A 121896-nucleotide genomic window follows, 5' to 3' on the forward strand; every position below is an offset into this window, starting at 1 on the left:
TCCACGGTGAACATGTACTACATATTTACACACACCCTTAATGACACCATGAATTTGTATACTTTTTCCGAGGGTTTAATAAATCTGGTTAAAAACTAGAACGCTATATATACAGGCTATAGCAGGGTTTTAAATCAATCTATTCCTGAAATGCAAACAAAAAGTAGAATGTCAATTCTGTTGTCTCTCCTTCTCTTGGACGTGCATGGAGGACAGGCGTAAAACGACTAAGGTAAGATAATGGTATTTTGCATATCGATTGTCCAAGTTGACCGAAATAATCTGCAGAAGTTTGCTAGGCGGATCTAAGCGCCCAGTTACTCTTTGGAAATTTTGATTGCAGGGGGATATAGAGAAATGATATAAATTTCAATCAAAGAAACAACAAATTACCACGGCAAAAAAGAAAGAAGAGCAGCTTATCTTATAGGTGTCGCTGTTCTTGTTTGTTTAAAGCTGGTCCCGGAGATAATGGTGTATAGTACATCTGTATAGGTCTTATCTAGGAATCTAATTTTGATTCCTTGTATTTACATCTTATTTGATTTAGGCATTCTAAAATTCTGCAAAGTGTAAATTTATTATATCACCATAAAATAAATCGAATAAGACTACAGATTTACACTGTTTATCTATCAAGGTGTACATTGTATAGGTTTTGGGAAATTTTGTATTTCATTCTTTCATGCACTTGTTAAACTCCAGCGGTTTTATTTGCTTATCAATTTTTCCTTTATTCAGCAAATTTCTGTTTACTTTAAAACAACAAAGCTGGGCTTAAGACGTCTTGCCGGTATTCCTACTAACGTTACTGTTCTCCTCACCACGTGGTTTATCTTGACCCATTCAAAGGTTATAAAGGTTAAAAGAGCATTTAACTCCTGGGCCAGTTTATGCTTACAATACTTACAAATATTGTAAACAAAATCTGAAAAGTTAAGGGGGAAGGACATTAGCAGTCCTTGAGCACGCTCTCTGTCGACATCACGTGATCATCAATGAATAACTCAATTCATTGCTAAATCTCTTGGCTCTCCCGACATTCCGGTCCGCTGTGTAAGAAGACTGATCGTTCCTTTGACGGAACCCAAACTGTGCAAACCTTGTCATTCAAATCCGTTGAAACTCTAAGAGCATTAAAACTTTATAAATGCATTTTAAAATATTGATATACCGGGGGTATATATATTTAATATATCCCTGCTACACATCTTAAATATTGATAGTTCAATTCGTATTTATGAATTAAAATTTATTTGGTACATATATGAAAGGAAAGAAGATTTCTATGAAATTAATGACACGGACATAAACATACGAGCAACCTTAGTTCTTATTGTCAAGACTTTTGAAACATATATATATATCTATAAGTTGGATGACATGTAGATATTTCTCATTCGGGATTGCTTTTGAGTCATCACCGACCCTATTTGCAACAGCAGCAAGTAATTAGAATCTTATCCTTATTATAAAATATTTGATAAGTTTCAAATCATAAATCCAGAATTACCTTGACCTTTGAAAGGTAAAGGTGAAGGTCGATAAATCCGAAATGATCTTCAACTTTGAGATACGACTTCAAAAGCTAATGAAGCAAGGGATGTGTTCGATAACACCACGTGTAGAAAAATGACATGTGTTTTTATAGGTGTGTGTGGGAACTTGGACAGATAGCTATATAGAAAGTATTGACATATAATTCCCCAAAAGAGTGGGAAACATTGAAATAGATAAATATTTATAAAAAAAAAAATCACCTTCTCTGGTGGAGGTATAATAAATTCTTGATTAATATTATATACCCTGATAAACAAATTAAAGGTAATACTGATGCATTCGTTCATTTCAGACATGGATCTCCGTACTAGTTTAATTCTCATCACACTGACAGCTTCCGGTTATTGTGATGACGGTGAGTCAGTTGTCATAGAAACTCCATCTGGTCCAGTCAGAGGTTACCAAGACCTTGTAAGTAATGGTCTGTCTGTCTATCGATTCATCAAAATTCCGTTTGCAGCGCCCCCTTTAGGCGATCTCCGATTTCGTAAGCCCGAGCCAATTGGTAAATGGACGGAGATCCAGGGGATTGCCGACAGCCGAGGACCGGCATGCATGCAACAAGACATTGGACTGGATTTAGAAAACAGGCCAGAATATTCCGAAGATTGTCTCCAACTGAATGTGTATGTCCCGGGCGAGGTGGCACGTGACCGGAGTTTATCTGTTATGGTGTGGATTCATGGGGGCGGGTTTGTTATAGGCTCTGGGGGTGAGACAGATGCCCGAAGACTAGCAGCACATGGTGACGTCATAGTGGTAGCAATCAATTACAGACTTGGGCTATTTGGCTTTTTGAATTTACATGACCCTATCGCTAAGGGTAACTATGGACTCTGGGATCAAGCGATGGCTCTGCGCTGGGTACACGACAATATCGCAGCGTTTGGTGGAAATCCCGATTCAGTAACTATTTTTGGTGAATCTGCAGGCGGAATGAGTGTCCATTTTCAGACTTTGTTACCAGCCAACAGGGGAATGTTTCAAAGAGCAATCTCCATGAGTGGTGTAGTAAATAGGCAGGTCATTACAAACGACAACGACATAGATAAAGTCAACCAGAGGGTTTCCGAAAAGACGGGATGTGGCATGCACAACAAAGCAGAGTTCCTTGCTTGTCTACAAAAACTTGAGGCTAAAGATATTTTAGATGCTTTGAATATTTATGATTTCATGAAAACAGATAACTTTACAGTAGAAATGCTGTTGGGACCTACCAAAGATGATGAATTAATCAAAAGCATGTTGTACGAGACGATGCATGACGCGGATTCTGCGGAGAGCAAGTTCTTCAGATCTCTGGATTTTATGTCGGGAACTACCAGTGCGGAAGGATCGTTGTTGTATTTCACATTACTGCCGCCATTCCAAGAGGCTTTTAATTTTTCTGTTGAGGATAAGATTCCCAAGCACGTTCTCTGTGACGTAATAATTCCCGGACTTATTGATGAGTTGTATGGCAACAAACCGGAAATGAGCAAAAAACTGTGCGAGTTTTACACCTCAGACAAAGGCGACGACGACCAAAGTAATCGAGCTACCGACTTCTACGGAGATACTGTGATGGTTGCCACCGCAACCAGCGCTCTGATTGCGCATGCCAGAAATAATGCAGATCGGAAAACCTACAATTATGTTTTGTCTGCTGCAAGCCCACTTCCTTTTGGACCTCCTCCCCCACCGTGGTTCAGGGGAGCGGGTCACGCAGACGACCTCTATCATCTGTTCGATATGCCCAGCCTACCGGTATACAATCACACGGAAGAACGCCACGACGAACTCAGTATGAAAATCATCCGCTACCTGACAAACTTCGCCAAAACTGGGCAAGTATAACATAGTATATTACAACCCAAGGTTGCACAGTCCTCGATATTTGAGATCATTGAAGGCAGGAAAAAAACATTTTATGTTCAAATTTCGCCATTTTCCGAACTACCACTCCCATAATTCGGATGTGCATCTCAATTTCATTAATGGTAGAACACTTGCATATAAGATTCTTATCGTATATATTAGATTTGCATGAAATGGATATAGGAAGTGTACAGGTAATCACAAGGTCATCAACATGAAGTCTCTCAAACAATTTATAATTGCTAGCAAACAATTAAACGGAGTTGAGGGGAGTTTATTTGAAAACTATCTTAGTTGTGCACTAATAAAGTCAAATCAAAGAAATATTAAAGATGATTTAGCGCCGCCTTTAAAATGGCAGTGGTTTTTAATGTTACACATGAGTTACTGAGATCATGGAGTTCTCGCGGTTTTTTTTCCAGAGATCCAAACTCGGAAGCGGTACCAGTCACATGGCCTACCTATGACGTCAGAAAGCGTGAATACCTTGATTTTGATTATGAAATATCTGTTAAAAAAGACTTTAATGTAGGCGCAACGAGAATACTGCAACCGGATCTCCGAGAACTCGACAACACAAAGGACGAGCTCTGATCTCTAGATCAACATAGAACAAAATTTTACATTTAATATTTGTTTCATCTAGATTAATGTACACGTACCCTATGCATGTATACCATTATCTATTAAATTTTGTGGAATGGATGTTGAAGAAGTTTATTTTGTTGTCAAAATTTAATTGTAACATAACAAATTACGGAGAAGTTGTTGTAGATCTACATTTACAAATAGGGCAGCCCTGGGGATTAAATGCCACGCCCACGTCGCATGGATATGTACACCGAATCGGAGGACAAGTTATTCCAGCGGAAGTTGTGGTAGTTGGCGGCGTGGTGGTGGTTGCTGGTCGTGGTGTGGTGGGTGGAGGCGTTGTTTTTGTGGTGGAGGGTTGTGTCGGGGCAGGGGTCAGCTTTCCACTTTGGTTTCCACTGGTAGGAACTGGCGTTGCTAAATGTCAAACATGACGAATTTGATATGAATGAAAAATATGAAGATAACAAAGTGACCAAGGTCTTAACTCCTATAAAGAATATAAAATGGAGAACAGGACAGACAGATATAGCAATGCTTAATGAACACGTTTCCTGTACTTTGTATTCATTCAACGACACGTTAAGTACAGGGATGTGACAAGTTCAGTGACGTATGAACTGACGCTGATCAAATAAAGAAAAAGTCAGATGCACAGATTGCCAGAACAAAAACTCTAAAATTACCATTACCTTAATCAACTCATATAAGCTAAAATTGCTTACTTGCACATGAACAGGTCATGCAGCCTTGAGTATTCATGACAACACAATTTGGATTACATTTGCTAAAATCGAATGAGGGGCACCCGCCTGCTCCCGGAACTGACGTCGCAGATGGTGTGGTGGATCCATGGGCAGCAGTAGCAGTTGCTTGTGATAGTAATGAATATCTAATTAGAGTTGTTTTGAAATTATCTCAAATGATAAAATTTCTATGAATTATGAAATTCTCCAGTAATTCAATGTATCGAAAAATGGTACACTACCAGCACAGGAACATGTTAGACATCCCTGAGCATTCATGACGACACAATTTGGATCACATGTGCTGAAGTCAAAAGAAGGACATCCACCGGCACCTGGGATGACGTTTGTTCCTGGCAGTGGAGTAGTCTGTCTAGACGGCGCTTTTGTTGTAGCTGTTATAGAAAGGAGTTCTTGTACCTTACGTGCCTATAACTTATTTACAATCTTTATAAATCCTTAATATGCATTAGGACAATCGCTACATCTGTGTCTTACATTTGCATTGACATGACATGCAGCCCTGTCCATCCATGACGACACAGCTGGGGTCACATGTACTAAAATCAAAAGACGGACATCCCCCTGCTCCTGGAATACTAGTCGCGCCTCCTGCCGTCGTTTTCTGTCCTCCAGAGGGCGAAATTGTAGTTGCTGCAGGAAGATTTATATTAGAAAAACTACAGGATGTAAGAGAGCTAAATGTCAAGTTTCGGGGTAGTATTACAGCGAATTCTAACATGAATGACGTAAGGAAATTGGTCTGGAGTAAAAGTCTACTAGTGTCATGCAACCATCTGGTATCATGGCGAATGTTGTCAACTTATTCTTACATTTGCATTGGCATGACATGCAGCCCTGTCCATCCATGACGACACAGCTGGGGTCACATGTACTAAAATCAAAAGACGGACATCCCCCTGCTCCTGGGACACTCGTCACTCTCCCTGCCGTTGTTGTCTGGCCACCATTAGGTGCGGTAGTAGTTGCTATTTCATGGAAGATGGTGTGTTGTCAAAAATACATAAGAATTAATGCAAAGGGAAATATTTAATGATTTGATATATTCTTGATTAATTGTGCATTGTTTTCTTGATTAATTGTGCATTGATCGCCAACCAAATTTTACAGTAAACTTTTACAGTCACAGTAAAAATATATCACAATTCACAAAAATCCTAATGCAGACTATTGTCTATAAATCTATTTTTACATTTGCATGGCATGCAACCTTATCCGACACAGCTGTGACATGTGCTGAAATCAAAAGTCGGACTCCACCCTGCTTCCAGACTTCAAATCACTGCCGCTGACGTAAATATGTTACCTGTGCTACCTGTTGGACCTAAGTTTGACATCAATTGATAATAAACTTCCCAAATATTCCCCATGCATAACTTCTATGAATAAAAACCTTTGCATTGGCACGAGAGACAGCCTTGGCCGTTCATGACAACACAGTTCGGGTCACAGGAACTAAAATCAAACGACGGACAACCCCCTGCGCCAGGAACACTGGTTACCGATCCTGATGAATTATTAGAATGACCACCAGAGGGCGCTGCAGTTGTTGCTGTTTGAAAAATATTATCAATGTAGTAACGGTACTGTATACTTATTTGAGTTATGTGATCTTTTCCAACTTTGAAAATATATGTGGTTCAAACAGTATGTTACATCCGAATATTACGCACCAGCACAATGGCATGACATGCATCCTTGAGCGTCCATGACTACACAATTAGGGTCACATGTACTGAAATCAAAAGCGGGACATCCACCGGCTCCAGGGACACTAGTTACTGGTCCTGATGTGCTGTTCCCTCCAGATGGCGCTTGTGTAGTTCCTAGAAAGCAACACAACTGAAAAGTTTAATAATTATTGCATTCTTTCAGATGTCTTTGAAAGACAGTCTGATCTTGATATATACACGGTAAAATAGCTCAAGTAAACTATAATTGTCAAACATCTACCTGCACAATGGCATGACATGCATCCTTGAGCGTCCATGACGACACAATTAGGATCACATGTACTGAAATCAAAGGCGGGACATCCACCGGCTCCAGGGACACTCGTCACCGATCCTGATGTATTGGACTGTCCTCCAGATGGCGCTATAGGCACTAACATACACAACATACAGTATATTGAATATTATTTAAATTATAGTATCCGAGAAAAATATGTCGACTGTTATTCTCTTATCTAATTATCTAATACTAATCTTTGCATACTACGATTTAGGGCCAACACACCGTCTCAAAACGTGTAATGGAAAGTACGGGCCCAAACCTGTGGTGTGTAACGCTATGTTTTGTTAAGTTGTCTCTATAACACCGTATGGGTGATTTTGTTGGAAACATCAAAACAGACAACCTGCACAGATACAGGATAAGCAACCCTTCTCATTCATGGTGACACACTTCTGATCGCATGTACTAAAGTCAAAAGAAGGACAACCACCTGCACCCGGGACACTGGTTACCGTCCCTGGCGTGTTACTGGAATTTCCCCCAGATGGCGTATGCGTTGTTCCTGTAAAACAAAGTCGTTAAGGTCCATCAACAAGTTGACATGTCGACAGTTTTGCTAGATTATTCTCTAATTCCAAGAAGTAAGTTACAAGTACGAGGAATATATGTCACTTTTACCGGCGCAATGACAAGACATACACCCTTCTCCGTTCATGACGACACAGTTGGGGTCACATGTACTAAAATCAAATGGAGGACACCCCCCGGCTCCCGGAACATTGGTTCCCGGCCCTGGAGTTGTGGGTTGACCAGTTGGTGCCACTGGAATTGCTAGAAGAGAGTATCCTTATTACAAATGATCATTGCAACTCATGTGCTTAATTACAGGACATACTAAAACACACAACTTGTCCAAGTGCTTAATTACAACACAACTTGTCGGTGTGTTTAATTACAGGATATACTAAAAAACAAAAGTTGTCGATGTACTTACCTGGACATGAGCAGCTCATACATCCACGGTCATTCATCGAAACACATGCAGGATCACATTTACTAAAGTCAAACGAAGGGCATCCTCCTGCGCCCGGAACTCCTCCGCTGTTCGGGTTAGATGGCGTTGTGGAAAGGCTCACTATGATTGGTCAGAAGAAATGTTGCAAACACACTTTTTGAAATGCGGTTCCGTTGTGTTGAAAATTGGAAGTATATTTCTGTTTTATGAGTTTGAGTTTACTTCAATTGGTGAGGAATTGTGAAGCTTTTATTTTGGTGACCGAAAGACCTGTCTTTGAGGTACTAGTAACTTACAGTGTTGTGAGCAGTCACAAATGGGACATCCATGTCTGTCGGTCATTTTACACACATCATCACAGTCGTCTGCTTTATAGGGAGGGCACGTGGCGCCATATCCACCGATACCTTTACAAGTATTTCATAAAACGATTAACTAAAGGCCGGCAAAAATTTAAAAGATATTTGTTATCAAATTAAAAAATTTCTGCAAATCGAAGATCTCAAAAGAATTCAGCTTTGTTAAAGCGCAGCTTAAAGTCGCCGATAATTATAACAGTCACAAAGTCAAATTACACGTGTACATTTACACTATACGCGTGCTGAAGTCGGAATGCTTGAACGATAAACTTTACGAGAAAGTTGAAAAACAAAAAATACACTGTTCATTGAAATGATATACTCTGATAAAAACAATGCAACGAAAGTAGTTCTTAGCAATGTTATTTATCCAATCATTTCGATACGAATTCAATATTTTGCGTTACTCTGTTAATAGCAAATACACAATTACAACTGATTTTAGTATAAGTATGCAACAAAAACGATTATCTCAAAATTCTGTACTATCTAATGTAAGAATGAAGTTACGGTGTCTCGTTGCATCTCTCAGAGATATCATTCAAACTTTTATTGTTTAGCAGAGTGTTAAATCGTATTGGTTTACATGTATACTCATGTTGAATGGCACATATTGTTACTGATAAAACACAACTATGTACCTGTATCGGTGAATCTTAACTGGTGGGTTGATGGCAATTATGCAATGGAACGTACGGAAACTATTGTGCTCTGGCGCGATGAAATTGACGATACTAGTACCACATACGTTTATAACTAAATGAAACCAAATGGCTCTATCCGGATTTCATAATTACCTGTATTAGCTGAATTGGCTGCGCATGAGCAGACAACACATCCGCTGGCGTCGATATTGAGACAGCTGATTTGGCAGTTCTTTGCTATGGAGGGACACCCACCAGCTATTTTGTCAAAAGCAAGGAAATAGTAAGATGGAGAAAACTTCTGACTGGGATATCGAAGAGCAAAAATAACAACAACCAGGACACCCAATATAATAATACAACCTGATAATAATAAAGACACGAGGGACGAGTCTTCACGTTCTTTTTTCAGATCTGCACGAATTTGGATTCTTTTCGCGGATAATTATTTACTAGAATAGTTTGGTGGGTTTTTTTTTTTTTTTTTTTTTTTTTTTTTTTTTTTTTTTTTTGCTTGGTATGGTAAATTATTGAAAGTTTCAATCCATAATACAAGTAATTTTCTCTGGTGTGTTATCTAAGCTTCACATAAACAAGAATTACAACAACAAAAATGCATCATATTCTAATGTCTTGACATGCAAAATAACGATTCCAGTAGATATGACAAGAATCCACCTATTAAAAGATTTGTACTTACCGTTGCTGCTTGATACAGATCCGGACTGTGATGAAGACGAGGAAGTGGAACCTAGTATCCACAGTAAAACAGACAACATTTATTTATACAGTATACTACATGTAGCAGCTGTTTTGTGAAAACATAGTACAAACTAACAAACGTTTGATAACTATTTTGTTTCTACTTTTTAGAAAGGTAGCAGGGGACAGTTTCGCACTATGCACTATAAGCCCAGTCAAAATGAAAATATCTCATATTTGAAGTGATATTACATATGTAAAAATGTATACAATAATTTTAGGATGTATATCAAATGTAGCTGAGTGCTTGATAAAAAGGTTGATATACAACATGTAGGTGTCACCATGATTCCTAGCATATAGATGGGTGCAAATACGAAACTAAGACACGTGGTCAGTTGCTGAAGAAGTTCCGTTGTAAACATATGCATGGTCCAGCAAAAGGTCTGTAGCTGAGAGGGAAGGTGGATGGTCCCATATGAAAAGTAGATTTTTAAGAAGGGCAGATAGGGGTTCTTGATTGTGCACAGTGTCTAAATCCCCACGCTTGGTACTGTGATGGTGTGGGGGTGGTGCGGATTAGCCCAAATGAGAGAAAATCAAACCAAAAAAGGGGCGCCTGCTGAGAGCATGTTTTGTGCACCAACACCAGTATTTATAGATTACATGTAATTTAGGGTCATAATTTATTAACTACACCAATATGAAATACAAGTATTGACATTTACAGGAAATATGATTTTTCATTATTCTGTCATAATCTGACTTTGATGTATACCCCCTATACACATGTTTCAGAACAAAGAAACTGTCCCCTGCCATCAAAACTTATTTCCAATATTTTGTAGTGCAGATAGCAATGCGTATTTATTTCGTTGTCTTTTTAACTAGAGTGACTTCATGATCGCTGTGATTGTCATGAACAATACGTAAGATCGTAAATACTGAGTTAGCGGAACTCTCTTGTAAAGAAGTCCGGAAAAGCGTGTCGATCTTGGGCATTTTTTGTTTATTCAAAACATGGGATCGGAAGGCGATTTAACATCCATGTGCTTTCCGCAATTAAAAGCACTTTTAAAAGAAAGGTGTGTAAAAACGTCTGGATACAGGAAAAATGAACTCCTGAATTTAGCTCTCGAAGCTATATATTTTGACACTTGTAAGCTCTTCTCGGCTTTGGGAATTTCCTAGCTGACAGCAGTGGGAAAAAAATCCACCACATTTCCATTAAAATCTATCATTTGTGGATATTTCTGCGTATTATGTTTCTTTCTTGAATCATTTCTACAGTCTAATGTAATGCAGTGATAGTGCACCATTGTTAAAATCGGGTGAATCGATCACGACAAAAGTTGCAGAACTGGTATTATTTACGAACATGCCCAAATTCTCGCATACTCTGGGTCTCGCGAGACTTTGAAAGGGGAAAGTAAAAATTAAAACCAAGACGGAAAAAGTAGTCGCGATCTTGCGTATGAAATACATCAGCCAATACTTATTTCATTCGGAAAATGATAGGAAATTGTGTGCCCAAAAGCACCTGTTTTAAGATAAACAACAAACCATCAAAATACATTGTCAAATTACATTTCTGCTCCTGTGACGTACAGCTGTCCAATTTAGTGAGGTATTGGTTCAGAGCACATGCAATTATGTCGCTTGGGTTTGAATTTACCATTAAAGCCTAAAGATATAGAACTCTAAATATAGGGTACACGAGTTCGCCCATGAAAAAACCCAATAAACCAAATGATATAAAATTCTACTCTGTATTCTAATATAATCAAACATAATCATGCAACACTTCTGTACCACTAAACGGAAGGGTTGAGCATTGCAACAAGCTATTACATAGAATGTGCAACATAAGATATCATTTCTAAGTTGAATTTCGTACCCCAATTCATAAACTGAAGTCCGTAATAGCTCGAAGTGACTGAAAATTGTAAAACCGTCCGCAATTTCACTTACCATACCATTTTGACCGGTGCTACTAATTACCTCCAAAAGGCTGAAAGGATCCATAACGATTTAGATTTATCAATAATAATTCATTTATTGTACATAAATTATGCTAATAACAAGTCTTTATAAATATACACATATCTTATCATGTCCATTCTTATCCAAACCACATTAACACAGGTGTTTGACGATTTATGATGATGATGTTGATTTGGGTAGTTAGTGGCATCGGTCATAATGGCTGTGATAAGTGAAAGTGCAGACGGTTTTACAATTTTTAATCACTTGGAGTTATTACAGACTTCAGTTTACGAATTGGGGTAACTTTAAAATGCTAATGTTGCGCATTCTATGCTAAGCACAAACATATAGTTGTATAGTGTCAGGGCCCAGTTAGAATTGAACTAAAAAATAATGGGCATTCTTCTGAATTCATTTCTGCATACCTTGGGAAGTATACGGAATTTCGGAATGAACTTTGATGGTAATGTAGATTGATTATGTGTGATTATAATAGAATACAGAGTAGAATTTTAATACCAAATACTTTATCATTTTTTTCATCGGCGAACCCTACAATTCTATACCTTTATTCTTTAATTGTAAATTCGAACCCAAGCGACATAATTGCCAGTGATTCAGAGCAATTATGGTGATCCTGAAATGATTGTAAATGACGGGAAAAACTTTCTTGCCTGAATGACAGGAACAACGGACACACCCTTGTCTGTCAACGGAGGTACATTCAGAGGGGCAATTAGGATCCAAAGCAGGACATCCATTTACGTTTCCCATTGAACCCTGACCCTGAGTGTTGACGTAATTTCCGATCTGATGCACACCTGTCTGTGAGGAGTTGTTGCTTGAATCTGCAATGTATCACACAAATACTTTGAATTATTACTCTACATACTGATAGCATTTTTGAATGCAGATTCTGTTCAATTTTCCTAATACGATTTGTACATGTATGTTGCACTTATAGAGGTTTAAAAAATCAGAGAAAGTAAAACTAACAATCAGTAAGGGTGTGTTTCATTTGTTGTTTGTTTTACGTCTCGTCGAGAATGTTTCACTCATATTGAGACGTCACCAATTGTAGGTGAAGTACCACAAAATTAGATCTATGCTAGCGCTTACGGTCGAAGCAGTGAGGGTTTTTTAATATGAAAACGAATGTCGTGACACAAGACCTCCGATTTTAATGTCATATCCGAAAGACCCGTGATTCTCACTTCTAAATCCCGAGCATTTGGTGAAGGAGCAGTCACTACCTATGTTACGTTTGATTCCCGAGGGGATCCGGGTTAGAATAGGTCCTCAGTACCCCTTACTTGTCGTAAGAGGCGACTAAATGGGGCGGTCCTTCAGATGAGACCGCAAAAACCGAGGTCCCTTATCACAGCAGGTGTGGCACGATGAAGATCCCTCCCTTCTCAAAGGCCGTAAACGATGAGCATAGGCCTAAATTTTGCAGCCCATCACCGGCAATGGTGACGTATCCACATCAGTGAAAAATTCCTCAGACGGACGTTAAACAATATACAATCAATCTTAGATTTGAAGGGACTCGAACTCACGACCAACCGGTTACGAAGCAAACGAAAAAAACTGGCGTGAAATATGGTACAAAATTTCCAGCTTCTCTAGAACTTACGTGAACATGAGCAGACGACACACCCCATGTCATTCAGAGTCACACACGAAGAATCACAGTTCTTGGGAAACGATGGACATCCATTAATTCCATTACCACCGGAACTGGAAGCTTGCACAGCAGTGGAGGACGAGTTGGTGGATCCTACATAAACGCACATAAATGATCTAGTGGAATTCCAGGTTATGATAATTCTTCCTTAGAGTCGTTATGACTTGAATTGCTGTATACAATGGAACTGGTACGGGGTTTTTTTTTAAGAAATAAAGATAACGTTTTCGTGTATGTTACAGGATAGCGTCCAATGTCGAGAAATATTGTTTTGAAATACACAAGCCGAGACGTTAACCAAGACTTTTATATTTCAAACAACATTTCGAGACCGAGGAGGTTATCCTGCATCATCCACGAAAACAAGAACTTTATTTCTATTCTACTGTGGCTCAGAATCGTTTACCAATAAGTTGTCTTTTGCTGACGAAAAAGGTGAGATGGTAGGGGTATACTACAATGTAGATCTATTTTCAAAATATTTCATGTAGCATTTAGTTTGATGTTGGCGGATTTCATCAACTGTTTTGAATACACTGTCGAAGAAAACTACACATACGTGGAACAGGGTAAACTTGTCCGGCATGTTCACATGTGTATCGATCTCGAAGTGCAGACGATTGATTTATATTGAATGACAATTTTTTGGCAGTTATTTATAAAGGTTTGCAAACATATAATGATTAATTTTTATGATTTTGAAATTGAATTATTGGTGTATTAGTGAAACATGAAGTGCAAGTGAGATATGAATCAATTTTCTCATAACCAGTTATTACGTATGAAGGTATATCGCAGAATAATGACCGCGGCGTTTCCTTGACCTTTGCAATAAATGTGGTAGAATTATTATTTGGTACCTGAGGTAGGACATTGGCAAACAATACAACCCTGAGCGTCCACCATAGCACACTCAGTACGACAGTTTTTAGGAAATGGATGACATCCGTTTATGTTTCCCTGAGAGGCGGATGAGGAGGACGTGCTACTTCCGGTATGGCCTGATCCCCCTGAAATTTTGTGTGGAAATGCAGACGTGAGGATTTGATGATTTACCCTAGATAGTCTATGATAGGTGAAAAGTAACAAAATCAAGCTAAAAATATGTTACAAGCGGGTCTTGTTATTTCTACACGACGATATAAACTTTTGACGAACCTGTTGAGCAGGAGCAGACGATGCAGCCCATGGAGTCGATGTGTGCGCATTCTGCACTACAGTTCTTTGGAAATGGAGCACATCCGTTTACATTTGGCGCGCTTCCAGCTGTACCATTACTTGTCGAAGTTTGTGAAGCTTTTAATATTAAAATAAATGAAAGACTGACTCGCTCCTAAGAGCCTTCATTCCAGTAATCTCGATCAGCAGACGTTTGTGTATACTCCCCGCTAACGTCGTGACTCTTTGTTCAGTATTCTATCTGAACTCAAGACGAGGCTTATTAAAATTCGCATTAGCTAGTTCAAAATGGTCATACCTGCACCAATATATAAACTACCTTGTATCGAACTCTAGAGAGCGGAAGCGTAACTTTTCCACTGAAATAAAACAACATTCAGTGTTCAGAACATTTTTCTTCCCAGTAAATATTTGTTGAGACTCCTTCTTGTGTGACTATTATGTCAGTGGAATGTGACACATGGGATTACCTCCTTATTGAAAATACATAGTTTTAAAAATAATCTTGATAAAATATCGTTTATTTCAGTTCAGATAAGGAACTCACAATTTTTATCAGGCATTATATTTCAAACACACCTCTTTAATTTTTAATTCAGCGTCAAATAACGGGGATTTGTTTTTTTTTTATTGGGTTTTTTTTTGTTTGTTTTTTTTTGTTTGTTGTTTGTTTGGTTTTTTGGTTTGTTTGTTTTTTTTTTAATAAAAAGCGTCCGAATGCTTGTGGGAAATATACACAAACATCTGGATGATCGAGACTATCATTTCAAAAACAATTTGCACGAATTGTGGTTACTTGAATTTTAGCTTTTTATATTCATTAAACGATACACATTTGTATCAGCGTTTAATCAATTAATTATTAATCGTGAAGTCTCCAGTGATTACTTTTTGGACAAGAGCAGATGCGGCATCCCATGCTGTTTAGTTTCATACAATTTGGGTCACATTGTGAGGGAAACGGCGGACATCCGTTGTTGTTTCCGGAACCACCTGTTCCTGATGCGGTCTGGGTTTTATTTGATGCTGTTGAACGAAGTGTTCTAATTTCAAAATCATTCAAAGATGAATATCCATCTAATCGAACGTCTTTGTTTAATGTGATATGTTTATCAATAAACTTTTTATAAGCAGCAGTAAATGTAACGAGATATACCGTGAGAGGTTGGGCACTGGCACACTATACATCCGGTGGCGCTGATGGTGTAGCATGCAGAAGGACAAGAACGGGATAATGGCGGACAGTTGTTGTTGTTAGCTCGGGCATTTTCAGCTATGGTGTACATGCAATAGAGCACATGAACAAATATATCATCAACATGAATAAATATATCATATGAACAAATATGCCATCCTATGAACAAATATGTCATCCTATGAACAAATATGTCATCCTATGACAAATATGTCATCATATGAACAAATATATCATCATAAAAACAAATATGTCATCATATAAACAAATATGTATTCATATAAATAAATATGTTATCAAATGATCAAAAATATTAAATGAAGAAATATATCAGGATTTACACAACATAGTCAAGCCAATACCGTGGAATCATTTATAGGTAAATTCATGGGGGCCTAATTTTCGTGGATTATCGAGATTTTACTGTTTCGTTTGGATATATTTTCGTGGATTATCGAGATTTCACTGTTTCGTTTGGATATATTTTCGTGGATATGGTTTCCATACAACATAACATTATATATATTGTGTATTGCGTTGTCGTTTGAATTTCGTGGGATAGTGTACCAACAGTGTGATTCGCCCGAAAATTGAGTCCCTAAACAATTTCAATACTTTACTCATTTCTATGCTAATTAAAACACAGTTTAAACATTTATTTGTATTTGCGATAATCTACAGGTGTACGTTACCATACATAAGCAAAGTGATGCATTGGGAAGTGAGGAAGGGATTCTCTTTGTACATGTAAAGCTGAAGATGGAAAAGCTTGAGAAAATCAGGATTAACAAGCAAAAGGGGGATTGACACATTTAGATGCTTTGTCGTGCTTTGTTCCGAACTGGAACTTCCCAGCTCATCCCTGTCCCGTACGAATCCTGAGTAAGCAGTGCATTGGCAGATTTCCTCACGCAGGAACCTGCGCTGGGTGGTATGATTACGTCACATGTAATAAAGTAAAAAAAGTGATACTATACCTCGTCTCTGTTCTGGGTTTGGTACACCTAAATAAATTTTGTAATTATAAAATACAATCACACGATACTCGAAAATCATAAACCCTCTGTAAGGATTTATATACAGAATCTACTAAAGCCAGGAGCACGGAGAGCTAACTCCAAAATCAACACAAATAGTACATGGTTTCCACTGAATACCTCTATTTTTATGTCTCATTATTGTGTTCCTACACGTAATTTCACGTTAAAGAATACATGTACATGTTCTTTAATAGATGCTGTACATATTATCTGGTGCATTAAAATTGGTACCGTATAACTTTTACATTACGACCCCTGGGTCGAAGCCTCTGCTGGTGGACTGTTAGTCCTTCCTCTAGGGTATCTACTGCCCAGTAGCTAAGTACTTCATTACTAGCTTGAAAATACGGATGTATATTTAATTGCTGGGTTAAAATTTAGAAATTCATTTCTAAATTAAGGATTATATCCCTCATGCATAGCTCTACCCTTGGACGAATTTGTCTCCACTTTTTGACACTCTAGTGTTCCTTTTAGTTCTTATAAGTTTTTTGTTAATTCGAATTTCCAAAATTTCGATTTGGCATCACTGAAGAGATTATTTGTCGAAATGCGCATCTGGTGCATCAAAATTGGTACCGTATAACTTTTACATTGATATAAACTATGCATTATATATGTTTTAATATTTTTTTGTTTTTAAATTGTACGGCAAATCTCCTTGAGTATAAAATCACTTGTGTTCTATCTTTAGGTTTTCATCCTAAAAATCTAGCCTAAATTCGAAATAACAGAATAATCATAAAAATTGATCTAAATTATTTTTGTTGGAAAATTCCATGACAAGACGTACAATCACCGTACAAATATATTACGTTGTCCTCACTGATGTGTTGGATAATTCTGAAATTCTTAAAACTTACATGCTGCCAGGGAAATTATAGTGCAGATAAGAAAGGTGTCCTTCATCTCCATTCTGCTATTTAGGGTCGACACTTTTTAGCTTTACTCCTTAGGTGTTTTCTTTGTCCACTCTTTGCCAAGATTATGTAACCTTAGCGTCGAAAGTAACGAAACGAAATAAAATACACTTAACGGTTATGAAAGCTCTAATTCTTCAAGGCCAAGCTTGATTGAATATTCTTTTTATGGTCTAACCAATGATATATTCATGAGTAAAGGTCAACTTCCATAAAAGGTGAAACACTTTGACTTGGCCTGAACTGATAATTCGGACGGCTATTTTGGATCACACATGGTCTTATCAATGGAGACTTGCAGGTGCGAGAAAATTCACCATAGAGGAAAATACAAGTGAGATATCCCTCCATAGGACTTCCGTAGAGAGATCGGAATGGTGCATGTTTGCTGATAAACTTCCGATACATGCAATACTATGTAATAAATAACATACGTAATACAGTGAGATAGTCTGTCTTCCTGCGTATGATCATCGTATCTATTTATAAATTAGATGAAAAGAAAGGCGACTACCGGGATTTTGTTTAATATCTCGACATTAGATTTATTCTTGTCCTTTAGTTCTAAGAATACAAGGTCTGCAAGATAAAAAAAAAAAAAAGCAAATATATTGGAACTTTTTCATTTCGTCAGCATACTTTTCAGACAAATCCGAATTTTTTCCCTTTTATGGAGGAAAGATAACGTCTCCTGATTACAGTAATTAAGTAAGAACTGATGAACATTGATTACCATTGACGTAATGAGTGATTCTCTCCTGAACATGCACGGGGCCGTACTATCTCTACTAAGGTCGTGTACATTTCAACTCATTACCTCGTGTCCAGCATTTGATCTAACTCGATATTTTGAATTACAGACAAACACAAAAATTTAATTCACTGATTTGATATATATCAAAATTCTTTTTTATATTTTAAGATCAGTACTTCTAATGAATATATGTACCAGTTTTCACTGTAAAGATTAGATAGATGATCCGCCTACATATTGTCTCGATCCAAGCAGCTGAACAAATCAAGTTATGATAAACAGATAAAAGTTTTACTCATAATTCCCTCGTTATTAAGGATGACTGACACATTCCATGTTACATAATTTTCTGGATAAAATGGATAAACCTCATCATACCGGTAACTCTAAACATATTGTAAGCGGCGAGAAGAAGCTTTCTGGGTTAACCACCCCGTCCTATCACCTTGTGGCAGGTGCTCGTCATCTTACGTTCAGGCTGTTGACAATCATCTACCATATTCTACGCTAATTATAACTTTCTGATGAAAACCTCCATTTTAGAAACGTAAATATTTTTCAAATTCGAAATTAAACAAAATAAATCGTAGGATGGACTGTCAGTGTGTGATAGTTTTTGCAGTTGTGATTTTTCCCAGTTTTTTGAACGCACGTAAGTACTGCCATTATGGTACATTATTTCACGTACATGTTATTTCATTTCTACAGCTGTAAAGTACATAACATATAAAGGATATATACAAGTTCTCAAAGATTGCTACTGTTTTCGACAGAGTTACCGGAATTGGACCAGTGTCCGCCAGAGGACCCTAACTGTCACCCGTGGTGTATAGAATACGTCAACAAATGTCGAGTGTGTCGATGTAACAGTGAAAAGGGATTCGGTAAAATGGCGGGAAGCTTTTTTCGTTTACACGCGTTATAGCCCAGTAATATCAGCACTACCATAATCATAAACTCATTTAATAACTTGGGAGTGCATTATAAGAAATACATTCCATTTCGTTATTTTTTGTTGATGTGACTACGATTTCTCATTCAATATTCTAGACAAGCAGAGAACTGGTGGCACTAGTGAATCTGGGAGCGGATCTGACACAGACTATTGGAACGGAGAATTTGGAAGCAGTGGAGGCGATTCCTGGTCCTCCTTGAGAGAGAAATTGGGATCAAACGGAGGGGATGGGTGGGGATCAAACGGGAACGGGGGCAAAACAAACATAATCATCATAGAGAAGGAGAAGAAACCAGAGTCTAATATGATGTCATTTCCGGGGTCGTCTTTCGCGGGGAAATCACCATTTCAATTTAGTGGACTTGGACCGGCGATGATGAACTTTCCCCCTCGGCAGCACTCAATTCCTGCCGGTTGTAAAACTAAAAACGTTCCCTTAGTGAGCCCCGGGGTCCCTAGGTACTGTGTCACGGGAATCATCATTGACTGCCCACATGGCTGCGTCGTCACAGACGAGTTCGGATGCAACACGTGCCCCTGTGCACCTGGTAAAGTCTTAATCCGAGATTCCTCTTACTCTTAACCCCGCTTTTATTTTGTGACTTCTGCGGGGGAGAGTCAGAGCGGACTCCATATTGAAAAGTGGGAATTCTGCGACACCAGCTGGTGTCGCTGCTTTACCTACCTCTTACAACTTTATTTCGCGGATCTATCTTCCAAGACGTGAGAATTCAGTTATCGGAAGATTATTCTACAAATACATCATGATTAATACGATGCTATCGCCGTTTAAACGATGGAATTTTGTGTTTACATGTGCTGACGTCATGCGCAAAGAAATCAAATGGCGAGGCGGCGACCTAATTCAAGTGATGCTCCATTTGTCGGTGTTAGGGCCGTTTAAACGGCGATAGCATCGTATTAATCATGATATATTTATCTTCCGTTAACTGAATTATCACGTCTTGGAAGATAGATCCGCGAAATAAAGTTGTAAGAGGTAGGTAAAGCAGCGACACCAGCTGGTGTCGCTGAATTCCCACTTTTCAATATAGAGTCCGCTCTGACTCTCCCCCGCACATGTCAAATATAAAAGCGGGGGTAAGAGTCAGAGGAATCTCGGATTAGTAAAGTCTTAGACAAATTTGTTTGTTATCCCTGCAAATGGCGCGTTATAAGATTCTTATTTTTTGATATTGTTTAATGGGACCTTGTCAAACATTTAATTATGCGACCTTGCTCTAAAACACAAACAGTAAAAACTGGTGTTCGGAGAATAATGATCACATAAGGTGCGGATCCAGTAAGTTCAGAACGAAGGAGGGTGGTGGTAGCCGCATTATGAATATTAGTTCTAGTCTTCGCATGTAATAAGATCATATTAGATATATGATTCTAAGTCTGAATACAATGAGAAGAAAATGTACATGCATAAAATGCAACAACCAATTTTTTTTAAATACTGCATCTGGTGTTCTGTGCAGTTTGGAGGTGACTATAAGAGTGCTGGAAAATGTTCATGATTCAAACGGAGATTTATAAACATTAAGAAAGAGTGGGGACATTTCTTGTGCTTTTATTTTAGAAAAAACAAACGCCCATATATCCCTACATGTAAAATTGAATGCCGCCACCATCACCCTCCCTCTGGATCCGCCCTTGTCATGTACATACGTGTATTTATTTGTATAGCTACAAAAGCTTGGATGCCCGTCTGTGAAAATTCACCAGCTCCTAGGCCCCATCCTAAACCCCAGAATAGCTGTGTGGGAACTAAGCTGTGTATCACTTCTTGTAAAGGAGAGGTCAAAATAGGGGAGACTGGCCCGGACGGCTGTCAACGGTGTACGTGCATGAAAAAAGGTTTGAACATATTTTTATTCAGATAATTAACCTTTTAGATACATTTTGTACATTGTCAACCAAATGTATCTATCAAATCAGTACGATTTGGGCAAAAAATGAAATGATTTGATGTTCATGTAGAGAGCAATGTCGTTTCCATGGCAACTACAACTACACCTAAACCGACGACAAAAAACGTTATGGAGTGCACGAAGCTGATCGCGTGCATGATCAAATGTAAGGACACCGGATACGTCATCGGAGACACTCAGGTAAGATGGGCACACCTGTAGTTCACAGGTGTGGTAGCCCGGCGTACCTGTGTATCATCACGTCATAATGTTAAGAAGTAACATGCACAGGCGAGCTATGCATGTGTATTATCATAACACGTACAGGTGAGCTAAGCATGTCTGTGTATCATTATAATATGTACAGGCGAGCTAAACATATCTGTGTATCGTCATAACAAGTACAGGATATATTTGTAATTGTATCACAGATTTTTATGCAATAAAACGTGATTATTTCAATGTCGACGAAAGAAGTTGAATAGAATCGCCCCATATGGAATTTACTGACCACGCATAAACCATATTTGTGTAACCACTTTGTAAACCACTTTGTGTACGTACGTTTCGCATATAGAAATAACATATCTAATCGTATCCGAACTGGTCACAAGACAATTATTCCATTAAATTTTTTTGGTCATACTTCAAATAAAACTTACATGTATTTTTATATCCCTGATGGTCGAATCTTTCAATAATTGGGGAGGGGGGGGGGGGGTCATGCAATCTTTATGTAAAACACGTCATTGCAATTTTATATGAAAATCGCGGCTTATATGATTAAGATCAGTCAAAAAATCGAACAATAATATGCAACTTCGTCTTCTTTTTTCATCTGAGGATATCCAGTGGTAAAAACTGAAATGCTTAAAATGATTCGAATCCGGAAGGGATATTTGATTTTAACATCTCTCTGTTTTTCATTTTAAAACACCCTATCCTTCTTGAGAAATAAAAAAAAAGTGTCAACTGAACTTTGTTTACGCCCCAACGACTTTTTTCCACTCATATAAAAAAAAATTGAACAAAGGTTCAGTTCCACAAATCGACAGTTTTAAATCCAAAAACCCGTATCTCGCACTTTTAAAAGCTGAGCGTGTGGTGGAAAAGCTGTCACTGTCTCTAACCCGCGACCTCTCGGTTACTAAGCAAACACTCAGACCACCGAAACACCACAATCAATATTTTGATGTTTCTGTATGAATGTTTTCGAAAGTGGTCAATAGAATTACCGTCTCAATAGAGGCTCGGACTTCTGGTTTTCAGATAGACGGATGTCCCAGTTGCCAATGTAAACAAAAGTCATCAAACAACATTAACAACAACAACAACGACGGTGGCGGTGGGATGCAGAGTTGGTCCGGCGGAAGTAGCGGCAATGGAATGACTTCCGGAATGAATACAGCGAGCGGAAATGGTATTCTCAACAGTAAGTGGAAAATTTTGCTAGAAAGATCAACATTATTTCTTTTTATGGGATTTTATGAGTTCTTTCATCACATAAACAGTCTCTTGAAAACATTTAAACAAACTGTCGAACTTTGTTTTGAGTCACGTGACTCGTTCGCTCAAATGACAGCGAAAATTTGGTTGACTGCAATTGTGTGCTTCTGTTATCGAAGTTTGGAGTGATATTCTCTTTTAATCGATATTAGTAAGTACAAGTAGCATAGTTTTATATTGTCAGTTGAACATTGAATTCGACTTGCAAGTATTTAAAATTGGTCCGAGAATGCCGCTTCCAACTGGAGGCGGCGATTTTCCAGTTTACGTAATGGCGCTCGTTCTGACGTTTTCCTGGTACGGTAAATATCAAAATCATAAAAAAAATCCAGGAAAACGTCAGATATTTTGGACTAGGAGAACCCGTGATAGTAGAAATTTGTATTTCTGGTTCAGATTGTTCGAAAAATGTATGACGTGGAATTTTGGATATTTGGTCTTAATCGACAGCATTTATAAGTAATGACTGACATATATTCAGATATTGTTGGAGACATCTTATAGATAAATTTAAGAATTTAGGACGGGAGAAAGGGTGGTGTGTGGTGAAGTAGACTCCGTCAGTTTGTGCCATTTTCATGAACAAAGGTAGATAACTTCTTGGGGGGGGGGGTGAAAAACCTTGGAGCTTTTGATTTTTTAAAAAGAATTATATTTTTACTATTCCTCTGTAACTCCATTAGAGATGTTAAAGGTGGTAGTCATTCGGCAAACTTCGGTAGATTCCGGTATCCTCCGCTGTTAGATGGAATCGATCGAGATGATCCGAATGCGGTGGTAGTGGTTCTGTGTACTTTTTACAGATGTTAGCGGTGGTAGTGGTTCTGGAGGGTCCAAGTGCCAATTTCCTCTCTGTATTGATGGCGGGTCAGGATCAGGAGGTGGTAAGACAATCTAACTGCCAAAATAAAAATCTAAAGGTTTATCGTTACCATCCGTCAGCTATCAAGTCTCTAATAGCGACCTTTCTGTTCGAAACTTTGAAATGTTAATGGTGATAATTGATGAAGATATTTTGCCTTTTTGAGACTTAAGTGAATTCATTCTGATTTCAAGTACTTGAAACTTTACAATTTACGTTGTCTAGGTAACCCCATGATGCCGTCCGCCGGGTCCGGATCCAGTGGTAAGTATACTATATGACTATAATTATATATTACTACAGTACAGGTACTGTTTGTATGCTTGTAAGTAGTTTGAGTTTCCCTCCGAGGAAAACATGAAGTTACTTGTGCCATCTTGCAGATCAGTCAGTCTAAATGGAGCGTCTGATTTTTATGCCCCCGTAATCAGTAATTCTGGGGCATATAGTTTTTGGTCTGTCCGTCTGTCTGTTTGGTTGTCCACAAAACCATAACTTTTAAATGGATGGTGATAAGGCTTTCATATTTCACATATGTATTTCTTGTGACAAGACCTTTCTTTTGGTACCAAAATGTTTTACTTGTGACATTGACCTTGAAGTTGTTCTACCATTGAAAAAAAAGTTAGCATTGGCCATAACTTTGAATGCTCAGTGATTTGACTTTCATATTTCACATGTGTATTCCTTATGACAAAACCATTCTTGTGGTACCAGAATTACTTGGCTGCCTACTGGGGTTACACTGTGTTTCACAAAAAATCTTCTTAATGATAGTTATAATTTATCACATATATACTCCTTTATCCAGTGGATATTACCCATTACATAAATTTTGATTATTACACTATGTATTTCTACGCCATTTGTGACGTCATAAACAAACGTCAATTTTATGTAGTTTGTTTACAAAATGTCAGGAAGCAAAATTCCCAACAATACAGTAACGTGATTAAATAATTAACCGGGAGGGGGTGGGGTGGGGGTGGGAGTGGTCATATGATAAAAAGAATCTCCCATGATCAACTCGCCAAGGCTCGAGAGGTAGGAAACACAACTCGTTGAATGCAAATCATATCAAACCACAAACCATGGGAGATCCTATATTTATGTAACACCCTGTATTAGTATATAAACAAATTATCATGAGGTGATATTCATTTAAACAGGAAGTTCTAGTGGAGGGTGTGCGGGACCATTTTGTGCCAGTATGATGGGAGGAGGAGGTGGTGGAATGGGAGGTAACTCTTGGTCGTTATAATATATTAGAGTTTCTTGATATCTGTTAATTAACAATGTGATCATTTATGGATTTTAAGCCACTATAAATTAGAATAACTAGTATTCATGATATTAGAACATTTGTATGTGGTTGCACACAGGCGGATCAGGTGGTGGCATGATGATGGGCGGAGGCGGTGGTGGTGGATCTTCCGGGAGTGGTGGTCCGTTTCAGTCCTCTCTGAGTTCGGCTGCAGCTGCCAGTGGAGGGATGGGTAGCGCGATGAAGTCTCCATTCATGGCAGCAGCAGGTGCCTCTACAGGAGGAGGAGGGGCGGGAGGCAACCCTATGCATGGTCCAATGTTATCAATGGGTAACCCTAACTCTCTCTCTCTCTCTCTCTCTCTCTCTCTCTCTCTCTCTCTCTCTCTCTCTCTCTCTCCAAGCTAAATTTCATAATTATTTATTTCTCATTCATTCTAGGTGCAGGGGCAGGCAAACCAACAGAAAAGGATGGTAAGTTGTAATTTTAGATTTAGTGTCAAATTTTGTGCTCTTATAACAATCTACATTTTTTCAGTGCTAATTGAAAGGTTTAATCATATCATCATCATTATGTTCAACATTATAATCATTGATGCATGAGTCATACTGTCACATGTGTTGACTGACATTAAGAATTATTGAGGCAGTTGATATAGTCTATGCCGTTTTACTAATAACACAGTTTTTTTAACAGTGGAAAAAACAGCGTCCAATTCGGAGTGTTTTGGGCCATCGTGTTCAGCGAAAAATGGCAAAAGTGGGTGGATTTTATATTTATTATCTTTAACAATGCAATATCATCTCCAAAATTTCAATGCAATTTTAATTGTAAATGTATTTTAATCATTCTTCACATTCAGCAGACATTTGTCTGTACTCGTCGGAACAAGACTGCTATAACAGGTCTTTCGGACAGAGGTCACGTGTCATTGTGGGTGTTCATTGGCGGGGTTTTTTTTTGGGGAGGGGCACAGTCGGCGCGCACCACCTCTAAAATTTTCAATTTTAAGGTAAATCGTGGTCTCTTGTTTAGAAAAATGCAAACGATAAAAGAAGCAATAATTTCTTCCACTCTCCAAGAAAGAAATGACAAAATCTTCTGATTTATTGAATTACTTTTATTGGGAGGACTTACATTCTTTCCCAAAAATCCTTAAAATTGGCGTCATTTTATTAATTTCACCTTATCAAAAGTGACAGAAAATAGTAAAAATGACAACATAGGAGACATATTTCAACTTTAATTCGTAACTGTATAGGTAAACGACCGGATGTGTATATCTGGGACGTACTGGAGTAGAAATAAAGTTCTTGTTTTCGTGGATGATGCAGGATAACCTTCTCGGTCTCGAAATGTTGTTTGAAATAAAAAAGCCTTGGTTAACGTCTCGGCTTTTATATCTCAAAACTTTTCCCGACGTCAGAGGTTATTCTGCAGCATACACGAAAACACGATCTTTACTACTGTGACGTCACAAACGAAAGCTCTTTCTCAAACCTCGCATTGCTTCCCTCCAAAACCATTGAAAATTTATCAGAATTTTCCGCAGAAAAAGTTGCTACGAATTCGTTGACGTTTTAGATTTAAAAAAAGAAAATAATTAATACGGTTATCAGACCAAACAATAAATGTTCGATAGTTTTTTTTTTAACTTTCAGCTTCTTCAGGATAATAAATTATTGTGGACTGTTTAGCTATATTACTTTTACAGTGTACAGTCTGATATCAGTATTGTTTTTGTAGTGTACAGTCTGATATCAGTATTGTTTTGTAGTGCATGATCTGATAGCAGTATTGTTTTGTAGTGTACAGTCTGATATCAGTATTGTTTTTGTAGTGTACAGTCTGATATCAGTATTGTTTTTGTAGTGCATGATCTGATATCAGTATTGTTTTTGTAGCGTACAATCTGATATCAGTATTGTTTTTGTAGTGTACAGTCTGATATCAGTATTGTTTTGTAGTGTACAGTCTGATATCAGTATTGTTTTTGTAGTGTACAGTCTGATATCAATATTGTTTAGTAGTGTACAGTCTGATATCAGTATTGTTTTTGTAGTGTACAGTCTGATATCAATATTGTTTAGTAGTGTACAGTCTGATATCAGTATTGTTTAGTAGTGTACAGTCTGATATCAGTATTGTTTTGTAGTGTACAGTCTGATATCAGTATTGTTTTTGTAGTGTACAGTCTGATATCAATATTGTTTAGTAGTGTACAGTCTGATATCAGTATTGTTTTGTAGTGTACAGTCTGATATCAGTATTGTTTTTGTAGTGTACAGTCTGATATCAGTATTGATTTTGTAGTGAACAGTTTGATATCAGTATTGTTTTTGTAGTGCATGATCTGATATCAGTATTGTTTTTGTAGTGTACAGTCTGATATCAGTATTGTTTTTGTAGTGTACAGTCTGATATCAGTATAGTTTTTGTAGTGTACAGTCTGATATCAGTATTGTTTTGTAGTGTACAGTCTGATATCAGTATTGTTTTTGTAGTGTACAGTCTGATATCAGTATTGTTTTGTAGTGTACAGTCTGATATCAGTATTGTTTTTGTAGTGTACAGTCTGATATCAGTATTGTTTTTGTAGTGTACAGTCTGATATCAGTATTGTTTGTGTAGTGTACAGTCTGATATCAGTATTGTTTTTGTAATGTACAGTCTGATATCAGTATTATTTTTACAGTGTACAGTCTGATATCAGTATTGTTTTTGTAGTGTACAGTCTGATATCAGTATTGTTTATCTAGTGTACAGTCTGATATCAGTATTGTTTTTGTAGTGTACAGTCTGATATCAGTATTGTTTTTGTAGCGTACAGTCTGATATCAGTATTGTTTTTGTAGTGTACAGTCTGATATCAGTATTGTTTTTACAGTGTACAGTCTGATAACAGTATTGTTTTTGTAGTGTACAGTCTGATATCAATATTGTTTAGTAGTGTACAGTCTGATGTCAGTATTGTTTTTGTAGTGCATGATCTGATATCAGTATTGTTTTTGTAGCGTACAGTCTGATATCAGTATTGTTTTTTTAGTGTACAGTCTGATATCAGTATTGTTTTTACAGTGTAGTCTGATATCAGTATTGTTTTTGTAGTGTACAGTCTGATATCAGTATTGTTTTTGTAGTGTACAGTCTGATATCAGTATTGTTTTTGTAGTGTACAGTCTGATATCAGTATTGTTTTTGTAGTGTACAGTCTGATATCAGTATTGTTTTTGTAGTGTACAGTCTGATATCAGTATTGTTTTTGTAGTGTACAGTCTGATATCAGTATTGTTTTTGTAGTGCACAGTCTGATATCAGTATTGTTTTTGTAGTGCACAGTCTGATATCATTATTGTTTTTGTAGTGCACAGTCTGATATCAGTATTGTTTTTGTAGTGTACAGTCTGATATCAGTATTGTTTTTACAGTGTACAGTGTGATATCAGTATTGTTTTTTGTAGTACACGGTCTGATCGGAAGTTGTATGGACATGGAAAAATGTATCGCAAATTGTGGGGGAAGTTACGTAATAGGACCATTGGGGCCAGACGGCTGTCAGTCATGCACGTGCAATCCGGAGTGACGTAAGTTTATCTAATCAAATCGATGGAATCATAGAATTGTTTGGTACAGTAACAGAAAGAACGCTTTTATTGATCATTCTTATTTAAATTTTGACAGGAGAGACACTACAACATTGAGAAGTCTACAAAGAAAAATCCATAAGAGTTGTGATTGTCGATACTCAATTTTACAAGAAAATAAAATAAACTAATCAGATATATTGATAAACTGCATCATTTTATCATAAGTATTTTTTATTTTTGAATGACTTGAAATAAAAAAGCCGAGGCTTTCAAACAACATTTCGAGACCGAGGACGTTATTCTGCAATATACATGAAAACAAGAATTTTATGGCCCAGAAATATACAGCCAATCGTTTACGTATACAACTACGAATTAGGTTTCCGAAACGGACTATTTGCTCACGAAAAATTCGAGATGGTAGGGTATACTAGATCTATTTTGAAGAAAAAAATGCTTCAAGTATTTAGTTTGATGTCGACTGATTATCAACTGCTTTGAATACACTGTTCAAGAAAACCGTGTGTGCATCGACAAGTTCGTTTACATGTGTATCGATCTCGGAATGCAGACGATTCATTTATAGTGGCAAATGTTCTACAGTTGTTTTTCAACATATATTGATTAATTCTTATGATTGTAAAATTGAATTATTAGTTATCAACTTTATTGTTGTATTAGCAAGAGCTTGTTCTGGGTATAGTCAGTTTTTAAATCGAGGTAAGCTACTGACAAACAAGTTGATGGTACAGGGATTTCAACAGTCTCGATTGAAGTCAGCATTTCGCAAATTCTATGGTCGTTATAACGATCTAGTTCGTCAATACAACCTCGCATTGGGTCAAATGCTGTCTGACGTGTTTCATACCGATTGTTAAGCCGTTCTTGGCACACTGATTTTGACTGCGGATAACTCCGTTTACCTGATCAGGATATGGGGCTCACGGCGGGTGTGACCGGTCAACAGGGGATGCTTACTCCTCCTAGGCACCTGATCCCGCCTCTGGTGTGTCCAGGTGTCCGTGTTTACCCAACTATCTATTTTGTATTGCTTGTAGGAGTTATGAGATTGATCACTGTTCGTTATCTTCACCTTGCATTAGCAAAACACGAAGTGCAAGCGAGATGTGTATCAATTTTCTCCTAATCAGTTATTACTTATAGAAAGGTATATCGTAGAATAATGACCGCGGTTTCTTCGTATCAGTTATTACATGTGATGGTATATCGCAGAATAATGACCGCGGCACTCCTTTGATCTTTGCAGTAACTGTGGTAGAATATGAAATATCCATTTTCTTGACATGGTACATGTGTATCCGTATCCTCAGCTGAGACCTTGCTTCTATCATACATGTAAACAACGTTCGCATTCTCGACGAAAATTATAGCAATCTAGATCGACTGTGAGAGCAGATAAAGTTCAAGGGGATAGGTGTTGCGACCCAGGTTATATATATATAGCTTTCCTGCCCCCTCCCCCCAAGGGGGGAGGAGTGAAGAAGCAAAATCGGCAAAAATACCTTTTTAATTTTTTTTTTGGTATAAATATTCGTGTTTTGTCGCTGTAGAACAAACCGATCTCTAAGTATGCGTAGAAACGTCAATGCATTATGACGTCAGTGGTAACGTCATTTTGCACTTGTCATGGAACATGGAGAATATTTGTTATTTTCGCCCGAAATGGGTTGGATCTCCACTAACAAACAAAGGAAATTCATCTCCTAAAGTGAATGAACGGTAAGTTGGCTATTTCTCATAATTTTACTGAGATCTCGCTTACGGAAGTTCCTGTTGCGTGTATAAATTGACCTTTCCAGCCATTTCTGCAACATAAATATTAGTCCGAAATAGCTGACGTTTTCCTGGCTTTTTTATGATTTTGATATTTTACCGTGCCAGGAAAACGTCAGATATTTCGGACTACATAAATATACATCTGCCATAAACGAGTCAACTTTCGTGTTTTACGCTGTGTGTGTATATATATATATATATATATATATATATATATATATATATATAGGCCTATATATATTTAATTGAAAATCTTTCTTCTTTTTTTGTTGAAAAAATCATTCTGAATTCATTTTTGCTCCATTTTTAAGAATTAAATCTAAAACATTTGTTACAAAATATCTTGACTTAAAAATGATTTTTAAAGCTCCGATCAACAATTGCAGAAATATGCATGACTCCTGAAACTTTAACATCAACTTTTAGCACTCCCTTTCCTTATATATAAGAGTGGGACGCAGACCTTGGGTGGTTGTTCTTGCAGTCATGTATACGTAATATGTATAGTTGTTGAGGAAAAACACAAGACACTAAGACCAGAAACTGTAGATATTTGTGTAGTTGATGGTGTCAAAGTTACGATAAATTGACACTAGATAATTTTATGAAAATAATTTAGAAAAGTTATTATAGAGTACAAATAATAAATGTTGACTCAGTGTACGTAGTAGCACTAACGACAAATCAACTTTTGCACTTGTTTTAAAAATTATACTTTTTGTCTCTGAATCGGCCGTGGAAACCAGCAGATATCAATGAATCTCTCCTAAAACTTGGCCGAACATAGGAACAAGAAAGTAAAGAATGTATGAGAAGCCTGACAGTTAATAGCCTAAACTACGAAATATTGATAATGAATTGACAATAAGTACAAGTTTGGACATTTAGAGAACAGGATTTACATAAGCATGTTGGTTTGTTTCCGTATCTCGTATATTCACGTTGTTTTGTACTTTGTTAGTGAGATTAGAGAAATAAAATATTGTTTAAGCTGTGAACATTTCTAGAATAAGATTATGGCATATCGAGCTGTGCTGTTGACTAGCGAGTCTCTGATTCCTTTACCGAGTGATTCCAAAGACACCGTGTGGGTTATCCATTGGTCAGTATGAGGGGTGGTAGTCGGTATCCATCTTTGAATAATCTCATTTATTCCAGGCACTCTGTATAAATAAATTCGATGTGTCACTTATAAATCGGGTTAAAGATGGATACCAACAACGACCCCCACCCCTCCATCCTAAATACACCAAAGGGTGACACGTACCCGGCCAGGCTTAGCTAATTTGCATTATTTTCAGTTCAATCTAATTATTCATATCTGATGAAACATATCGTTGTATTCCATACAATAAAACGATGGAAAGGTTTCGGCCACTACAAAAACTTATCCCTGTATTTTTATTATTTTTTATGTATAAAAATTATAAGAAGTAACGGTCAAGATCTCTACTTTCAAGGAAGATGTAAATTAAATCTACATTGAATTCCATGACGTATATAGGGAGGAGGCATTTTAGATTACCTGCATACATACCCTTTCATTAGTCCAAGGCAAAATAAAACAATTTTGTGTCCAAAATAATGATCGTTTAGAGTTTCATTCAGGACTACTTTATTTCAAATTCCAGTGGGACAAGGCCTCGGATCCATTAAAATGGTTATACCCTTGTCGCTCATTCGATCTGAATTTGGTAGGGACATGTATGATTAGTTTTCACTCTCTAACTAATGAAAAAAAGCACTATTGAATAATGAACCCCATTGGGGAAATAAAATAGAGTTATCGTTCGCTACCGCAATCCGCCGCTTGTAATATTTGCCGTTAGGAGTCGCTAGTGCTTTGAATACAGCGCCGATTGGTCATGTGATTTTTCGAGGCAATTTTTAAACAAGCATTGAGAGGAACAGGTATATTGTTCATTGTTTACTTGTCTTCCAACCAACAATTCCATGCAGATGCTTTGTTGAAATCATGAAACCACAGTAAGTACATATACTTTTCTAGTAAATATCGAGTCAAGACGAAAAATCTCGGAAATGATTTGTAGATCGGCCTATTTTCTCGCGAATATTGTATTGATATTGATTTCTGTTACCAAAAATTAGTAAAATAATGATTCCAGATTTACTGATCTGTCATATCCACAGAAATTAAGAAAGATTTTCATGATTTTGTGATATAGTTCAAGTTATGATTTGAAATGTTCAGTTGATACAGTTATGGGTAGTCCGCCATTCCTCTGTTAAAACTGTAATGCTATCATGAAGATACTTCCTAGTGTCTAGACAGGGTATCGTGTGAAACCACACGTAAGAAGTATTAGTATGAATATCTGCTTGCAGCATTTTATAGACACTCATACCAAGATTTATTCTTGTATTGAAGGAGAGGGAAAAACTCCAAAAAGAAAGGTGAAGTGGAACCAGTGGAGGTAAAACTCTAAACATATCTAGTGTAGACCTACTTGATTCTGATCTCTAAACATATATTTAGTATAGGCCTACTTGATTCTGATCAAATCGAACAAAGCCAGATATACCTGGGGACAAGCTAAGAATCAATTGACAAAAGTACAGTTATAAGCATGTTGACCTATAAAATAAAAATTTGGCATAGAAAAGGCCAACACTTTTACAAATCATGTTTATTTCACCAGTGTACCTTGATTAAAAGCATCATGTCCTAGACAACTTACTATATGAGCTACAGTCAGGTTTTAGGGGATCTTACTCCACTGATACATGTTTAATTCATCTAATTGACCACATAAAATCTCAAACTTCTGAGGGTTTGTTCACCGGCATGGTTCTATTGGACTTGCAGAAAGCATTCGACACAGTTGATCATCAAATTTTATGCGAGAAATTATCTTCTCTCGGAGTTGAATCTATTTCTTGGTTCCAATCATATTTAACACAGAGAAAACAAATTGTTAACATCAATGGAGTTAATTCAGAAGTTTGTGATGTCACCAGCAGAGTCCCTCAGGGAAACTTACTAGGGCCACTTTTATTTCTTATTTATGTAAATGACATGAAAATTAGTATTGATGCAGATTGCAAGGTTTTATTATATGCAGACGACTCAGCCATTCTCTATTCACATAAAGACCCTAAAGTAATTTCAAATAAATTGTCTTCTGTTATGGAGTCGTGCCACAACTGGCTAGTTGATAACAAATTGTCCCTTCATTTGGGCAAAACAGAGAGTATAATTTTTGGACCCAAGAGTAAATTATCTCAAGCAGCTGAAGATTTTTGTGTTAAATGTAACAATCACACTATTGGTGCTCAAAACTGTATAAAATATTTAGGTATTTTTATAGATAATAAACTAAGTGGAGAAAGCATTGTTAACTCCATAGTTAGAAAGGTGATTAAAAGATTGAAATTTTTATACAGAAATAGAGGTTGTCTTTCTTTATCATCAAGAAAATCCTTGTGTACAGCTTTACTCCAATGTCATTTAGATTATGCATGTGCCAGCTGGTTTGAGGGTCTCACAAAGTCAGGGCTTTCAAAAGTAGCCGGTAGCCGGCAGATTTCCGCCGCCTATAGTAACATTAGGTGCCGGCTACTTTAGTGACAAAAATGTATGTCCAATGAAAAAAACTTTTATAAAACTTTAAACATCTTCCAAACTTTAGTAGACTCAGAAATCGCGGTCGTATCAACCAGGATGTAAAAACGTGTTTATTTGCACTAAATTTAGTTCAGGTAAATACCGGCAGCTGATTGGTCGTCTGTTGGTGTAGAAAATAATACGTCAATTGCAATAGTCCGAAAGCCTCGGATTTACCCAATTCGTGACAACACAGACGAGAAGTTCCGAAAGATAACAACAAGTCCTGAACGTAAAATCAATTATGTTGACGGAATGAAGAGAACAAATACTCTGTTCAGTTTCGGCTTTAAAAAGGCCAGAAGTGAAAGTGATACGAGTATAATATCAATCAACAATTTTAAAGCGAAAACAGAATTTAATCAGGAAAGATTTCAGACTTGCTATTCTTTTTAATTTGCAAATGCCCATGTACGTGGTATTAAATAAAAACGAAAGTAGTTTTTCAGCACAAATTCGCTATGTTACCAACAAATCTGTAGCTGTTAACTTGAATTTGTGGAAAAATAAAATTATAGGTCATTTAAATGTTACTTATTAATTTGTAATAAAGATTGTTTGGGTTTTATTTTTAAAAAATATTGGGGTGAGCAAAACATGCAGTTTAGTTCATTTCAACAATACTTTCTGCATGTAGAAACTTTCTTACAAAACAATTCAGTCTTATAAACTTTCAGTCCAAATGTAGAAATAAAAGTGAAAGTTTCTGTTCAAGCAAAGACACTTAAAAATTAATTGATACAGCATTGCAAAAAATAATTACATGTAGTTATCTTGATGCACTTTATTTTTCATTTTGCATCAAAATTAGTACTTTGCAATGTTGAATTTTTTAAGTCTTTGCATGAACAGAAAATTTCACATATGAAACAATAAATTCATGACAAAAGTAAAAATTTCAGGCAAAAAAATGACAATTTCAAAGCTGCATTTAAGTGCCAGGAAACCGCCAGAATACACGATTTTGCTTCATTTACCCCAGGCCGTAAGGGCGCCGAGCATTGGATCGCCTTCTACTTTTTCATTTCAGCCTCCTACTTTTAAATTTGTTGAAAGCCCTGCAAAGTGTTTGAAAAAGAAACTACAGATTTCACAAAACAAAATGATTTGTTTTATCTTAAATCTTAATCCAAGACATAATTTGTCATTCAGAGAATTTGATGCTTTGAAATTTTTGAATATTTCTCATAGGGTTAAGCAGCTCAGACTCAATCACATGTATAACAGATTTTAAATACTGTAAATGTATAATATAAGACGTTCCTAGCAAAAAGGGCTCTGAAGTATTTTAGTGCTAAATTGTGAACTAAAGAGAACAATCCCTCAAAATACTAAAGCAACGTTGATTGTCATAAAAATATTACAGTCAATCAAAGATGACAACCAACTCGTGATTGGTAAATCTTGAACCTTTTCTTTACAAGTACATGCAAAAACAACGTCATTATGATGTTTATTGAAAATCATTGTTGGATAAGATAAGGGTATAAGTCCGTGTCAGAGTGGAACCTGTACATCACTGTTAGTCTTACATACACATGATACAAGTCAGAGGTGACGGAAAAAAACATTTAAAAAAACTACCAGTCCTGTAGAATGAGGAAAATTTAGTCAAACTACCAGACTAATTTAATATTTTACTAGATAGAAGAAAAAAACTTTATATAAAAAAAAATTTCAACTTTGTTTATTCTTAATCAGTGACTGTGATAGTTTGTTATCATGTTTAACACTTATTTCCAATATGATGTTTAAATATTTAGCATTAATCTATTGATATTCGGTTCATTTTCCATCATCACTCTCAATATCTGAATCACCATCACTCTCATTATCTGAATCATCATCACTCTCAATATCTGAATCACCATCACTCTCAATATCTGAATCACCATCACTCTCAATATCTGAATCACCATCACTCTCAATATCCGAATCACCATCACTCTCAATATCTGAATCACCATCACTCTCAATATCTGAATCACCATCACTCTCAATATCTGAATCACCATCACTCTCAATATCCGAATCACCATCACTCTCAATATCTGAATCACCATCACTCTCAATATCTGAATCATCACTCTCAATATCTGAATCACCATCACTCTCAATATCTGAATCATCATCACTCTCAATATCTGAATCACCATCACTCTCAATATCTGAATCACCATCACTCTCAATATCTGAATCACCATCACTCTCAATATCCGAATCACCATCACTCTCAATATCCGAATCACCATCACTCTCAATATCTGAATCACCATCACTCTCAATATCTGAATCACCATCACTCTCAATATCTGAATCACCATCACTCTCAATATCTGAATCATCATCACTCTCAATATCCGAATCACCATCACTCTCAATATCTGGTATTAAGTTAACAATGTCAAACCATGATATCATTCAGTTTTTTTTTTACCACACAGGCTTTTTATTATTTATTGATTTTCATCCTTTCTGCTTCCAATTTCACTATATTGTCCAACCATTAGATTTGCCACAATTGAAAATAAAATGACATGCATATAAATGAAAGTACATATTATAGTGGGCTGGAACTAGCGTTATTTCAAGTTCTGTAATGTTGCAGGTGTACTGCCGTGTCCGTCCACTAGACAATCCAGATGACAACTGTTGTGTAAAACCGCTCGGCACCACTCTTGTCCAACTTATACCACCAGAGGTAGGGCAGTATCATATTGTTTCTTGTACCGGTATAGCCAGCTTGTTGCACCAGAAGTAGGGAATATTGATTTATTTCAGTACCGGTATAGCCAGCTTGTTGCACCAGAAGTAGGGAATATTGATTTATTTCAGTACTGGTATAGCCAGCTTGTTGCACCAGAAGTAGGGAATATTGATTTATTTCAGTACCGGTATAGCCAGCTTGAACCAATGTGTAGGGTTCAAAATTATGTAAAAGTACATGTTTTTGTGGTTAAGAAAAATGACTTTGGCGATTTTCTTTTTTAGTTCTTCTTTTTCTATCTAAAAAATATTAGATGCAAAATAATGCAATGATACATTTGAATGAAAAGTTCGCCACAGCCGATGAACTCTTTCCCTCAGTTATGACTTGGTCAGTGACGTTATCTATGACGACAACTAACATTTCTTCACCAGAATTATTATCATATATAGAATATCATTCAGATCTGATGTGTTTTAGTAGTCGGTATATCAGGAAAAGTGCGATTCCATTTTAATGTGTCTATGGAATAATTAATTGCTACACCTATGCAGAATCAGGATCAGATGTTGGATAAGTGTGGTTACTTGTATCTTTTCTGAAGGAGACTATGAGTATGAAGATTCCAGGTTTAGATTTATGCACAGTTTTTCAGAATGATAAAAACATGAAATGTTTAAGCAATGACAGCTTCTGTTTTATAGTCAAGTTAGAGGGAGGCACGGAACCTGGCGAAGTGTTATATATGAAGTGATTAAAAAGTAAGTCTTCACGAAAGCAATTAAAACATGCTGGCCAGCGTCAGGATACCCACGGCTGATCTCGTTTTCTACTCACCAGTAGAAGACGAGATCAGTCGTGGGTATCCGACGATGGCTGGCCAGCAGGACCAGTGAACTGTCTGAATTCACTGGCCCATAGTGAAATTTAAGGCATCCTTCCTGTCGATACCAGAAAACAACACAGTACATGGTATTTTCTCTCTTCACATGCAGAAAAGACTAGAAATTCACGTATTGTTCACAAACATGAAAACAGCCTGAGTATAACTTAGTCTTGGCCAATTCAACTTAATTAGTAGATTATCATTCAGGGTCACCAAAAACTATGGGGCGGGTGGGAGGATTTTATTTTCTGAGAAGAATATTAATGACAAACGAGTTTTTGTCAACAGAAGTGCATCATTTAATGCCAGATGGATATCAATCTATGCTTATTTCACAGACGAATTCCAGTCTAAGCTGATTTAAAACACAAAAAGATACCAAACTTCTTCAAGATATGAAGAACATTAATCCCTTCCTTTCATTTTCGCCCGTAAGAACGTGAGAAATTAAGAAAACCATTACATGTCTATTTTCTTCACGTGATGTTTTGCGTTGCTATACCGGAAATGTAAACAAGTGTAAATACCAGAGTCGAACATGAACATTTTCCGGAAATCGCAAGTTTCGCAACATTAAAAAAATTCGGGGCAGGCTGATTTATTGGGGTGGGCGGGGATGATAATCTATCAATTAAGGTGAATTGGCCTTATCTATCAACGTCAAATGTAAACGATTTATTTTTTCTACAAACTATACCAATTGCATAAAATCTGAGATAACTTAATCTGACAAACTTCATTATATTGGACAATGAAATTACCGTTGTACACAATGCTGCCATTTTGTTGTTTCAACAAGTTGTTTGTTGAATATTGACATGATTTTTGTACAAGTTACCTTGACAATTACAAGTATAGTTATCGTTCTTTACTTTAAAAAGTAAACAAACCACGATGTTCAAACACTTACTTCATGTGCTATTCATTGATATATTTTTATTTGGAGGATAAATTTATGCAAATAAGAAGTTTAGAATATCTACATCCAATTAATGAGACTTACAAAAAGTCTAAAAGCCCATCAGACTTCTTGATTTTTTTATTTTCACTGACCCGATTCTAAAATTCACTGGCCTTGGTCTTCAGACCACTGAGTTTTCGTGATGACTAAAGTAAGCTGATTACAGATTTCTTCTGCAATGAGAAAAAGAATATTGATTTGAATAACGATGGGAGGAACTCTATTGATTCATGATGTGCTGATGGCAGAATCTGACATTTAATAGGATCTTTGCTTCAGTAAAAAAGGAAATGGGGCAAACAATTACATACATTCTCTTGTTGAATTGACATAAATTACTCCATTGAATAATTGTGAAAAATTGCTAATTAAGAATCGGTTTGTATCACCAAGGGTAAGATTGATTTCAAAACCACTCTCATCAGTTTGTGCTACCAGAGGTAGGGCAATATTTAATTCATTTCAGTAGTACATAACTTGGTCACATTGTACTACCATAGTCATATATATCACAACAGGTAATGTTCTATCACTAGAGGTAATGTTCTATCACTAGAGGTAATGTTCTATCACTAGAGGTAATGTTCTATCGCTAGAGGTAATGTTCTATCACTAGAGTTAATGTTCTATCACTAGAGGTAATGTTCTATCACTAGAGGTGATGTTCTATCACTAGAGGTAATGTTCTATCGCTAGAGGTAATGTTCTATCACTAGAGGTAATGTTCTATCACTAGAGTTAATGTTCTATCACTAGAGGTAATGTTCTATCACTAGAGGTAATGTTCTATCACTAGAGGTAATGTTCTAATCTATCACTAGAGGTAATGTTCTATCACTAGAGGTAATGTTCTATCACTAGAGGTAATGTTCTATTGCTAGAGGTAATGTTCTATCACTAGAGGTAAGGAAGTCCTTGATCAGACAATAAGGACGAGAGATTATTTAATCTGTTAAACACAACAACTCTTGAAACACTCCCCACTTTCTCTCAAAACTGAAGTAAATGAAGTTTACTGATACGAGGTCCACAGACATTGTACAACTTTATTGAGGATTCCATGTCTTAAAGGATTTTAACTTTATAGGCAGAAGATTATCATTGTTGCTTTGGACTTCTTTTTTTTTTGACAGCAGGTTATAAGAAGGATTCATTTGCTATTCATGTGAATAACAAAATAGCAATTGTAGCATCAGAATATAACATACAAGATATGCATCATCTACTTCTTTTTTATTTTACAGAATTCTTTAGCAGTGGCAAGAAATGGACAAATCAAAGAGGTAGGTTTCTCTGTCATCAACTGCATTGTAATTACGTGTTATGATTTCTGAATTTACGTATAAAAATTACATACCCATAATTCATATGATTAAAGTTTGCGTAGTAGACAGAAGAGACACAAAACTATAAATGTTACGTTTTATTATTATAAAACAGTTCATGTGTTGTTTTTTCTTTTCCAGTACCAGTTCACATTCCAATATGTCTTTGATGAATACATGTCTCAGAAGGCAGTGTTTGACTATGTGGCTTGTCCCCTGGTAGATGACCTTATCAAGGGCAAAAATGGTATGTGTATATTTTACGTTTCTTGTGAAGTTAAACATAGTCTTTTCATCTTATTGGAAAGAGTCACATGTGTAAGTGACCAGGGAGGGTCTTTTTATACATCATATATATAAATCATCTTTGCTAGCCAAGGGTTTACGATCCGCTCCGCTTCTCTACAAACACTTGGCAGATTTAGTGCGATTTTTGTAGCCTCAAAATTCAGCATATGATTGGACGCAGGGAAAGTCCACTGCTCAATCAGAGAACGTGTTACGTTAGATCATGTGCAAAACAAAGGAATTTAAATACCTACAACTGTCACTTGGCCGTGTATCAAATACATATCCAAACCAATGATGCCACGTGCGCAGTTCAGACTCGTATCTGGGTAAAGAAGTGCAATTTGGAATTCACCTTACACACGTGGGGTTATTTTTAGACGTAGCTTCAATGACTTCATATATTTCATGGGTTCACACATATATTTTCTAAATAATATTCTCACTGATTTCTTTTCAAGTATGCAATTAAGAGATAGTTAAATTTATTATTAATATTTTGAATGATTTGCATACCACATTGCGTTACTCTCTGAGCGCAGCCATTTCTAAACAACTTTTAAATAGTAGCTGAAACACGCATTTTCATTGGGTAAGCATGATGTGATCCGCTAGAGGGCACCACTGAAAGCTACATCTGCCAAGAGTTTGTAGAGAAGCTGAGCGTATCGTAAACCCTTGGCTAGTGAAGATTATATATATATATGTACAATTGTGTGTGTGTGTGTGTGTGTATGTATGTATATATATATATATATATATATAAATTTATAATGGGTAGTAACACCTAAAAACTGGATCAAACCCTACATACATACATGTAGATTCAATACCTAGGAATATCTTGATTATATCCATTGTACGCCTTGCTTGGGAAGCTTTCTTTTAATTTTCTCAATGCTGCAACATGCTGGTAATAAAAACTCACTAGAGGTAATATAAACTCACTAGAGCTGATTGTGTAGTGTAGACAATCTTTGTAGGACTCCTCTTCACTTATGGAATCACCTCCTCTGGCAAGACATACACCATGACAGGGTCCCCCAAAGACCAGGGCATCCTGCCTCGCTGTCTGGACGTCCTGTTTAACAGTATCAGTGGGGTCCAGGCCAAGAAATATGTAAGTCACAGTTACACACATACCAGGTCATGTTGGCTAGTTAAGGCAAATCATTTGCATAAGTTTAAGATTATATAGATTACAGTATATTCAAAATCTTTATAGCTGTAAAAGATATCAAGTTTACCCAAATGAATTTTCCTAGGTCTTCAAATCGGACAAAATGAATAGTTTTGAGGTACAATCTGAGGCAGATGCCATGATGGAACGACAGAAGAGGGACATATTGCCAGGAATCACAACTCCCAAAACACCCACCACCAACAGAAGGTAAAACTTTCCAAACACCCACCACCAACAGAAGCTAACACTCCCAAACACCCACCACCAACAGAAACAAACACTCCCCAAACACCCACCACCAACAGAAGCTAACACTCCCAAACACCCACCACCAACAGAAGCTAACACTCCCAAACACCCACCACCAACAGAAACAAACACTCCCAAAACACCCACCACCAACAGAAGGTAAAACTTTCCAAACACCCACCACCAACAGAAGCTAACACTCCCAAACACCCACCACCAACAGAAACAAACACTCCCCAAACACCCACCACCAACAGAAGCTAACACTCCCAAACACCCACCACCAACAGAAGCTAACACTCCCAAACACCCACCACCAACAGAAACAAACACTCCCCAAACACCCACCACCAACAGAAGCTAACACTCCCAAACACCCACCACCAACAGAAGCTAACACTCCCAAACACCCACCACCAACAGAAGCTAACACTCCCAAACACCTAGCTGCAATAATGTAGCCCTATCCAATTTTTTTTTTATTCTGACGTTTTCGGGATAGGGCTACAATTCCATAGGATCTCCGTAATGGTGCAAAATAATTTTAATGATAACCGATAATAAACTCTGTGTATTAGTCCCAAATGTTGTTTACACCAAAAGGAGTACAAACTTTGTGCTCGGGCATGTCTAATAAAGGTGTTTTTCATTAAATATAATGTACAGCGCAAAATTCTTCGTCTGCTCCGCCATGCTTGTTATCGCGAGATCTCGTAGGTGGATCTAATGAAAAGCCTAAACATTGACAATCAGCGTGAAAATGTAGTTACTCGAGCCACTTCGACAAAGAAAGGAAAATGATATTGTTGCAGAAAGAATTTACACTCTGCTGTTCGGCTTTTAACTTGATATTAAATTCAAACCTTTTCAATACCGACGAAATAGTTTTCGCCTCCATACTTGTCCATTGATGTAAATACTACCTTATATGGCATATGCAAATGACTTGACAACCGGAAGTTGAAACTTCAGTACATCAAACATGGCGCACAAATATGAATCGAGAAATTGGAATTTATCGAAATTGCTGAAAACGGTAGAATAGAGCCTCACAAATCTAAAGTTGCAGGTTGTAAATTTATATATTGACTAAGAAACTTAGAATATCATTTTATTTACGTAAAGAAAGTCAGGAAATGTTTAGAATGAGCGCAAATGTTGCGGGAGTGAATCACTCCCGCATTTGCACCATTACAGAGATCCTAAGGAGTTATAGCCCTCTCCCTAAAAAAAAAAAAAAAAAAAAAAAAATCAGAAAGGGCTACATTATTGCAGCTACCAAACACCCACCACCAACAGAAGCTAACACTCCTAAACACCCACCACCAACAGAAGGTAACACACCCACCACCAACAGAAGGTAACACTCCCAAACACCCACCACCAACAGAAGCTAACACTCCCAAACACCCACCACCAACAGAAACAAACACTCCCCAAACACCCACCACCAACAGAAGCTAACACTCCCAAACACCCACCACCAACAGAAGCTAACACTCCTAAACACCCACCACCAACAGAAGCTAACACTCAGACACCCACCACCAACAGAAGGTAACACTCCTAAACACCCACCACCAACAGAAGGTAACACTCCCACACACCCACCACCAACAGAAGCCAACACTCCCAAACACCCACCACCAACAGAAGCTAACACTCCCCAAACACCCACCACCAACAGAAGCTAACACTCAGACACCCACCACCAACAGAAGGTAACACTCCCACACACCCACCACCAACAGAAGGAAACATTCCCCAAACACAGAGGTAACTTTATATTAGGCCAACGACAGAAATTGTTGAGTTTCAGCTAAAAACAATAGGGTAGGTAGGTAGGAAATAAATAAATTTTCTTCTTTTTTTTTTTTTTTTCAAAGTATGCAAAAACATTGTAAAATGTTGAATGTTCTATGGAATTTTATACTTTCAAAATAAAGTTTTGCTTAAATTGGATTGCAAGTAAACTATCAATCATAATATTTCATCTGTTATTGGCTGGGGATTATGTCCAGATGTTTTATAAGAAACAAATATTTTTCAATGAAACATATAGCATAAAACACAAAAGTTGACTCCTTTGTGACACTATGTTATACAAGTACCAGATATATTGTTTCTACATTTACATGTAAATTGGTTGTCATAGCAATACTACTATTGGATGTGTTTGACAGGAAAATAATGTGATGGCTTTGAAGAAAAAAATATCAAATCATCACCAAAATATTAACATCATTAACATATTTTAAGTTTATTTATACATTTCTGAATGTACTTATACAATGTAAATGGAGCAAGGGTAGGAAGACAGTCTGGGCAGATCCCACTTATCCTAATGGGTTCCAACTATCTTCCAGCTAAATTTTGTTACCGACTTCCAGCTAAATTTTGTTACTGAACACAAATTTTTATTTTAGAAAAAGTCTGCACATCCTTTTTCCATATATGACCTCTTGGCTCTCATCAGCCATCAACAACTCAGATGCGTTCACTGCTTGTACCGTTTTTCATAGTGTTTTCAGTTAGAACTGCAGCAGAAACCGGTTAGGGTTGGGTGTGTATACAAATTTGACCGACTGGACATTCAAGTACACTATATAATGTCCATATAAAACTAGAGTCCCCGTGTATATACAGTAATGCCCTCTGAAGCGATAGCATAAGACAGTGGCTATAAATAGCCACTGTCTAAAAACACCATAGGAGTTGGTAATTTTAACAAAAGAAAGTCTTCTATGGAAACATGACACTTGGCAAAGTCTCTCGACCCTCTGTTAACTTCAATTGTCAAATCAACGTTGTGTGACACACACATGGAGGTACTAGGTCAACCATCATCCCATGCTGTTAGTTACAAACATTATATCAATGTTGTTTAAACGCTTGACACAATACCATGCAATTTTGTACATCGTTAAAGCGTTTGAATGACTTCATCTCAATGTTTAACTAAAAAGAAAAGCAAGAATTGGGAATACACATGTATATATTTTTTTCGGGAAAGTTATGATTCCCCCCCCCCCCCCCCAAAATAAGGGGGGGGGGGGTAGGGTCGGTCGGGTTAGTGGAAACACAACACATTTTATCAGAGGCCTTACAGAGGTAACTTTTGTTTTACAGATGTGACTTTCATTTTATATTACAGAGGTAACTTTTGTTTTATATTACAGGGGTAACTTTGGAGACCAGGAGAGGATCAGCGACCCCACCATTCTGTCCAGTGTGGACGATGACAATCAATATGCAGTATTTGTCTCCTACATAGAAATATACAACAATTATGTCTATGACTTGTTAGAGGAACTGCCCTACGACCCGATCACAGGTTACAAGTAAGTCACACTCTTGCATTCCAATTCTGGATGAATTCAAAGAAATTTTTGCATTGATTGAATATTGCATGTGGTAGATCTGACAAGTATATACAAGCTACATCACTTAGACAGATAGAAACTGTAAGAAGTTGATATATGAATTTATATTTGTCCTTTCTGCAGGCCCCCCCAGACAAAGATCCTGCGGACAGACTCCAGTGACTGTATGTATGTGATGAACTGTGTGGAGGTAGAGATCACCAGTCCTGAGGAGGCGTTTGAAATTCTCTTCAAAGGTAACACACAAATCAGACTTAGACATGAAACGATGTACAACAGGAGCGATCAGAGTCCATAAACGTGTGTGTCTAGTTGCTACCAACTTAAGTTTTTAAATCAGAATTTCCATCTCATTTGCCATATTGGAGTTATGTCTCTTTGTCTGCAAACTGTTTCACATGATGGTTCTATTAGCAACAATTTCTAATGAGTGACTTTAGTCATCAGCTGCAGTAACTTGGACTATAGAACTTTCAGCTTAGACCAGAGTGGTTTGACAGTTTTGTTTTTTCGGTACAGAAGATGGACAAAAATAAAAGTGTGTCAAGTAAAAAAAATAACAGCTGTGTCTATTAAAAATAAAAAATTGATTTGGTGTTTAAGTTATAAAGTAGACATTTGCTTGTTGTCAGGGTTTGACATTTACTTTTTTGAGCACTAGACCAGTCGGGCTACTTCAAATGAGTTTTACTAGACCTGACTTTATATCCACTAGCCCTGACCAACTTTCCAGAAAAAAAACCCTGATAGTTTCTCCATATTTAAATACTTCATGTAAATGACAAAGGTTTACGACGTAATCTATTAACTTGATAAGCACTTTATTATAGTCAATTCAAATAAACTGTTTAAAATTAACATCGAGTAGATGTCGTAAAACATCACTACCGATCGCGACTTATTTATTAGAATTAAAAATAGAGATTATTCCACCACACGGTTCAAGATTGGTAGTTTCTTGTTTATTATTTAACACGACCAGTCGGACTAGTAAATCGACATTTTACCCGACCGGACCTATCATTTAGTAGACTAGGTCGGTCGGACGTGCCTTAGTGTCAAACCCTGGTTGTGAAAGTGAAATTAGACTGTGTTCAATTTGTCTGTGCACATACATGTACACATAAGTATTTCCAGAACCACACTTGTGTACATAGGTGATTGTTGAGCTTGTTCCACAGACAAATAAAAACACAAATGCACAATAAATATAAAAAGTATGTGTACTGTACTTCCTAGACCAAACTGGTACATTTCCACACACATGTACATACATGCGAAACACACGTAGGAGCCAAGAAATGGCGGTATCTGTGATTCCTACTGTCTTCTGCTATTTTGTCGCAATTCACCTTTGAATTAGAACGCTTTACTCGATATAGTATTGCGTTGTGTGACGACACAATTGAATGAAACGATTGAACAGTTTGAATGACATGTTTGATGTAATACAACAAGAGCTTTCATTGGCCGATTACAACCCGCCCACTTTCTCGAGCGGATTCAGGTGATCAGATAAGATGGATGGACTAGAAAATTACTAGCTGGAGAACTGTAGCTCTCTGAAAAAATATTGTGACGAAACAGGGAGCTACAGATCCACTTCTTATAAAAACCTTCGATTTACGAGGCACAAAAAGCTGCACACGGTTGAGACCCGATATCGGTGTATACAGTACTTGTGTCCAAACATACCTTCAAATATTCATTAAAGCCACACACGACCTGAAAACTCACAGCTTCAAATGATTTCGTTTGTTGACGTAGCCATGTTAGGTAGCCGGTCAATTCGAACTCTGTTGCTATTGGTATCCTATTCATAAAATTGGTTGTAAGTTATGTATTCGCTCTTCATTTATTATCAACATGAATAATTAATAGAAATTAAAAAATATAGTTTTTGTAAAGGTAAAATAAGCTCTTGATTAAAGAAAATGCTACATACACGTAAGCCCTTTATGGTCCTTAACACTCGTGTGGCAGAGATGGAGACTGGCCGAGACTAATGAAAGCTGCATTGCCGTTAGTTTAGCTATTTGAATAATTATCATTTAATGGAACTGGGATGATATATTATTTAAAATATTATGCTAAAATATTTGTGGGGTATTAGTTCAGGGCTGTTCCATTAAAACATATGAGGTACCCTGGGAAGGCACTTTAAAATTTGGGTAACCACCCATAGAAGCATAAAAATGTAATGAGGGACCACTCACAGAAGCAATTGTAGATAGTGCGGCACCACCCATAGAAGTGAAATAAATGTGAAATACACTTTTTCTTTAAATTCAATATGTATGAATGACTATTTATAACCCCTGAATAGAGGTCTATTTTCAGATGTTCCCAAGCATGATAGTAAAGAGAAGAGTATCTTGGGTGTCATCACCATTCAAATAACTGGCCATCAATGAAGCTTGATCATAGAACCATCAATTTATTTTATCAAGACTGTCTTTCTTAAACATGATGAACTAAATTAATTTTATAAGTCTACCTGTTCATAAAAAGTCTAATATTGTAAATGTTCAAAAACAACTATTAAAAGTTTTAAAATTCACTAGTATTTTGAGTATTAAAAAACAAGAAAATGTGTCTCTTTACGTATTAAAATAAAATGATATTCTATGTTTCTTAGTCAATATATAAATTTACAACCTGCAACTTAAGTTTTGTGAGGCTCTATTCTATCGTTTTCAACAATTTCGATAAATTCCAATTTCTCGATTCATATTTGTGCGCCATGTTTGATGTACTGAAGTTTCAACTTCCGATTGTCAAGTCATTTGCATATGTCATATAAAGTAGTATTTACATCAATGGACAAGTATGGAGGCGAAAGCTATTTCGTCGGTATTGAAAAGGTTTGAATTTAATATCAAGTTAAAAACCGAACAGCAGAGTGTAAATTCTTTCTGCAACATTATGATTTTCCTTTTTTTGTCGAAGTGGCTCAAGTAACTACATTTGGTAACGGGACGTTTTGCACCGAAAGACGTTTCGTCCCTATATGCGGTGCGAAACGTCCCATACATTTTCCAATTACTTTGGTTATTATCTATATAACTACATATCTAAGAAGTTTTATCTGATTACATTTGATGTTAACATATATAGACAGGCATGATGCTAGTTCATGTATGCCAAATTTCCTCAATCAAATTAGATCTTGATTTTAATTAGTACTTTCAAGAGTGTGATTGAAGTTTCCTTTTGATATAAAGCATTCATATTTAATGATATACAAGTCTGGTTGGACAGGGCAGCTTAAACATTTTATATATGATTTATGGTCACATGTTTAAGTAATACAGATTCAATTTTTCATATCTCTTAATCGAAATTATTCATGTATATCCGATAGCGGATTTAGGAGGGTATATCTAAGGAAATCATGGTCTCTTATTTAGAAAAGCAGTCTTTTTTTATTCACTCTCAGAAAAATAGATTTACAACTTGGAACATATTCAAATGTTAATCTGGTACGGCGAAATATATTTTTTCAAACAGAACACCATGCAATTCCTTTAACACAACACCAATTTTTAAAATCATCTATATTAACGTATCTGGTATTGTATATGAAATTTTCATATTTTTGCCAATGCAAAAATTTGATCCATAAACCCCACTTTTTTCTTTATAAAAAAAAAAAAAAAAAAAAATTATACGTGTAGTATATAAACGGAATCTCATAATTGAAAGGAGTCTCCTCATTATATTCTCCGTGGAAATGACATCTGGAGCATCTCCAAATTATTATCGATCCCGGCAAACGCAAATTATAGATGCAATTAACTTAATATTTGAAGTGGTACCGCTATCGCGGTAGTTGTCTTTAATAATCTCGCTTAGATCACTTACCTAGTTTGTTGAGAGTGTTCATCCCTATAATTATAATTCCACCTGGTTGATTATTTCTATAACATATAGACTATTAACTTATTTTTTAATCAGTATGGATATTTATAAACATTAATCTATAAATTAAAGAAAATAAAAACAATCACCAATGTAAGTTTAATATCTCGGGGCGAATCGTCTCAGCACGAAACGTACTGAGGTGCGAAACATCCCGTATTCCTACATTTTCGCACTGATTGTCAATGTTTAGCTTTTTCATTAGATCCACCTACGAGATTTCGAGTTTACAAGCATGGCGAAACAGACGAAGAATTTTGCATGCTGTACATTATATTTAATGAAAAACACCTTTATTAGACATGCCCGAGCACAAAGTTGGTACTCCTTTTGGTGTAACTGTAAGTGTAAACAACATTTGGGACTAATACACAGTGCAGAGTTTATTATCGGTTATTCATAAAATTATTTTGCACCATTACGGAGATCCTATGGAATTGTAGCCTCATCCCGAAAACATCAGAATAAAAAAAAATTGGATAGGGCTACATTATTGCAGCTAGAAAAAATCAAAAACCGTTTCAATGGACCACGGTCACGTTTCGTTTTCCATTTTGGACAAGGGAGATAATCCTAATTTCTGGTCGCTATAATTTTAGAGTCAAACTGGAAACGATAACCGGATCACGGAACCTCATCAACCGAGATAAAATGAAGACAGAAAATGGCGTTTGTTTCACATTCTACTTTCAACCCTTCCCTTCTCTTGTTGCATTCCTCTCAGTTTCGGTAAAAAATAAAGATTTTATCAAAACAACCACCCACAGATGCAGTTTTCTGGCAGTAGGTACCCACCATATATGCAATTTTCTACCAATGACAAGCACCCATAAATTTTTTTTTAATTGCCGTCCCCGGGTACCTCATATGTTTTAATGGAACAGCCCTCACATCTAGACGCTATTGTGCCAGTATGGAAATAAACTGGGATTCGAATTGACTGGCTACCTAACATGGCTACGTCAACGAACGAAATCATCATAAGCTGAGTTTTGGGGTCATATGGGGCTTTAATAAATATTTGAAGGTGTATGTTTGGACACAAGTATATGCAGCAGGGTTAAGGTGTCCTGAGTAAAGTTAAAACAAACATCATAAAATGTACCTTGGTGCACTTCATACTATATGACGTCACAATATAAAAGTACGTCACGACGTACAGGTCTATAGTTGTATCGTGGGGAAAATGTCATAATATTTTCTCGCTATTTATGCCGTTATCTAGTGTTCAAGCTGTATGTGTTTAAATCTGTTTGTCAGATAATTTTTCCCCCCCAGTTTTCTTCGAGAATATATGAGTCTCATATTTTTATATATAGTATGTGCACGAAAGACTGTAAAGTAATCTTTACATCACTTTGTGACTTTGATATCACCCCCGATGTGTATAGTCATTTGGAATAAAGAAAACCAACGCATGTACATGTACATATCAACTCGGTACAGGTGAAAGATGACAATATTTTATTTCGATCAAGGCATATTCAGAAAGGTAACTAGTTGCAGATTTAGGATTTTGATACGGAAGGTACAATATTTTTCCTTGTTTAGATACGATTTGGATGTGAATGTGGAAAATGCCCAACATTTGAGTTGAGATTATGGAAATTGCTAAATTTGAGAGGATATTGTACCGATCCGTATCACTTTTTAAATTTACCATATTAATGTCGACATATCAACCCCAAGCTGCAAATGAATTGAGTGCATCTTTCACCTGTACCGAGGTGATAAACAACAAAAAGTCTAGCGGATAAAAATAGCTCTACATCACTTGTATGACGACGTAGTAGTTAAGCAAAGGATTTCCCCACATGATACGATGTTGTGTATGTATTGACAAACGATTTTTACTAAAAATATGCAACGCTTGAAAGAATTTTACTTTTATATGAATATGCTTTTATTACTTGTTATTTTACTCGGGACACCTTAACCCCGCTGTGTAATAGGAAAATATGTTATGAATTTTTTTATATTAAATATATGAGACAACACAAGTATACAACTTTTTCTCTTTCTTCCTTTAAAGTTTGTTTCCATCTGGCCGTCATGTTTTCAAATGTTGACTACTCCCGTATAAGGCAATTTGGGCGGACTTATACATATGGACCAATGAGAGTTTCTGTTGCATTTCGCAATTGTATTACAAAAAGATTCATTTGTGTCGTCACACAATGCAATACTATATCGGCCAAAGCGTTCTAATTCAAAGGTGAATTGTGATAAAATGAGCATATAATCTTTGGTATTGAATTGATCTTTGCAGTTTGACAATTCTTTGGTTTAAGAATCTATTGCTAAGCCTTAGCAAATTTAAAATATCGAAATTTCAATTAGATTTGATGAAACACACAGCAGGTCAGTGTTGACAGATGAAGCAGTTGGATGATTTTTAACTCGATCCATTTTATAGGTCAGAGAAGACGTAAGGTGGCCCACACAGCATTGAATGCGGAGTCCAGTCGCAGCCATAGTATCTTCAACATCCGCCTGGTGCAGGCCCCGCTAGATCCCCGGGGGGAGGAGGTTCTACAGGTAAACAGAACAACAATGCTCTAATCAAAGGAAAAACAGAACGGTGCTCCAAAGAAACGTTTTATTTGTACATATACTTCAGTTCTGAATGATTATGTCTTGACATGTTTTGTACTAGTAATGGAGACAAATTGAATGAAATATGCTGTGATAATTCGTCTGTTCAATATTTCAGGTTATTTGCATGATGTATTATCGATCATTTTGTGCTTATATTTACGTTTTCTAATATAATTTCCATAAGAACATACACAACGTATACACGAGAATACTCTAATTTAGGAACAAAAGTTAGCAATAGGAATAGTACAATGTTTGTGTTGAAAACTGAAGACTAAATGTTTCCACAACAAGGATTACTTCAGGTCTCTGTTTTACTGGCAAAAGTTTCAGTTTTGCTGCAAACAAATTATGGGATATCATTTACATGTATGTTGTTTATTGTCACATGAAATGGACAGTAGTTCCCAGATACTTTGTAGTTAGCACAGTAAATTGAAGTTCTTGTAAATTTGTACAGTTTACTGTTTGTTAATTGACACTGGTTTGCTTTATTAGGACACAGACAAGATTTGTGTGAGTCAGCTGTCTTTGGTGGACTTGGCAGGTAGTGAGAGAACTCACCGAACAAAGAATGCTGGGGACAGACTCAAAGAAGCTGGTAAGTAGATGGTCAGATTTAGTGTGGTCAGGGACTCAAAGAGGCTGGTAATTAGTCTGTCAGATTAGTGTGGTCAGGGACTCAAAGAGGCCGGTAATTAGTCTGTCAGATTAGGGTGGTCAGGGACTCAGAGACTGGTTAGTAGCCAGTCAGATTAGTGTGGTCAGGGACTCAGAGGCTGGTAATTAGCTGGTCAGATTAGTGTGGTCAGGGACTCAGAGGCTGGTAATTAGCTGGTCAGATTAGTGTGGTCAGGGACTCAAAGAGACTGGTTAGTAGCCAGTCAGATTAGTGTGGTCAGGGACTCAGAGGCTGGTAAGTAGTCGGTCAGCATACATGTAGTTTGATCAAAAACATTGTAGTAGTGTGTCATTCTGAATGTCTCTAGCATCAACATGGTTAAAAAATTCTTAACTGTGTCAGGACAAGTCAATATTAAAGCATTGGTGAATGTCTTGTGTTATGGTTAATATGGTAAATTGTGCCACTATGGTCAGGACCTTAGCAAATCAAAAAACTAATTTTTATGCCCCCCGCCACAAAGTGGTTGGGGATATAGTCTTACTCATGTCCGTCCTTCCATGACGCCCAGTTTTCCCTACTTTTTTCTCTAATTGCCTTGAGATATTGAATTGATTTTTTGTATGCAGGTGCATATTGATGAGTCACAGGTCGAGTTTGAGTTTTGGTCTGGTTTGTTGATTATTGATGGAGTTGTGCCCCTTTAAGTTAACATAGAAAAGTTACTGTCACGACCAGTTTTCTGGACTTTTTTCTAAACGCCTTGAGATATTGAACTGATTTTGTGTATGCAGATATATATTGATGAGTTACAGATCGAGTTTGAGTTTTGTTCGGGTTCGTTGATTTTTATGGAGTTGTGCCTCTGTAACGTAGAAAAATTAATGTTACAACCAGATTTATTTTATTGCTGTTAAAACATATAAAGGATTGTTGTTCTTCATTGTACTTGATGTGTGTAACATACAATCTGAATACCACATTTAATGCTATACTACGATGGATTTCCTACATTTGACTTTACTGCAGGTGGGGGCATTCTTGTTGTGCCAACACATCTAGTATTTAATGAAAGTGGGAGGGCTTGATTTCAAGACATTTCATGCATTTTTAAAAATTCATTTTTTTTTTTTATGTGTTTAGGAAATATCAACCAGTCTTTGATGGCCTTGAGGAACTGCATTGAGATTCTCCGTGAGAACCAGAAAAACAACTCCAATAGGGTACAAACTACACTCTTCACGGCTCATAAAACATGTTTTCATTTTAAAAAATCTTCGAATATTATGTATTTGGATTTATAGATCCATTCATGCTCAAGTCACTTGATTAGGGCCCATCCATATGGTGGGTGCCCAGCCCTTTGGTAATTACTCTGTCCGTCCGTCAGCCCTTTCTTTGGCAAGCAGTTTCCTCTAGTAGATTCTCATAAATGTTTTACATGATACTTGGATTAGGCAGAGAAAGACCCCTTTCTGTTAAACTCTCACCTTGAGGCCTCATCATATAGATACTTCTCCCAGACAACGCATCACATTAACAGATTTGTATATTGTGAGTCTTGGATTCTCATGTGGGCAAATAACACTAAAGAAGTACGTAGTTCAGACTTAAAAGTTTGAACATATTCACATTAGAAAATATAGAACAATTCAAAAAGCTAGAAAATGCTTAAATAAGTGCCCAAAATAATTTAAACTTGCACTTCACAAGGAATGGGCATGGATGAGCTACTCACAGGGTGTCAAGTCCCCATTTATTCCTATATTTTCCTATAAACTTGAAGGTTCATATATTTTCCTTATAAAGTCATTAAAATCCCTATTAAGTCCTATATATACAAAATATAAAAAATGACATTCCTATTTTCAAAAATGATAATAAAAAAAGGGGGGGGGGGATGAAAAAATCCAGGAGCTGATGCTAGATTGATATTTAATTAGATTGTTATGAAGAGAATAACTATGAGGATGGTATAAGAACTGTCTATTGGGTGGAAAACTGTCCACATCTGAAAGGATTTTGTCTTTGTTTCTGTTTGATATTATTTCTCCAGTATGATATTATGCTTGCTAGATTTTTATGCAGAAACAATAAACTTTTTTACAAATTCTCTAATAAAAGCCCTATTTATTCCTACAAATCTGCTGTAAAAATCCCTATCTTTGCCGTATAAACTGCAACAACAAAAAATTTCTATAATCCTATATTTTTTAGACCAAAAGTGGCTTGACATATAATTATTAATTAAAATATATGTTTGTATCTGTATCAACGTATCTGCACTGCATAGATACTGCATGCATTACCTAATGTTAGGCCTATTGTAGTTCCTGGGAATCCCCTATCCTATAATCCCCAACAGAGTTTGCTTTGTGTGCAAACGAACTGTGGCGGAAGTTTGCCCTTTCGATTTTCAGATTTATCAGCCTTGCCGTTAAGCAGTCTTCGAAATTGGTTTAAAACTTGGTATAGACCACGGGTTTTTGCCAAAACAGATGACATAAACCTCATCGAATTGGCATAAAGTGGAACATTGGGGGAAAAAATAATAACACAAATTTAAAACATTGTTACTTACTTCTAATGTACTTAGAAAGCATATTCTCTTTCCATTTCCATAACTATGTCCTCCTTTCCTCATAACGTTTATCAGACACCGACTTTTCTCTATTGCTTTAAACCTAGAAAATCGGCGTAGTCAATTTGGTCTATCCCAATTACAATTGGCATAGACCGGTGTCATTTGACATAGACTCGGTCTATGGTTAATTTCGAACACTGTGTTAAGGGATTAAGGACTTTTTTAAATATTAAGATAAAAGCACATTTTATGGTATGAAATAACTTGAGATTAGTTGGGAAAATTTCATTGAATTTATAGGTAATGCTTGGATTAGGCAGAGGAAGAACCCTCTGATTTTCATATTTATCAGCTTTGTCATTATAGAGTTATTGGACTTGAAATTTTTAGTGTTGAAAAGATGATTAACACTTTTTATGATATGAAACAACATACGATTTTCGTAAATTTTGTATGTGATACTCCAGTTAGGCAGAGAAAATCCCTATAGATTTTCAGATTTCTGTCTGTTCGTCCGTATGTCAGTATTTTTTATGGTATATGATAACTTATCTTTACATCACTATCTGTCCATCGGGCACCACTGTGGGGCCCTCTCTGACTTGTCAGGTTTTAAGTTGGCAATGGAAATTTGTTAGAAGACACATTAGCAATGAGATCCAATGAATTGAAATTTTCTTGTAAATATTATAGTGATAAAGCAAAGGTGATGAATCTGTAAACCACTGTCAATATTGTTTTGTAGTTATACACCACTGTCAATATTGTTTTGTAAATGTAAACCACTGTCAATATTGTTTTGTAGTTATAAACCCCTGTCAATATTGTTTTGTAGATGTAAACCACTGTCAATATTGTTTTGTAGTTATAAACCAATGTCAATATTGTTTTGTAGTTATAAACCACTGTCAATATTGTTTTGTAGTTATACACCACTGTCAACATTATTTTGTAGATGTAAACATTTACACTGTCAATATTGTTTTGTAGTTATAAACCACTGTCAATATTGTTTTGTAGATGTAAACCACTGTCAATATTGTTTTGTAAATGTAAACCACTGTCAATATTGTTTTGTAGTTATAAACCCCTGTCAATATTGTTTTGTAGATGTAAACCACTGTCAATATTGTTTTGTAAATGTAAACCACTGTCAATATTGTTTTGTAGTTATAAACCACTGTCAATATTGTTTTGTAGATGTAAACCACTGTCAATATTGTTTTGTAAATGTAAACGTTTACACTGTCAATATTGTTTTGTAGTTATAAACCACTGTCAATATTGTTTTGTAGTTATAAACCACTGTCAATATTGTTTTGTAGTTATAAACCACTGTCAATATTGTTTTGTAGATGGTTCCATACAGGGATTCTAAATTGACACATCTGTTTAAGAACTACTTTGATGGAGAGGGAAAAGTTCGAATGATTGTGTGCGTCAACCCAAAAGGAGAGGAGTTCGATGAGACTATAGTATGGCCTAATTTTGATGAATGATCCCTAATTTTAAAATGAAAAAAAAAATCAATTTGCTTTAATGCACACTGTATCAGACTCAATGTAGTATTTTTGCCTTTGATGGAAAAGTTTTCCTCTGTCTTGAACGAATTATTGCATGTGGCCAATATTTTGTTTTTCAAAATGATATAATGAAAGCTAAACAGTCACCAAGAAGGGAATTATGTTAAATCCATTATAAGCAGGAATTTTTGTTTATTTTTAGCATGTGATGAAATTTGCTGAGTTATCACAGGAAGTACTTATTGCTAGGCAACAGCAAGTGAGGTTTGATATTGGATTAACCCCAGGTCGACGAAAGATGAACCAAAACTACAAGGAAAAATTCAAATCAGGTGATTTATGTGTAGCAGGGATCAGTTTGGGTTTGGCTGGTGGTTTCCTTGTTTCAATGCGAGTTCTGTATCTTTATGTCTATTTATTTGTAGAACAGCTGATATTCATTGCATAGTCTGGTGGTTTCCTTGTTTCAATACGAGTCCTATATCTTTATGTTTATTTATTTGTAGAACAGCTGATATTCATTGCATAATCTACAAAAGCAGTTTTTTAAAAACCTTTGGTCAACTTTAAAAATATCCTTGTACACCTTTTCCTCATTTTATATTAAAAGTTTTGGTGGGCAGGAAGACAATTTTTTTCTTGTTTTATTCTTAAAGAAATTGCTGTACCTGTTGTACATTTACATTCAGCTGTTACTTCTAATGGACTTTAATGATTGCGACAATATTTATGTGAAAGAGGGGAGGGTATTACATAAACACATTACGTACATGATATCAGGAAAATTTGTGATAAATAGGTTTTTAAAAATACCATGTTGAAGAGATTATTTTGGTCATGTGATTGAGGAAATGGGGACAAACAAAATTATTTTGTTAATTTACAGTGCATGCACATCTTTTTTGATCATTATGCAAGATATTTTCCAACGTTAATCCAAAGGGTAATGCCAAATAGAATTCATCAATATGTGTAGTTTCTCAGGCATTGCCTCATCTTCCCCAATTTTTATTCGTTTACTTAAAAGGTAATTGAGGTAACTCTTGTGATAAAGATTTTTATGTAAAATTAATACAATTGTAAGTACAGTAAAATCACAGGGGCTAAGCCCGTTTTGGGCCCGAACTCTGTGATACCATAAATATAGAAAGGGGTCTAACTCTGACACAGATAAAAAAAAAAACTAACCACTCGCTTCAAATGCCTAAAAAATCTTAAACTAGGTAAGCTATGCGTAGTTTGTCGTTTTCAAAAGTAGCGTATAATTGATGTGAAATTTTAATTGACAGGTCCGGAATCTTCCATACTAGTCTGAATTTCGCTGCTGTCATAGACTCCGTGACCTGGACCGGTAAATGTCCTAGTAAAAATAAACAAGTGAAATCGAGAGAACGATGACGTATATCTTTGTTATTTTAAGAACCAGTGACTTGAAATTTGGCATGCAAGTAGTTAAAACATTAATCTATGCAAGGAAAACGACAAACTATGCATAGCTTACCTAGTTTAAGATTTTTTAGGCATTTGAAGCAGTGGTTAGTTTTTTATCTGTGTCAGAGTTCGGGTCCAAAACGGGCTTAGCCCCTGTGAGTAAAATCAACAAAATTGTAAGTATATTTTTGATCAAATAATCATTGAATTCATACTCTCAAGTTTTTAAGAATGACAGTATACATTAATGTGAATCTTTCTCACATTACAATTTTTTTTGTGCAGGACTAATTTCTTATAATTGGATTCTGATAATAATAGAGAATGAGACTATTGATCATAACCTAAACAGTAGATAATAGAAAACAAGAAGAAGTGTCCAGTGTCATCTGTTTGTATTCCATATGTAGTATCTGTTGACTTGTTTACTGCATGATAAAATGCTCTTTTTTTTTTTTTACATAGTTGAAATGCATATTTATAAAACAAAAAACCTTGTATCAACGTAAATTACCAAACCTTGTTGAAGATTGCAGTTTGTTGTAGATCCATCGTCAAAGCCATTACAGCCATTGTATTAAAGATCTAACAATTGCCAGTTAATATTGTGTTTTCCAGCTGAGATGGAATTATTTGTATAAAGTTTATTTATTGAAATGCTTTTAGAAGATAACTAATGTGCAGGTACAAAAGTTTCCAGCTAAGATAGAATTTATATCGATTGAATTTATTTTGATGTTTTCAGAAGATGACTGTTCATCAATTGAGTTTATTTTGATGTTTGCAGAAGATGACTTGTGTCCATCAATTGAGTTTATCTTGGTGTTTTCAGAAGATGGCTTGTGTCCATCAATTGAATTTATTTTGATGTTTGCAGAAGATGACTTGTGTCCATCAATTGAAGTTATTTTGATGTTTTCAGAAGATGACTTGTATCCTGCTGCAAAAGTTTCCAACTTTGACTTCTCTCTGGGGCCTGGGTTCCCTCCGTTTGAAGTAAGGATATTTCATCAGCCCTCAAAGGGTTATTTTTTTTTAAAATTAGATGCTGTAATTTAATCATGTTCATGGTTATTTTCATGCTGTAGAAAAATGACAGTTTCAGAGGGTTTTTTGTGTTGCACTGTTTTTCTCTTGAATGACTTGTACTCATTGTTGTGACATGAAGTGGAACATTAGTGCGTAATGGAGAAAAAAGCTTGAGAACACTGAAGGAATAGCAGGGAACTAGTTGTGATATTTCACGATAAATTTACACATATATGTGTTCTCTTTATATTTGATATATTCCTTTGAGAGAAGACTAGTATTTAATCTACACGTTATTGTAAATCGTGGCGATACAAACAGACCAGCCAATCTGTGTAACTGTTTAACGGGTATTTTCTATGCTTCTCCATTTTTTGCAGATAAGAAAAATCCGCAAAAATTACAATCACAAAATTATATACATGTGCTAAAGTACATATAGGTATAATGCAACTGCCGATATTGGAAACACAGAATTTAATTTGCTACCTTTTAGGGATGGAATTGCAAAAATTTCCACCCACAGAAAATTCCATTGTACATGTATTTATGTTACTCCAAAATGAAGAAATAGTAATGATTTCACTTTCCAATTTTGTAGTTGATGCGGTCTAGTGACGACATTGTTCTACCTCAGTTAGAGAAGTTTTTGGAAGATCGCCAAAAGCGTAGAGAAGTCTTACAGATGGAGCTGGACAAACAGAGTTAGTTCTTGTGATGTCATTCATTGTTACAGTGTGTTATTATTATTTTTCATTTTATTTTTTTTGGTGGGGTATGGACATGTCCACAAAATTCAATCCTCTCGGGGAAAGTGAACTACCTTAAAGAATGATAATCTTACACCGGGATATCTACACCCCACAAATATCGGCTGGGGTTTGAGGTGGGTTCTTTTTTTCTTTCTTTCAAACCACAAAAACTTTGACACCTGAAGAAATACAGGTACAAAAATTGGTTCTATGGTATTTCAAATGTTGGGCATTGGGAGGTTTCAGTTTACTTGATGAGGTACTTAAAACATTAGAAAATAGAACTTTAAGAAAATCTAATAGTTGTGGGGGAATATAACCATCGTATTGCAGTGTTCGACACTAAGTTTTTAACCCAACTAGTCCACAGGGCTAGTAAATCCTGTAATTTACTAGTCCTGCTGATTGGTGACTAGTCCGGCTGCTGAAGGCCAAGTTTTGAAGCAATGAGGGGGAGAGTGCAGGAGGGGGCTTGCCCCCTCCTGCAGGGGGGTGTGGGGGCTTCAAAAATCTAGATGCAAAATTGTGCATTTCCAGTAATGTTTTTTAGTCAAATAAATAAAAATTTGATACCCAAATTCAGCTTCTATTTTTACTGATTCTCACATCAAACCACTAGAAAAAATATTTTACTGTTTATTAAGAGTTCACATCAAGTCCATGAACATTTTATATGCTTTAATTGTTAGAAAGTTCCTGAACATCTCTCATTTGATGCTCCCCAAAAACTGTCACATTTTATTCAGTGTATAGTGTATGCTTGAATCACTGTCATTTAATAACTATAATTCTAAGCGCAGAAGTGATACGGTTATGATTAGACAGCTCGATCAAAAATTAGTTCATTGTGTATTTACAACGATATGAAACAGAAACGAAAGTAGAAATACTTCGACAATTATTTTATTGTACAGGGTTCTCGATTTTTAGTAGTCCACCGGAGTACTTATTAATGATATTCTGGTAGTCCGGGACAGAATTTACTAGCCTCGGGCTACCAGACTAGTGTTAGTGTCGAACCCGGTATTGACAAAAATTGTAATTCATGCAAATGCTTGATGCATAAGCATATTTGTATTCCCCACTTTTGTGAAATCATGTGTATCCATTGGTCTGATACAAAGAGTTTTAACTTGTTAGAAAGTTCACTTCAAAGGTGGGGGGTATATTCTCTGGAAGAATACCATTCAGTTAATGCCAGAGCACTTAAATGATTGGAAAACAAGGCGATTCAATTCTTTGAATTATGCTTGAGATACAGTGTTGAGATTTTGTTAGATACTATTTTTAGTAATTATACAAGGAATCATTGTATAGTTTGTCGGGTATGCACTGTTGTTATGTGTAAATTTTCACGTTTTCCACTTTTTTCAATCACTTCACAAACCCAACAAAACTAGATGGTGATTCCTTATGTTTATATTTGAAATAAAAATGAAAATATGATATTGTCATATCAAAAATAAAATTGAAATTTACTTCGCATTCCTTGTTAATTTCTATAGCCCCCACCCACTGGCCTTTCCTTTTGTATGCACAGAGAAATTTACATTTAGTTTTAAGTTGTAGGGTAATTAACACATTGGAGCTTCAAAGTGTTATCACAGAGAAAACAGTTTGAAATGTTATTAAAGTATGATGACTGTTGCAGATGACGAGTTCCGTGCCCAGCTTGTGGAATTTGAGAGGAACTATGAACAGGCATTGATCCAGAATGAGGAATTCCAGCAGCGTGTGGAGAAATCCGACTCTTATGTCCAAAAGCTGGAATCCCGGATCCGCTCCCTGGAACGTCGCATGGAAGAGAACTTGCGACAGACCAAAGAGTCAGAACGACAACGGAGGGAACTAGAGGCTGTGGTAGGGGTGACAGTTACCGTATATATTCGCCTATAAGTCGGTTGTATTTTTTAAGGTTATTTTGTAGGAATTTGCCATTGACCCGCTTATAAGTCGGTACAAATTTTTGTCAGAATCGGTTGACAATTTGAAGTCAATGCTTTTACCTACATTTCAAAAAATATTTTGAGAAATTAATAATTATGAGGTGCTCAATATCCAAGCCATATCTGTTTGGGGTTTAAACGCAACCCTTGATCTATTATGGGCAATGATCCCTTGTTTACCTAAGCAATTATGGTCTCCTAATTACCAATACTGGACACCGTGTTTACTTAGTGGCACGCGCCTTGCGAAAACTGATATTGTGGGATTCCGGTATAATTCATTGTATCACCAATAGAGTTTTTAAGAGTCAAAAATGATGATCTAAATTATCTGTTAACAATAATCAATCTTTTATGAAATATATTTCAGCCGGTATACATATGAATATTTCAATATTAAATCAGGTTCGTAATTCAATTTTACTAAAAAACGATAGATTAGTTGAATTGAAAGTATTAGTTAGGGCTATTCCAGAAATATATACATGGGGGGGTCGGGAGGCACCTTTTGTATATACCAAGCACCCATAAAAAAAAAATGAAAAATTACGCCATGACCCATCAAATTGATAAACTCATTTTACAATGACCCATCTAATTAAAAAAAAAAAACTAACCAGACCCACCACAAAAATATTTTAAAAAATGAAAATGGTACAAATCTCGCGAGGTTTTCGGGACAAACATTCTAGTCAATGACGCGGTAATGCCTGTGCGACACAGTAGTTCTGAAGAAACGATGTCACATCAACAATCAAAGGCATCTATGGCGGGAATGTTGGAAAGATTGGGAGTCCAAACGATGCTATTATCATGAAATGGGTATGGATATTGTGACAGCTGTGACCTGTCATTATATATTGCATAGCATTATTTTTACAAGCTGCAGTACGGAGAATATTTCAATGGTTGTTTCCCATTGTATTCAATTGCCGCTATGATTTGCAACGTATTTAGTTCGTGTACGGCACATGTGCACGTTTCTTTGAATAACACGTGGTCGGGATCGATATCCGACATGTTTTGTTTACATTGATGTGCAGTTACGCTGATTTACCGATTTATGCAGTTGTTCGCCATTAAATTGAACACTACTTACCTCTGTATACTTATTGGCGGCGTCTAATAAGTTGTTATACCCGTTAGAAGCGATGATTTCCACTTTAAATTCATTGTTCCCGTTTTCCTACACTTTATGATTGGGAATGCACCATTTCCGGTTTGGGTAAGCTACCAATATGACGTCAGATTGATTACGACGTCATTGGTGCCCTACAAGATCCGCCCCAAAGCCTATATAAACAGCGACAATCTGTCATTCGGGGTTCGTTGAGCTTGATGCACGGACGCATTATTTTGAGGAATCCAGTGCCACAGTAAGTGGAGATCACTACTGATTGAAATTGTCAGTTCCATATAAATATTTTATATACGTAGCTAATTTGGGTGCCAGTCATTACCAGTATGATTTAACCCCCCCCCCCCCCCCTTTATTCTATATTTAATGATACATAGGCTAGTTCTTGTCAATTCAAGTAACAACACAAGACGACAAGGATTTGTGTGGGTTTATTAATTGTTAGAATATCTACTTTGTTATAATAAATTGTTGTTGAACATTTACTCATAGTTACGTTTTCTCTCTCTCACGACGACACGGTAGCTCGTTATTGATTATAAATTCACTGCCTTACAAATAAATATTAAATTCATAACCTCCCGCCCGGGTACGTTACAGATATGTTTTTCCACGAATCGTTCGTCTTCTAATGGAGCCCGCGCCCGGAGGCCTCTATATCACCATCACACTGACTGATAAATATAACGCATCGGTACCCTCGTATAAATCAACTAAGGTTTGCCTATTTTTATTAGAAAACGGAATACCTATTGGTTTCAAAATATTCCCCAAATCGATGAACTGTAATAATCTACAGAACAGAGTTCGCCGCCATCACGTCCAAAGGGACCCTACTAAACGCACCTCTAATTTAAAGAGTGCCGTAATGGAAAGTTATGTGCTGCAAAGAGCGACAACTCGAATAGTTCTATGTTACTTCCGATTTCGAAAGCAGCATTTCGAAAGCACGTTTTCAATTTTCCCTCCGATGTTTTGGAACCAACACGACAAGAGCGACAAAAATATTCTGAAAAGTCAACACCCACATGGCACAAAATTAAACAATAGAAACTACCCACTACCCATAATAAATATTTTTTTAACAGTCCAACCACGGACCAAATAAAATATGAAAAAATACGACCACCCACACAAAAAAATATCATTTGCCGCCCGACCCCCCCCCCCCCCCCCCCCCCCCATTTGATCATTTCTGGAACAGCCCTTACCGGTATGTAAATAATTTTTAATTAGATAAAAATATGTAAATACTTGTACTTTACACATAATTTTAAGATACATAAACAATGCAATATGTCTAGATATTTGTGAACAATAATCATTTGTGTGGTAGTCCATGATAATCGGAGTTGTTTAAAAAACACTACATTACGCCGCCCAGAAAAATACCAATCTTCTTAGGTCACAAACTACCAGGAAATGGAGGAAAATTCGCCTTCAGAAGCCCATGTTTTAATTTTCAGATTTTATTACCATGGCAACCAATTTTCAAAAATAATGTATATGGTTCTTGAAAGTACACATGTGAAAGATTTTAAAGGTCCATCATGACATCTGATGCTAGCCTGGAAATGGGTCGAGATACACTCAGGCACCTGCCATCCTGGAAGTAAAAAAGCAACAAAAATGAGGAAAATATACCCATTTTCAACCCATCCTAATTCAAAAACAAAAATTTTCCCAGTATAATGACAGATATCAACTTTCAGCAAAATTCCTAACCTTTCCAACAAGGCCAAATTTGCAATAGGGTCCTTGATTCCTTTTCGAGATATTTTACATCAAAGATGCAGCATGCTCTTTTCAACTTACCGTTTAAAGTGAAAGTAGAATTGCCCGCCTAGAAGTCAAACTCTCATACATCTCACAGTCACAGTTTCGAATCCCATAAAAAGGCACTGGATCAATGTAGAATGGTCACCTCCCTATATTAATACAGATATCAATAACAATGAAACTATTTAAATTCTATAAAATACTCTTTTAACATATTTACATTTTAACCCTGGTCACTTTAGCTTCGTATTGGCAATTCACCAGGTATATTGAGACTTTAGGACGCGCCTATAAGTCGGACATACATGTAGAGTTTTGGACCAAAAATTGACTCCCAAAAATCCGACTTATAGGCGAGTATATATGGTATAAAGTTGTCGCTGACCTTTCATACTCGACATTGGATTTGGATTAAATCTACAAATGGATTTTCACATATTGTATCAAATTGGATGTGAACGGTTTTATAGAAATAGATTATGCAAATTTCATTGTCACTATTTCAGACTTTCACACCTGTGATTGCATTGTAAATGACTTACTGTGAAGGGGATCGAAAGTTACATGTATAGTTTTTCTTTGACAGCTACAAGATAAGGATGTGAAAATTCGTCAGGAAAAGTCCGAAAAAGAAAGATTGAAGAATGATTTCCGAGCTCGACTAGACATGAACAACCAGCACTGGGAGAAAAACTTGGTTTGTACTGTTAATATTAAATAGTCAGAATTTACTGTAAATTGTGCAGTAAATAGCGATGATATGTTTTCTTTACTTTGGATTGAAATTTCATTATTATTTCTTTGTTTGCCTGTATACACAATGCTCCAAGTTGCAAGTAAAACTGTCGCATTTGCGACCAGAAAATTGATTTTGCAATTAAATATAGCATTTTCGTGAATGGACAAAATTCGGACTTCCAGTGAAATTTTATCATCGGGATCGGAGGTTTGAATAAATATTTTTCAGTCTGTCAAAACAACATTTTAAAGCAATCAAGAATGGCGGAAAAACAAGGTTTAGAGCACGCATGTACGGGGGTTGCTTTTTTATTGAAAGATATCAAATTAAAAACACAACTTGCAAGTTTTATTTACAAATTATTTTACCATGGCGAGTAGAAAAATTGTAATTGGCAACTAGAAATTTTGAAATGGCGACCAGAAATATTATGTGACTTGGAGCACTGATACAAAACTGGAATTAAGTGAGAAAATCCAATATTCTCAGGTAAAAGAGAGGCAGAAAATTGAACAAGATTTCGGGGGCCAGATTTGGGAGAAACAACATAAGCTGAACATGCTTAGAAACATTGTGAATGAGGCAGACAGTGATTCTCCCATGCCGGCCCCGCGGGAGAGTTTCAGAACACCTGCACCGAAGACTAGGACTTACACCACCCCTGGGAAAATGGTGTCTGCCCATTCAGAAAATGACATGAGGAGAGTAGGAAACAATCCCACGCCACGGTCAAGGACTGTCACTACAGGGGCTACACTTAGCGCCGCCAGGGCAAACCTCCGACCCACCACCAGATCTACCTCCAACACCCCTAAGCCAGTGAGTAGTCTCCACAGTATTTATAGATCTACCTCCAACACCCCTAAGCCAGTGAGTAGTCTCCACAGTATTTATAGATCTACCTCCAACACCCCTAAGCCAGTGAGTAGTCTCCACAGTATTTATAGATCTACCTCCAACACCCCTAAACCAGTGAGTAGTCTCCACAGTAATTATAGATCTACCTCCAACACCCCTAAACCAGTGAGTAGTCTCCACAGTAATTATAGATCTACCTCCAACACCCCTAAACCAGTGAGTAGTCTCCACAGTAATTATAGATCTACCTCCAACACCCCTAAACCAGTGAGTAGTCTCCACAGTATTTATAGATCTACCTCCAACACCCCTAAACCAGTGAGTAGTCTCCACAGTATTTATAGATCTACCTCCAACACCCCTAAACCAGTGAGTAGTCTCCACAGTATTTATAGATCTACCTCCAACACCCCTAAACCAGTGAGTAGTCTCCACAGTATTTATAGATCTACCTCCAACACCCCTAAACCAGTGAGTAGTCTCCACAGTATTTATAGATCTACCTCCAACACCCCTAAACCAGTGAGTAGTCTCCACAGTATTTATAGATCTACCTCCAACACCCCTAAACCAGTGAGTAGTCTCCACAGTAATTATAGTTGTACATCCATAGTTATTATACCCCCCGCAACAAGTTGTGGGGGGGTATACTGGAATCGGGTTGTCCGTCTGTAGACGCAATGGTTTCCGGGCTCTAAAGCATTATCCTTTCCACCTACCATCGCCATATCATATATATGGACTACCCATGGGATGAAGATGTTCCCTATCGATTTTGGGGTCCAAAGGTCAAGCGCACTGGACATCGAAGTAGCAATATGGTTTCCGGGCTCTAAAGCGTTATCCTTTCCACCTACAGTCACCATATCAAACTTATGGACTACCCATGGAATGAAGATGTTCCCTATCGATTTTGGGGTCCAAAGGTCATGCGCACTGAACATCGAAGTAGCAATATGGTTCGGTTTGTCATGCCATTTGTTTTTTACACTCAGAAAAGAGGTAGTTTATACCTATTACCAACACCCTTTGGGAGATTGGGGTAAGCGGGGGGTATTCTTAGTGAGCATTGCTCACAGTACCTCTTGTTGTCACCAGTGTTCTGTCTGTAATAAAAATGGGTTTTTTGTTGTTTTTTTCTTTTTACGAAGGCCCTGTGATGCACAAGTGACATTTGAACTTCACAGAAAAGCCTACAAGGAATAAATACCTAGTTCGTTTGTATTAGCATGGGGTGATTTCTGCACATATTTTTCCTGTTTTTGTATCCCATATTTCCATTCCTTTACATGTACAGTGTATTTGTAATTCGCTTCACACTGAATTTCCATACATAATGAAGAAATGCTATCTGAGTGACTATCCCTATCAGAAGATATACCATCTTCTAATGTCTCAAAAGTGTATCTCAGACAAATAACACAACGAAAAGTAAAATAAAATATTTCAGGAGAAAAACAGGAGGCAATAAAAAGTCTGGGAGAAGATGATTTCATCATAATCAAACAGGCAGAGAAGGGCGCTACTATAGTGATAATGGACAAAGACCACTACAAAAATATGGCCTTACATCAATTAACTAATTCTGAGTTTTACAAAGAGTTGTCTATTTGTGAAGATAGAAAAATGGTAAATACATTAAGAAAATTCACTTTAAAATTTTCTACTACCCTTACTAAAAAGGAACAGGAATACCTGCTTGAATTTGATGTGAAAAGTAGCAACTTTTATGGATTTCCTAAAATTCACAAATCAAGACAAATAAAAGCCTGAATTCAGGGGAGGAAATCTATATATATATCAAATTATTGAAACCGGACGATTTAAAACTGAGACCAATAATAGCCGGCCCGTCCTGTCCCATTCAGCGACTTAATTTGTACAATATAATCCTCAAACCTCTTTGTACAGAAGTTCCGAGTTTTATTAGAGATGGCGTCATATTGCTGACACAGCTACAGAGGATAAAACATTTGTAAGTTTTGATGTAGCTAACCTTCATCCTATCACACCCCACACCTCGGGTCTTGAAGCCCTCGTTCTGATTGGATAAACATGGAAACCAAATGCTGTGGAATCATCATTGTTTGTGGGAGATTGATGTTAGTGGGTCCCCAGGGTTTGACATTTACTTTTCTGAGCACTAGACCAGTCGGGCTACTTCAAACGATTTTTGCTAGACCTGACCTTAAATCCACTAGCCCCGACTAACTTTCCAGAAACTGATAGTTTTTCCATATTTAAATGTACTTAATTCAAATGTCAAACATTAAGTTTGCATGAACGAAAACGTACTTAATTGTCTCAAAAAAAAAAAGAGCTTTAGTCTCGTCTTTCAATTTAATGCTCTCTCATTTTGACCTGAACCGTTTTTTAAATCCCTATTTCATAAGCCCTGCTTTGTTTCTTCCCAACCTTTTACTTTTTTTTCTCTTGGGACATCTTTTCTTGAGGACGAGAAGTCGTATTTGAATATAGAGACATTCCCGCACATATGTCAACACCGAAAAATGGCTGTTTGCGACGTAAATTATTAATTTGATAAACACTTTCTTAAATTTGATTCAAATAAATTGCGTTTTTTTAAAATGAAAATAAATTCGTCAAAAGCATAACTTTACACACATTAACATCGAGTAGATGTCGTAAAACATCACTTCCGACCGCAACTTATTTATTAGAACTAAAACTTGAGATTGTGTCATCATGCGGCTCGCAAACTCTACAGTTAATCTTTTTTCAGTTAAGAATAAATTAAATATGTTATAGTTTAAAGTATAGTTTCTTGTTTATTTTTTTCAAACGACCAGTCAGACTAGTAAATCTACATTTTACCCGACCGGACCTATCATTTAGTAGACTGAGTCGGTCGGACGTGCCTTAGTGTCAAACCCTGGTCCCTCTTATCCGTGAATTTTCGCGTCCTCAAACATTTTTTTAAATCAAGTGGAGTTATCTCTTCTAGTGACATCGTATCGCTTACCCACGAATATTGGCCCCCATGAATTAAAATGATTTGACAGTAAACCCTAGATTCCCAAAGGACTTTTTTCTTGAAGGACTGCAACTAATTCTTCAAAGCAACTGTTTCTTTTTTGATAACATGTACGTTTTACAAATTAAAGGTACAGCGAAAGGTGCAAAGGTTGCGTCGACTTACGCCAGCCTTGTTTTAGGATTTCTGGTTGCACCGACTTACGCCAGCCTTGTTTTAGGATTTCTGGAGAGAAAAATGCATACCAAAACTGAAACAACATTTGGATCTGATTTTTCTAATTATATTAAGTACCAGTGGAAATGCTATTTAGATGACTGCTTCATTTTCTGGGGAATTGAAAGAATTTCATTTGTTACTCAATCAACTCCACAAAAACTACAAGTTTTCAATCGAAATCAGCCAAAAGGAACTTCCATTTTTGGACATACTTATGATCAAGCAAAATAATATTTCAATGGATTGTCCCCCCTTTTATTAGTAAATGCAGTCCAAAACTCAACGGATAATCTACTCTAAATGTTACTTGTATAATTGAATTCATAATGTTTTGTGAATTGAAATGTTTAATAAGAATATGAATTTGTTATTATTGTTTTTTGTCGATAGATATGAAAGAACATTTTATGGAAACAAAACTTGTCATTTTATTTCAGACACCAGCATACAACCATCGACACAGGAGGTCAAGGTCATCCAATGCTGAAATCTGGTTAGACCATCGCCCCCAAGGAAGTGTGGAACTAGGTCAGTTGTCATAGAGATTGTTACAGTCCTATTTGGTAGAATTCATGTCTGCAGCGTACAATGAAATTAGAATATAAAGCTTGGCAGTTCTGTTTTAACATATACACAGTAGTTTGACCTGTTTGTATCTTTCTCTTCCTCTCCAGTCATCGGTAAGTTCTGTGTGCGTTATTTGCTTCACATCAAATGTTGTATTTTTTCTCTGTTTGTCGGTGTTCATTGTTTTATATTTATCCAAGATTTATCCTATATTTACATACAGAATTATGTTCATCCTCTGCATTCAACAACAGGAGAGTTCTCAATTGCACAGAGCTAAATTTTAGTAATTGCATGTATCAGAATCAGATAATTCAATTTTTTATTGCCTTATTTGTTTTTTTTTTGTTTTGTTTTTTTTACCTGCACTTCCTTGTGATGATAAGAACTTGATGAAGTTTATTGCAAATCAATTTACTTCTGACACATGTAATACATTTTTATAGATCCTTAACAGAAATTTTGGTCTTGAATTTTGCAATTCTTTCACCATGATGGTCATTCTCAATATATAATATGCGAGTTGTACATGAGTTTATGTGTGTTTGTGTGTATACTCTCAGTCTATGAGATGTTGGTGTATACAATTAAGTTGTACATGATTATATACATACAATGAGTTGTACTTGATTATATACGTACAATGAGTTGTACACGATTATATACGTACAATGCGTTGTACGCGATTATATACATACAATGAGTTGTACATGCATATGAGTGTATGCAATGAGATGTGTATGTATACAATGATTTAATAGATGAAAGTAAATGTCTTTATAGATACAGTACTTCAGCCTAAAATGAAGAAGAAGAAATCAGTGTCCAAACTGGAGGTGAAGGACACCAAAGAGGTGTCCAAGTACATGCTGACCCACCAGGACATGGACTCCGAAGATAACCTGACCACCAAATTATACAAGGTAAGGGCTGGACATCACTAGATACACATATACATTAACGTGAATTTACAGGACAAGGGCTGGACATCACTAGATATACGTATACATTAATGTGAATTTACAGGACAAGGGCTGGTCATCACTAGATATACATATACATTAACGTGAATTTACAGGACAAGGGCTGGACATCACTAGATATATGTATACATTAATGTGAATTTACAGGACAAGGGCTGGTCATCACTAGATATATAGAGATGAATGTTAGCATATATTAAGATAGGATGATTAGAGATTGATTATCTGTGTTTTGTGGTGTTGAAGCTTGAATTTTAATATGACTTGATGATTGTGACAGGGGGACTGCCACCCCACGGCTGGCGGAGGCACTGCAGTGGTGTTCAATGATGTGGAGACCCTGAAACAAACATCCCCAGGCAGCAGGAAACGCCGGAGTTCATGTCCCCAACCTCAGGATTTTGAGGGAGATTGGACTGATGTGGAGGATCGTTGTAATGTAGCCATCGAAGGCCACGGCAATGTCAGAAAGTGAGTGTTAGTAGGAGTGGGACTGAGGTTAAATGTTAGAAAGTAAGGGAATGGGGGTCTGAATGTCAGAAAGTAAGGGGGGGGGGGGTTAAGTTTGAATTTATTTCAATCATAAAGTTCTCAATTTTCATGGTGAATTAATTTCTTCTGCTGTCATTGTAAAATAACATAACAATGGACAATAACAAATTACAAATCCCAACTAATGTCAATAACTAATCACCTTGCAAAATTATGATTTTTTTTTTTTCAATATCCTGTTCTTTCTTTTGTAGAAGAAGCAAACAGACCGGTGCTACTAGAGTGTAGATTGTGGGCCAACTTCTAGCGTGTGTGTAATGAGCCGACTTCTATAGTGTATGTAATGGGTGTAATGGGCCAATTTCTAGAGTGTACATATTTGACTGACTTGTAGGGTGTACATATGGACTAGGAGATGAAAATATTGACATTCTAGTCACAAAATGAGTGAGATAGAAACTTATACAGACATTGACTAGAGTTACCTCTCTTAGTGTGAGAGCTTGTAGAGATGTGTGGTGCCTATCCCTTCTCCTAGAGACTGCTTTGTATACTGGTAAATATAATACACGATTAGTCTCTACACATAGTCTACTTGGTTTTGAATGATTTCATTGTGATATCAATAGGGTCATGTTGCTTTGAATTATTCTTTTATTATTGATGATGTATATATTTTATTAGTTATTTTAGATGAAACATAAAATAAAACAAGGTACATTTTTTTAATTGAAATTGTGCATATTCTGTGTATAACTGTAAATATTATGTCGATGTCATGCTGTTTATTCTCCACAAGTCCTATCTTTATGTTTTCTTCACAAGTCTTTATTGCATGTATATGCCTCCTTCATGATTCCCATTTCTATATTTCCATCAGTTGCCATAACAGAATTATTTTTCCTAGACAACAATTTTCAGTGATCAGTATACATCTATATGGGTAGTCCGTATATTAAGACAATATTATGGTGCTCTCTTTACAGCAAACAACTGCCAACTTTCTCATTTGAAATAATTAGTTTTTAGCATCTGTAGTTTTGTACTGTGATTTTGTCCCCATTCTCTACTGGTCGTCATTTTAGTCTTCTTTTTTTCTGTCAGTCTCTTGTGTTTATTAGATTACAAATCTCTGTTTTATCTGTACTGAAATTTTTATATTGTATTTATGGATACACAAAATAAAACATGTAAGATATTAGTTTTGTAATTTTTTTTCAAGTATATCTATATTACGAGGGCAGCACTTGCCCTCCAAAATAGTCCTATCCATACATTGTATAAATAAAGTAAAAAAACAAAACATTTGAGGGGTCAAACCAAAGGTCATTGGGAAGAACCAGGCTGAGGGGCACTTCCTAGGGTCACTGGCCTCCTCCTTGGCCAATAGACTGGCCGAGCAGCAGAGCTATAATATTTCTCCTCTTTATGTTACCAAAAGTATTTAAATTCTCAGGACTTGCAAAGGCCACTGAGAATCCTGTGGTTTGGTGGCCAAGGGACATAACTTTAGCAAAGTGTGGATTTAACTATTAATAGATTTGTTTCAAATTCAGTATGTTTTTAGCAAATGTCCCTGTCAGTATTACTAGGTCCCTTAATTCACTGAAACATTTGGACAAAATCAGCTTCTCTGAAAGAACATGACAGTCTTTATCAAATTTGGTGTGGAACATCTTTTGAGTGAAAGACCTTTTAAGATTGTGAATTTCATTGTTGCTAGGGTTGGGTTAAGCCTTTAAAAATGATGCAATCAGTTGCGAAGTGCCCAATAGGGAATTTAATTCCCATACGGTTTTATTAGCTCTTCTGAGCCGAAGGCTCAAAGAGCTAATCATATTGGCCATATGTCTGGCGTGCGGTGTGCGTCAACTTTTTGGAAAAAGGGCTGTATCTCAAGAACCCCTTGGCCTATTTTTGTCACATGGTATCCTTGGCCCAAGGGCTTTCATTTGTACTAAAACTTGGGTTGTGACCCTTTAACAAGGGGAGATAATTAGGAAAATGTGAAAAGTATGTCACCATGACCTACTTTCTGAATTTTATGGCTAATCATTTATGAATACATTTTAGGTTATATCAGATACCGAGAGGTTTAGAATCATCAAACCTTGTAAGTTGATGCGTCTAGAGGCCTCGAAACATATTTATATATAAAAAAAAAAAAGTAGGTCACAGTGACCTACTTTTTGAATTTTGCAGACATTCAAATTTCACATTTTCAATTTTTGATGCATATTTTGGACACTGAAAGCTAGGATTATCAAACTTTGTCAGTTGATGCATCTTGAGTCTTCATAGTTTGTTGACCAAAAAGTAGGTCACCATGACCTACTTATGGAATTTGACGGCTATATTTTAATATTTCAGATACTATTTGACTTGCAATTATCAAACTTTGTCAGTTGTTGCATGTTGAGTCTTCAGAGTGTGTTGACTAAAAAGTAGGTCACCTTGACCTATTTTGGGATTTTGACGGCTATATTTGAATATTTCAGATACTATTTGACTTACAATCATCAAACTTTGTCAGTTGATGGGTCTTGAGTCTTCAGAGTGTGTCGACCAAACAGTAGGTCACTGTGACCTACTTTTGGAATTTGACGTTTATACATGTATCTGAATATTTCAGATACTATTTGACTTCAATTATCAAACTTTGTCAGTTGATGCATCTTGAGTTTTTGGAGTGTGACGACCAAAAAGTAGGTCACTGTGGCCTTTTTGGGGAATTTGACGGCTATATTTGAATACTATTTGACTTGTCAGTTGATGCATCTTGAATCTTCAGTGTGTCGACCAAAAGTAGGTCACTGTGACCTACTTTTGGACAGTTACATTTAAATTTCTAGGTACTATTTGACTTAACATCATCAAACTTTGTTAATTGATGAATCTTGGTTAGTGAGAATTTTTGCCTGTTCTACAATGTATCAGAAGAGCGATTCTAGGTCCATGGGCCTCTTGTTAAGTAAATTTCATGAATTACCACAAAGTTAATCGTGTAAATGTTTCATCAGATGGGATATGAGAAAGGATTAACCTTGCATTACAGACATCCTTGATAATTTTGATGTGAACATATTTTATTGTACCGGGTATATGTGTTCAATATATTAAGAATCGGAAACAAGTTCTCACAACTTACGATTTCCTTTCTTGATGTTGATATCTATTACAATTGTCATATAATTATATCTTCCAGGGGGAAACATTGTTTTTGTACTTTCTGTCTGTCACAACATCTTGTGAACGCCTCTCCACCTATATGGTTTACCAGAGAGACTTGAAACTTTGTACAATGCCTCACTGCCATTTGTTGAGGTGCATATTGTTGGGACAGGGGGATCCTAAAAGTTATCGTGGATTTAAGAGGGGTGAGGGATGTAAAATAGCTTGTGAACACTTCTCCTATATGGCTTATCTGATAGATTTGAAACTTTGTACATGTACAATGCTTCATAGCCATTTGTAGATGTGCAGATTGTGAGGAAAGGAGGATCCAATTATTTTTCTAAGTCAGAGGATATAGGGGGGTTGGAGGATGTTAAATAGCTTGTGAACGCTTCTATATTGCTTATCCGACAGACTTGTTCTTTGTACAATACTTCAATGCGAATCGGACACTTGGCTAGCGAAGATGCAATGCCATTTGCAGATGTTCATATTGTAGAGACAGGAGGATCCAATGGTTTTACTTAAAAGTTATAGTAAATCTGAGGTGTGGAGGGTGTAAAATAGTTTGTGAATACTTCTCCTATGTGGCTTATCGGAGTTCATATTGTCTATGCTTTCTCCTCCATACCATGCAGTACGTTAAGGGGAAGAGGTTTCATTTAGAACACTTCCAATTTGGGGAGACATTTACTTTTCATAAAAACAATCTCTAGTTGCACAATAAATGGTATACATAAAGGCAAGTGGTATAATGATAAAAGTATCATAATCTAAATCTTCCAGATTCAATGATAAATTTGTGAACTGCTGAGAAGATAAAGCAGTTAGTATCTCCATAATACTGACTTCAAGTCTAAAAAGTACCGAAAAGATTAAACCTTGCATCCAGGTATTTTTTACATACAAAGAAAATGTGGGAGTCATCTTCATTCATGCCACACATACATTTGGGGGAAATTGTTTCTAAGCCTCCAAAATATTTTTCATTTGGTAAACGCACGGTCAATATTATTCACACTAAACTAAGACATCGCTGCTCTCCGATCTGTACAGACAAAACATTCTAGATTCTCCCAAATGTATGTGTAGCATGAATGAAGATGACTAAATATTTTGAAAGATTGCAAGTGGCGTAGCATTGGAAGCCGAAAGCTTTACTAAGACGCGAAACCGTTTGGAAATGGAACTCAAATTAGAAATCATAAAAGCAACCTCTCTAAGCATATTCACGAACAATATGGAGCCGTCGATAATGCAGGTTTCCCTGAATAGACCATACTTAATATGAGTAAACTATGATATTTTTGGCTCTTAGAAGATGTAAGTTTTGCATCTTTAAAAAGGAGTTATCGGGGATTTCCCCAACACCAAAGCGGGGGGGATAACACTTTCAACGCCTCGCGTCTTGGTTTCAATGCTACATCACTTGCATTATTTCAGGGACATCTAGCAGACAAAGTGTGCACGTATAATTATGGTAAGCAATGATACCTCCACCAGACAGGGGTTCTGGCTCAATAAATGAAAATGCATTCGATGAAAACATTCTTTATCTCCGCACACTATACGTATGGTTATGAAGAGTACATAGATTCCTCTATCAAACTGGTTAAGTTCATGACCCCGACACGGCACAGGGTCCAATGGATACGAAGTGGAATTACATGGGCGTAGCTTGGGTTCGAATATTACCGAGGCAGGGGGTCTGGGGGGCTGCGCCCCCCAGAAGCTATCGACATTTTAACAACGTAAAAGGTGTCTTTTTTTTTTTATCGAGGCAGCTGCCTCGGTTGCCTCAATGGAAGCTACGTCACTGAATTATAGACTGTGTACAATTTGTGTATACAAATTAACATAGGCACACGTACAGGTCTGTCCACCAAAATTGAGGGATTGCCAGCCTCTAAGCCTTATATAGTACAGAATCCAATTAGCTATACATGCATGTCGAGTGAAAATTCAACTAATCTTTGAAAAACCTTTCATTTTGTTTTTTTTTTTACTTCGGTATATTGTGAATACATGTATGTGTTTAATTCATGATTATGAAGAACATGCAGCCCTCTGCCAAAAAAAAAAATGTGTGAGGGGTTCATGCATAATATAATGAATAAGATACAGTACATCAATTTTTATTGTTTCCAGTCTATTGGATGTTGAAAAACCAAAGCGATTAAGACCTTCGTCTGATTGATTGTCTAGTGAAGAGTTTTTGTACATTACTCAGTTGAATATCAAAGCCTAAGCCTTATATAACATGGAAACATTAAGTACAGGAGGTTTGCGCAAACATTTTAGATCATCTAAACTAAATATTTAAGTCGTGACAAACAAAAATATACATAAGCAGTGCTCTATGTCTTAAGGGAGGGGGGGGGGGGGCGTTGACAAAATGTAACACTTTAGTTTATAACTGAGAAAATGTATCGAGGACTGAGGTTATGTGTATGACTAAATATTACAGAAAAATGACGTGACGCGAGACTGTATTGAACATTACCTTCCTATGGAACAAAAATCAATTAAGTTTTTTTTTTTTTTTTTTTAAATTTATTTGGACAATAAAGGCTGCCATTATACGAATAATCCTTTGCATAGTGTAAAAGTTATTTTTGTTAAAATTGCAACTGAAATTTTCACTTATGTTAAATGGATGGATGGATGGTCTGATTTGCTGTGCCATTGATGCATACTAATTCTATTATAACAACTACCTGCAAAATGATTCCGACTTTATTCAGAAATTCAAGACTGACTTTACAAAATTGTTTTCATTTCGCCTGCTTTCATAATCACAAAATTGATAAACAGTGTTATGCTTTCTTGTTTAATTAGACGACTTCTACTTTCAGTTTAAATCCCTTGGTAGGCGGCACGTTAGCGTTGAAAGCGCTATTGAACATGAGTAACATTTTGCCTTTGGCGTCCGATGATGTCACGACGTTAACGCCACTTCCGGGTCGATGATAACCACACTCCCTGGAAAGGTATTCAAATATAAAATATACATGTTATATATATATAATATATATATCGAAACAGAAATAAAACGTTTACTATGATAACAGATATACTATTGGTTACCTGATTCCCGTTTGACCAATGAGATTGTATCTGATTTCCACCCAGTGGTAACAAAACCGTCGGTACTGGTTGAAGGCCACGTGGAACTCCAGAATCGTCATCTTAATCCGTTTGTTCTCTGGGCCCTTAGAAATGGATATTATTGTAAACTAGAAAACTGCCAAGTCATAAATCTGAAAATCGAAAAGGGTCTTCCTCTGCCTAATCCAAGTACTAGGTATAAGACTTATGAAAATAACCTCAAGGAACTTAAGTTACAGTGTGCTGCAGAAAGTGCTGACGGATAGACAGACATACCAAGTTTATAGGAATATTATTGTAAAAGCTTTTTCTTTCCAACGAAGCCGTCAACTGATGCCATGTGATATGTAAACATATAAACAGGGCCCGTGCTTTGTTTTGAAAATGAAAAGTTTAGATGTCTCAAATTCATATTTGCGTCAGTTTTTTAAATTTAAGTTTGTTGCTACTTGTTACACGAATCAAATGCTATCATTTTATTGATCAAATATCTAAATATTTTTTGGTACCAAAATCGTGTCCATGCCCTTCAAAAACTAACGGTGCCTTTCTCCGCCTAGTGAAAAGGTGAAAATAACGGACAGTGATCAATCTCATAACTCCTATAGAGAATATAAAATGAAGAGTAGGTCAAATACGGACCCCTGGACATAACAGAGGTGAGGAAGCATCCCCTGTCGAACGGTCACGCCCGCCGTAAGCCCTATATCTCGATCGAGTAAACGAAGTAATCTGTAGTCAAAATCAGTATGAAATAGACAGCATTTTACTCAAGGACAGGTTGTATTGGAAAATCTCCCCACAAAAACTTAATTCATTGTGTGCTATAGGAAGATCTGACGGAAGGACAAAGTGAGTACATTGTACTAGAGGGCACCCGCCTTAAGGCAGGTCCTAAGAAATGACCCTTCGAACATTGGGGAGGACATACACACCCACGTATGTGTATTTACGGAGAAAAACAGTAGTATAATTACGTCAAGATACTTGCCTATGGAAACGCAAAATTTAGTTTGCAATTTTTAAAAAAAATAAATGGAATAGTAGTGATACTGGAGTATTTTTAAAAATTCCTATCTTAATACTAGCAGTACTTTCAGTACCTTGATTAACCAGGTACACTCAGCACCGGCATTGTAGTTGTTAGGGAAATTGGGTGTGGTTATTTCCTGGCTTTCACCCTCGGCTAACGAGACAACCGCACCACAATCTGAAAAGCAATGGTAGTTTTGTCTCAATCTGCTGCGTGAAGCTGAATTTAAAAAAAGAAGAAGGAAACTTGTAATCAAACATGGATTAGGCTAAGTTGTAAGGCACCCCCACTCACTGGAATCTGTATCAACCTCCTGACATCGGTCCCCCTTCAAGCCTTTGGGACACAAACACTCGCAACCTTTGTGGACAAACCCGCCATTTTCACATGTAGGAAGCGATGCACAATGATCTGAAAGATGGAGAGACAATTCTAGTCTGTAGAAATACCTCCTATTCTATTTCTCCATTCTTTGACACATTAATGTCTCATTTCTGCTCATTTTTCCGGCGATTGACCAATCCATCCGTTTCAATATATTCTTTGTTTTAATGATCATAAATGAAAGCTATAGGATATATACAAAAAATGTAACAGGAACGGATCCAGAATTATTTCAAAGGTGGGAGATGTGACCCATGTTTAATATCTTCTTCGTCCCAGAAGCACGTTAAGGAGCCCAAAATGACAATAGTTCAACCATGGGGAGGGGGTCCAACCTCCATAATACCGTCCCCTACATCCGCCACGGTATGCATAATAATGTTGTCTTAGAAAAATTCTAAATCCCTGCTGAACACGACCAACTTTGCCAGCCTAGCATGTCTGATTCATACACTATCTTCACAATAAATGTCTATCATCTCCATGCACAAAGTAACCCAAAAGAAAGTAAAACTGTCCACGCGGAAATAAAACTCCCGCCAATTCGGCAACCATTGAAACTGATGATTGTTTAACCTTGTCTATTTCACCTTCATCGATGGTTTCTATAAATGTCACGTACACGGCCATACAATGTAGTAATAACATATATTTTTTCATGGGTAAAATTGGGATTGCGGGAAGGGAAGGGGGTACTCTAATGGGAAAAAATGGGCCCCCAGTCGGTAATGAAACTACAGAATTCGGTTGCACGGGGACTTTTCTTGTACTTTTCCATTGATCGATCGCAAGATTCATCATAGGCGTAGCTTGGGTTCGAATATTACCGAGGCAGGGGGTCTGGGGGGCTGCGCCCCCCAGAAGCTATCGACATTTTAACAACGTAAAAGGTGTTGTTTTTTTTTACCGAGGCAGCTGCCTCGGTTGCCTCAATGGAAGCTACGCCACTGTTCATAATCCCATGCAAACAATTCGAACACATTTATAGCAGTACACTTAAAACATTGACTGTCTGAGAGTCAGAGAATATGAATGATTGCTACATATACTCAGTTGGTTTTCAGCAGTATGAAGAAGCTGGACTTTTGTTTATAAATTGTAGCTTTTTATACCTGTGCACTGGTAACCCTTGGTGATTTCTGCCACGTCATAGAAAGACAAGTTCCTCGTCATTGCCGGAAGAAACTCCAGCAGCTTGTCCTTCAGTTCCATGGTTTTCATGTTACTGTTCAAAGCTAGATCCTGACGAAAAGAACTGACACTTTTTAAACTGTCTAGAACGCTCAACAGAGAAATGGCAGCGTTGCATACAGCTTAAATTCTCACTTTTCCCGCCATATTCCCGGGGATGTGGTGTCTATACTGCTTTACATGCAATCTGATTAAAATACAGATCTCTCAAATAGCGCTGTGCGCTATTTGAGAGATCTGTATTTTAATCAGATTGCTTTACATGAGAACATGTAAATCAATTTGACAAATTGTAACCTTGTGGTTGTTATTAATACACTCCTATATGTACATCTAACTTAAAACTCTACTGTGTCCCGCTTTGTTTCCGTGGGGAGGTCACAGAACAAAGTTGAATCCTCATTACATAACATTACATACAATTTAACAGCAGTTCTTGAGAAGAATTTAGAAACACCCATTCTCTTTTCATCATTTAAAAATATTATCTACCCTTGGAAAGGGATGCAGTCCTTTTTTCTAACAAATAAAAATTTCTTCTATCCCCGACATTGCTGAGAACGGTATAAACTTTTGGGTTCCATATTTAATCGAATGCTTTATTTATTTAATGACGATTGCAAACAGCCCCAGGGCTTGGAGTCTGCCCTCCTCATATTTTAAATTTGGACAAGACGCCCTGACCACCACTGGTTGTGTCCCTTGTGGCGACTTACGTACAATCCATACTGTAGCACAGACTCGACGTCATACGGGTATCTGTCATAGGTAGGGTGGATATTCATGTTTTTGTTTCCGGTTTCTCCCACCACATTGTCGTAAAATATTTTGATGTAGCGATCTCTATCGTCACGTGACTGCTCGTGGTGCATGCCTGCCGCGTGCATCAGCTCATGCAGTATTGTCTGCAACTGAAATTTAAGAGAACTGACCTACATAAGTCATGGATAGAATGTGGAGCATCACATTTGTTATGTGAAGTTGCCATGATCGAGGAAATCTTTCGCTCATTATGTCTCTTAAGTAACAGAACTTTATGTTGACTTAAGGTAACTCCATACTCGCAGTTTTATCTGATACAAGTTTAAAAGGTGTATTTATTTCCAATTATTAGAGTTCAAACTAACAAATTACCAAATAAAATATACAGATCATCAAACTTTTTCAGATGCGAGACATACATAAACAGAGTCATATATCACCGTCAGAAAATTGCAATTTTCCGTAAACAGCGTTATCAAAATTTAATAAAAACTGGTTATGGCAATATAATAGCATTCATAACAATTTCATAAAACCGCTTCTTCACAAAAATATACAAAATGTCTGTCAAAACAAAGGGAATCTACCGCATATTAAACTTGATAGAGAAATCAATAAAAACAGAGTTATTGCCCTTGGATTCAATATTTTGAAACTTATCATTGATTATTCATCTATAACTTAAACTTTTGAAATAATTTATTTTTAACAAGATTTTTTACAATAACTATCGAAAAAGACTCCAACAAAAGGTACGTTCCTATCATGCATAAATCTAAAATGATAATAAATAAATCATTGATTTTGCAAAATCTGATGACATCACAGGAGGGTGAATTACTTTAACATATAATTATCTTCCTAATCAGAAATTTGATGTTGACAAAGGCTACGCCTATGCCTTTAATTGTCATCCCGTTGTCAACATAATTTTCTGAACTGTCGACATAAATAATATGGCTAGTCTAAATAATCTTCTGATATGTCGAATTATAATATACATGTATCCAGTCAACATGATTTTATTCTTATCAGTCGACATTAATCTGGAAAAAATATCTGATAAGGCGACATAATATAGTATATTCACGTTGAGGTTTCAAACTATACTATAATGCCTCGTTTTGATCTTACCTAATTATGTCAAAACCTACATTGTAGTGCAGACGTGCCTGGGGAAGAACATGGTTGAAGGAAAAGGAGAGGAGAAGAAGAGGAAAAGAAAAGGGAGGGAGAAACACGAGTGGTGAGGGGAGGTAATCTGAAGAAGGAGAGAAGACGTTTAAAGTTTTGATAACGTTTCTCCAATCCTACTGTAAATGCTGTGTTACAAGAAAATATGTTAAAATGAAAGAAATTGGAGGGAGGGTAAGGAGGAGGGGGAATGATCTGCTACCCACTCCTACATATCAGTGTATTGTAAGTATGCCAGTTTCGTTTGCTTTGAGATTGTTATTGGTGTTTGGTCAATGTTTCTACGTTGGTTCTCTTATTACCTGATTACATAGCGGGTAGCTCAGGCCGATCGGCTGGGCGTCAGTGCTGAGGTATTCGTATCTCCCAATGAACGATATACAGATTCTACAAAACAGTACACTAATGAAGTACTAGCACATCATCACGGATATGTCCAGGTTTAAACATATATACAATATTATAAGCCTCTTACCACATTTAAAATCGTTTGATATTTACTGAAACATATGCTTTATACCGCGTAATACATTAAACATGTCGGAATCGAATGCCACTTGTAGCCCAAACACAATAAGACTGGGAATTAATATTTATGCGAGTACTCGCAGAAAAACAAAGGTGAGTGAATTAGTTGTATACTGTTTAACGTCCCTCGCGAGAATTTTTCACTCATATGGAGACATCACTTTTGCCGATGAAGGGCTGTAAAATTTAGGCCTATGCTCGGCGCTTACGGCCTTTAAGCGGGAAAGGATATTTGCTGTGACACGTGACTTCGGTTTTTGCGGTCTCATTCGAAGGACCGCCCCCCCATTTAGTCGCTTCTTATGTCAAGCAAGGGGTACCGAGGACCTATTCTAACCCGGATTACAAGTTATGGTATCTGGATATTGTGATATTTCTACTGGGTCACACAGTTGATTTAATAACGTATATCCTGTAATCCGGGTTATTCTGCCAATTATTAAGATGTGCTAGACACACTGTACTTCAAAATAAAAACAACAACTCCTAATTGTTCTGCTACGACATAAATTCAATACAGTTTAGCGGTGAACACGGTATACTCACGAATCTGGTTGGAAGACAATGTACTGTTTGTGAGGAAGATTTAGATTGGTCGTCTCAGAACGAGGCAGGATACGTAAGCACGTGTACTTGTTCATTTGGTCGATGCCAGCTTTAATGGTGGCTATCAAGTCAGGCTGGGCTGTAAAAGAAAGTTTATGACTTATTATACTTAACACAGATATAACCATTCCTGATTTGTATACTACTATTTCATTCATCCAAACATCTTTAATCATTATTAACTAACTATTTCTCTACTTTAGTTTTAACTTACATTGTAACTTAAACTGTAACTTATATTGTGAGTTAAACTGTAACTTACATTGTAACTTATATTGTAAATCATGCTGTAATTTATACCGTGATTAATATTGTAACTTATAATATGATTTTTATCGTAACTTATGCTATGATTTATACAGACATTTATACTGTAACTTATGCTATGACTTATACAGAAACTTATACTGTAACTTATGCTATGATTTATACAGACATTTATACTGTAACTTATGCTATGACTTATACAGAAACTTATACTGTAACTTATGCTATGATTTATACAGAAACCTATACTGTAACTCATACTGTGACTTATGCTGTAACTTTGAAAATAACATGTTTACTGAAAACGAAACATTTTCACTGAGGAACTGAAAACTCACTGATCCTGGGGTCTATTTCGTATGGTATGACACCGTGTTCCCACAGTCTCTCTGATTTAGCAAAATTTCTCTTCTGCAAACGGTAGTCCTTCTGCAAACATTGAATAGATATCTCATCCCAATTCACGTGATTTGTCTTCAAACATTGAATAGATATCTCATCCCAATTTACGTGATTTGTCTTCAAACACTGAATAAATATCTCATCCCAATTCACGTGATTTTTCTTCAAACATTGAATAGATATCTCATCCCAATTCACGTGATTTGTCTTCAAACATTGAATAGATATCTCATCCCAATTCACGTGATTTTTCTTCAAACATTGAATAGATATCTCATCCCAATTTACGTGATTTGTCTTCAAACATTGAATAGATATCTCATCCCAATTCACGTGATTTGTCTTCAAAGTATTGTGTGTCAGGAATATTTTTTTAATTACAATTTTTCCATCGTCATTAGTTTAATTACCAATCGGACTGTTTTCACCAATTTTGAATAACATTTAGGTAGTATTGAATACTAGTACTTTTTTCAATTTGAACAATTTTTAGCTCGAAAATGAAGACAAACGTTTCCTTGTTTAATTGTTTCTGTGGTCATTGTTGGAACATGAGACTTCAAAATCACTATCATAGCACATCAACATCATTAGAATAGCACAGTAACATGATTAAAATAGCACATCAACATCATTAAAATAACACAGTAACATGATTAAAATAGCACATCAACATCATTAAAATAACACAGTAACATGATTAAAATAGCACATCAACATCATTAAAATAACACAGTAACATGATTAAAATAGCACATCAACATCATTAAAATAACACAGTAACATGATTAAAATAGCACATCAACATCATTAAAATAGCACAGTAACATGATTAAAATAGCACATCAACATCATTAAAATAGCACAGTAACATGATTAAAATAGCACATCAACATCATTAAAATAACACAGTAACATGATTAAAATAGCACATCAACATCATTAAAATAACACAGTAACATGATTAAAATAGCACATCAACATCATTAAAATAACACAGTAACATGATTAAAATAGCACATCAACATCATTAAAATAGCACAGTAACATGATTAAAATAGCACATCAACATCATTAAAATAACACAGTAACATGATTAAAATAGCACATCAACATCATTAGAATAGCACAGTAACATGATTAGAATATTAATAACACATCAACATCATTAGAATAGCACATCAGCATCATTAGAATAGCACACTAACATCATTAGAATAGCAAATCAACATCATTAGAATAGCACACTAACATCATTAGAATAACACAGTAACATCATTAGAATAGCACAGTAACATGATTAGAATAGCAAATCAACATCATTAGAATAGCGCACTAACATCATTAGAATAACACAAGGACATCGACATCATTATACTAGTATATCAGCACACTACTAACCTTTGTTTCGGATTTGATAGAACGTGACACGCCCCTTTTGTCGGGTCCAGTGTTACGAACATGTGCGTCGTTGCTTTCCGCGTGGACCACAGACTTTTCCCAGGGCCGTAGTCCCAGCGGCTAAACTCCGGAACAACATAATATACTTCATCGAACAATATTCACATACAATAATTAAGTGCAGGTAATATGGTTTGTATTATTTAATAGTTCAGTTACCTAATACTCATGAATTTTATTTATTTAATCTATAACTTATATTATTATATTAAATATTAAATTATGCATGATTTTCGACATTTGTTTTGTAAGTACTAAGTTAATACTGATTAAGCAAGAAAATGATATGCTGCAAAACTGTAGTTCTCTCTTGGGAAATTGGAACACCCTCGCCCTTTAGAGCTTCAGTTCTTCTATAGGAAAAGATACGTAAAGCAGCCTGACTGTCGCTTTTCATCTAAGCCTAGCTTTTCACATCATTTTCCTTTCATATACCAAACATATAGGGGAGATACGGGTATATCGTGATTCTCAAAATTCTTTATTAAATGGATTCAATGTTCATGGTGAAAGTTATTCCATCTAGTTGTAATTGAATATCTCACAAAACAGAGCAGGCTTCTGGATCACTATTGTTTTGATTTGTTCATTACACTACAACAACTTTCAAAATAACACCCCCACCCCACCCCGGTACTTCTGTGATCCTTCCGAGACAAGACTCAACGTAATTACATACAGTCAATGAAGGCTTTTACGATATGTAATAGAAAATCTTGTGCGTCTGGGTTTTTTCTTCTTCATTACAGTATCTTATTTCGAAAATACAATGGTGGTGGGAAGGGGTGTGACAACAACATTTGCGACTGGCTTTTATTTCTATTACAAATGATTAATCCCCTGTAAAACCGTTGGAGGTCCTTTGAGACAAGAAGAGAATGTGTATGTTTATATACCTTGAGCTTTTCATCCCCCTCCAGAACTACAAAGCTTTCCATGAGATCTGCCAGCGGGGAATCTTGGTCCTCCTTCTACAAATCAATATCGAAATGTAAAATTGGAAATGGCAGAAAATTGAAACCACTCATTTACATTTTGCCCCTTTTTTATCATTAGCTTTAAAAACAACTATATATGGCATCAACAGAAGAAATGTTTGCAAAACAAATACAGTTGTATGTCATATTTCTCCCAATTGAAATTCATGCAAAATTCACTCAGGCGTTAAATTCTGTTAATCTCTGATCTGAAAACTAATAAAAGTTATTTGTGGTTAACATATCATTTACCGACTGACCAACAGGTTCCTTTCCTTCTGAGAAGGCATACTAATTATAAGAGAGTGATTTCACCAGACCCACAGACAGACAGACAGACAGACAATAGTGGGTCATCTGTGTACTACACACAACAGGCGACATGCTGAATTAACCAACTCATTGTCCAGCAGGCGACATGCTGAATTACCCAATATTGTCCAGCAGGCGACATGCTGAATTACCCAATTGTCCAGACGGTTGGTTGGATTTTCACTTTCCTTGATCCGCTCCCAACTTTCTTTCGTTAGATCACCGATGTCTTGATTGGGATCTCCGGTTTCCTTGTCGTTTTGCCTCCGTCTGTCCCTCTGTTTGTCCGCCTTTGATGACTTCGGTTGGTCGTCATATCTTTTAAGTAATTCTATCAGTCTGTTAATCCCTTCGTGATTCTGATCCAGGTCATGTGAAACTGAGAAATACAAGATCATTTATCATAATGAGAAGTAGACAGAAGTTTGGGGGTAGTGTGTGTGTGTGGGGGGGGGGGGGGGGGGGGGTAGTGTCCACTTACGTTGGAATATACATACAGTGATGTACGTAAAATAAAAGGTACGTTAGTGCACGGATAATATTTGCCCATTTTAATTTTTTATCATGTATATATGGACCCTGTTGCACGACGGTTAGTTAACTTTAACAGACAGTTAACTATCCAAATGTTAACTCTTACATTTATATAGCGTTAAAGATGTTCGCACCTGAGATTTGTAGTAATGTCAATTTTTTGGGAAGTGTAATTTTGATTTCTACATTGAAGGAGAATTATGAAATTAAAAAGAAAAACTGGGCTTGTTATTGAAAAGAAAAACTGGGCTTCTTATTGAGCTACAGTGTTCTAAACATAATCTTTTTGCACTTAAAATTGACTCAAGATTCATTCAATTAAGCTTAAATTGATTTGCCTGTTGGTGTCAACACAACATAAGCAACGCAAATCAATCATTACAAAAGTAGATACAAAATCACGTCTTCTAACAATACAGATAAAAATAAAAGTTTAATACAAGTAATGGAAATAAATAATGACCTTTTTGCACTTGATATGCAAAACACTTCATAATATTAAATTTGAGAGATTAAAAGGACATATTAGGAGTACTGTCATTTTCTAAAATTTCTTACAATTCAAAATGGAACTAAAGAAGTGTGAGGTCAAATTTTAAATTATTGGAGAAAATACCGAATTTTTATACAAAATTTCGAGTAAATCAATTTAAACTTCTCTAAGAATCGGTGTTCTGTTTGAAAAATATATCAACAAAATTTAATAAATTACAACATTTGAACTTGGAACAAGTCTCAACTACTTGTATCATAGATTATGGAACTGAAATACACATATAAGAGTATAAAAATAGGAGATATATTGGATGATATCATGCAGATTTAGAAATTTTTTATTAATCAATGCTTCCGCTACAAAATACAGTCCCTGCCAAACCCTCTTAAAATTTGAATTGACACAGAAATGTTCAACCAATGAGATCAGTATTAAACCACTAACTACACTGTACTTAGTTGTCAGAAACTAACTTGTTAATTGTCAGTTAAACTTAACTCATCCTCGTGCAACTGGGCCCTGTAGTTTAAAGAATTCGGTGATAGTACTTAGGTGTAGCATACTTGTGAAATAAATTGTTTTAAGAATTGAGAAATTTTGTTCTTTAGAAGTTTGAATAGGAGATATCTAGGATATGTATGTTTACATACATTTTACATACAATATATGATTACACACGTGTGCGCGTTTGTGTGTAATCTCGGGGGTAAATTCAAAGCTGTATGGTCAGATATTTCTTCAAATTTTGATTCAATGCACAATCACAAGACAATCATGTGACCAGTTTTGATGTCAGGACAACTACATAGAGCTGAAGTAGGTACACCCGAAAATTAATGTGGATGAAAAGTGGAGGATATTTACAACAAGATTTTAAGATTTAAAACTTTCAAATTTATTTTAGTTTAACATAAAATTCATAAGGCTAAAAAAGAGTTCTCAAGCACAAGTTTTAAAAAGTTTCACAAAAAATTAAGGTTATTATCGCATAATTAGCTCATTTTTGAGAGTTTACTTGTTTGTTAACAAAGACTGTGATGTGTTAATGTTTACGAAATTTTCAAAAGAAATTTATATCAATCTAAGTTTATCATATCGATATATCACATTTCAAGTATTCTTTAGGTAAAATGCGCCATCTAAAAGTTAAATTTGTAACTGTGCAAAATTAAGATGCTCTATATTACAAAATTAACATCTCACTGGGTTGTTGGTAAACATAAAAAGATTCGAGTCTTTCTTTACATAACACAGAATTAAAACTAAAATATTGCTAAAAAGATTCGAGTCTTTCTTTACATAACACAGAATTAAAACTAAAATATTGCTTTTATTCTTGCATTCAGAAGGTCAAAATTTAACATAGAAAAATGAAAAATGGGTTGTGGGGTTTTTTTTTAAATAGTGAACCAGTCCATTTTAAAAGGAATACAGTTTTTAAGCTAAATGTCAGGTTAATTAATCCAAGGGTTTTTTTGTTTTTTGTTTTTTGTTTGTTTGTTTTGTTTGTTTTTTTTTGTTTCTCCTTAAAAAAGATAAAACGATGTACAGTTTGATATATAAAACAAACTAACAAAATTAATGAATTTACTACATTTGAATTAGTTCCAATCTTTACTATTCGTATCGTGTTACATGTAACATATAAATAGAAATCACAGAATCATATAGATTTTGAAAAAAATATAGCCCTTTCCAAAACCCTTTCTAAATTTGATTTGACATAAAGAATTTCAACTGGCATGATTTATCTAATATATTTTGACCAAAGAAATAGACACACGTATTGAAATAGTACCAACATATAGTGCATGCTGAAAAATTTAGGAGCTAACTTCCTTCTAACTTAAAATACGTGCTAAGAACACAACAAATTACGAATGATTCCGCTATGAAAAGAAATGCGCATGCAGTGAATTTTATTTTCCTTTCATAAATCTTGTAGCATTTGGGGGAAAAAAGTTAAAATTCGACAACTGTCCGAAACATTGCTTACCTGCTTTCACCTGTAAGCTGTTCACAAAAGTTGACACGATAAAAATAACAGCCACCACGTGTACCGGTACATTCATCTTGCGCGGTGGATGAAAGTAAGAGGGTGCAGAAGTACCCGTATATATACAAATGCATAAGGGAGAGCCAATATTATTTTGAGTTTGATGTTCCGAGAACAGATATGCTTGTGAAAGCAATAACTTTTATGTTTTGATGTGCCAACTTTTTGCTGTACTTTACGTAGCTTGTATTTTTGTGCGTTTATAATTTTATTGAAATATCCTTTTGCATTGTGTGATTAGCTGTTAAACTATTATGATTTATATATTTTTCATAATTTTCCATAAATGGCATGTTTTCATCTCTACATTGGTGTTCATCTAATGGACCCCACTCAGCGGAATCAGAGCTACGATGGGATTATGCAGCATGAGGACGCATTGATAATTTTTCTTAGTTCAGAAGATCGTTTATATGAGCATTTAACGAGATAATTGAGATACAATTTTAACAACAACAGAGACACAAAATGTACACCCCCCCCCCCCCCCTACTTGACTACAGTTATTCAAAATGCTCTCTCGTCAGTTTCACAATACATACTGTACACTGATACACATAAGATAAGCTCTTCGCAAGTCGTTAACCAACGGCTCTGTACTAACTCGCTCCTTTATTACTGCGAGCATATCAAACCTACGGGTATATGTATCTATGTATAACTAATATAATTAATTAAGCGTGGCCTCGTGAAATTTATACCGACATTGACACCGACACTTGTGCCGCAAGCAATGGAAAATGATTAAACTTTAAAAATAGTTAATTAGAACTTAATCTAAAAATAATATATTGGTCCATAAGCTATAACTTTCCAATAGATGTGTATCACGACCATGCAAACATCTGCTCGGCTTGTCCCACGGTAGGGGTACGTACACTCCGTGACTTTTTTATGGTCTCCTGTCCAGGCTGTTGTTAAATTGGTGCCTGGTACACAGTAGTGAAACTTAAACTAGAGAAATATTTTTGTTTTCATAAAATCTTAAAGTTGACTTTAAATTATTGTGCAAATCTGTGCCATGGAGATTTCGTAGATTCATACGACAAGGCGACTGTCTAAATACGTCATGTTTTCACATGTGCAATGGTATTTGCTGACACTGTATTTATTTTTTCTGCTATGAAGTTGAAATAATGCGTTGATCATTTAATTCTTTAATTTGGAGAATAAACGTAAAGTTTTATGGAAACAGCATTGAAAAAAATCCAACATATTTTGGAATCAGTTTAAATAAATCCATATTCAGTTCTTAAAACCAACAAGATCTTTTATGTTGATAACTGTGAGAAGAAAAACCCAAAGATCGATTTTGTCCCTCTGTAAAGAAATAACAAACGTTTAAAAACAAATGGCCCACAGTTGGGACACTTATATAGCATTGTAGAGTTAACTGTCCACGAGTGCATCCAATCGCAAGTCATCGCCCTGACCAAAGACGCGACGCCTTCATAATTTATGTTGCTATTCCTGAGAATGTGCAGACTGTGAGAATTACACGAAGACTAGCTCAGTGATGTCACTTCCGGTGGCCAAACGGATGCTTTATCTCCGGTTCTGGGGGGTCTTCTCCAGGTTTTAAGGTTGCGGGCAGTGGACCACCGATTCCCATGCTAGAGGCGTCAATTACAATATGTGTCTGTCCGTTTGCCTTTTTCACCTCTGAGAGCTGAATACTTCCGTTTGTTTCTATGACAACAGGATTGTTATTATTATTTGTATTTTGCGTGTTTTTGACAGTAGGTTTACTTCCGGTTGGTTTTGCAGGTTGCTGTGACACCTGTGGCTGTCCTCCACTTGTGGCGGTATTTAAATCTTTCCCTATGATGGCCGCCATCAGCAAGTTACGCAGTAGATCGTTTGAGACAACCACTTGTTGTGACTGTGGTTGTTGTGGTTGCTTTGGTGTTAAAATCTGGGATAACAGATTTTGATGGGATGCACTGTTGCTTTGTATTCGGGACAACTGGGCATGCTGCCTCTGTTGCTCTAGTAGCTTCCGTTGTCGTCTGATTTCCCGCGCCCGATAGATGGCGCGCAGTTCTGCTGAAGTTATTACAGGGACCCGTCGGTTTGAATGGTTCCCTCTTTGTGAAAATGAAGATCTTGATGAATGACGAAGAGATCCACTTCTTGCCGATGATCCAGCCTAAAATTAAATCAATTATTTTATCTTTATTAAATGTAACGTTACTCTTGAATGCGTTCAAAATGATGTAAAGTTGTAAAATTATGGGTTAGCGAGTTAGAAGAAATGCTACCGCATAACTTCATTTGCGGGTCTAACTAATTCAGGACCGAGTTCACTACAGATATAGAACGCCACAACTCTCTGATGTGGACATGTTTAATGATACTTATAAGTGAATCTTGACATTTCCAATATTTTTTTTTTTACAAATTGCAATTGACATTTTGCGCAGTTTTACCCAAAATCTCAGGAGCTAACTTTCTTAATATGCGTCAGTACCTTCTATGTGTTACGTTAAACATGCGTTCTATGTGTTATGATACGTTAAATATGCGTTAATACGTCCTGCATGTTATACGTTAAATGTGCGTTAATACCTCCTGCGTGTTATACGACCGGTTGACAGGGGATGCTTACTCCTCCTAGGCACATGATCCCACCTCCGGTGTGTCCAGGGGTCCGTGTTTGCCTAACTCTCTATTTTGTATTGCTTGAAGGAGTTATGAGATTGATCACTGTTCGTTATCTTCGCCTTTACGTTAATTATGCGTTAATGCGTTCTACGTGTTACGATACATTAACGTAGGTCGAGGGTTTACAGACCTTTTTATTTCACTCGAAAACCCCACCTGGAAATTTGACAGATGTATCTTGATTTAAAAAAAAATTAAACATATTTTATTGAGAAACTCAATAGGATCGGACAACAGGCATAACCTATGTAGACTCTCTCCCAAATACAAAGGTCAAGTATCTTGACAATGTATATACTACTCATTCTCTACCCAGAGTTCCGTGCACTGTGTGAAGCTTGCGTAACGCGCCCTCTGGTGAGAGACTGATATACTACTGTGTAAAATTTGTTTTTCATTGACCTACGTTAGATAAGCGTTCTGTGCGTTAGGATAAGTTAGATATGCGTTCTGTGCGTTAGGATAAGTTAGATATGCGTTTTGTGCGTTAGGATAAGTTAGATAAGCGTTCTGTGCGTTAGGATAAGTTAGATATGCGTTCTGTGCATTAGGATATATTAGATATGCGTTCTGTGCGTTAGGATAAGTTAGACATGCGTTCTGTGCGTTAGGATAAGTTAGATATGCGTTCTGTGCATTAGGATAAGTTAGACATGCGTTCTGTGCATTAGGATAAGTTAGATATGCGTTTTGTGCGTTAGGATATATCAGATATGCGTTCTGTGCGTTAGGATAAGTTAGATATGCGTTCTGTGCATTAGGATATATTAGATATGCGTTTTGTGCGTTAGGATAAGTTAGATATGCGTTTTGTGCGTTAGGATAAGTTAGATATGCGTTCTGTGCGTTAGGATAAGTTAGATAAGCGTTCTGTGCGTTAGGATAAGTTAAATATGCGTTCTGTGCATTAGGATATATTAAATATGCGTTATGGTACGTTAGATAAGCGTTAATGTGTTCTGGTAAGACCGGGCCTGTACCAGTAATCTGCCGGAACCGACACTGTCTGACACTCCGTAATAAGACACGCTGATCTCTGTGTATGAATCATCACGTGTAGATAGGCTGTATATCGGACTCCTCGTCCTTCAGTATGTATGCATTACTCAGACTTACCTGACTTATTGACACTTCTATATCGGGCAGTAGTCATTGGAGCGATGTCTTAATTGATTTTAATGGGCTGTTGTTATAGGTATGATATGTTCTCATAAATATAAAATGAACAGCACACCAATAATTTATTATGTAGTTGAGCATTCATAAATCTGAATGGGTTTCTCATGTCTCCAAGTTGTGTGTAATGTTTTATATTTACAAGTTGTGTGTAATGTTTTATATTTACAAGTTGTGTGTAATGTTTTATATTTACAAGTTGTGTGTAATGTTTTATATTTACAAGTTGTGTGTAATGTTTTATATTTACATTTCCAATGTTTTGCTTTTGATCAGGGTATGAGCTGCAGCGCTTTACACCGGCAGAGTGAGCACAACCGCCAGTATGGAGTGTTGTAGTGCATACCTCCATGTATTTTCAAAAATGACATTTGTCTCTTAAATATGCAGTCCATTTAGTATCAGAATATTCTTATGAACAAAGATAATATAACAAACTATGTGTATATACTGAAAAATGTGTTTGTAGGAAATAACCATTATTCGTGATCGTCTCTTGCCCGCTGAATTTCGATCATTTTTTGTTTTCTTCTGGTCGTCGATTCACATACTATAGAAATGACAATTTGCAGTTCGGCTTATTTTGAATCTATTTTACGAGTAAGTAATTGACATCTTTACAGCTACTGTTGTGAGTGTCTGATTTTGACGCAGGGATGAAGACAGATTGTGATACAGTTAAACCATTTATAACTATAATATTTTGACGGTACTACTGTTAAGACGAGCCTGCTAGATATACAGTACATGCGCGGATCTAGAATTTTATTCTCAGATGAGTAGGCTCCACCCCATGCAAGTTTTTCCAGGAGTCCAATCGAACCCAAGGACTAACACTAAATATTTTACAACTGAAAGTCCATGAAAATAGGCAAATATATTTCTTTTCTATCAAGCTTAGGGAGTTGTGGGTTCGGGCCCTCTTGTCCACCCAATCTCATATGTACATGGGCTGACACGGCCTCTACCGATGGGATTAAGATGTTTAATTCAATAATTCAAAAGAAAACGTGGGGGGAGGGGGGGGGGGTCTGCAGTGTAATGGAGATGGCAGAATGAAATAAAAGGAAATCTTCAAAAATCCCTTCCAAGTCGGTAATATCTTGAAATCTCTACGACCCCCTTGTAACTTTGACGCATTTTATAAACAAATTAGATCAGTATCATATTGCATAGAATCCTAAAATTCAACACAATGAATAAATATTTCAGCAAAAAAAAAACAACAAAGAAATATACATTCAAGTTCGCTACATATTCTTTGTGTATATATATGTGTGTGCGTGTGTGTGTGTGTGCGCGCGCGCGCGCGCGCGCGCGTGTGTGTGACGGTACATCGCGATCCATTCAAAAACCTAGAATTAATCAAAGCTGATCATGCCAAACTTACAGTTACATATTTTTATAGACATACATGTAAGTACAATTTCTCTGTCTTAAGTACTATGTTTGATTTTTATCTTGTGTGTGTATACTAAACTAACGCTGAAGTACTCAGGAAAGAGGGGGGGGGGGGAGGGGGGGGGGGCATTGCCAGGCATACCAAGGGGATCGACGTGAGCGGTTGATGTTTTCAGATGCGAGAAAACAAGAGGTTTGTACTAAACAGTATCATCCATCAGATCCGCCTCTTCATTTGTATTACGATGTCAAAGCAAAGATGGTGATGTCACATCGGATCTATCGTCTTACCGCGGCTGTTATTGATGCTGCGTTTAAGAAATAGATTTTAACTTTTGAAAAGATTTAAGCATATTAGCGCTTCATGTTAAGTAGGCCGACTTGAAGCGTGCTGTTAATGCCCTGCTGTATTTTTCAAAAATTCAATCTGCCTTCTTATATCTACATACGATAATTTTTATTTCTATCTCAGCCCTATGGCTATTTTTACAAGTTGTAGAAATATGACAGACAAAACATTGCAAATGTGAACATCTAAGAAATGAATTTAACTTTTTGAAAATACATGCGACGCTTCATGCACTCATACTTTCGCATTATGATGCTTTATGCCGGCGTAAAGTGTTGCAGTTTATTCCTTCATGACTTTTCAAAAATGTAATTCGTTTTCTACATATTTACATTCTACTTTCATTTCTGTCGGAATTCTCAAATATCAAGATTCATACGTGCATTGTTCACAACTGCACCGCATTCAGGAGAAAATGGCTGTCATTTCAATCGGTAAAGATAAGCAAAAACATTGGAAATGTAGACACCTATGCGTTAATATCGAGAGGGTTTTCACATCTTGAAGCAACTGATTTCACTTTAGTTTTTGTTCATAATCAAACAACAAATTTATATATATATATATATATATATATATATATATATATATATATATATATATATATATATATATATCTTTTTTTTTTTAGAAAGGAAAAAAAAAATTGTTCATTTTCTTTAAATTTAAAAAAAAATACATTTGCACTTACATTTCCGGTAAGGTGTGTAGAAAATGCTCCTGAGATTATGGTGAGAAGAACAGTAAGCGTCACAGTGTCCATGACCGTCCTGGCTTACTTTTCTCTTCGCAGTAAAATTTGTCGGTCAGATTTGTGGCTACCGTTTTGTTCAGACCAATCAAAATCTAGCTTTGTTGTAATCCGGGACAAGTATAAGGTCACCATCTTGCATTTGTATGGTACCTTCGTATTGGTTAATTACGTAATACTATAAAAGAACATAGCCTCACAGTGAAAATTTGACCTAGTAAAAGATATGTGTATTCACCGTCTTTGTGACATTAATGAGAGATTTACGGACAAGTGGACACATCAAGCGTGACAATTAATTAAGATACCGCTCTTTTGTCTATATTGCTAAACATGACAAGACATTATTTTACATAACACTTTCACACTAGCGGAGGGGTCATGCAAGGTATTACAATTACTGCTATATCATTTATGTTGTATGTATACCACTAATTCCACAATGAAAAGGTGATATTGAATTAAATTATCTATTTAGTTTAACTATTTCTACTTTACGTTTATTCATTTCTGGGATCCGGGTTAGAATAGATCCTCAGTACCCCTTGCTTGTCGTAAGAGGCGACTAAATGTGGTGGTCCTTCGGATGAAACCGGAAAAACCGAGGTCCCATGTCACAACAGGTGTGGCACGATAAAGATCCCTCCGTGCTCAATGGCCATAAGCGCCGAGCATAGGCCTAAATTTTGCAGCCCTTCACCGGCAGTGGTGACGTCTCCATATGAGTGAAATATTCTCGAGAGGGACGTTGAACAATATTTAATCAATCAATCAATCAATCAAAGCTCAGTATTAGAGCGTTCGCTTCGTAACCGGGAGGTCGTGAGTTCGAACCCTGCTCCTACCATGGCCACATCAAACCTTAGACGTTAAGATAGGTAGTGGTTGCTCCTTCACCCAACATTCGGTATTTGGACGTGAGAATCATGGGTCTTTCGGATATGACATTAAAAACGGGGGTCCTGTGTCGCGACAGGCATTGTCACGTTAAATAACCCTCACTGCTACGGCCCTGAGCGCCAAGCATAGGTCTTGTGTGGTATTTCACCTACAGCTGGTGACGTCTCAATATAAGTGAAAAATTCTCGACGGGACATAAAACAGTCAATCAGTCAAAGTAAGATAGGATTTGAAGCATGATAAACGGTCTGACATATTGAATACCTAGAACACAGTTTTGCGGTACTTGGATCGCTTATGCATTCATTTATTGTTCGAAACAAGTAATCTGAATCTGCAAATAACAAATACTAGTAATCTAGTGATTACTTCATCTCCAAATACTCGACAAATACATTGTATCTAGACAAATACTCGACAAATATCGAGACAAATATTCGACAAATATCTAGACAAATACTCGACAAATATCTAGACAAATACTCGACAAATATCTAGAGGTGAGAATCGTTCTATACACTATCTAATCATCATTCAAAATAAAAATACATAAACACTAGAATCTATACACTATCTAATTTATTTATCAATCATAATAAAAATACATAAACATCGGGGACTCTCTACACTATCTAAGTATGAATACAATTTTTGATAAATACATTTTTGGACATTATATCATTTTATTCACGGAGTACCATGTCCAGTCTAATTCCATGAACCCTACAGGTACCACAATTACGTATGAAAAGAGTGTAATATTTATATAAACTAAGTAACGAAAGCAGAAAAAATGCGTATATTGCATCAAAGTATTATTTACGTCAAACGCAAAGGATTTCATTAGTTTAACTTTACAAAGAACAAACAATAATTATAAAAAAGAAATTTTTCTAAAACATATATGCCCCGTGGTACAAAATCAGATCGGGTTATACACATCATACATCATTTAATTGATAGAAGTGGCAATGTCTTTCTATGTCCAGAGTGGATCGACCTATGACCATTTGACTTAAAATAAAAGTCATCTTAAAATGTATTAATATACCAAGTTTGGTGTTAATAAAGCAAATGATTCTTAATATATAGGGGACAATATATTACTATGTCCTGTTTGACCCGTGACCATGTGAACCAAAAATAGATAGGTGTAATCTACGTCTTATCATATACCAAATTTGATGTCTGTGAAGTAAAGGGTTCTCAAAATATTGAGCGGACAGTATTTTCCTATACCTAGAGTGGATTGACCCTTGACCATGTGACCTCTAAATCAATAGGGGTCATCTACTCCTTAGGGTGTACCAAGTTTAATGTCTGTCAAGTAAAGGGTTCTCCAGATATTGAGCGGACGGTATCTTCCTATATTCAGAGTGGATTGACCCTTGACCTAAAAATCAATAGGGGTTCTCTTCTATTCATAACCAACCCACATATGAAATATCATCACGATCAAGTGAATAGTTCTCAAGATATTGAGCGGACAACACCTGGTCTACCGACCAACCGACAGGTGCAAAGAAATATGCCCCTCTTCTTTGAATGGTAGCATAAAACTATCTTCCATCGTTAGCCGTGTGCATACAAGAGGCTCTGACCATAACGTACGTCTGAAACAATTGGTTGAAATATATACCGAAACAAACCTAGGTCTGAAACAAACGGTTATATGTCTGACATAAACGGTTAAATACCAAAAACACACCTAGGTCTGCAACATACGGTAACAAAACAAACCCATTTCTGAAACACTGTTATATACCAAAAACAAACCTAGGTCTGAAACAAATGGTACCAAAACAAACCCAGGTCTGAAAAAAACGGTTGAAATATATACCGAAACAAACCTACGTCAAAACCATACGGTTAAAATATATACATGTACCAAAAACAAACCTAGGACTGAAACAAACGGTTATATTCCACGTTGTGTCCTTTGGAAAGGCACTTTACATGAATTTCCTCACTCCACCCAAGTGTAAAAGGGGTACCTGGCTATAGACAGTGAAAGATATTGTTAGAATGTTAGTGCTCTAGCTCTTGTAATGGCAGCTTGCACTGTATGCTTCCTAGGAGGCTGAGAAAGTTCTAGATTGATATAAGGTCTGCCGGGGTAATAATGTACATTACATTTGTAAAGCACCTTTGAGCGTACATAGTGTATGAAAAGGGTGCTATATAAATATGGTATTATTATTTATTATTATACATGTAATGTATATTGAAACAAAATAGGTCTGTTCAAAATAGAGTTATGATATACTGTATACCAAAACACATTTTGCATTGATATATTTTTTTTCTTATTTTGACAAATGTTGCACAGCCAGATTATACATGTATAAAACAAGAGGCCCATGGGCCACATTGCTCCCCTAAGTCAGGTTGGCCTTGCCATTGTTCAGCTGTTCTTATTTTTAAAAGATTTTTTATCAAATGAATCTTTTTTCCCATAATATTTTTTGAACCCATATTGTGGCACCAGCCTAGCTCCAAAGGACCACAGTAGAACTGAAAATTACTGCACATAACAAAGAGATGCCTCAACACCAATATGACTGACATGACCTTGCTTCTGGATAATACCAAGGTCACAAGGTCATTGATCATGGTATGATATGAAGACTTTGTCATAAGAAATCTATATACAGAATATGAAAGCTCTATATTAATTAGTTCAGGAAATATCAAATAGGTAAGATTTTTATCAAAAGTACATGCAGGTTTAAACGTCAAGGTCACAAGGTCAAGCGTCACGAAATATTAAGGTCTTGCCATAAATAACCTACATCTATACAGAATATGAAAGCCCTACCTTAAATAGTTCAGGAAATATTGAATACGTCAGTGATTTTTTTTTTTAAAAAGTAGGTCGAACTTTAAGGTCAAAAGAAAACCATTGTGTAGTACAAGGTATTGCCATAAAGAATCTATATGCAAAATATGAAAGTCCCACCTAAAACGATTCCGAATGTATTTAATGGGTAATGTTTCCTTAAAAGTGGTTCAAACTCCCGAGTTCAAGGTCAAAGATCATGATATGATAGATTGTATAGTGTCTAACGTCCCTCTCGAGAATATTTCACTCATATGGAGACGTCACCACTGTCGGTGAAGGGCTGCAAAATCTAGGCCTACGCACGGCGCTTATGGCCATTGTGCAAGGAGGGATCTTAAATATCGTGCCACACCTGCTGTGACATGGGACCTCGGTTTTTGCGGTCTCATCCGAAGGACCGTTCCATTTAGTCGCCTCTTACGGTAAGCAAGGGTACTGAGGCCCTATTCTAACCCAGATCCCCATGGGATATCATGATATGAAATGTTCTTGCCTTAAAAAATATATAAACAAGATATGAAAGATCTAACTTAGATACTTCAGGACATACTGTATAGGTCAAATTTCCATCAAAAGTAGGTCAAACTTTCAGGTAAAGGTCACATGATCACACACCATTGCATCACACGAAAGGTTTTTCCTTAAAAATGGTATATACAAAATATGAAAGATTTTTCCCATATATCAGCATATAACACTTTGACCCCCCCCCCCCTGGTGGCCACCCCCCCCCCCCCCCCCCCTGGAGACCATGAATTACATGTATCTACTCTATGTCAGGAAGTTTTCATGTAAATTTGAACTTTTCTGGCCCAGTGGTATTTGAGAAGATTTTTTAAAAAAGATTTCCCCTAAATACTCGATTGTAAAACTTTGATCCCCATATTGTGGCCCCACATTAACAACAACCAACATCCCCCCCCCCCCCCCCCCCCTGGAAGGGGTGGGCTGAATTGAACAAACTTGAATCTGCACTATGTCAGGAAGCTATCCTGTAAATTTGAACTTTTCTGGCACAGTTGTTCTTGAGAAGATGACAGATTTTCCCTATATATTCGCATTTAAACTTTGATCCCCTATTGTGGCCTCATCCTACCCACGGGGGATTTGATTTGAACAAACTTGAATCTTGACTATGTCAAGAAGCTTCCATATAAACTTGAACTCTTCTTGCCCAGTGGTTCTTGAGAAGATTTTAAAGATTTTCCCTATGTATTTGCATGTAAAACTTTGACCCCCCCCCCCCCATTGTGGCCCCACTCATAATTTTAACAAACTTGAATCTACTCTATGTCAGGAAGCTGTCATACAAATGTTAACTTTTCTGGCCCAGTGGTTCATACATGAATTTAATTCATTCACAGATTGAATGTCTCTAATATAAAGGCGATAGACCAGAAAAGAAAAAAAATTAACAAATGAAGAAAAATTCTGTGGATTATGTCCAATGAGAATGATATGTTGCTTATCAAGTTAGGCAATTTTTAATCAATATTTTTTAAAACAAGAAATGGGGCATTATATAACGTTAGATAGAAACAAATAAATGTAAAGAGTAATGTTAATACTGAAGTACATGTGTACAGGTTATCTTTTTTACGCAATCAACCACATGTATATGTCTTATAAGCATTTACCCACAGGCAATATTGCATCGCTTGGAGTCGAATTTACTAGTATTCTTTAATAGAAAATTCGACACCAAGCGATACAATTGCCTGTGCATTTACCGTATTACAGAAACTATCTTCTGTAGTCAGTTTCTTTTTATGTCGACATATTACTGCTATCAATTTTTGACTTTCTTCTTTTGTATGTTGCTCTTTATCTGTATGCTCTCAAGGGCCGCAAATTGGTTTCAATAATTCTATTCTATACGTCTTTTAAATTTGTCAGAACTCTGTAAATTGCTAGATGGGACTTTATTCACGGGCCCCATCAGGGCTTCGCTGTAGGTCCACTGGAGGCTTTCTGGATCCATCCACAGGTATCTGAATTTTAATCAGTAAATAGATATAAATATAGAGTTTTTTCTTCTTTTTTCTATTTATATCTATCTACTGATTAAAATTCAGATACCGGGCATCCACCACTCACAACAAGTACAACGAGAGATAACTCGTCTGAACTCCTGAGATTGTGTAGCTAGGGTGTGTGTAATTGTCTTTCCTGTGATATTTCCGCTCTCTACCTACGTGTACACATGTAGAATGTGCAGTCAGTATCGTGCTTCTGAATGATATAGTAATATAGATGGTCATTCTATTTTGCAAATACAATACATCCTGGATGCATACCCTTGATATATGTACCGCAAGGGGCTAGTCATGAACTTTTTGTCTTAATTTGAAAATTTGACACCATCTATCTTGTATTTGTAAACACGTGAAAATATAGAATAGAGATCTAGCCCATTCATGACGAGGCCATGTATACATATAAATATGAATATATCATATACTAGTGTTATATATAATATATTATACGGGCACTGCCTCGCAGGAGACTATAGTTCGCAGTTCCTCTCCTCGTTTGATAGGAACTATTTTAAAGATTCTGGCTTTTACAGGTGGAGGTGCTGACTATAAACGGATTCTTAAAGGGGCAATAGCTGTCAATTTATCACCAAAAGTTGAATTCAATGAAAATTGCTCCATGTTAAATATTTCAGTAATAACACCAAATCATTTCAAACGCTTTTTAACCCCAAAACATGCACATGGATATGTAACTTTGGTGATTAAATAATGATTGTCTTGCAAGACAATAATAATTCTTCTACACTAAAAGCGGTTATCTAACGTAGTTTTATTAGGTCTTTCTTGTTTTTGTACAAAATAAATATTTTTATTAGTCATTTATTCATACATTCCTATGCCATTGAGAGATCTTGAGAGAAAAAATTGTCATCACTTTCACTGCTAATGCCTCTTTAAATCAGAATTTTTCAAATCAATGTAGATAAAAATCATAATTGCAGGGTGAACATGGTAAATAGGATATAGTGAAAGTAGGTCAGGCCCATGTTGTTTACCTGGAAAGTAGTGGTGGGCAAATACTCCAGTACCGCGGGTATACTAGTATGTAATATGGACAGACACTCCAGCACCGGGTATACTAGGATGCAATATGGACAGACACTACAGTACCGGGTATACTAGTATGTAATATGGACAGACACTACAGTACCAGGTATACCAGTATGTAATATGGACACTCCAGTACCGGGTATACTAGTATGTAATATAAACAGATACTCCAGTACCGGGTATACTAGGATGTAATATGGACAGACACTCCAGTACCGGGTATACTAGTATGTAATATGGACAGACACTACAGTACCGGGTATACTAGTATGTAATATGGACAGATATTCCAGTACCGGGTATACTAGGATGTAATATGGACAGACACTACAGTACCGGGTATACTAGTATGTAATATGGACAGACACTCCAGTACCGGGTATACTAGTATGTAATATGGACAGATACTCCAGTACCGGGTATATTAGTATGTAATATGGACAGACACTACAGTACCGGGTATACTAGTATGTAATATGGACAGACACTCCATTACCGGGTATACTAGTATGTAATATGGATAGACACTCCACTACCGGGTATACTAGTATGTAATATGGACAGACACTACAGTACCGGGTATACTAGTATGTAATATGGACAAATACTCCAGTACCGGGTATACTAGTATGTAATATGGACAGACACTCCAGTACCGGGTATACTAGTATGTAATATGGACATACACTACAGTACCGCGTATACTAGTATGTAATATGGACAGACACTCCAGTACCGGGTATACTAGTATGTAATATGGACAGACACCCCAGTACCGCGTATACTAGGATGTAATATGGACAGACACTACAGTACCGCGTATACTAGGATGTAATATGGACAGACACCCCAGTACCGGGTATACCAGTATGTAATATGGACAAATACTCCAGTACCAGGTATACTAGTATGTAATATGGACAGATGCTCCAGTGCCGGGTATACTAGTATGTAATATAAACAGATACTCCAGTACCAAGTATACTAGGATGTAATATAAACAGATACTCCAGTACCGGGTATATGAGTATGTAATGTGGACAAATGCTCCAGTACCGGGTATACTAGGATGTAATATAAACAGATACTCCAGTACCGGGTATACTAGGATGTAATATGGATAGATAATCCAGTACCGGGTATACTAGTATGTAATATGGACAGACACTCCACTACCGGGTATACTAGTATGTAATATGGACAGATATTCCAGTACCGGGTATACTAGGATGTAATATGGACAGACACTCCAGTACCGGGTATACTAGTATGTAATATGGACAGACACTCCAGTACCGGATATATTAGTATGTAATATGGACAGACACTACAGTACCGGGTATACTAGTATGTAATATGGACAGACACTCCATTACCGGGTATACTAGACAAGTATGTAATATGGATAGACACTCCACTACCGGGTATACTAGTATGTAATATGGATAGACACTCCAGTACTGGGTATACTAGTATGTAATATGGACAGACACTCTAGTACCGGGTATACTAGTATGTAATATGGACAGACACTCTAGTACCGGGTATACTAGGATGTAATATGGATAGATACTCCAGTACCGGGTATACTAGTATGTAATATGAGCAGACACTACAGTACCGGGTATACTAGTATGTAATATGGACAGACACTACAGTACCGGGTATACTAGTATGTAATATGGACAGACACTCTAGTACCGGGTATACTAGGATGTAATATGGATAGATACTCCAGTACCGGGTATACTAGGATGTAATATGGACAGACACCCCAGTACCGGGTATACTAGTATGTAATATGGACATACACTCCAGTACCGGGTATACTAGTATGTAATATAAACAGATACTCCAGTACCGGGTATACTAGTATGTAATATGGACAGACACTCTAGTACCGGATATACCAGTATGTAATATGGACAGACACTCCAGTACCGGGTATACTAGTATGTAATATGGACAGACACTCCAGTATCGGGTATACTACTATGTAATATGGACAGATACTCCAGTACCGGGTATACTAGTATGTAATATGGACAGACACTCCAGTACCGGGTATACTAGTATGTAATATGGACAGACACTCCAGTACCGGGTATACTAGTATGTAATATAAACAGATACTATAGTACCGGGTATACTAGGATGTAATATGGACAGACACTCTAGTACCGGGTATACTATTATGTAATATGGACATACACTCCAGTACCGGGTATACTAGTATGTTATATAAACAGACACTCCAGTACCGCGTATACTAGTATGTAATATGGACATACACTACAGTACCGGGTATACTAGTATGTAATATGGATAGACACTCCAGTACTGGGTATACTAGTATGTAATATGGATAGATACTCCAGTACCGGGTATACTAGTATGTAATATGGATAGATACTCCAGTACCGGGTATACTAGTATGTAATATGGATAGATACTCTAGTACCAGGTATACTAGTATGTAATATGGACAGATGCTCCAGTACCGGGTATACTACTATGTAATATGGATAGACACTACAGTACCGGGTATACCAGTACGTAATATGGACAGATGCTCATCAATATTACGATATTCATAAAACAAACGAATATTTTTTTTGAGATGTTGAAGTTGGGTTTACACGCTGAAAACTTTGAAATGTATATTGTAAATATAATATGCTTCCCAAAAGACGATGGTCAATAGCATTAGGATTTTTTTCGTAAAAAGTCGACTAAAAGAATATCTGAAAAGTAAAATAGATGAACTGTACAAATAATAGTAAATTAATTTTTCTCTTTTATTTAAAGTCAAAATTTTTAATTTAAAAAACGTTAACTTCTTCCCAACTTCAAGAAGATAAGAATTCCTGGGTCTAGATAAGCTAGAGAATTCTAGTAATAGAACTGGAAACGGATACATAGCTAAACTGTAAGAAGAGGAGGGGGGGGGGTGTTACTGCCATTTAGGGGGAAATTCTATACTAGGACGGTTTTTCCTAGGGGGGGGGGGGGGGGGGGGAGGGGGGACTGGGCCCGGGTTAATTCTTCCTATAGGGGGGAATTCTATGCCAGCCCCATCTTTCCGGTGGAAATGTCTATCCCGGACCCGTTTTTTGGGAGGGAAAGTCTATGCGGGGGAAAATTCTATCTTACAACACCGGGTCTATTAGTATGTAATATGGATAGATACTTCAGTATCGGGTATACTAGTATGTAATATGGATAGATACTTCAGTACCGGTAGTATTAGTATGTACTGCAGCATGCTAAAGGTTCATGTCGAGATACTTCTGACTTGGCACCGCGTACGAGGTATACAATGGACGTTAACCGAGGCTCTAACTTGTTGGAGTAACCTGTATATAGATACATTGTGGACTGCAAAGCGAGTTAAATATAACGACCGCAATAATGGATGAAGAATAAACATATATATCGTTGGTCTGTGGTGGCTCAGTGGATACAGCGCGGTCACGGAACGTCGTAGATTCGAAACTCCATACTATCTTGCATGGCCGCATCAAACTCAAAACGTAGTGAATGACCCGCTCGAGCGCCCGGCCATTAGAAATGCTTTGGAAGGAGACCTTAAAAAGTAACAAAACATCACCATCCCCCACAAATGCTACGATCCTCAAGCGCCGAGCAAAGGTCCAACTTTGTGGCACTTCACATTTCAGTTTGAGGACATCATTCTCAAAGGGACAAAACAGACAGGTAGCCGCTGTAGGAGGGACACTCTATTTGATAAAGTACTTCTTTCGTTATTTTGACATGTTAAGTGCATGTGTTAATGTCGCATGCAAAATTCACGATTTCCAGGTCTGGCAGACAACCTGTAAAATTTGCTTCTCTAGATTTTTCAGACAACTGTTAAGTCAAAGCCTTCTCCGACCCCCCCCCCCCCCCCCCCCACCCCTTCTGAAAAAATGAAGCTACGTGCCTACAAAAAATACAAGAAACAAAAAACTCGTTAGGTGACAGAACATTATGAAGGTGCATTTCTAACACAAATACACATGCTAACCTCTAAAGTTCTCGCGCCAACTTTCATGTACACTTTCTTCATGCAGTCAAAATCAACAACTCCCCCTTCGTATATTTTAAGCTTTAGAAATGGAGCACTTTGGTTTTGAAATTTATCTTAATAAAGTTGTTTTTTTTATCTTAATAAAGTTAAACATTTTGATTTTAGGAGATCTATTTGTACATTATGGATACCTGTTCTCAAATTAATATTTGAAGTAAGTAATCTAATATTACCTGGGATAAAAGAATTTGCAACAAATATAACTCCGGTTCATTTGGAGACGAGATTCATTTTTTGATTAAATGTGAAGTTTGTAAAAGAAAGAAAACCTTTTTGTGATGCTATAAAAAATAATATACAGAATTTTACTACACTTAATGATGAACAAAATGCAAATACATATTGTGTTCTGAAGAGCCATCTATGCTAAATCAATTGGGAAATTTATTTTGAACAGTATATATATATATATAGTAACAGCCTGTTTAATCTGCGACATGTAATCATTTCTTTTTCTTTGCTGATATATATATGTATACATAATTTGTATATGTATTTTCAATCTGCCCTTGAATGGAAATAAAATATGTTCTATATATCATCATCTTAAGGTTTTCTACAGTACAGGCATGGATAATGAAATTTAGATAGAGAGCAAAGGTTCAATGAGAGAATACATTGTAACAAAGTTGTATACAAACTAATAATGTATATCGAGTCTATATATAACTGCAACAGACTGGACTACACAACTTTTTACCGGGTGCTTACCTGTAAATTTATCACATTAATAAAATGTGTGTCATTGACCAGTATATGTCTGAATCGAAGCATTCCTTACTCGAGTTTGACATAATCCAGAACTAAACTGCCATTACTTAATGAATTAACATGTTTTTAACAATTCATTGTTCTCCATCGTTTGAGGGGGGTGGGGGAGGGAAGACAACATACACTTATATCTATGATCATTATAATAACTAAATTTTCGGCAACTTAAAATTCATCTCACAAAGTTAATTTATATGAAGATATAGTACATGTTAATAATGTATTATGTAATATAAATATCATACCTAGAATTTATTTTTAAATCAAAATAAAACAATAGTTATGGAATAATAGGCAGTAGTTTTATTTTATACAATCTAGTATCTACACACCTGCCACACAATATGTACAATGCGTTTTTCATAAAAAAAAAATCTTTCTAACTATTCGATTGATTTTTGTACCACCCATTTTTTTCCCTCCACGCTGGAATTCTTATTCAAATTAACAGATAGGAAACCTAAATATTACGCACAATACGAAATTGTTTATCAAACACGCATCACGGAAATTCTCTGTCCTCATTGGTTTGTTGCTTCCATTGATATGAATATTCATTAACAGTTCACATGTTTGGGGTCTGCGCAATACGCCAATACTACTAGACCCTCTAGCGGATAATTGCTCAGCCCGCGCAGCGTTCGTCGTTCAACATTGTATTCAACCGTGAAACAGATATAGTACAGAAGAGCTAAAACACATTTAAACAACTTTCATCATGTCCATGGAAATGGCAAAACGGATCGAGTTGGAGAAGAGGGGTAGAAAACCATCTGAAGTAAGTTTGTTTATCATTTTATTCGTTAGTTCAGTCGTAATAGGCTGCGTCGCCTCTGTTTACATACATGGTCAGGGGAACATGTGCTTCTCTTGGTCAAGAGGGGATGTGATTTTGGTGAAATTACGGCTCTCACAAGCATAATTATTGAATGTAAATGTCGTGGAGTGTACTATGTACATCTATGATCGACATAGCTCTAACTTATCAAGGTATTGTCGCGGCGGTGGGCATTTAAAAGCCATCATTACTTTCAGGACAAGTGAAAGGTCTAGGATTTGAAGTCAAATATGGCGCCTCTGTCATGTCCAGCGAAAAATAGCAGTTTGAAAAATAACAAATTTCAAAAATAAATCAGCAGTATTTGGAAATTAAAGCATAAAATTGAATTGAAGCATCTGAAATTTTAGCAAACTGTCAAAATTCTTTAAGTTTGAACCTCGAGAGAAATATTGACAAAAGATGGAATCAAGTTTACATGTGCCAAATAACAATGTCTGAAGACTTGTAAGTCATAATGGACTATATACAAGAATGAATTTGTTTCTTTAAGCGATTGGTACCCCATCTGTTCCATTTGTGTGTCAGGTAACGGGTCCTTCATCTGGACATTGCATTGTCAAACAACACAACACAGAATGAACAGCCATTCGCCATGTTGGATGCACTGTTGTACTTTATTAAAAGAAATCCCATTATCCACAAAGTGACACGTTGTGTTCACTGAAAAAGTCCAAAAACTGACATTTCTGAACACGGAGAAGGTTCTCCGATACGAGCGCCTTGCTGATAAACTAAATCTCCGACTTGATCAACTTCACTCGGCGTCAGGACAGCTTGCATATACCCGAATAGGCAGCCATTACTGTTGCACACCAAAGTGTTTTATTTTCTAGTTTCCAGCTAATGTGCGACAGTTTAACTTCATACAGTTTAAGGTTTTTGCATTAGAAAATTCTGTTTATTAAGAAATTGGCGACTGTTAATTAATTACTTAGTCGAACTCTTTATGCGATGTATTTGACCTAGATTTCAGCAGACATGCTCGATACATCTAGTAAATGGCGTCACCAAAACAAGAGGGATTACTTATCAGTTCTGAAATATTAAAATATTGAATGGGCTTAGAAAATGAAGGTTCTCACAATTATAAAAAAAAATTCATAGTAAGTTAAACAGTTTATACAAATTTTCAATAATTTTAATTCCGGAACTATTTTTAGAACGACTGGCCGTCATATCCAGACGCCATCTTGAATATTTGGAAGGCAAGAATATTACAAAGAAATTTCCACAATTTATACATCTATTTAACGCTTTGTGTCTGGATTTTTCATGGATTTGTAATAGTCTATCATTTTAGAAACTTACCAAACTTTTGAACGCGATTTTTAGTTGATCAAGTCAGGCCACAGTCACGAGTTTTTACGTGGCGTTGTTAGCAGTATGGCGGACATAGGCATTATAGCTTACGTTGCACGTTCACTTTGCCGTATACATACGCCATGAAAAAAGTAGATCCCTTGTGTTTGCGATTCATGCGTTGTGTTTACAAGAGCTGAGTCTGTCAGTTTATTTATACTATGGCTTGAAGATTGAATACAAGTAAACATAGTACAAAGTATTTCCTTAAATCTTATATTTGTTACGAGAAACATTTGTTTAGACGCCGTTGTTCCATGTTTCCCACCCTTTCTGTAGAGAAAGGTCATGTGATGAATTATGCAAATTACTAATATTCGTACGCATGAATTAAAAGTAGTGCATGAAGAAATAACAACAAAGCCACGTGTCTGTTATTTTTCGTATTTACAGATATTAGAGTTGAATTTGGACAGTTGTCGTGCACCCTCCATAGATGGTTTGACAGAGGAGTTCTCAGAATTAGAATCACTTAGCCTAATTAATGTTGGATTAACATCATTAAAAGCGTTTCCTAACTTACCAAAGTTACAAAAGGTATGTTATGTGCATAATAAATGAAATTTAGTGGACACAGTTTGGCTGGAGTCCAAACTGTATCAGTAAATATCAATTCATGATGTGTTAGTTGCAAAATAATTATGATAATGATTTTTTTTTTTATAATCAAATTTACAGTTAGAACTAAGTGATAACAGAATCCAGTCTGGCCTTCAAAACCTACAGGGATGTCCCAACCTCACTCATCTCAGCCTTAGTGGAAACAAAATCAAGGAAATCGACACATTAGAACCATTGGTAAAGCAGATTGACATGTTTTTCATTCATTTTTAAATTATGTGCTCAAAATACATGCAGTGTCATATACATTGTAGTAATACAAATTACGTTGGAGGAATGTATATAGGTGTGCAAATTAACGTAGTGAAATATATACCCAAACATGAAGAGTGTAAAGGAGAGCAGACAAATTCTTAAATCTTTAAAATAAACATGGTTTCTAAGGTTTTTAACATTACTTGTTGACATAATTTCATTATATTTGATCTCGCACGATATTTTCCATGTTGGTATTCCTTTTTTATACTGGATATTTAAAGTACTGCTCTCAAACACCATGGTATTCATCTGCAATTTTTGTTTTTCCAAACATTTAATATATTGAATTCATTAGTAATCATTACCTGAAGATTTGAGGTTTGTTAAATGTTATTTTTTCTATTCAGAAAAATTTCAGTGAGTTGAAGCACCTTGACCTCTTTAATTGTGAAGTGACCCAGTTGGATGATTACAGAGAACAAGTGTTTGAACTTCTACCAAATCTAAAATTCCTGGATGGTTTTGACAAAAATGACAAAGAGGCAGACGAAGATGAGGAAGATGGTAATATACAGTGTATATGTGGAATATTTATGGAAATGTCAAAGGGCTTTGATGAGGGTTCGGTAGGGGGGTGGGTTGGAATTTAAGGACAAGTGTACAAGTTAAAGACTTGTGCATAGTAAGTGCCCCATTGAACCAGGATAAGGGTTCATACAGGGATTCATTACACAAGAATTTTTATGGATGGTCAGGAAAAAAAGTTGTCTTAAATTTAATTTTAAATCATACATGTATATTCAAAAGAAAAGAATTGGGGTGCAATTTCTTTTCAAAGGGCCAATTAAGATCAGTGATGTGGACATGACCTCACCCGTCATTTCATGTATTTAGAAACATTCATGAATTTATCATTATATTGCATTACTTCATAGTAAAACTTAAGTCTGATTGTTGAGAAAATTTTAGAAGTATTTAACTAGCCTCAAGGGCACATGCTCTTTACAAAGCACTAGCTGAAATCCATGATTTACTGGACCATCAAATTATTTTGAGCCCTGTATTTATTTTTCAATGATGTTAAATCAAAGATAACATTTTTCTAAAAGTATTATTACTAAAGTGTGTACAGCTGTTTTCTGTATATTTGATGCAGTGATGAATGGTTTTAAGTCCTCCGAACGTTTTGATGCCCATTGTTTTATTTGCTTTAGGTGAAGATGGATCAGAAAATGAAGAGGATGAGGATGATGAAGACGATCTTGATAACGAAGGTATTGAGATACTTGATGTATCTGTTTTATGACACTGTAATGGCTGACTTCCATTTGAATATTAGTAACACTTCTTGTACTTAAAAACTTCATTCCCTAGCTAGTCAGCTCAATGTGTGACTGCAAATCTCTTGGTCTTCGAGTTTAAATCGTGCAGGAGTTTCAGATTTTACCCTTGATATTTTCCCCAATTACTTTCCACTAAAACTACATTTTTTACATTAAATAATGTAGATTTTGAAATTTTCAATTTCAAACTGCTACTGTACATATCCTCTTTCATGGCAGTTTTCTCTGTTTTAACATCAGAGTTTGGTTGTCCACTTGTCTGGGGCAAGTGAAATCTTGGTTTGGGTTAGTGGAACTCTAGACATTTTTGCCCTAATTGGGCAAGTCAATATTTTAGTTGGAAATTTGATATTTGACATAAATTTTGAATTCTATTCATTATTCCATGATTTTGACGCATGTATGTGTTTTGGAATATCCTCTGTAGCATTTCTATCTTAATGATTGATTAAGTTAATGGATTATCAGGTTTAAGACTTAACATGATTATGGTTTCATAGCAAACTCAGATTGAAGAAAGTACGACCTCTTAGTCTTCTGTTTTACATATTGGGGGGGGGGACAAACAGAGGAGACGAAAAGTCAGATGGAAAATAATCAAAAATATGAATTGAAAGGGAAACAAGTTTGGTTTGGTTTTCAGGCTGTATAGCAGTTGAGTTTTTAGGTCAGATTGACACACCCTGGTATGGTGTGTACATACCATCTGTCAAAAATTGAAAACAGTCATTAGTAAATAGCAATTCAACTGACAGAGTAGTTAGTATACTTGCTAATTTTCCCTCTCCTTAACATATACAATGTGAGACTGCTTTTCATGCAGAACACGAAGAGGTACTGGTGCAGGTCCCATGGACACTGTTCCACGAAAACTGGGAAGAAAATGACATCTGTTTTCACTGAACATCTTTACTTCACTTTACTGTTGTTGCATAATTTTTATTGAACCAAATTATAATTCGAAAATAAATATTAAGCAATAGTCTTTCATTTTAGAGAGCAACTATTTGAATAAGTCAGAATTTGGATTCACAAAGGCGGCAAATGCAGTTGAAAGTTAAATTGTCTATCTCTTTGATACAGATTCTTGAGTTAGAACATTGAAGACTTTGAATTGAAGAATGATCAATTATGTGGATGGTGTTCAGATTTCTGTGTTGCAATTTTATGGTCTTTTAAAGAAAATTGAGCATGTTCAATTTGCACACAGATCTACACGTATGTCACAGAGTATCATTACTTGTAATCAGATTTATTTAACAAATCAAAGAAAATGAAATCTGTTGTGAAACAATCTATGAAACCAAGATTTATGTATGGTGTTATGAAAGAGGAATATAGGAGATTAATTCCAAATTTCTTCCAAAAGGTTGCAAATTGCTATCTTTATTCTTTTGAAATGTGTTTTAATACAGTTTTGAAACATTTTAGATCAGTGTTATTGATGATTTTATATATTGAACAAATTAAACCATTTCTTTTCTCTTATCCTTCAGATTTATAAAGAAACAGTGTATTTTTTATGATTTAGCATTTGACAAGTGAAAGCTATTTGTAGATGATGATGACGATGATGAGGAGGGTGATGATGATGAAGAGGAAGATGAGGAGGAGGAAGAAGATGAGGAAGGTGTAGATGATGAAGAGGTTGGTCTAGACTATCTCCAGAAGGAAGACATTGAAGTTAGTCATCACATATAGGCCAATGATAAATACAGCTGTGTTTCTGGTGTCCCGTACAGATATTCGCACACACTACTTGATTAATTAGTCCCTATTTAATAAATTAGTAGCACTCTTTTTTATTTTCAAGTGCCTATGAGGTGCATAGAGTGTTGTAAACATTTGTTGCAGTCTTGCCTGTTATTATGAGACAATAACAAAATTGGAAATTTTTATTCCTCCTGCACCGCATTGAAGCATTTTAAAAGAGTTGCATTAACTGTATCTGTGGGTCAAACCAGAGACCAGCTGTGTTGTTATTGTAGGATTCTGATAAAGTTGTGATGTAGATTACTATTTACATTGTGCAGTTGGGCTTCGTTAGGCTTCTATAGGCGTGGATGAATGCTCAAGTATTTTAATCGCATGGAGTTGTTTAGTACATGTATAACATGATGTGAAATTTTTATATGTGTAGCTTTTTCAGCACTCTTTAAAAGTAATATAATCTGTAACTGACGGCAAATAATTTGAAAAATAATAGAAAAAATATTTAACACATTTGTGATACATAACTTCATAGAATAAGAGTGAATCTGAAGCAATAAACCTGTCAAATCAGCAGAAAATGACGATTCAAGAATCTTTGTCATCCTGTCAGTAATTCCTGCTCTCAATCTCTGATGTGCATTGACCTCGGAGGTCACCAGTTTGGAAAAAAGCGAAAGAGAGGCACTGAGCACGTGTCAGATTTGTAAACAATTAAAGTGCCAATTCTATAGAAAATTCACAATCAAAATTTCATTTGAGTGGTACATTTGCGTAATCATTACTTTCGTACACTCATTCATGAAACGATGTAATATTTCAAAAACAAACGACGTAAATTACCCACGTCAATTTAAGTCTTTGTATATGACCTTGGCCTCAGCAACCCGATTATGTTTGGCAATCATCGTTCCCATGTCCTTGTATACGACGCAATGGCCGTAAATACGAAACGTTCAATGTAGGTATGCTCTTAAACAAAATTCCCTTGTTTATTTTGCTGAATTTTCAGATCTTGGGGATTATGTTATACCGATAGATGTTATTTAGTGGATAAATGAGAAAATACCGCCAGTTACAGCTGCTACTGCTCTAAGGAATATTAACAATATCATGAATGATTTATGTATATTGATTACTCGGGCTGCTGAAACCAATGGCTTTCTCTTAAACTTCCAGAGTAAAACACCTGAGAAATTGTGAATGCCTTTGTATGATAAACAACACACTAATTTGTGCTTTGTTTTCTTAATAGGATGACTCTGAGGGGGAAGACTTCGATCCAGTGGATGGAGCAAATGAAGAAGAAGAGGGTATGTGTCAATCATTTGTCCAACAATACGAAAGTGATTTCATGTACCAAATACAGAAAACCTGGTTACCCATATGATAAGCAAAGTCCTAGAACATTTGGATTTTATATTTTTATTTTCGCTTTTTGAAAACAATTTACTAAATAAGATCAAATGTGGAAAGAAAATGTGATTTATGAAAGGGATCTCAAAGCCCCAGAGAAATGTTACTGGAGGCCGAGGATAGTTTAATCAAGATTGAGAATGGAATTGAGAGTGAAGAAAACTAGCTATAAGATTATAAAGGGAGAGAGGGGGAAGTAGAATGCTAGGGGAATGCAAATTAGAAATGATCAGAATTTCACATTTTGTCATTGATATATTTAGTGAATACTGTGATGGAACAATTGTCGTTGATACATTATTAGTCATTCCAGGCTCTTCATTGCTACTAATTGATTATTGAATAACTCCCTAACAAAATTAATCTGGACTATACTTCTTGTTAGCTCATCTGAGCTGAAAGCTCAAGTGAGCTTTTCTGATCGCCTGTTGTCCTTCGATAACCTTTTTAGCTCATTTGAGCCTTCGACTCGAGTGAGCTGTTCTGATCAAAATTTGTCCATTGTTTGTCGTCGGCGTTGTAAACTTTTCACATTTTCGTCTTCTACAGAACCACTGGGTCCATTTCAATCAAACTTGGCACAAAGCATCCTTGGATGAAGGGCTTTCAAGTTTGTTCAAATGAAGGACCATGCTCCCTTCAAAGGGGAGATAATTACAAAAATGCAAAATTAGGGTAGGGTCATTTAAAAATCTTATTCTTAAGAACCACTGGGCCAGACAAGCTGACAATTACATGAAAGCTTCCTGACATAGTGCAGATTCAAGTTTGTTCAAATCATGGCCCCCGGGGATAGGGTGGGGTCACAATAAGGGATCAAAGTTTTACATAGAAAAATATAGGGAAAATCTTTAAAAATCTTCTTCTCAAGAACCACTGATCCGGAAGAGCTAAGATTTACATGAAAGCCTCCTAACATAGTGCAGATTCAGTTTTGTTCAAATCATTGGGGGGGGGGGGGGGGGGACAATATTTATCAAAGATTTATATGGGAATAAATAGGGAAAATCTTTAAAAATCTTCTTCTCAAGAACCAATGGGCCTGTAGAGCTAAGATTTACATGTAAGCTTCCTAACAGTGCATATTCAAGATTCAAATCATGGCCCCTGGAGGTAGGTTGGGGCCACAATAGGGGATCAAAGTTTTACATAGAAATATATAGGGAAAATCTTTTTAAAAACTTCTCAAGAATCACTGAGCCAGAAGAGCTAAGATTTACATGAAAGCTTCCTGACGTAGTGCAGATTCAAGGTTGTTAAAATCATGGCCCCCGTGGGTAGGTGGGGGTCACAATAGGGAATTAAAGTTCAAAATAATCTTCTCGCTGTTTTCTTTTACATGCCAATGTTTTCAAGTATGTAATTAAGGGAAAGTTAATAACTTTTAACACTAATTAACCTACTTTAAAGTAATTATGAACAAAAATAATCATGAACATCATCAGATCGTACAGCTTTAATCTCTGGTTTTTCTCAGAGCTTCAGTTCTTTAGCTGATGTATCTGCTCCGGGGGAGGGAAATTGAATTTTGATTTTGAAGTTTCAACTGGATATTTTCAAATTATGAAATAAAACTGAAATGGGCAAAACATCTTTTTTCTTCCAATAATTTCAGAAATCATGTGTATTCAGTAATGAATTTTAAATGGACACTTTTTACCTAAAGTCACTAAATGACTGATGATGCTAAATTATAAGTGTGTATTGGGTAATCGATGCAGAATTAGTGATGGGCAATCGGGTCAAAAACCATAATCAATTATCGGCAATAATTGGAGACATGTAATCGATTAATAATCGGTTATAATCGGAATTGGCATTTAAGTGTTTTCCCCTCAAAATAGATAGCAGAATCATTAAATGTATGGAAACAACATTTGAATTCTTCTTTGTTTCGTTTGTTCACCGGTAAATAAATCAGAATTTCAATATATCAAGTAATGGAATTTATCCATAATCTCAATGTATCAAATACATCAGAGATAGACTCCTTTATTTGACTTGAATGTCGTTCTTGTTACCATCCTTCATATCTCCCGCCATTTTGTTTGCTTATTTTTGATCGGGTTTGACATACAGAAAATAAAATTTGAACAAAGTTGAAGTGATTTCCGGATTTTGTTTGGTCAACGATGTCGGCGACTTTTATATTGTAATCGATTAGTAGCATCATAGGTCTCTCAACGACCGACAATTGATCATCGGCGACCATCGTTTCATCACTATGCAGAATCGAACTCAAAATGGGATACTAGTGAATTGAACTTTGTATCATATTTTTGTCTTATTTGTTTATCCTCGAACCCAAGAAGGTAGAAATATTGATGTCAATCACTCAAATAAACCACACATAACTAGTAAGATTTTTGATGATAAAGTGAACATGATAGAATCTTCAACTATCTACCCATTTATGTTTTACAGAGGAGGAAGAAGAGGAGGAGGATGCCCCTCGAGGGACCAAGAGAAAACTGGAGGATGAGGAGGAAGGGGATGACTGATCCCCGGGGTCCCTCCCCACCCCCATGTAAATCCATGTATATTTGTACAGTTACTGATAAAACCATGTTGTTTGTTGACTGATGATGATAGCTCAGGTTGCAGCACCTCCACCATCACACTGAAGATTCCAGTACGGGCTGAGTGCACTCGATCTCATTTGTCCTCATCTTGAGTGTGCTCATATTCTTCTGATAATATACTCTTTCTGATATTGAGAGCAGCATTGGTCATTCTCAAAGAAGGATTTCTGCATATACATCTGGACCATTTGTAATTGTCTAATACAGTTTGAATAACAGAACAAGAGAAAATCTGACTTCACGCCACTGGAATCCATTAATTTATGTCTCGTCCTCATTAATCATTAAAGGTTAAATGTCATGGAGTGAGTGGGAGACTTTTGAAGTGCTGAAATTATATATGTATAGGATTTACAAATAAATACCTTGTACAATTTAATTGGTGTATAATTTGCTAGACAAGGAGTCGTTAATAGTGGTGTAGTTTAATTTAAGTTTTGCCAAAGATGGATTTTTTTTTAAAAAAAAAATGTTCGTAGTCTATTTATAGTGTTTTAAGATTCTGCATTATGTCACAATTTGGTTTCTTAAATCCTTTGCATGTATGTTAAAATAAAGTGTTCATGCACATGAAGGGGGTGCGAGATTAATGTTGAAAATTGTCTTGACTGAAAGTGAAAGTTGGAAAGGATTTGTATCTTGCATGAAATACCTTGTCAGAAGTTTTTAAAAATCTTTTTAAAATATAATTTTATTGCACAATTGACTACATACAGTACATATCTATGAACTTCACTGCCTGTTTATTCTGTCAAGTAAATTTGCACTGATAATGACTGCAGCAATGATTAATGAAGTAATGTATATTTTAAAAAAACTGTCGGTTTTGTACATCATCTCCATAATAGTAACAATTTCATTGTAAATGACATAAATATTAGCGGTTAATGTGTTTTTTTGAAGCAAGAGAAATAACTCTTGCAGCATCTTGAAAAAATAAAAGGTTTTTACATTGACACTGCTTATCTTTCTTCAATGGCTACACGAAATATTCAGAGAAGAAAAGAAACTACATGTATATCGGGATGTTTCCACTATGTAAATCTCCAAAATACACGAATATATATGAATTTCATGAAAGGGACTTGTGTTGCCGAATTGTAAAGTGAAAAAACTCGCAATAGGCGAACATAGTAATGATGAGACCTGAACAATGTCACATTTTTTGGATTGGTCACTGTCCTTTAAGGATTTTGTAAGGTGTGTGATGTTTTCAAAGCAGGCCATTGTTGGAAATATTTTGATTCCTTCAGTCATATTGATTCTGATGAAATTCTCGTCTTGTTGGTGACAAATTGGAGGAGACATTGTGTACTTCTGTCATATAATCTTGGGAACACTTCTCCTGTATGGCTTATTAAATGTATAGTTGAAACTTTGTACAATGCTTCATTGCCATTTGTAGATGTGCATAATGTCGGGACAGGAGGATCCAATTAGTTGATAGTGGATCTAAGAGAGGTGGAGGATGTAAAACAACTTGAAGCTTTGTACAATGCTACATTGTCATATTTACATTTAGATGTGCATGTTGATGGGACGAGAGGATCCAATTATTGTCCTAACAGTTGAAATGGATCTTAGGGTGGAGGATAGCTTGATCTATTGTCCTTCTATAAAGTTAACGGATAGACTTGAAATTTTGTACAATACTTCAATATTCATCAATGATGTTTACATTGTTCTGACAATTTACAGTGGATCAAAGATTAGTGTTTTGCAACTTTTTCATGTACAAGGATATGTTCAATTTCATACTGGTACTTTAGCATAAGTTAGTGGTCAGCCGGTTTCGATTGCCGGTGGCCAGTTAACTCGGTAAAGCACCTGACTAGAGATTCAGGGGACCTGGGTTCGAATCCCTGTTTGTTCCGTTGCATTTTCTCCCTTCCTGTTACATTTGGGGCTCTAGGACTGACGGAAGAAAATGCCTGCCAGGGGATAGCGATCGCCGGTGGCCAGTTAGCTCAGTTGGTAGAGACAATGGTTGACATTCAGGGTGCTGGTTTTCAAATTCCAGTCTAGTTCGTTGCATTTTCTGCCTTCCTGTTGCACACACTCGTATATATATTTTTTGTACATGTTATATAGCATGTACAGTCTTACAAAAATTGTGAAATTCCTGTGTGACCGGTCAATATTTATTGGGTAGGGGGGTTGGGACCGGTGCAAAATGCAATAGGACACACATTTATTTTGACTTGCATACTGATAGGACTCATGTTTTTAGCTCTTCTGAGCCGAAGGCTCAAAGAGTTAATCATATGGCCATATGTCTGGCGTGCGGTGTCAACTTTTTGGAAAAAGGGCTTTATCTCAAGAACCCTTGCCAAATTTTTGTCAAATTTGTCACAGGGTATCCTTGGCCCAAGGGCTTTCATTTGTACTAAAACTAGGGTTGTGACCCTTTAACAAGGGGAAATAATTAGGAAAATGCAAACAAAAGTAGTGGTTGCTAAAAAATCTTCTACTCGAGAACCACTTGGCAAATGATCACCAAACTTATGCATAAGGATGAGGATAGGTTGTAGATAAAAAATTGTTCAAGGCATCATCCCGGGGCAAAGGGTGTGGTCTCAAGGTCACTTCAAAGTTGACCTTAAATTTTGTTTTGTTAAAACTTTGATATTTTGCTTAGTATAAGGATTAGGATCATCAAATTTTGTCAGTTGATGCATCTTAGCACTTAATATCATGTTGTCTCAAAAGTAGGTCATGGTGACCTACTTTTTGAATTTCGCATGTAATTATTATTAATAAATGAATTTTGATGCATATCTTGGACACTTTTTAGCCTATGATCATCAAAAGTTCTCAGTTGATGGATCATGGGACCTTGAAGTGCGTCATATGAAAAGTATGTTACCATGACCTACTTTCTGAATTTTATGGCTAATAATTTATGAATACATTTTTGGTTTTTATTTCAGATACCGAGAGGTTTAGAATCATCAAACCTTGTAAATTGATGCGTCTAGAGGTCTCGAAACATATTTATAAAAAAAAAAGTAGGTCACAGTGACCTACTTTTTGAATTTTGCAGACATTCAAATTTCACATTTTCAATTTTAGATGCATATTTTGGACATTATGAAAGCTGGGATCATCAAACTTTGTCAGTTGATGCATCTTGAGTCTTCAGTGTGTCGATCAAAAGTAGGTCACCGTGACTTACTTTTGGACAGTTACATTTAAATTTTCAGGTACTATTGGACTTAACATCATCAAACTTTGTTAATTGATGAATCTTGGTTAGTGAGAATTTTTGCCTGTTCTACAATGTATCAGAAGAGCGATTCTAGGCCCATGGGCCTCTTGTTTTATTTTCAACACTCAGGACAGCTAAATTTTTTTTTGCAAACTTTTAATTCAACTATCTTACAAACAATACAGAATTGTATGCATGCTTTATTTCATGTCCAAGTTGAATCTACTAGAGACAATTTGCAATTGAAAATCACAAAAGATGTATTCAGCTGTGAATAACATTGCAAATATTACATGTAACTTTTGCATGGAGTATGCATGGATTTCAATCATAGAAAATAAAAATGGTATATCATGTTGGTCATAATTTGAAAGATACAGACCAGAATTTAACTAAAGTCTAAACACATCTATAATATTTGATAGTTTGCCATTACAACCTATCATTGGGTCAAAAGCTGTCTGAATTGTTTCATACCAAGTGTTACGCCGTTCTTGGCACACTGATTTTGACTACGGATAACACCGTTTACCTGATCAAGATGTAGGGCTCACGGAGGGTGTGACCGGTCGACAGGGAATGCTTACTCCTCCTAGGCACCTGATCCCACCTCAGGTATATCCAGGGGTCCATGTTTGCCCAATTCTTTATTTTGTATTGCTTATAGGAGTTATGAGATTCATCACTGTTCGTTATCTTAACCTTTCATAGAGAATACTGAGATGTGAAAAATACTTGCAAGTACATGAGACAACAATTCACTAAAGCAGTAATTAAAAAAAAAAAGCAAAATGTTCCTATTTAAACAACAATTTAACCTAAAGAAAAAAAAAAGATAAGTATAATGAGATTTGTAACTTCACTAGACAAATTGCTGAACAAACATGACAAAGTAAACAAAAGTTTTTCAGGAGCTTGAAATCCCTCAGCTGATATAACTGGAGAGACAATTATGAAAAACTCCAGAAATTTTTAAAATGAAGTAAAAATGGTGCTTAATCATACATATTTATTTATTTAATTGCATTTTCTGATTGAAAATAGCCTTTCAACTTTCCAACTTTCTGTATTTTCCCCCCATATTTTCTAGATTTTTTCCTCATTTCCTTACTTTCTTAATTTCATCCATTTTTCCCGTATTTTTTCTGCATCTAAAATATGGAAAAAATACGGAAATATATGGAAATCTGGAGATCTGAGGTACGGTGGGTAAATAG

General features: G+C 36.2%; 6 protein-coding genes, 2 long non-coding RNA genes and 1 pseudogene across 11 annotated transcripts; 4 read left to right on the top strand and 5 right to left on the bottom strand.

Annotated features, from left to right (window-relative positions):
- The first annotated feature begins 128 nt into the window (after positions 1–128).
- LOC125661621 (liver carboxylesterase 1F-like) lies at positions 129–4122 on the top strand. The gene is made up of 3 exons (XM_048893692.2): positions 129–232; positions 1853–3386; positions 3840–4122. The coding sequence occupies exons 2-3, from the start codon at positions 1855–1857 to the stop codon at positions 4009–4011; spliced, it is 1704 nt and encodes a 567-aa protein (XP_048749649.2). The 5' UTR covers positions 129–232; positions 1853–1854; the 3' UTR covers positions 4012–4122.
- Positions 4119–18711, bottom strand: LOC125662914 (laminin-like protein epi-1; annotated as a pseudogene).
- Positions 18518–28508, top strand: LOC125661619 (putative lysozyme-like protein). 3 transcript variants are annotated; one of them, XM_048893690.2, is made up of 14 exons: positions 18518–18864; positions 18986–19096; positions 19263–19715; positions 20860–21030; positions 21154–21284; positions 22353–22515; positions 23393–23473; positions 23677–23715; positions 24621–24692; positions 24834–25046; positions 25157–25189; positions 25413–25475; positions 28178–28300; positions 28398–28508. In XM_048893690.2, exons 1-13 carry the CDS (start codon positions 18804–18806, stop codon positions 28297–28299), a joined length of 1713 nt encoding a protein of 570 aa, XP_048749647.2. In that variant the 5' UTR covers positions 18518–18803; the 3' UTR covers position 28300; positions 28398–28508. The 3 variants fall into 3 exon arrangements, with proteins under 3 accessions (XP_048749647.2, XP_056003091.1, XP_048749648.2); XM_056147116.1 differs by having other exon boundaries at positions 23393–23470; XM_048893691.2 differs by lacking the exon at positions 25413–25475.
- Positions 28509–31951: 3443 nt separating this feature from the next.
- On the top strand, positions 31952–72084 carry LOC125661616 (kinesin-like protein KIF23). Its single transcript, XM_048893687.2, has 23 exons — positions 31952–32086; positions 32490–32535; positions 36334–36426; positions 39524–39562; positions 39746–39851; positions 40876–41012; positions 41158–41282; positions 44504–44665; positions 44831–44943; positions 51045–51166; positions 51725–51827; positions 52992–53071; positions 55788–55907; positions 56158–56287; positions 58309–58382; positions 59017–59119; positions 60819–61027; positions 64617–64727; positions 65259–65588; positions 69279–69369; positions 70192–70331; positions 70672–70862; positions 71138–72084. The coding sequence occupies exons 1-23, from the start codon at positions 32076–32078 to the stop codon at positions 71169–71171; spliced, it is 2670 nt and encodes an 889-aa protein (XP_048749644.1). The 5' UTR covers positions 31952–32075; the 3' UTR covers positions 71172–72084.
- Positions 63705–64267, bottom strand: LOC125661626 (uncharacterized). Its single transcript, XR_007365013.2, has 2 exons — positions 64067–64267; positions 63705–63857 (listed from the first exon to the last, which is right to left on the bottom strand). It is a non-coding gene; the product is annotated as an uncharacterized LOC125661626 (long non-coding RNA).
- Positions 72085–76779: 4695 nt separating the features above from the next.
- On the bottom strand, positions 76780–89384 carry LOC125662916 (protein SpAN-like). The gene is made up of 13 exons (XM_048895259.2): positions 89309–89384; positions 86435–86661; positions 85890–85964; positions 84964–85053; positions 83469–83559; positions 82804–82942; positions 82032–82116; positions 80490–80684; positions 79695–79824; positions 78493–78609; positions 78269–78375; positions 77145–77269; positions 76780–77039 (listed from the first exon to the last, which is right to left on the bottom strand). Exons 1-13 carry the CDS (start codon positions 89382–89384, stop codon positions 76892–76894), a joined length of 1605 nt encoding a protein of 534 aa, XP_048751216.2. The 3' UTR covers positions 76780–76891.
- Positions 89385–90563: 1179 nt separating this feature from the next.
- Positions 90564–93185, bottom strand: LOC125662917 (uncharacterized). Its single transcript, XM_056147480.1, has 3 exons — positions 93149–93185; positions 93013–93068; positions 90564–91517 (listed from the first exon to the last, which is right to left on the bottom strand). The coding sequence occupies exons 1-3, from the start codon at positions 93183–93185 to the stop codon at positions 90888–90890; spliced, it is 723 nt and encodes a 240-aa protein (XP_056003455.1). The 3' UTR covers positions 90564–90887.
- Positions 93186–107081: 13896 nt separating this feature from the next.
- LOC125661624 (acidic leucine-rich nuclear phosphoprotein 32 family member E-like) lies at positions 107082–118429 on the top strand. Of its 2 annotated transcripts, none has more exons than XM_048893695.2 (8): positions 107082–108179; positions 109995–110138; positions 110280–110399; positions 110828–110984; positions 111635–111694; positions 113322–113446; positions 114729–114786; positions 117314–118429. In XM_048893695.2, exons 1-8 carry the CDS (start codon positions 108120–108122, stop codon positions 117388–117390), a joined length of 801 nt encoding a protein of 266 aa, XP_048749652.1. In that variant the 5' UTR covers positions 107082–108119; the 3' UTR covers positions 117391–118429. The 2 variants fall into 2 exon arrangements, with proteins under 2 accessions (XP_048749652.1, XP_048749653.1); XM_048893696.2 differs by having other exon boundaries at positions 113322–113410.
- On the bottom strand, positions 108833–109803 carry LOC125661629 (uncharacterized). The gene is made up of 2 exons (XR_007365017.2): positions 109551–109803; positions 108833–109277 (listed from the first exon to the last, which is right to left on the bottom strand). It is a non-coding gene; the product is annotated as an uncharacterized LOC125661629 (long non-coding RNA).
- Positions 118430–121896: the final 3467 nt, after the last annotated feature.

This window comes from Ostrea edulis, chromosome 8 (assembly GCF_947568905.1).
Source record: "Ostrea edulis chromosome 8, xbOstEdul1.1, whole genome shotgun sequence".
In the NCBI taxonomy this organism is placed as follows: domain Eukaryota; kingdom Metazoa; phylum Mollusca; class Bivalvia; order Ostreida; family Ostreidae; genus Ostrea; species Ostrea edulis.

Excerpts from the sequence above, each read along its gene's own strand:
- LOC125661621 (XM_048893692.2), top strand. The coding sequence starts at position 1,855 with ATGGATCTCCGTACTAGTTTAATTCTCATCACACTGACAGCTTCCGGT. Across the intron at positions 3,387-3,839 it reads ACAAACTTCGCCAAAACTGG|AGATCCAAACTCGGAAGCGG; the intron begins GCAAGTATAACA and ends TTTTTTTTCCAG.
- LOC125661619 (XM_048893690.2), top strand. The coding sequence starts at position 18,804 with ATGGACTGTCAGTGTGTGATAGTTTTTGCAGTTGTGATTTTTCCCAGT. Across the intron at positions 19,716-20,859 it reads CACGTGCCCCTGTGCACCTG|CTACAAAAGCTTGGATGCCC; the intron begins GTAAAGTCTTAA and ends TTATTTGTATAG. Across the intron at positions 22,516-23,392 it reads CGGAAATGGTATTCTCAACA|ATGTTAGCGGTGGTAGTGGT; the intron begins GTAAGTGGAAAA and ends TACTTTTTACAG.
- LOC125661616 (XM_048893687.2), top strand. Across the intron at positions 56,288-58,308 it reads CAAGGAAAAATTCAAATCAG|AAGATGACTTGTATCCTGCT; the intron begins GTGATTTATGTG and ends TGATGTTTTCAG. Across the intron at positions 61,028-64,616 it reads GGAGGGAACTAGAGGCTGTG|CTACAAGATAAGGATGTGAA; the intron begins GTAGGGGTGACA and ends TTTCTTTGACAG.
- LOC125662916 (XM_048895259.2), bottom strand. The coding sequence starts at position 89,384 with ATGAATGTACCGGTACACGTGGTGGCTGTTATTTTTATCGTGTCAACT. Across the intron at positions 78,376-78,492 it reads GGAGGTTGATACAGATTCCA|ATTGTGGTGCGGTTGTCTCG; the intron begins GTGAGTGGGGGT and ends ATTGCTTTTCAG. Across the intron at positions 77,040-77,144 it reads ATTGGTCAAACGGGAATCAG|GGAGTGTGGTTATCATCGAC; the intron begins GTAACCAATAGT and ends ATACCTTTCCAG.
- LOC125662917 (XM_056147480.1), bottom strand. The coding sequence starts at position 93,185 with ATGACTACTGCCCGATATAGAAGTGTCAATAAGTCAG. Across the intron at positions 93,069-93,148 it reads TAGAAGTGTCAATAAGTCAG|AGATCAGCGTGTCTTATTAC; the intron begins GTAAGTCTGAGT and ends ATTCATACACAG. Across the intron at positions 91,518-93,012 it reads TCGGTTCCGGCAGATTACTG|GCTGGATCATCGGCAAGAAG; the intron begins GTACAGGCCCGG and ends ATTTAATTTTAG.
- LOC125661624 (XM_048893695.2), top strand. The coding sequence starts at position 108,120 with ATGTCCATGGAAATGGCAAAACGGATCGAGTTGGAGAAGAGGGGTAGA. Across the intron at positions 110,139-110,279 it reads ACTTACCAAAGTTACAAAAG|TTAGAACTAAGTGATAACAG; the intron begins GTATGTTATGTG and ends TCAAATTTACAG. Across the intron at positions 114,787-117,313 it reads AGCAAATGAAGAAGAAGAGG|AGGAGGAAGAAGAGGAGGAG; the intron begins GTATGTGTCAAT and ends TATGTTTTACAG.